This window comes from Vombatus ursinus, unplaced genomic scaffold (genome assembly GCF_900497805.2).
Source record: "Vombatus ursinus unplaced genomic scaffold, bare-nosed wombat genome assembly UNPS02014821.1, whole genome shotgun sequence".
Taxonomy (NCBI): Eukaryota; Metazoa; Chordata; class Mammalia; order Diprotodontia; family Vombatidae; genus Vombatus; species Vombatus ursinus.
In genome coordinates, this window is record NW_020954599.1 from 182,195 (window position 1) to 326,373 (window position 144,179).

At 39.9% G+C, this 144,179-nt stretch overlaps 2 protein-coding genes and 1 pseudogene across 2 annotated transcripts; 1 reads left to right on the forward strand and 2 right to left on the reverse strand.

Annotated features, from left to right (window-relative positions):
- Positions 1-16,418: 16,418 nt before the first annotated feature.
- ADH5 (alcohol dehydrogenase 5 (class III), chi polypeptide) lies at positions 16,419-38,065 on the forward strand. The gene is made up of 9 exons (XM_027837468.1): positions 16,419-16,505; positions 22,254-22,355; positions 23,933-24,074; positions 24,784-24,871; positions 29,994-30,213; positions 30,425-30,685; positions 32,066-32,201; positions 37,190-37,328; positions 37,898-38,065. Exons 1-9 carry the CDS (start codon positions 16,494-16,496, stop codon positions 37,920-37,922), a joined length of 1,125 nt encoding a protein of 374 aa, XP_027693269.1. The 5' UTR covers positions 16,419-16,493; the 3' UTR covers positions 37,923-38,065.
- Positions 38,066-57,896: 19,831 nt separating this feature from the next.
- Positions 57,897-121,144, reverse strand: METAP1 (methionyl aminopeptidase 1). Its single transcript, XM_027837630.1, has 11 exons — positions 121,025-121,144; positions 91,575-91,626; positions 82,325-82,437; positions 80,807-80,867; positions 77,806-77,897; positions 75,765-75,848; positions 73,022-73,160; positions 71,911-72,042; positions 68,891-69,034; positions 63,102-63,167; positions 57,897-58,266 (listed from the first exon to the last, which is right to left on the reverse strand). Exons 1-11 carry the CDS (start codon positions 121,136-121,138, stop codon positions 58,103-58,105), a joined length of 1,161 nt encoding a protein of 386 aa, XP_027693431.1. The 5' UTR covers positions 121,139-121,144; the 3' UTR covers positions 57,897-58,102.
- Positions 121,145-133,827: 12,683 nt separating this feature from the next.
- LOC114024367 lies at positions 133,828-134,480 on the reverse strand (annotated as a pseudogene).
- Positions 134,481-144,179: the final 9,699 nt, after the last annotated feature.

Below are 144,179 nucleotides of genomic sequence, written 5' to 3' on the forward strand. Positions count from 1 at the left end.
CTACTTACAAGAGTGTTGTTACCTGTGTGCTCATGTATGGGATTAGAGCCTTAACAGCCTCTCATCTTCTAAGGGGGGCAATGTCTGGAAAGACTGGTTAGCTGGAGTGAATAGCTGGAGGGGAAAATTTTTGAGAAAATAACAAAAAGAGATGATTATGTAGGTCAAATGTAAATTATTCTAATGATTAGGATATACAGGCCTTGAGTATGTTCTAATACCAAGTTCTAAAAGCTGGGCTCAGAATTTATTAGATGCAATTATATTGTTCACTCTCTGTACAAACCAGGCATTTTCAAATATTTAGGTTCCAATTTCTCAGTTGTTATTTGAATTTCCTAAATATAACAAACTGGCAATTTGCTAACTTACATCACAAGGCAGTTATAGGTAATAAAACTGAAGTTTTTCCCTTTGTGGGGCTTGAATCTGAGGTGAAGAATGAAATAAAGGAAGATCAATCTTAATAAGTTAAATGATAGTGCAGTCAATCCCAATTTTAACACTCTTCACCATAGCTTACATGTCTACTTTGATATATATTAAATCTTTTTAACCAGAAAGGTTCACTTTACAAGTCATATCCTCATAAATTTTTTTTTAGGCAATTGGAGTTAAGTGACTTACCCAGGGTCACACAGCTAGTGTCAAGAGTTTGGTCTGAGGCCAGATTTGAACTCAGGTCCTCCTGACTTCAGGACTGGTGCTCTATCCACTGTGCCACCTAACTACCCCCCTCATAGATATTTTTTAAGATTTTTTTTAAGATCCTTCAGCCTGTTATTGGCAGGGTCTAAATCAAGTACAGGGTTTAAGTAAAGATAGAAACAGCAGGAAAAATGTAAAAACTTAAATTCTCCAAAATTTCAAATGAACTATGGGTTAATAGGACTAGAACCGTAAGGTCTGAGCTAGTTGGCACCACATAACATAATTATTGGCAAAGTGGAAATTAAGTGGCTATATTAAATTGTATTGAGATCTGTTTTGCAAAAAATTTTATCAGAAACATCTAAGAATCTCTATGAGTACAGGCACACCTCATAGATATTGTAGTTTGGGTTCCAGATCACCACAATAAAGTGAATATTGCAATAAAGAGAGTCGCACACATTTTTTGGTTTCCCAGTACATATAAAAGTTATATTTACTGTAGTCTATTAAATGTGCAATAGTATTATGTCTAAAAAAGCAATTTACACACCTTAATTTAAAAAATACTTTATCGCTAAAAAATGCTAACCATCTTCTAAGCCTTCAGCAAGTTGTAATCTTTTTGCTGGTGAGGGTCTTGCCTTGATGCTGATGTGATGGCTGCTGACTGATCGGGGTGACTGCTGAAGGTTGGGGTGGCTGTGGCAATTGCTTAAAATAAGACAACAGTGAAGTTTGCCACGTCAATTGACTTTTTCTTTCACTTGAACACTTAGAGGCCGTTGTAGGGTTATTCATTGGCCTAGTTTCAAAATTGTTCTATCTCAGTGAATAGAGAGGCCCAAGAGGGAGAGAGAAAGGGGAATAGCTGATTGGTGGAGCAGTCAGAACACACACAACATTTATCAATTAAGTTTACCATCTTATATGGGCATGGTTCATGATGCCCCAAAATAATTATCATAGTAACATCAATGAAGACTGAACACAGAACACCATAACAGATATAATAATAATGAAAAAGTTTGAAATATGGTGAGAATTAACAAAATGTGGCAGACACAATGTAAGCACAAACTGTTGAAAAAATGGCACTTTATCATGGTGGCTGTTAGTGACCTCAGGGTAGAGGGTCCATCAAACTGACAAAGTGACATTGGTAGTGACTGAGAGAGCTAGTGGCATCTGACTATGAACGCTTCCTGAGAACAGCAGTAGAGGAGAGGTTGTGGTCCCTCAGGAGAAAGGCGAGGAGACTGTGGCTCCCCCAGGAAAGAAACTCCCCACCAGCCAAAAAGTCCTGTGTTGCCCCACCTACCAAAAAAGCAGTCATGGTGCCTAGCAAAGAGGCAGCAGCTTCCCCTGCCAAGAAAGTGGCTACCCCTGCCATAGCTATTGTCAAACAAGGCAAGACAGGAGCCACCCCAGCTAAAGCAGCAGCCAGTCTCCCTAAAGCAGCAGACTTCCCAGACAAGGTGACTATCAGAGCAACACTGAAGTCAGGAAGACCTGTCATAGACTGTCAGGATGTTGGGATCATGGGCATGTCACTCAAACTCTCAGTGCCTCAGATAACCCCAAGACTCTAAGTTATAGATGAGTTTCCTTCATATACATATATATATTTTTAATGTGTATATATATAATTTGTGTATATAACATGTGTATATAATGTGTATATATATATATGGATGTCTAGACAAAAATATCATTATCACCCAGCTATCTAAAATATATTTTGTTATAATAATAATAATAATAATAATAGCTCTCATTTATGTAATAAATACATTATCTCATTTAATCCTCAAAACAAATTTGTAAGGTAGCTGTTATTATTGTCTACCTTTTGCTGCTGAGGAAACAGATGCTGAAAAAAGGTAAAAGATTTGCCTAGGTTAACACTGAATAAGCAAAATTATTAATATTTGAGAGTTTTTAAATAAATTTAACATACTGCTACAGATACTAGAAAACTGTCATCCAGCAATACACTTGTTTTTGTGAAAAGCACTGCTATTTAAGGACTGTATCTCAAAAACTAATTGCTTTGTTTACTCTTCACTTAAAGAATGATTTTCCAGAAGTACTAGGCTACAAAACTTTATGTACTTCCAGTCCACTTTACTAGATTATATCATCCATTATAAATACATCTGGTAAGTTCCTCACATGCTCCTGTTTGTGAATGACACTAAACAGGTTGCATAAAGCCCCTATGTGTTGCATATCCTATTGAAATAAATGTGTAACCACTCAACAGAGTTTGGCCTAACCATCCACACATGAAACACCAAATGATTGAAGAATGTCTATTTCCCAGATTTTAAAATGTGATTATGCAGACAAACAATAGAACTTGCCCATTACTTCATGTTTTCTGGGACAAATAGCACCAACAGATGAATTGGGTCCAGAATTAAAGATGAGATAGAGAACAGGCTAGATTATCTTCAGAACACTGAAAAACTCCTTTAATGACCCCAAACTTGTCCCAGAAACAAAAGTCTATCTTTTATGCCAATATTCCATGAGTACTCATAGAACACGAGTCTCTGAAGAATTAAAAATGAGCATCACAGAGAGCAGTGAAGAGGGATGGGATGGGGTGAGCAAACTGCAAATAAAAGGTACAGGATGTCAAGTTGGAGTAAAGGATGTTATCAGGGAAATATATGAGTGATAAGAAGATGGTTGTGTGTTTAGAGCAAGGGGTAAGAGCGTAACAGCCCAAGGCTTTGCTGGTATCCTCCAAATGTTCGAAGAAATCAAGGAAGCCCCCAACAGCAGATTGGCTGGATTCCTTATGGTGAATATATGAAAGGACGTAACAAGCATCACCCAAGATGGGCAGGTGTAGCTGTGTAGAAATCTGCATCAGTGGAGGGAATATCCCAACTTCATGAGATCACAAAGCCTTGTGAGTATTTAGGTATTCTTCTCTAGGTCATAAAGGTTAGCAACTATGTTGGTACTCATCTTTGTATTCTCAGAACCTAGCATATTGCATTACACAAGTGTTAAGCCTTAATAAATGGGAAGAAAGGGAAAGAAGGGGGAGAGAGGAAGGAGGGAAGAAAGAAGGAAAAAAGAGGAGAGGGAGAGAAGGGAAAAAGAAGGAGAAGGGGGGGCAGAAGAGGAGAAAAGGGGGTAAGGGTGTTGTTGGAAGTCCCTGAACTGGAACCTGAGGAAAAATGACGCTACTGAAAAAAGAAAAAAAAATTTAATGATGCTCTTTCTTTCAAAGCAGCTTCTAAAACATGGAGAGACTATAACGGTTTTCAATTTTATAAACAGTGATGAAATGATTTAAAATCAATCAGTGTTAAATATACTTTAATCCTGAATTAAATACGTTCTCATTATGAGGAAAAATATCATTGTGCCTGTACACACATCCTCATAAATTAAGTTCCTTTTTCCCATGTGACTGCAGTGCCCTCTAGTGTTCTTTTAATATTTTTAACGTTTAGGTTTATTCCAAAGAAAATAATTCAGTGTGATAAAATACTATCTTACATTTATATCCCAATTTATATTTTAAATGTTTTCACATAAATTATCTCATTTGACCCTCAAAAAAGGCCTTTAAGGTAAGCAGGGCATTATTACTATCCCCATTTCACAGCTCAGAAAACTGAGGCCCAGAAATGTGAACTACCCCATCCAAGGTTCCTAACTAGGATCACAGCTCATGGGATTTTAGAGGTAGATATTACCTTGGATATCATTTAATCCAACCATGTCATTTCACAAATGAGAACACCTGGGACATTGAAAGAGGAAACAACGTAGGACTACGGTATTTATACTGGAAATTAATGTATAGAAGGGCCTCGAGTTCAAGTGATATCAAAATCAGTTGAAGACACTGAAGTTGTTGAGCCTGGAGAGGTTAACTAGACAGCTAGAGCTTAGAGGCCACTAGACAGCTGTCATAGAGAAGAGAGATAAGATTTGTTCAGCTCCATCCCAGAGAACAGAAACTACGAGGGTAGGATGTTGGATGGATGGTTGGAAGTTCCAAAGAAGCCAACCGATGCTTTTAAATAAGAGCAGTCCATAAGTAGAATAGACTGACTCCGAGAAGGAGTCAGTTTCCCCTCGTTAGAAGCACTGCTAGTCTAAGCTTGATCCGACCTGGCCCCAGGAGAACACCTGGGGGGATCACAAAATTCAAATCGAGCAGTGCCTTGCCTGCAAATACCCACTCAGTAACTATCGGAGGAGGAGCACAGATGGCCGTTTCTGTCTTGTCTGAAAAGCTCCTGAGATACAGGAGAAACAGCCTCTGCCCCTTGATCAGACAGTCCCCTCCCATCCAAGTGGCTGTCCACACCCCTGTGTCCAAGACAAGCCACCTGGGCAGACATTCTCCATCAGCTATTGCCAGGTGCATGAGGTTCAAGTCAACAACCTCCCACCACAGAGGCCTTTGAGAAAAGGTGGCATGATCATTTAGCTGGAATGTTGTAAGAAAAGTCTCTTTAGGGGCAGCTAGGAGGTGCAGTGGATAGAGCACTGGCCCTGAAGTCAGGAGGACCTGAGTCCAAATCCAGACTCAGACCAGACACTTGACACGTACTAGCTGTGTGACCTTGGGCAAGTCACTTACCCCCGAATGTCTCCAAGAAAAAAAAAGACCCTTCTAACTCTGAAATTCTGTGATTCCAATACAAGAACGAGCATGCAGTCAAAACACAATTATCTACCAGGAAATCATGAAGGAAGCAACACTGTTTGGTGCAAGGAGATCCTAGGTACAGATCTAGAGACGCAAGGGCCCTCAGAGGCTATCTAGCTGATTTTAGAAAAATATGGAAAGATTTACACCTTGCACCATCATAACCATCTTACGACCACCTAGTCAGGGGAGATATTCTTTGCTTTACCCAATCCGTGACCCTGCTGACGGATCATTTTTGCTTATGTGTCACAGGTCAACCAATGGAATTATTCTGTATTTGGTATAGCTATTCTTGAATGTCTAGACATCTAACCCCATAAAAACAGGGCCCGAGAAGAAGGAAGCATCTCAGATGATGAGGAAGATCTGAGCTCCATTTCATTGGAGGGGACCATGGACCCCCACGACTCAGAACTCTGCCTCAGTCTCTCTTATTGCAGGTTGGATCATTTTTACACATTTGTTTATGGATGCCTAAAGCATGTCCATGTGGTATGGGGTCACAGAGGTTCCCCAGAGGTCTAAGTGACACTATACCAATGCATAAGAGGATTTTGTAATAATCCTCGAAGACTTTAACGAGGGTAATAGTTTTTGGTTTGTTTTTTTTTTTAATAGGGAGAAGGGGTAATATTCAGAGAGATACCAGGGAGATAAAATTGACAAAGTTTGGTATCTGGTTGAATATATGTAAGAGTGAGGATGACTCCGCGTCAGTCAATCGAGAAGCATTTAATATGCACCTGTCATATGCCAGCTGCTGTGCTAAGTTCTGAGAATACAAAAAAAGGCTGAGTCTGGTGTATAGCCAGTCTTAGGAAGTGACTTGTTTAATCTAGCCCAACTATCAACCTAACAGCTGAGGCATCATGTCCCACAAGTGAGGGAACAATTCATTCACTGGCTAAGTCACAATCAAAAGAGAAATTAATTTGGGGGGGGGGATATTCTGAAGCAGCCATTTTGTTTGGACCCTCTATTCCTAGGGGCTGAGATGGTAGAGAAAAATATACTCCTGGTGAGAGACTTTATCATACTTTAGAACTGATGTTAACTGCGTAAATTATATTGGGAGAATACTCCTCAGTCCCTCAGGTTTAAGCCCAGAACCCTGAGGGAAGATGCAGCTAGCCTTGTTCTCAGGACCCAACCTGCCCTGGAGTTGGGGTTGGCAATTCCTTACGTATCTTGAATATCAATACTTCATCAGAGATACTTACTGCAAAATTTTTCCCCTAGCTGTTTTCTTCTAATTCTAACTATATTACTTTTGTTTCTGCAAAAATTTTTCAATTTTATGTAATCAAAATTGCACATTTTATCTTTTATGATACTCTCCATCCCTTATTTCATCAAGAATTTTCTCTTTATCCATATCTATGCATGATATCTCTGTCTCTTTTCCCCTCATTTGTTTATGATATGCTCTTTTATATCTTTGTTTTGATGGGTTCAATATCTACCATTGTCCCCTTCTTCCCCATATAGGTTAGACTAGCAGTTCATTCCCTAAAAGACAAAGAAGTTTTCTTCAATACTTGATTAACCAGAGAACTAAAAGTGGAGAGTTTCCTAGTGGCTTCAGGCCATGTTAATGTGATTTCTTTGTCAGGAAGGGCATAAAAGACCCATAGAGTCCTTCAAACTTAGTAGATATCCCAAGACCACTCCCTCAAATTACCACATCCACGTCTGCAAGAGGTCACATAAGTGTTGTATCCTTACTGAATATTTTTCCTTTGATATGACTGAGCAAACCTAAATACCAGGGCACCATCTCGGGTCAAGCCCAGACCGTGACACAGGTCTGATGTTCATTCAGACATTTGATGTAAGGTATCAGTCTAAACCTAATTTCTGTCATATTGCTTTCCAGATTTCCTAGAAATTTTTGTAGAGTACTTGTCATGCAAATTTAGGGCAGAGTTTGGGTGAATAGCTACACTGGAATAGGTTAGAAGGATTTATTGATAACTTCCATGCAAGTGCAGCATGGAAGGGTACAACAATTCAGTTAGAGATAAAGTTGAATGTGAAAGGCCTCCCTTTTCCCCATTATCACTACAGGCAACAGGGGTGTTGGCTCAGATGCATGGCGAGATGCACTTTCCACATAAAAAGCCCAGATTCCCGGGGACCTGGGTTTACATGAGGTTTTCAGACAGAGTCTGCTGTGGCAGTTGACACATCACTGATGGGGCAGTGGGGTCAAAGAGCATGGACCAGTAGTAAAAAGAGTATTTCTAGAAATTAACCAGCAAAGCTTTACTCAAAATAAGGAAGATGGAATTACAACTACGCCATATCAGTAAGCTTGCTGGTGAGTTTCAGCAGACGGTAATAGTTAGAACTAGGTGTAATTTAAACCTTAAGCATACCAGAGTTGTATAACAGTACACAGCGCTAAGAGAGTAGGACCATAGATTTCTCTGGTTATTCAATCCTGAGATGGCTTGTGTCATCCCAACATGACGTAAGTCATATTCATTTGGAACTAATTGTGATTTGGTATAAGTTGTTAGTCTAAACCTATTTTCTGTTACATAAATCTTTCCAGATTTCCTAGCAATTTTTGTGGAATACTCCTCCCCAGGAGTTTGAGTACTTGGGTTTGTTAAATCCTGGATTATTACATTCAGTTGCTGAGTCCTGAGTCTTGAGACCCTAATCTGTCCCATTTCTCTTTTTTAGTCAGAACCAGATAGTTTTTATGATTACTTCTTTGGAATATAGTTTGAAATCTGGTACTCATTTCACACTTTTTTTCACTATTTTCCTTTAGCTTCTAGATTTTTTTTCCTCCATATGACTTTTGTTATCATTTTTGTTTATTTCTATAAAGCAACCCTTTACTAGTTTGATTAGCATGGCACTGAATCTGTGGATTAACTTGGGTAGTATTGTCATTTTTATTGTATTGGCATGACCCAACCACCGGCAATCTCTCCAATTATTCATGTATCTGTTCCCAAAAAGCTAACTCCCAAATTTATCAATTCAACGGGGTTTTTAGGTTATCCTTTCTTGATTTTCAGAATTTTTCTTTTTTATTCTTTGTTATATCAGGGAAATGGGGAAGGCATATATTGAGAAATAATGATACAAAATTACATCAATAAAATTTAATTTTTTTTAAATTCCCACCATAAACACAGGATACATTCTCCCACAAGTATACACACTATATTTGGAAGAGTGAGCATGCATAAGGATCATACATGAAGGGCCCACATATAGAGAATACATGTGAAGAGAAAACCCACCTTCAGTGCTACATGATTCCTTTTGGAGATGTCATGCTGCTCAGTAGCCTTGTGGCTAACAAAGCATGGCATCTCCATTGGGCATATAGCTCTGCTGGGCTCACTGCTCCTTCTCTTTACCAGGCGTGATGACATCTATCCTGGTTCTACTCCTCACTGACCATGGGATCTCTGCTTTGCTGAGCCTGCTGCCACAGAGTGGCTAGAATCTGTCTTAATAAGGGTAGGCTCAGAGCTCCTTAGTTCTAGCCAGCATAGACACATAACAAAAGCCAGGCAAAGTACCTCCAGATTAAAATTAGGGCACTTGGAGGGGAGGCATCCAGAGATCAAAGACTTCTTCCATTACCTTATTATATTTAGGTGGCACAGTGGAGGGAGGGTTGGGCCTAAAGGCAGGAAGACTCATCTTCCTGAGTTCAAATCCAGCCTCGGATACTTCCTAGCTATGTGACCCTGGGCAAGTCACTTAACCCTGTTGGCCTCAGTTTCTCATCTATAAAATGAACTGGAGAAGAAAATGACAAACCATTCTAGTATGTTTGCCAAGAAACCCCCAAATGGGTCACCAAGAGTTAGACACAACTGAAAAACGAATGAACAACAAAACTCTTATATACCCTCAAGATTCTCTTACTTAGTTAAAAAATAACTTCAAGTCAGAATAAAAGGCAACTTAAGAGGGACAGAACATTATAGTGGGGAGGTCTAATTTTTGTCTTTGTCAATAACATAATTGAAATCAATTGCATTGGAACTATACTTTGGCCAGCAAAAGGCCTTGGTCACCTCCATTAAGGATGGGGCAGACCTGAGCATGCGTGTATGTATCTGAGTAGTATCTGGGAAGTAACCAGCAGAAAAGGACAGACTAAAGATTGGAATGAAGGAGGAAATGATTGGGGTGCAATGTACTGGAGGAAACAGGAGGGGATAGAATCAATCATAGTAGAAGACTAGCCTCGGCAAAGGGAAATGCCACTCTTTCCCCATAGGTTGGAGTAAAGGAAGAAAGAATGAGAAATGATAACAAGCGATTTTAATAACAATAGCTAGCATTCATATAGTGCTGAGATGGGCAAAGCGTTTGACATTTGTTATCTCATTAACCTTGTAATGGAGCAGCTATTATTGTTCCCATTTTAGAAATGAAGAAACTGAGGCAAACAGAGTTTAAATTACTTGCCTAGGGTCACCCATCGAATAAGTATCTGAAGGGGCAGCTAGGTGGCCCAATGGATAGAGCACCGGCTCTGAAGTCAGGAGGACCTGAGTTCAAATCTGACCTCAGACCAAATACTTGACACGTACTTGCTGTGTGACCCTGGGCAAGTCACTTTACCCCAATTGCCTCACTGAAGAAAAAAAAAAGAATAAGTATCTGAGGTAGGAATCAAATCTTTCCTGAGTCCAAATCCAGCAGTTTATCCTTTTTGTGAGGAAAAGGCTAGAAGGAAGAGCTCACTGCAAACGGTCTTTATTTTCTCAGTAAATCACGAAGCAAGGTTCTTAGCTGAGAAGATGGAGTAGGGGTATGGTTTGGGAGAGCTGAGGTTAGAAGGGAAAATTTAAAACTATGAGGGATGTAACTGACAATCCTTTAGGGAAAAGCAAAGGGAATTCCTCGTTAACAATGAGGGCCCACTTGAAATTAGATACTATAGCTATGTAGTGTGCCCAGGAAGCCCACAGGACACTTCTCCCATCTGTGTTCAACAGCATGGGAACAGGAGGAGAGGCGGCAGATGATCCAGGGATGATTCAGGGTTGGAGTTAGGCAAGATACGAGCCATGATAGGAGAGGAGAGCAAGGGATTCAGAAGAGAGGATGGTAGAGTACACGGCTCGTTACCCAAAGGGTCAAGATTGTGAAGGGAGGAAAATGAGGTCAGAACAGGAGACTAGAAGAACCAGGAGAAGCAACCAATTAGTCAAATAATAAGCATTTCTAAAGCGTGCCAGGCATTGTGCTAAGTGCTGGGGGATATGGGGAAAACAACATGTCTATATAAAACTTTAATATAACAAAATAACTTTGCAGGAGAAAACTGGTAGCTGAGGCGGACTGGAAACAACCTTCTGGCAGAAGGTGGCGCCAGAGGGATTCTAAGTCAGAGGAAGAGTTCAAAGGCATCGAGAAGGAAGCTGCAGTGCTTGTGTGTGAAGAACAGGGCAATAGTGCCCTACAGGCAATGGTGGCAGAGAGAGAGTACAGAAGTGGCAGTGGGTGGCACAAAATATTCCCACTGCCCATCTTGCACCAGGGCATGGTTTTGGCAGGGCATAGGAGAAGGTGCAGCCAGTACTGGAGAGGATGGCCAGAAATGCAGTATTTTCTGGGAGAAGCCAGCTATCTGTGAGAGCCAGAAGATAAGGGGGGAAATGATGGGAAGAGGTCCAGAGTGCAGGGAAGTGTTCTAATTATGGCAGAGAAATTCTAGAAAGCACATTAGAAGCAGCAGGTGCAACCAGAAGGGGACATGGGAAGGACAGCCTTAAGGAGCCCTTATTCTTCATCTTTGTCCTTAGCCTCCTTCAATGCTGAGCTCAAGAGATGAAGCGCATGACTTCTTTTCTGTTTCCTCACCTCTCTTCCTCCTCCTTTCCCCACCCTGCTATTCCTCCCCGCAAATTACCTTGTATTATTCTGCATGCATTTTGTATCTACTTTTATATGTAATTGCTGTAGCATTCTATGGAATATAGATTCATTTTGAGAAAACTTTAATGAAAATGTATTACAGGAACCTTTATATTATTTTAGATATCTAAAAATTTTTTTTTCTAAACTTAGTCATTTGTAACATACTAGAGTCACCAAACATTGGTCAATCTCTGTCTTTTTGTGGGTTCTGCTGCTTTAGAATTTGTTTAGAGCCATTTTTTTACAGGTATTTGAAGGGGTTTGGGGGAGAGCTCAAGAAAGGCACTGCTTTTACTCTGCCATCTTGGCTCCGCCTCCTTGACCTTATCTCAACATTCGTCAATCTGACCAAGGTCTTCGATACTGTCTTTCATGCAGGCTGGCCACATTATTCGAATGCCAAACTTACATTTGTCTAAAATACTATTTTATGGAAACCTCACACAAGGCAAAAACTCACATGGTGGCCGGAAGAAGTGATACAAGGACACTCTTGAGGTTTCTCTGAAGAACTTTGGAATCCACTGTGTAACAGGGGAGACCCTGACACGGGACCAACCAGCATGTGCCTGTATCAAAGAAGACACGACGCTCGGAGTGAAGCAAAATTTCAGTAGCTCAAAAGAAACACGAGATGTGCAAATGTAGAGACATCGCCACTCCAAATGTTCATATGAACTGTTTGTACCCTACCGGTGGTAGAGCCTTTTAAGCTCGCTCTGGCCTGATCAGGCACAGTTGGACACACTGTACCTTGACTCCAACATAGTGACGTCATTTTGGTCCCCTTGGAGAACAAAGGGTAACAACCAACTAACCAGAGTCACCAAAAGCTGGGAGAAAAAGATTGGTTTTAAGCAAATAGATTACAGTCACTTATCACAAGAATAATACACTATGACTGGGTAGGATTTATACTAGGAGTGCAGGGCTGGTTCAATATTAGGAAAACTATCAGCATGATTGATCATATCAACACCAAAACGAACACAAACCACATGATCATCTCAACAGATAGAGAAAAAGCTTTTGACAAAATACAGCCCCCGTTCCTATGAAAACACTAGAGAGCATGGGAATAAATGAAGTCTTCCTTAAAATAACAAACAGCATCTACCTAAAACCTTCAGCAAGCATCATATGTAACAGGGACCAGCTAAAAGCATTTCCAATAAGATCGGGGGTGAAACAAGGATCCCCGTTATCACCATTGTTGTTCAATATCGTACTGGAAACGTTACCATTAGCAATAAGAGAAGAAAAAGAAATTGAAGGTATTAGAACAGGCAAAGAAGAAACAAAGCTATCACTCTTTGCAGATGATATGATGATATATTTAGAGAATCCTAGAGAATCAAGTAAAAAACTACTGAAATAATAAACAACTTTAGCAAAGTTGCAGGCTGTAAAATAAACTCACATAAATTATTGGCATTTCTATATATTACCAACAAAGCCCAACAGCAAGAGATAGACAGAGAAATTCCATTTAAAGTTACTGTAGACATTATAAAATATTTAGGAGTCTACCTACTGAAACAAACCCAGGAACTAAAGGAACACAATTACAAAACACTTTTCCCACAAACAAAGTCAGATCTAAATAACTGGAAAAACATCAGTTGCGCATGGGTAGGCCAAGCTAATATAATAACAATGACAATTCTACCTAAATTAATTTACTTATTCAGTGCCATAACAATCAAACGGCCAAAAATTATTTTATAGAGTTATAAAAAATGTAACAAGATTCATTAGGAGTAACAAAAGGTCCAGAATATCAAGGGAACTAACGAAAAGAAATTCAGGGGAAGGTGGCCTAGCCATTCCAGATCTTAAATTGTATTATAAAGCAGCAATCATCAAAACTACTTGGTACCGGCTAAGAAATAGAGTGGTGGATCAGTGGAATAGGTTAAGTATGCAAGACATAGTACTCAATGACTATAGTAATCTATTATTTGATAAACCCAAAGACCCCGGCTTCTGGGATAAGAACTCACTCTTTGACAAAAACTGCTTGGAAAACTGAAAAAAAGTATGGCAGAAACTAGGCATAGACCAAAATCTCACACCATATACCAAAATAAAGTCAAAATGGGTTCATGATTTAGATATAAAGGCTGATACTGTAAGCAAACTGGAGAGCAAGGAATAGTTTACCTATCAGATTTATGGAGAACAGAAGAATTCATGACCAAACAGGAAATAGAGAACATTGCAAAATGCAAAATGGATAACTTTGATTACATTATTGAAAAGTTTTTGCAAAAACAAAGCCAATGCAACCAAGATTAGAAGGAAAGCAGAAAATTGGGAAAGAATTTTTACCAGCATCTCTGATAAGGGCCTCATTTCTAAAATAGAACTGAGTCAAATTTATAAGAATATAAGTCATTCACCAATTGATAAATGGTCAAGGGATAGGAACAGGCAGTTCTCAGATGAAGAAATTAAAGCTATCTATAGTCACATGAAAAAATGCTCTAAATCACTATTGATTAGAGAAATGCAAATCAAAACAACTCTGAGGTACCACATCACACCTATCAGATTGGCCAACATGAGAAAACAGGAAAATGATAAATGTTGGAGAAGATGTGGGAAAATTGGAACACTAATGCATTGTTGGAGGAGTTGGGAACTATGCCCAAAGGGCTATAAAAATGTGCATACCCTTTGACCCAGCAATATCACTTCTAGGGCTGTATCCCAAAGAGGTCATACAAATGGGGAAAGAACTCACATGTACAAAAATATTTATGGCAGATCTTTTTGTGGTGGCAAAGAATTGGAAATTGAGGGGATGCCCATCAATTGGGGAATGACTGAATAAGTTGTGGTATATGAATGTAATGGAATACTGTTGGGCTATAAGAAATGATGAACAGGCTGACTTCAGAACAACCTGGAAAGACTTGTATGGTCTGATGCTGAATGAAGTGAGCAGAACCAGGAGAACATTGTACATGTAACAGTCAAGTTGTTTGATGACTAATATTGTCAGACTTAGTCCTTCTCAGCAATGCAAGGATCTAAGACATCTCCAAAGGCCTCATGATGGAAAATGCTATCCACATCCACAGAAGGAACTATGGAGTTTGAATGCAGATGGAAGCATACTATTTGCTATTTTTTTTTCTTCTGTTTTGTCTTGTTTCCTCTTTCTGGTAGTTCCTCCTATTGGTTCTAATTCTTCCTTACAACATCACTAATGTGAAAATATGTTTAATAGGAATGTATATGTATAGCCTATTTCAGATTGTGGGCTGTGTTGGGGAGGGAGGTGAGGAGGGAGGGGGAGAAAAATTTAAAACTCAAAAGCTTATGGAAGTGATTGTTGATAAATCAAAATAAATTAATAAAGTTTAAAAAAAAGATTGGTTTTAACATATACCATGCACGTGGATTAGAAAGATGTATTTGTTGAATGCCAATCACAAATGAGCTTGGGTAGGGTACAGAGACCCTTATCAATGAATCAGAGACTCAGAGATATTAGCAAAAAGAAAAATTCATTTATTAGCTTTCTCGAGAAAGGGCTCCCTCAGAACACCAAAAAATTGGCGCCAACCAAAGAGAGCAGAGGTGTGTTCAGATCAACAGGTTATATAGGTCCTAGAGCAATCCCCTTCCCCCCCTTCCTCAGGGCTCATTAATGCAAGCTCTGAGGGTACAATCTATTCGCGGCAATCTACCCCAGCAACAAAGAACAAGGACACTTTTTACAACTTGCCTGGAGACAGGAGGTTTTCTTTTTCTTTTTAGAGTAAATAGTTTTAGAGAGGAAGGAGGAGGTCTGATAAAGTTGAAAAGCATGTTTCTTTACAAGGTCAACCAGCTGCAAGTGTTTCAACAGAACAAGAAGCAATTAACTCCCTGAGGAGGCTTCATTCCTGAGAGATTCTCAGAGATCATCTCTCACAAGGTCAAACACAGGCCTCCCCTCTAGAACGTAAACTCCTTCAGGGAGACTGGTTTCTGTGTTTCTATGTCCAGTGCCTAGCACAAAAGCAGGCACTAGCTAGGTACTAGGTACTAGGTTCCTAATGAATAATGATTGTTGATTGACTGATTCTTCTTAACCTTTGGCAGGCAGACAAATAGACAGTGCTGGCTTTGGAGTCAGGAGGGCTGGTATCTAATCTTGACTCCGCCATTCGTTACTTGCCTGACTTTGGGCAAGATTCTTCATCTCAATCCCAATTGCCTTAAAAAAAAAAAAAAAAGCTTTCAGTAAGATCCTTCACCTCTTTGGGTCTGTTTCTTCAAATTTAAAATTAAGGAGTTAAACTAGAGGACCTACAAATCTCTGCTCCTGTGACAGATGTCATTTTTATTAATTTGCACTTCTGTTCTTGTGCTATCTGCTCAGTAAATATCCTTTTATAAAAGCTAATTGATGTTAATTGGTTAAATAGAACTGGGGTACTAATTACTGGAGGCCGCACATCAGAATAAGAACCCTGAAAGGGCGATGGAGCTCTGGGTGAGTACGTTCAGTGTCTCCCCATTCTTTTATATCCTAAAATATAATAAACTCATCATTTTGTTTGAATAAAATATGAACAAATAAAATTATTTGCAGAAACTTTTAGGAAAAGGAGGATGACTTTTTCTTAAGGATTGGTAGGGATTCACTACATAAAGTATGGAAACTTCCTCCTGCAATAAACTTTCTCCTAATATTGGCCCGTAGGTTGAAGTTGGACAATTACCCACAGGGCGCCTGTTGCATCACATTCACCTTTCGTCTAGAACACAGAAGATAACGCCTTTCAGGTTGGGCTGAATTACCCAGACACCAACCGACGCTCTTTTATTTAGAGGTCCCTACAAGCCGTAAGTAAATAAATCCCTCCCCCGGGAACAGGTTTGGCTTTTGCAAACAGAACCGGGGGTACTCGTCCGGTGCTCTACCCCTCGCGCCCCAGAGCTGCGGGAAATTGTGTGCATTTCACCCGGTCCGCGTTGCACAGACATAAAATAAGCACCCAATAACCCAGGGTGCCCCAACCCTAGACATCGCATTTTATGCTCCTTCTCCTCCCAGATGAGGCAGGGCAATCAGCGCCTAAGCCGGCTCACCCGTCCCCAGGAGCCGGAGGAAGGGGAGGAGAGAACCGGCCTCCACGCTGCGCGGGGGGCGGTGCTGCGGCGGGGCACGCAAGGCGCGGGCCCAGCAGAGTTGGGCCGCTAGCCTGGGGCACGCGTCTCTGCTCTGCAGCGCGAACGGCGGGAGGACATGGCCGGCCAGGTAACGTGTCCGACGGGCGCGCGCTCCGGCGGAGGCCGAGGGCCGTGGAATGTTCCCGGGAGGCCGCCGCGTGCGCGAGCGCGAAGCGGCTGCAGGCGTCCGCCGGCCTTTGGCCTGGGGGCTCGCGGTGCGCGGGGGAGGAGGCCGCGGGACGAAGGAAAGCGGCTGCGGGCGCGGGGCGGGAGCGCTGCTTCCAGCCCCCGGACCTAGGGAGCCACGCGCACCGGGGATGCTCGAGGTGGTCTGGAGGAGCTGCTGGGGCGGCGGTGGTTTGCAAGATATCCGCGCAAACCGTGCGGAAGGAACTTGCTACGTAGTGTCTGCCTCTGCAAGAAACTAGATGGAACAATAGCTACAGAGATTGAGCATTTCTTAAGCGCTAGTGCGTTGCAGTCCACAAGCATTTTTAAAACGCTGGTGCTTTAAAAAAAAATAAAAGGCAGTCTTTGTTTTCCAAGAGTGTATGCAGGGGTGTAAAAATAGCAAGTAGGCATGTAAGAAAATAGGAACTGTTCAAAGGGACTGCAGCCGTCTCTGGGGGCTCTGAAAAGGGCTAATGTCCAACAGGCAGATATAAGAAGAGATGTGAGTGTATCCTAGGCTGGGGGGGGAGGGGATAACCAGTAACAAAGGCTCGAAAGTAGGTATAAGGCTTATGAAGAACAGCTAGTGGGCCAGTTTGGCTGGAAGGGGAATCGTGTGTAATAAATTGCACTGTGTAGTAGAAATAGGCCAGACTTTGGAATCCATGGCCCCAAGTTCAAAACTTGCCTCTGTGCCTTGGGCAAATTACTTAACCTCTCCTCCGAGCCTCAGTTTCCTCATCTGTAAAATGGGGGCCTAGAAGTAGCCGATGTATAAGGGCCCTTCCCAGCTCAGAATCTGTGTTCCCAAATGTGGAGCCAGATCGAGAAGGGCTTTAAATTCCAAAGGACTTTGTAAGAATTTGACACTAATAATAATAGCTGAGATTCTTCAGGGCCTTAAAATTTCTAAAGACCTCACACAGTGACCCTTGTGGGGCAAGTAATGTGTATCTTACTCTTCTCTAAGGTATTAGAAACTCCAGCCTTTCAGCTCCAAAGTTATGGTCCTGTAAATGATATGGCAGAAAAATCACCAAATTTGGCATCAAAGTATCTGTATCCAAAGCCCACCTATGAGCAACCTTTGGCACCTTCTGGGCTCCAATTTCTTATCAGTAAAACGAGGAGTTGGAACTCAGCAGCCTCTGAGTTCCCTTCCAGTGCTGAATCGATGAGCCTTTGAACCATTTAGCAAAGGAGGAAACTGGCAAAGTGATTTTGCTTACCACAGGGCACTTGAACCCGGGACATCAGCATCTAAGTGATGACTAGGCATCCTTAGGGAAAGGGGTTTTGCCTCGACCCTATTGTGATCTCATATGACTTAAAACCCCAAGATCTGGATCAGGAGTAAGTAGAAGTGGGCTTTAGTCCAAGTCTGTCATTAATCAGTTGTATGATTTTGGACAGGTTGGCCTGTCTTAGGACTTCAGTTTCCATAAAATGAAGGATATTCACTATGTTCCCATAGTCCCTTGAAGAGCCCTTCAGGGCCTGACATTGTGTGACTCTAAATCATAAAATTAGAAGGATTGGCATATATGCATGAATCTGGGGTTCGTTCCATCAGATGCTCCTTTAGGGTAGGGCCAATTTAATTTTTTGTGTTTATCTGCCCAGTCAGTGCCTAACAGAGTACCTTGTAAGTGCTAGGTTGAATTCATTTCAAACGATGGTACCAGCGGCTAAATTTTGAATCAAGCCTGCCATGATTGCTAGTTCTCTTTTAGAAACAAAGAGGTTTCCGGGTATCCAGAAACCTAGATATATTATGATGATAAGGCAGAAAGAGATAAGAGTAAGTTAATTGAAATATTAACAATCTGTGTTGTATCTCTCAAGTTACTAATTTTCTAGAATATTTCGTTAGCAATCAACCAGAATTCATTGAGGCCTACTGTTTTCCAGGCACTGGATAAAAAGAGTGCCATAACCCTTAGTTACTGGTAAGAACCTTACAGAGAGGCAAGTTTGGGAGGGAGGCCACTAGCAGCTGGGATCAGGAAAGGCTTCATTTCAAAGGTGCTGCATGAGCATATCTGTAAGAAAGAGAGGGATTCTTTAAAGCAGGTGAGAGGAGGGATTGTATTCCAGGCACTGGAACATTTAGCTTAATGGCGCGGAGAAATGAAAAATGGCAGATCCAGGAGGCCAGTCTGTTTATATAATGAAACTGCAAAGCAGTTTGGATCCAGGTTCTAAAAGGTATTAAAAGCCAGAGGAGTTAGTTAATATTTTATCCTAGTTTATTGATAATCACTGGATTTTGAGAAAGGGACACATGGACACATCTGTGCTTAAGAAAAAAATCACTTTGTCAGAGCAGTTAGGACTGGCTGTTGCAGTGGTCTAGGGAATGAGGTCCTGCGAATAGGGAAAAGGCATCAGAAACAGCAAAATGTGGCCACCCCTTGGATACATGACGTTAGTGACAGTGAAGTGGCAAGGTCATGAATTTGGCAGTGATTTCTTTAAAAATTGGGAAGTTTACAAGATCTTGTGAAAAATAAATGTTGAAAACTATCTTTACGTGTAATTCGAAAAAATAAAATAATATGTACAAAAAAAATAAAGGAATTGAGGCTAAAAAAAAGAAATGGGGAAGTTTGGAAAAAGGATAGGTTTGGAGGAAAAGATAGGTGAGTTCTGTTTTGAAAACAATCACTTAAAAATTATTGTTTAAATTTTATAATTTTTTATAAAGGCATTCATTCCTCTTTTGATTCATTCTGCAAAAATGTATGAAGTCAATTAATTTTGTCAATTAAGGACTATCTTTGTATCCCCATGCCTGGCACATGCATGGGGATACAAAGATAGTCCTTAAGTGACAAATTTACATTCTACTGGAGGAATATATACAATGGGTATATAAATAAGTACTAAATATCTGTACATTACCAATGTACTTACTGATAAATTCGTAATGGCCACAATCAGGTCGTGTGACCTCCAATATTATTCAGCAGTAGATGCCAAGAAAGTATATGATAGGGATAATTCAAGCTGAAATGTACCAAACATGAGCCAGGATAACACAAAGGGGCAAGTGAATTAATAGGAAAGGACAGTGTATAATTGAACTGGCCTACTCTAGGGTCAGGACTGGGGAGGGAAGATGTATTAACCTGTCTTGTAGCTGGGCACAGTGTCCCAAATGTTGGAAGTGCTGAACATTCCTATAGACTTAAGATAGTACATTTATTTTCCTGAAACTATCATCATTAAGGGGGACGGGGGAATGAAGCCCTTTTGAGAGGCAGTGGTAGATAGAAAACTTAAATTCTGGGCAAAGATGACAAGTAAAATCTGGATTTTGCGCTTTTTAGTTTCTGTGAGTGAATTCCTAATGAGTCCTAATTTAGCTAATGACTGCCTTCAAGTACCTACCTTGGAAACTCACTTTTTCTAAGCATAGGTTCCCAAAGCCAGGGGGTGCTGGAACAACGGGGGAGGGGGCTTCGGTAGTATCCTCAAGTGCAATTGGGAGCATTGAATTAAAATAAGGGGCGGTGGAAACATAAGGAAAGAAAAGAAGATGAGAAGATTTTGAAAAACCATTTGTACATCTTTCATCTGTTGTGTAACAGAGTTAAAGTTGTTGTGATTACATCGTTTTCCAAAGAAACACACAAAATGCAAGTTATAACCTATCAGTGGTCAAGTCTGCCGACAGGTCTTAACAAGCAAGTGTTGGCGGGCAGGCATGTGGTGCATTGTCAGAAGGTCCAGCATGCATCAGCAGGAATATGTGCATGTAATAACTTGTTTACAGTATGATGCTATACGCAATACTGTGTCATCAAAATTTCAATGCAGGAAAAAAACAAAAATTTACAATAAATTATTAAATTTAAGGTGCAACTTTTTTTATTTATATTTTTTAAATTGTGCCGATTTAAAAAGTTAAAGGGTTAAAGAAAATAGATTTTCCAGTGGAGTGCTAAGTAAATTTTTTTTTTTTAAAGGAGGAGGTAGGCCAAATAATTTTGAGAACCTCTGTCTAAAGTTTTAGAAACTCCTGGACAATGGAGGAAGAATTCACCATTTTCCTAAGATTAGGTTTCTGCTAATTGTTAGAGGATACCCTATTAGCCTAGGGGAAGCCTTGTAATTACACACAACCATTGTGATAATATAGAGCTACCTAGGTTGAATGCAAAATCAATGAACTGAATGAATGAATGAAAAAGCATTCAGTAAGTACTTACTATATGCTAGGCACTGTGTTAAGTGCCAGGAATGCACATTGAAAAGTGAAAGTCCCTGCCCCCTGGGAGCTTACATTGTATTAAATAGAGGGAGACAACACTTAGCAGGTAGCTGGTGACCAGAGAAAGGACTTTGGATCTGGGAAGTCACTGGAATGGTGAGTGCAACCTTAGGGTAGTCAGTGGACAGGCTCTTTGGAAGCAATGGTAGTGTTAATTTGATTGGAGAGGAAGTATAGCTTAGATACTACATAGACTTAGTAGCCGTGGGTTTCAGGTGCTTGGTGTGGTTTTTGCTTTGGATATGTGGTAAACAATTCATGTTATGTTTCAGAAGCATATTTGTGTGTGCCATTACACTTATCCCCAGACACAGTTGTTTATAGGCAGGTGTTCAGAAATCTTCCTCTGGGATTTTGCTTTGAGGCATACATCCTTCTGAAATGACAAAGAATCCTCACATTAATACCCAAATCCTTTGCCGAAACTGTCAGATTTAATACTTAAATTTCTGTTTTAGTGAAAACTTTATCCAAAGATTTTTGTTTGTTGATAAGCTGACCACCAGAGCTTGCTTACTTTTTCTTTATTCTTTGTTTACTTTATTTCTTCATGCCCTATTTTTTATTCTTTATTTTTTCTTTATTCAGTGATATCCAAGTTCCTTGTGAATATGTGGTTTATTTTCTGAGGATTAATATTCAGAGATAATTATCAGTAATCTCCAAATTCATCAGAGTGGTTTGTTCTATTTTTTAAATGTATTTTATTGAGGCCTTTTGTCTTTACATCAAAATAATTTCATACGAGATTGAACTCTCCTTTGTAACAAAGAGTCAGGAGGACCTGAGTTCAAATGTGACCTCAGACCAAACACTTGACACTTACTAGCTGTGTGACCCTGGGCAGGTCACTTAACACCAATTGCCTTTAAAAAAAAAAAAAGGTAATCGAATCCTCTGTAACAAAGGAAAACATTAATACGTAAACCTTGTCTGATACTACATACAGTAAAAGAAGCCATCTTTGCCTCATTTCTTATGTAGCCTTAATCACCGAATGGGTGTTGCCTCAGACAAACTGAGACCTGGGAAAGACCTTAGCTTAAAAAGGCCAAGGTCTCCCACTGTGTCTGGAGCCATCTCCGGTTGTCCCAATCTTTGTCTTCCCACTGGACCCAGATGGCTCCAGAGGATAGAGTGAGGTTGATGACTTTGTACAGCCCACTTCACTTAAATGCAATTCTCTTGCAAGTCAAGACATCACCTTCCTGATGTCATGGTCCTCTTCCAGAACAAAGGACAAACAACAGTTCTGTCCTAGTAGTCTCTCACTTACCTGTAAAGCAGATGGAATGTTTTTAATGTCTTCTCCAGAACCTCCATTGATTATTTGCCACAAGAGCAGTTTACTCAAGAGAATAAAAACTTGTCCTCTCTTCCTCACTCTAGGTTATAAAGTGCAAGGCTGCTGTGGCCTGGGAGGCTGGCAAACCTCTCTCTATAGAGGAAATTGAAGTCGCACCACCAAAAGCTCATGAAGTTCGAATTAAGGTAAACATACATCTGAGTCACTGGCAAAGTTTGATCTTGGGTCCAGGTTCTCTGGATAAGGGATTTGAGTTGAGAGGTCTTCAGAGAACCCTTCCTATAGGACGGAAATGGAGATTAAGCAAGGAAAGTGACTTATCTTGGGGATCAACAAAGCCACTTGGTTTTTTCCCCTTTTTCTTCCGTAAGGCCTTGGCCTCCGCGTCTTTTAGGCCTCCTCTGGGCTTGGATTGGTTGGCTCTGCCCACGTGGAACACCAGCTTCCTACAGCTTACTTATTTCTCATGGTAGTTGTAAGAAAAATGTCACCCTCTGGAGTCAGAACAGACAGCCAAGGAAGAGGAAGCAAACTGGCCCTTCTCCACAGCACAAGTGCCTTTATGGTACTGAAAATCATGTGTGCCGTCATTGGCCCCATCTGCTGTCCTCAGCATGTTCTGCCATAAAAATATGTCAGATAACATACATGTTGAGGAAAATGAAAAGCCTGAGAGACAGAGTTTCTGGGTAATTAATAATTAACTTACTAATTAGACTATCTAGTAATCAATAAATGATGGTTATCAGTCTCTTTCGGTAACCAAAGACAAAACCATAGTGATCGCTGAATGCTTAAATACCCTTAAAAAAGGGGGTGCTCCTTACAGGTAAAAATCAAACCTGATTGGTGAATAATTAATGAGGGGGTGAACTTTCAAATCAGGGGGTGGGCTGAAAGCCTTCAGCTCCTCCTGCAGAGAACGTGGCTTAATCCTGAGACTCAGCTGCCTCCAGCAGTCTGGAGAGGGAATCCATCTCTATGCAGGCCACTCAGGGTTGGTTTTCTCTTTCATAAGCTGAGTTCCCCTAGACTGCAGCGGAGGGGTACAAGACCATGGGCTCAGTGCTTTAGGCCTGGAATGCACCTAGGTTGGATTCTGTTTCCACTGTAAACAAAAGTAAGGTCTCTTACTTGGATTGGGGTCCACCCAAGATCATGGAGCATGTACCCCAAAGATCAGATCAATCTCATCTATCAGCTTTGTCCTTCAGACACTGTCTGAAGGGGTCTAAAGGGCTGGTCCTTGAATAAGGAAAAACCTTAATTCTAATTTAATAATTAATCTATTTAATAATTAATTCTGCTTAATAACCAATTATTAATACAACAGAAAAATAATCACTTCTCTCAGTGTTATAGTGTATGTGTCACTGAAATCAAATAAGCATTTATTAAAGGCCTGCTATGTTCCAGGAACTGTATTAAAGCTCTGGAGATACAAAGAAAAAATGAAATAGTCCTTGTCTTGAAGGGAGGGATTTCTTGATAGAAATAAGGGAAAACAGGCAGCGTGATAACGTAATTCCATTCAAAAACCAGCTACTTATTACTTTTGTGACCCTGATCATTCCAAGCCTCCATTTCCCCATCTGTAAAATGAAGGGGTTGAATTTAGTAGCCATTAAGGGCCTTTCTAGCCCTAACTATAATAAAGATGCTAACAAAAATAAAGGCAACAACACCTTTCCTTATAGGTGTTCTGAGTTGCCTACGCATCTACATAGACTCATCCACATTCTGTTTCTCTGAATACTGATAGATTCTTGCCACAGCCGTTTGCCACACTGATGCCTATACTCTGAGTGGGGCAGATCCGGAAGGGTGTTTTCCGGTGATTCTGGGACACGAAGGAGCCGGCATTGTGGAGAGCGTTGGGGAAGGAGTTACCAAGTTTCAAGCAGGTAGGCTCATGATTAGACACTTGAGTTCCTGGGCTTGTTGCTATAAGAAAATCACTTTTTCTGATCAGCTGCCCGCACCACTCATTGAGCAGGAAATTGCCTGCTCAGTGACTTTTCAAGACCGATCTTGCTCCTCATTCGGCAAATACACGGCTTTTTGTTCTCTGATTTAATAGGCCGCTGCTTCTTGGAAAACCGTCAAAGACCCTAAGCCAGCTTAGTTCCAAGCTGTTCTCATTTAAGAACTCATTAATAGCTGATTTTTTTTTAAAATACTTTACCAAAATTAAAGTTTTGCCCTCGGTGTTCTAGAGTCTTTGTCCTGGGATTATCGCAGAGATAAAAAACAGGACATTTCGTACATGGGAGGAGGAGGAGGAAAAGGAAAGGCTATGTTGCATTTGGAGTAGTTAACATTGTAGGTCTTGACTCATTTTCTTGCTTTTTTTCTTTTCTTTTTTTCTTTTTTCTTTTTTTTTTTTTTGCTAGGCAGTTGAAATTAAGTGACTTTGCCCAGGGTCACATAGCTAGTAAGTGTCAGAGGGTGGGTCTTGGCTCCATTTCTCAACAGTTTTTCAGTCCAGCCAAAATCAAATGAGATATTGAGATAAGGAGGCTTTTTATACTTTTAGTAATAGTTGTGAGATTTTTTTATTAGGAAATAGAATCTCTCTGCTAAAAGTGCTTACTATTTCCATGTGTTTCCCAGGTGACACCGTCATCCCGCTTTACGTCCCACAGTGTGGAGAATGCAAATTTTGCAGGAATCCTAAAACAAACCTTTGCCAGAAAATCAGGTTGGTGTATCAGATTGCTTTTCATCTTGGGGAGGGAAGGGTACAAGGGAGAAAAAAAATGTGGAGCTCAAAATCTCATAAAAGTAAGTGTTGCAAACTATCTTTACATGTAATAGAAAAAATAAAATACTATTAAGTAGAAGAAGATAAGATTGGTATCACTGCAGTTGATGTATATTTTTTAATGAATGCACAAAAGTCACCTAACAAGGACCCATTTGATTTTTTAAAATAATAATAAAATTAATTTCCTGTTCAGCAATTGTGACTATTTAGTGAACTGTGATAATTGTGTTCTGAGATTTATCTGAACTGCAGTTTGTTTCTTACTATATTTTTTGTCCATTGACAAATTTTAGAAATTTAGCTAGATTGGTTTTATTTATTACTTTTTATGATCAAGGCCTACCATTTTATCAGCATGGGGGAGATAGAGAGAGACTACCTTGTAAGAAAACTTCTACCAATGTGGATCAGCACCTGCTCTGAGCTTCTTGTAATTATAATGAAAGGGTTTTTAACCTTTTGTGTGTCATGAAACTCTTGGCACTCCAGGGAGCCTTATGGACCCCTTCTCTGAGCAATGTTTATATATGTGTGTGTATATATAAAATAAGGTACATAAAGGGGCTGCTAGGTGGCACTGTGGATAGAGCACCAGCCCTGGAGTCAGGAGAACCTGAGTTAAAGTCCAGCCTCAGACACTTACTAGCTGTGTGACCCTGGGCAAGTCACTTAACCTCCCCCTGCCCCACAAAAAAAGATACATTAAGATCACAAAAGCAGATCAATTATATTGAAATAAAGATAGAATTTTTTTTCCTCATCCAAGTTCATTGACTCTCTGAAATCTATCCATAGATTCCTTGGGGCTCTATACCCTTGGTTAAAGACCCTTGTCTAATAATAATAGTAGTTAACATTTATATATCACTTACTATGTATCAGACATTGTGCTAAGTGCCTTACAGTTTTTCTCTCATTAGATCATTTCGACATTCCTGGGAGGTAGTCCCCATTTTACAGATGAGGAAACTGAGGCAAACAGAGGTTAAGTGACTTTGCCCAAGGTCGCACAGCTAGTGAGTGCTGCCAGATTTGAACTCAAGTGTTCTGATTTCAGGCCCAGCACTGTGCCTGTGCTGTGCCGCCCCCTAGCTGCCTTAGTTCTAGAGAGTTGCCTGAGAAATAGATTAAGTGGCTTCACACAGCCTGTATATGACAGAGGGGCACCTGAACTCTCGTCTTCTTGACTGAAAGCTGGCTTTTAGACAACTCTACAACACTTTATCTCTTTTATTTTATAACGGGCAAAATAATTTCCCTTCTCACAAACCACAGAGCAAAAGAAAAGAATATCTTTATTATTTTAACAGATAATTTCTAGACTTCTCCTGCAAAAATGTCATTAGCCTATAGAATTTTTACCATACCTACCCCATTTTAGCTGCTAGGGATCACAAGCTACAATATTAATGTTCCATTTCCATTTATTCAGCCGTAGCCTACCTGAGCTTATGTTCTTCTATTAATTATCTTGATTTTCTGGAGCTGTTTAAGAAGAAGAAAGTCTGGTCAGAATCTTATATAAATAATATAAATTATATATAAATAAAATCTTATTAAAAATAAACTATACTACATAATATGTAATGATATGATTATATAATTATAAATATAAAATATAATGCATCTTATATAAATTATATTAAAATCTTACATAAGTAACATAAAACAACTATAAAATAATACAATAAAGCAGATGTAATTAGTCTTGTCTCAGATAAGATTTTTAAATAAAAGGACAGGATATAAATTAAATATAAAGTATATTTGAATATGAGTATAAAAGTAAATAATTATAAAGTATATTCTCTGTGTCCTTTTATTTAAGGATCTTATCTGGGACGAGAATAATTACATCTGTCTTATTGTCTTATTTCGTGTCTTTGATATTATTTCATTTATTTTATAATTTTATCTTTTGTATATTCTCTCTGGCCTTCTGTTTAAGGATCTTATCTGAGATAAGAATAACACTTACCAGCTATGTGACCCTGGGCAAGTCACTTATCCCCATTGCCTAGCCAAAAAAAAAAAAAAAGAATCATCTGAGATAAGAGTAATTATATTTGTGTTACAGATGAGGAAATTAGGGCTTAGATGTTATAACTTACATGATTCATAACCATGAGTCATTCAGTCAATTGACAAGTAAAGGTCTGTGTGCCAGGCCTTTGGCAAAATCCGTCTCTGCCCTTAAGCAGCTTACAGCAAGGGAACTGCCACATGGCTTCCCCATTAGGTCTTTTATTCCTAATCTTATTTCAATTTCTTATTCAAGAGGAAACTTATCAACTGCTGTTTATTTATTTTACTTTGTTGTTATTTGATATTTTGAGCAAATGAGGGTCAGTCAACCAACAAGCATTTATTAATTGCTTTCTGCAATCAGATACTAAGTTCTGGGGATACAAAGAAAGACAAAAACAGTAGTGAGAAAAACATTTGATTGAAAAAACTCCCAATTTTATGCTTTCATAACCTCATCCTTCTATTCTAAGTTGGAATTTGGCAAACATTTCCATCTTATAAATAAGTTTGTATTGTTGTTCAAAGCAGCATGGCTGATTGAATGAATGAATGAATGAATGAATGGAAAGAATTTATTAAATACTGTGGAAAGCACTGTCCTAAGCACTAGAGACACAGTTAGAAAAGAAGGGAAGGTCTGCTGCCCAGGAGCTCCCATTCTGGTGGAGAAGACCACACATTGAAGAGGTTTCAGCTGTGTACAGTGTTCTCCTGGTTCTGCTCATCTCACATTACATCAGTTCATATAAGTCTTTCCAGGTTTTTCTGAAATCCACCTGCCTGTGTGATGGGTTTTAAATGACAGGCAGGGGAGTTTCTAATGGAAAAAGCCCCTGGTTTTTAGGGTACAGCAGCACCTTAAAATCCATTGAATAGCACCTAAAATATCCATTTCTGATGTTGAACCATTTGACATTTGACATATCATTGGAGCCCCACAGCTGCCCCATGAGGTAGTTACTGTGTTTAGTATTATTCCTGTTTTACAGAGAAAAAAACTGAGCTTAGAACGATTGAATGACTTTCCTTAGAGCACACAGCTCCTGTGTGTCTTCCAAACTCCAAGCCTAGAATGCTATTCCTTTTACCACATCATAGATGGGTTCTCAGCTATGATGGTGAAAGAAGGTCACATGCCCTGAGCTCCCCCAGGCTGAGGAAATCACAGCTCCTTCATACTAGTAACAAGAAGATATGGAAGGCTTAAGAGCATGTGGGTCCAAGTTGTGCTATCTTCTGTTCTTTTTTGGTGAACTCATCATTTCCCTTTGGACCAATTACCATCTTTATTCAGGTGATTCTTATATCTTCATATATAGCCCTCATCTTTCCTGCTCGCCAGTCCCATCCTACCACCTACCTACTAGACTAGATATCTCCACCTGGATGTTCCATAGGCATCTCACATTCAGCATATCTAAAACAGAACTCTTGTCTTGGCCCCCAAAACTAACACTTCTTCAAACTTCCTTTTTTCCACAATGCTTACTATTATTTTTCCAGTCACTCAGATTAGTAACTTTAGAGTCATCCTGGATACAGTATTTCTCCCTCTTCAACCCCCTCAGCCAATCAGTCTTACCGATGTTTCCTCAACATCTCTCATCTCTCCTTCTTTCCACTCACATGTCTACCATCTTAGTCCAAGCCCTCATCTCTCACCTGCATTATTTCAGTAACCTTCTAATTCATCTGTATGCGTCCAATTTCTCTTGTCCAGTCTGTCTTTGACACATCTACCAGATTGCCGTTTCTGAAGTACAAGTCTGAACCTGTCACTTAAAGATATAAGAAATCTCAGTGGCATCCTGCTCTACTGGAATCAACTGGAAACTCCCCTGCCTGTTATTTAAAACCCATCAAACAAGCAGGTGGATTTCAGAAAAACCTGGAAAGACTTATATGAACTGATGCAATGTAAGATGAGCAAAACCAGGAGAACATTGTACACGGTAACAGAAACGCTGTGTGATGATCCATTATAAATGACTTAGCTCTTCTCAGCAATGCAGTGATCCAAAACAATTACAAAAGACTCATGATGGAAAATGTTATCCACATCTAGAGAAAGAACTGATACTCTAAATGCATATCGAGGCATGCTATTTTTCATTTTTTCTTTTCTTCTCTTCCTTCTTTCACAACTATGACTAACATGGAAATACGTCTTACATGATTGTATACATACATACATACATATACACACACACACACACACACACACACACATATATATGTGTGTATATATATATATATAACCTATATCAAATTGCTTCACATTTTAGGAAGAGGTTAGGGAGGGAAGGAGAAAAATTTGGAGCTCAAAATTTTGTAAAAATGGATGTTTAAAATTGTCTTTACATATAATTGAGAAAAAACTATGATTAAAAAATAAATAAAATCCATCACTTTCTCCAGTCTGTCTTTACAGATTAACTTCACGTTATTGCCTCATACTCTGCATTCCAACCAAACTGGACAACTTTGCTATTCCTCATACATAATATTTCATCTCTCACCTTGAGGGCAAAGAATGAGGACTACTCTTTTTTGTTTTTATATGCTCAGCACCTAGGATAATGCCCAATACATCGTAGATACTCAGTAAATTATATTGTAGTCCAATACTTTTTGAATTGTAGAATTCTCTATTTTTTCTAGGTTTCCTTTAGAGCACGGTACATTGCATATTTATGATTTTCTGTATTGTGACCTGAGATTAGTTAATACTTCGGAAAATTGACTTCAGTTATGCTGTTCTTGGAGTGAAGGAGACCATTGACAAGTCAGAGACTTGGATTCTAGTCCCATCTCAGTTACTCAATAGCTATGAGATCCTACTGTCACTTATCTTTTTTGGCCTCAGATTTTTTCTCTATAAAATGAGGGTAGTGGACCAGATGATAAGTTTCCTTCTAGATCTGAAGATGCCATGGTTTACAAATCTTTCTTTAATGTTTTTCCCTTCCCTCCATGGATTTTATGAAACCCTGTTTTATCCTTTATTTTCCCTTTTTCTTTTCTTTAGAGTTACCCAAGGGAGAGGAGTGATGCCTGATAATACAAGCCGGTTTACCTGCAAAGGGAAGCAAATTTTTCATTTCATGGGGACCAGCACATTTTCTGAATACACAGTTGTGGCTGATATTTCTTTGGCTAAAATTGATCCTCTAGCACCCCTAGATAAAGTCTGCCTTCTGGGTTGTGGCATTTCAACTGGTTATGGTGCCGCTATCAATACTGCCAAGGTAAGAGGATGGTCCTTCTTAATTTCTCACCAAAAAATGGTTTTAGCCTGGTCAATTTTGTGCCGTGCCTAGCATTTTAAAGGAAATATATCCTCTTGGGGCGGTTCACTGTGCTTATCTATAAAGATGAAGTTGGCTTGTTTTGAAAGCTGGTGATTTAAGTGTATTTGCCCAGGGAATTGGGCCCTCACAGAATCTCTTGTCTTTCCAGGTGGAGCCTGGCTCTACCTGTGCCGTCTTTGGCCTGGGCGGTGTTGGCTTGGCTGTGATCATGGGCTGCAGGGTGGCGGGGGCGTCCCGCATCATTGGGGTGGACATCAACAAAGACAAATTTGCAAAAGCCAAGGAGTTTGGAGCGAGCGAATGCATTAACCCTCAAGATTTCAAGAAGCCAATCCAGGAAGTGCTAGTGGAAATGACCGACGGTGGAGTGGACTTTTCTTTTGAGTGTATTGGTAATGTTGGCGTCATGGTAAGTGTGCTTAGCTTTATTCAGTCTTACGTGGTAGGGAGGTTTTTGTTTGTTTTTAGGTTTCTTCCTTAATTAATAATACAGACAGCAGGGTAGTAGAGCGTCAGACTTCAAGTGAGCTAGATCCCACCTCCAACATTTTCTGTGAAATCCTAGGCAAGTCACTCATCTTCTGGCCTTTATTGATAAAGTGGGGCTAATCATACCCAGGGTACCTGGGCTCAAAGGAGACAATGTTTATAAAGCATTTTGCCTACTTTAAGGTGCCATTTAAATGACAGTTGTTATTATTAATCTATTATTAGTAATAAACATTAAGCACTACTGTGTGCCAGGTACTCTGCTAAGTCCTAGATTACATTGATGCAATATATTGATATGTTTAGAAATTGATATATTAATAATAGCTTAGGTTAAAATTCCTTGATTCAACAAAAATTAAAAAAAAAATTCCTTGATTCATAAGAAGATAATCCCTTATTACAATTAAATAGACTTTAATTACTTGTGCCACGGTAGCTAAATGATAAAGGAATAGGAAAGGATAGTAAAAGAAAACATTTCCTTGTACCTAAAATGACTCAAACAGCAACTTTATTAAAATAATAATATATAATATTATATAATATATAAATATTTGTTAAGATGTGAGACCCCTAAGCAGTGTATGTATATAGTATATGTATCAGGGGTGGGGAACCTGTGCCTTCTAGGTCCTCAAGTGAGGCCGTTTGACTGACTTCAAATGAAGTTTGGATTCAGTCAAAGGGCCTCACTTGAGGATCTAGAGGGCCACATGTGGCCTCGAGGCCAGAAGTTCCCCAGCCCTGGATAAATATGTGCATATGTGTGTATACATGTATAAATATGTACATATATATGATAGGCCAAGATTGAAAATTCTAGGAACAAACTGATAACCTATGAGCAGTCAGCAAACTCTTGCTAATCTCGATGTCTCCAACATATTTGTTAAATAAGTGATGAGCTTTTAGAGATTCAAGGTAAAATTTTTAAAATGAGAAAGGTAGAAGAGAAGCAGGTTGAGTTTTTCAGGGTTTTTTGTTGTTGTAATTTTGGTCTTTTGAAATCATTTATACCATTTGCAGTGAGAGTTCAGTGTTACGGATTGTGAACCACTTCTAGACTATTTCATTCGAGTTGAGAAATTATATTTTAAAGTCATGAACAGCTAATGGGTTTGGTAGGGGAAGGTTTATTTGTTTTTTAAGTAGGTTTGGGGTTTGGGTTTTTTATTTTTAAAATACCTGCTTGTATAGAGGTCCCCCTCACCCCACCCATAGCATACACCTCCTGCCAGTATCTGAAATCCCTCACTGTGTCTATTTCCTCATTTCCTGCTCTCCTCTGGGTCTCCAGCGAGCAGCCCTGGAAGCCTGCCACAAAGGATGGGGAGTCAGTGTCATTGTTGGAGTAGCTGCTTCAGGTCAGGAAATTTCCACTCGTCCATTTCAGCTGGTAACTGGCCGTACGTGGAAAGGGACAGCCTTTGGAGGTAATTCACTTCTATGACTTCATTTTGTGTGCTTTGCATGGCAAAATTTAATCCCAGAGTGGTTTATATCCATCAATAGTCATGCTTTAGTTGGCATGTGCAAATTTAACAAATTTAATGCAGTATCAGTGAAAATACTAAGGGTCCTCTTTGTAGAACTACACTAACGCGTAGTGAAATTTATATAGAAAATCAAGCAAAAATATTGTTTTAAGAATTACTTTTAAGGGGTAGCTAGGTGGTGCAGTGAATAGAGCTCTGGCCTTGGAGTCAGGAGGACTTGAGTTCAAATCCAGCCTCACACACTTAACACTTAACTAGCTGTGTTACCCTGAGCAAGTCACTTAACCCCGATTGCCTCACCAAAAAGCAGAGGGAAGAAAAAAAAAGAATTACTTTGAGTGAATAAATCATTTTGACTATTATTAATAACCAAATTAGATATAGAGGACATATGAAGAAAAGTACTATTTGCATCCAGAGAAAGAACTGATAAATAGAAACATGTATAGAATAACTTTACACACACACATATATACATGTATTTCCTGTTTGAGTCTAATGGTAACCATCTGTAGGGCAGGGGGAGGAGGGAGAGAAGAAAAAAAAAAGAAATTTACATGAAAACTTTATTGTATATTTAAAAGGAATAGCAAGTTGTATGTAATAGATTTGCAGTTTCATGTGCAGTCATCTTTTTCATGATACTATGTTATGGAAATGCTTATTTTATTCAATAACTTTTTAAAAATAAAATTTTTAAAAATATACTTATGAAAAAAAAAAAGAAACATATTACAGGAAAAAACTGATATAAAGTGGTCTTGAATCTCCCGATCTTAAAGCATATTATAGAATGATAATCCTCAAAACTTATCTGGTGATGAGCCAAAAAATTGACTGATCAGAAAAGATAAAGCTGGCATCCAAACAAATGTGTATCATGCATAGTTAGTGCCAGATAGAAAGCCCTTTAGAAAATAAAACTTGGAGAAAGGATTGTTGAGAATAGGCATTAAACCCAGTTACCTTAGTGAATACCAACTAGATAATAGATTTAAATAAAAACTATTAAAAATGTAGAAGGAAGTAGAATGCTACAGTATCTCAATTATGGGGGAACTTTTTTTGATTCAAAAAATAGGGAGTCTTATTAAGGACAAGAGATGTTTCACTACTTCAGAAGAAAAACAAATAATGGAAAATAACAGGGAAAATAAGTAGTAAATATATTAAATACTGTTAAAAAGCCACAATGCTAATTCTCAAGCTTTAGTAAATAATTGGTCAAAGGATATAAACAGTTTTCAAAAGAGAAGAAATAAATTGTTAATAATCACTTGAAAAATACTCAACCTCACTAATAATCAAGAGTTGCAAATTAAAATTACCTGAGATGTACCATTGAAAAATAATTAAAAGCCAGTGAAACTAAGTGCTAAGAGGCTTGTGGAGAAACAGATTTACTCCTCTTTTTGGTGGAATCGCAAATTTGTCTATAATATGGCAGTAGCAGTAAAAATAATCATACCCTTTGAACCACTAATTCATTTTGGGAGTAGATTCTGAAAGTGTTATCAAAAGAGCCTGTTCAGAGATTTTCATAACAGTATTATATATAATTTCAAAAACTAGGAGAATAGGGCATGGGGCTAGAGCTCTGATTTCGTGAGTTGAAGAAACCCTATACCAAGGCAGGTTGGTACCTTCTCTACAACTTAAGATCTTAGGTCGTTGTCTAGATTATTGGTTCTCCACTTTTTGATTTCAGGACCTCTTTATACTTTTCGTTATTTAGGACCCTCCTTTTGTGTTGGTTATATCTACTGATATTTACCATATTTGAAATTAAAATGCCTTGGCATCGTTATGAAAAGTTTTGTTCCAAGATGTTTCTTCTGTCGAGTTGCCATTTTTAATTCTGACACTTACTAACTGTGTGAACTTGGTCCAGTTATTTCTATAAGGACAGTTTCTTCCCTTGCAAAATGAGACTACCTACCTCTCTTACACACTAATTAGATTTACACACCATTTCCATGCAAGTAAAGTCAAATATCTCTCTTATACCAACGCTTCAGACTTACCGACACCATTCCCTGTCCACCATTCCCACTTCTCCAGACTCATCTGTTGCTTCATAAGATCATGGATTTCAAATCTTCAAATAACCTCAGAAACCACCTGACCCAATTCCCTCACTCAGGGAGCTTCTGACTTGCCCAAGGTCACACAACTAATAAGCATCAGGGGTATGATTTGAACCCTGGTCCTGTGACTCAGAATGCTTCCTTCCACTGTACCACACTGTCTCCTCTGAATAGCCTCACTTCCTTCCATGGACCTTCCCAAGGTAGGGGTTTCAAGTCCTCTTCACTATGCCGATTGTCACCTTTCGAATGTGTTCTAACTTGTCGCTGACCTTCCTAAAATAGGTTCTAGGTGTCACAATTCAGTATGATATTGCCCCGGCAGCAAACTCTATAAACTCCATTGGATCCCTGAAAGCTCCAGGATCAAATATAATATCCTCTGCTTTGCTTTTAAAGCCCCTCCTACGTTTCCAGTTTTTTTATACCTTCCTCCTCACTGTGTTCTCTTCGCTCCAGTGATTCTGGCCTCCTGGCTTCTTTAAACACTCCACCTCTTAGCTCTGGACATCTGGACATCCCCTCTGCCTGGAATGCTGTCCCTCCCATCCCCATCTCCTACCTTCCCTGGCTTTCCACAAGTCTCAGCCAAAGTCCCACCTTCTGCAAGAAGCCTTGCCCAGGCACCTTTAATGCCAGAGCCTTCCCTCTGAGATTAGCTCCACTTTATCCTTCATATATCTAGTTTGGACATATTTGCTTGCATGTTGTCTCATCCATTAGACTGTGAGCACCTTGAGAGCAAGAATTGTCTTTTGTCTTTCTTTGTATCCCCAGGTCTAAGCACCGTGTTTAACACGTAGTAGGCCCATAGTAAATTCTAACTGACTGAATGACTGACAATCCATCACCTTGCTATCAGGAGGCAGGCATGATTGGTCATCTGGAATCATGGCAGATTACCATGTTGATCAGAGTTCTTAAATCTTTCAAAGCTATATTTGAGATATTTTAAATTATTCAAAATCATTTTTACAGTGTTGTGGTTACTATATGAATTGTTCCCCTATTCCAGAAATTCACTCTGTATCAGTTTCTATGTCTTCCCAGGTTTCTCTAAAACCATCTATTTTGTCATTTCTTACACTACAGTAGTATCATATTATCTTCATAATACCATAATTTGTTCATCCAGTGCCAATTGATGGACACCCGCTCAGTTCTAGTTCTTTGCCTGGGTAGTATTCACTTAACACAGGGTATGAACCAGGTGACTGTTCTAGAATCCATTCTGGAGCCAGCAGGGCCAGAAGGCATTCTTAGCAGAATGCTGAAATGGAAGATGAGCAATTCACACTAACATACTACGATCTCCTTCCTTCTCCAGTTTTACATACCTGCCTGCCTGGCCCCTTTGCCTTTCTGCCTCATATTTTGCTTCTCATATTTTGAGTGATTCTCATCTATTTAAATACAGATCTTAAAGTCAGGGAAGTCATAATAAGAACTTGAATCTAACCAAGCCCTCTTCAGTCGCCCCCAATATATTATTATTTCAGTTGTTTTCCCCATGGATTTTTTAAACATCCTCTCAGGGCACCCAGATAATAGTTGAAAAAAAAAATCTCAGATCAATCCCCCTCCTCCTCAACTACTTCATTTATTTGTGGCAGTAAACAGTGCTAATGTTTTCTGGAGATGGCACTGAGGCAGTAACCCAGCTGTATTCTGCTCTGGGCAGATGACATCTAAAGTATGGTGTTGAAGTCTGGATACCACAAGCAGAAGAGAGTTGGTTAACGCCGCCATCTTTTATTAAACTTCTGTTTATTTGCAAGGCACTGTTCTAGGAGCTGGTGATAAATAACAAAGACAAAAAAAAAAACCCAATCCCTACCGTCAAGGAGTTGACACTCTAATAATGGTGAAGGGACTTGGAAATTTGCCATAAGAGGGTGAGTTGCAAGAACTAATGGTGTTCAGCCTAGAAGAGAATCCCAAAAGTTCAGAAGTAGAAAAGACTTAGATAGAAAGTAAAAAAGACTTAGGTAGAAAGTAGAAAAACTTAGGTAGAGAGTAGAAAGACTTAAGTAGAGAGTAGAAGGACTTAGGTAGAAAGAAAGAAAGACTTAAGTAGAAAATAGAAAAGACTTGAGTAGAAAGACTTAGGTAGAAAGACAAGTAGAAAGTAGAAAGATAGAAAGTAGAAAGATTTAAGTAGAAAATAGAAAAGACTTGAGTAGGAAGACTTAGGTAGAAAGTAGAAGGACTTAAGTAGAGAGTAGAAAAACTTGTAGAAAGACTTAAGTAGAAAATAGAAAAGACTTAAGTAGAAAAGAAAAGCTATCAACTAGTTGAACGCATCCCTGGAAAAGAATCCTCTCTACACCATTCCCTAGAAGTGGTCACCCAGTCTTTGCTTGAAGGCTCCTCATGAAAGGGAGCCCACTTCTTCCCAAGGCATAAGAAAAAACTTGGGGCAGAGGGAGGTTGTTTGGGGGTTATATCCAAATGTTTTGAGTTTTAGCATGGAATCAGAATTTGTCTTTATTTTGCTAATCCCGGAGGTAGAAAGAAAGCCACATTGCAGAGGGGCACATTTCAGGTCATTAAGAAAATTAGAGCTGTGCCTCAGGAGACAGTATTTTAAAACCGGAGGGGTCTTAAAGTGGAAACTGTGTTGCAGAAGGGATTTCTGTTCAGGTGTGGGTTTGACTAGATGCCTTCCCTTCTAACCCAAAGGTTCTAGGATTCTACGATTAAGACTTCTTGGTAAATCTTGAGATCTATGAAAGGAAAAGCCATGTTCTGCTAGCTAATTGGTCTGTTTCCCATCTTCCGCCTATCCAGATGCTCACATGAACTCAATTGTTTCGCCTCTCTTTTGGTTACTTGTAGGATGGAAGAGTGTAGAAAGTGTCCCAAAGCTGGTGTCTGAATACATGGCAAAGAAGATCAAAGTTGATGAGTTTGTGACTCATAACCTGCCTTTTGATCAAATTAACGAAGCCCTGGAGTTGATGCACTCAGGAAAGAGGTGAGCTTTCCCCTTGGCCGGGTCACAAAGGAGAGTAATTGATCAAGAATTTGAGGGTCACATTCTACTGGCATTTCTATAAGCTGAGAAAATCACAGCTTTATTCTCCACATGGAAAAGGCATAAAACAGGAGTAGATAAACTAAACTTGGATACACACCCTGGGTGACCCCGAAGGACAATGCTTTGCTCTCTTATTCCTTTAAAAATATTATCACCTTCTGTCTGCCCTCTCCTCTCCTCCCCCTCCCCACCAAGCACCCACAGACGTCAGTTGGTCAAATTGATGGGGCTTTGGACTGCAGACGTTGCTGACCTGACAAAGTTCTACGTCAGCCACATCTTTTATCTTCCTGCAACAAAAATGCCTTCTATTCCCTGCTGTTCTCTTCCTTAATTTTTTTTTGGGGGGGGGGGAGGGTGGAGATAACTTTTCTCATTGTCATTAGTTTATGAACTATAATACTAAGGCTTTTAAACACAGTTTCAATAGCTTAGTGTGTGTTGGGAGAAGGGAAAGCAAATTTTTTATTTGTGGTCAGTAATGCTGGGTTCTTTCTTTTCTCTAGCATTCGAAGTGTGTTGAAGATGTAAATCCCGAGAGCTGAATACCATCATCTCTCAGCTCCTTGTGCCTCTCTGTACTAATAGACATGAACCTAAGATTGACCTTCTACTTCTGGCTTCCTTCTGCTGTTTATCTTACCTCGTGAATAATAGTTTTATATAATTCCTGATCTATCTGTTGAATGTCAGTAGAGTCACAGATCTGTTTTCTAATCTCTGCAGAGATTGTTCTTGATCTAATCGTAGGTTGATTCGAGATCAAAGGATTTCTACACTGCTGTGGAAAAGCTTTGTTTTTCTTCTCCTATTTTGCCTAAAGGAGGCATTGTGGCCTGGTGGATGGAGGGCCAGCCTTGGAAGTTGAAAGCTTTGCTGTTGATAATATTGCCTCCAGTTACAGATAGTAATAATGATGATGGCAATAACTACCATTGATGTAGCAGTATAAGGTATATAGGGCACTTTACAAATATCTCATTTGATCCTCACAGTCATCCTGAGAGAGAGGTTAGGAAACTGAGATAGGCAGAGGTTAAATGACTTGCCCAGAATCATACAGATAGTAAGTATCTAAGGCGGGATTGGAACTCTGGTCTTCCTGACTCCGGGTCCATCTACTGTTAAATCTAGCTGCCTGACATTGCTGATCTGTGTCAGCATACTGGGAGTTCCCCACACTGTTGAAGTCATAGGTCTGAACTAAAACAAAGTTTTCCCTGCTATCAGCTCTCCATTAATGTTTCTCCTACTAGTTAATAATAATATTAGCATTTATATAGCACTTACAATATGCCAGGTACTTTATAAATGTTATCTCATTTAATCCTCAAAACAACCCCAGAAGGTAGGTGCTATTACTATCTCCATTTTACAGATAAGAAAACTGAGGCAAAGAAGTGGCTTGCCCAGCATCACGTAGCTAGTAAGTGTCTGAAGCTGTGTGTGATCTCTGGTCTTCCTGACTCCAGGCCTGTGCACTGTGCACTATGGCATCGCCTAACTGCCCTTTGAGTGTTAAATTTAGAAAGGACCTTAGAAATTATCTAGCCCAATCCTGATCCCTTTACAAATGAAGAGACAAAAGTGATGCCATGAAGCAGACTGGGTTTGGAGTTGGAGATCCTGGGTTCAGATCCCACCTCCACCAACGTATTAGCTGTTGACCTTGGGTAAGTCATGGTGGAGCTGGACTAGATAATCTCTAAGGTCCCTTTATAATTATGTGATCCTATGATGAGTTTAATTTTTAAATAGACTGAGGTCAGGGGAGCAACATAGCCAAGCCATGAAGCTAGTTCCTAAGCCTGCCCCAATAAAAGTGAGAGATGTTGCCCAAAATAAACAACAAACACATAGTATCATCACTTTAGAGCTGGAAGGGATCTTGGAGGCCATCAATTTCAACTGTCTCATTTTACATGTGAGGAAACTGAGGCACAGAGAGGTTGTGTTTTGTCCAGTTCCTTGAAGCTATTGAGTATCTCAATTGGCCTTTGAACCCAGGTGTTCCTAACTTCTAAGTCCCAACAACAGCTTACGGCACGGACCTAGTCATGGTTGTAGCTACTGAAGGTGTCCAGGCCGCCTAGCCACCACCAACATGGCGACACACAAACCTTGGAGATGTGCTCACCCAAAATCAGTGGCGGAGAGCTTCTGTTCCTAGCCTGACCACCCTAGGACTGGTGGGAACGGGGCCTTCTCAAGTCCTTAGCAAGACTCTTCTTTTAAAATTTGGGGTGACATTTTCCGCTAGACCCATTAAAACTGTTCCCGATGACTGTTTCTTATATACGTGTTTCTCAAGGCTCACAAACTTGATTTGGCCTTTTTGTTTTTTCAAGTACACCGAATCAAAACAAATATTGGTTCTATGGGAAGAGTTTTAGTACAAAGGCAAATGTGCAAATCATTCATGAAAATAAAAATTAGCTCAATTGAATCATTAATTTTCTACTAAGAACTTAGCTTTAACAACTTCTGGCATAAAAATAAAAGATCAGTTAACATTTTTTAAAATGCATTTTATTTATACACACCACAGTCACATATAAAATACATTAAGGATGTCAGTTAACAAGGTTGTGGTTCATGAGAGGGCTAAGGTAAACACAGGATGGACCAGTAATAAAAAAATACCTTTCCCAAGGTCCTGCTGAATCAGTTTTGCTAGAGTTGAATCTCCTGGTTCGGCAGAGAGCTATAAGTATTTAGGTCCTCTGGCAAACTCAAGTTCAGAGATCAAGCAATCAAAAAGTACTTTGTATATGTGAGGTATTGCTAGACACTGGAGATTCAAACACAGAAACAATCCCTCTTCTTACAGAGCTTATGTTCTATTGGGGGAGAAAGCATCCATATATAAGTATATACAGAATAAATTTGAGGGATAGAGGGTGCTAGCTTCCAGGGGATCAGGATAGCATTAAGTAGAAATGCTAGAACTATACCATGAAAGAGGAGAGGGATTCTACAAGTTAGAGATGACAAGGGAGTGCATTCTAGGAATGGGGAATGATCAGTGCAAAGGTGTGGAGATGGGAGATTGAGTGGTTTGTGTGAGGAACACAGAAAAAGCTGCCTTGAGAAAGAATAAGGTCACAAGTGCACATGGAGCTCTCCAAAGCAGAAAAATGCATGGGGGCAGCTAAGTGGCACAGTGGATAGAGCACTGGTCCTGGACTCAGGAGGACCTGAGTTCAAATTTGGCATTAGCTGTGTGACGCTGGGCAAGTCACCTAACCCCATTGTCTAGCCGAAAAAAGAAAATTATTGAGGGGCAGCTAGGTGGTGCAGTTGATAGAGCTCTGGACGTGAGTTCAAATCCAGCCTCAGACACTTGACACTTACTAGCTGTGTGACCCTGAACAAGTCACTTAACCCCAGTTGCCTCAACAAAAAAAATAAAGCATACAAGTCTGCTTTATTATATTACTTAACAGTAATACCATAAATAGCCCATCTAAGTTCTCTTCTGTTTCAGTTTTATATTATATGTTTTTTCCAAACTTCAGGTTACATACCACCAACCTCCCAGTCTTCCAGGCTCACAATTTAGATGTGATCCTGGATTCCTCACCCTCACCCCCACACACATCCAAGCTGTTGCCAAGGGATGTCAATTTATACCTTCATAACCTCTCTCAAATGTACCTTCTTCCCTCCACGTTGGTGCAGGCCCTCATGGCCTGAACTATTGCCATAGGCTGCTGGTTTGTCTGCCTCACACACACACACACTCTTCTAGTCCCTTCACTCTAAAGTGGGTTATTTCCAGGGACTATTTTTTTCCTTTCTTTGTATCCCTAGTGCTGAGAGAAATGATTATTGATAACCAGTGAATATTGGGGAGGGGAAAGGAATCCAGGTTTTTTTTCCCCCTATTTCCTCATTTAGTTACTAAGACAAGGCAGCTGCAGAAGGACAGGGCTGATGATGAGATTGGGTTCAATCTTGGGCAGAACCCCACCCAACTGGAAAAATTTAGTTCTGATTAAAGGATAAAAACCATCTTATCTAGGTGAATTCGAGCCCATTGTTTAACTACAATGGTCTGAGTGAGGACAGATGCTTTTGTATAGATTGCTAGAGGCAGAATGATCTGTATGTGGAGAAGTCTGTCCCAAGAGTGACGTGAACCCCTTATTAGAATAAGCCCCCCTCTCATAATAACCAGTCAGAGTTGATTTCTGCCTATCAGGAAGACTAACTCTCCAAGGAATTTAAACATTCAGTGGCTCCCCCAGGGGTGTCTTTGATTTACGAGAGGAAATCACTGATTTTCTGTTAATTATTTGTTAATCATAATTAATCAATTGATTATTAATTACCCAGAAATTATATCTCTCTGACTTTTCATTCATCACAGTGTTTAGGACAGTGCCTGGCAACACTTGGTGTTTAATAAATGTTTATTGACTGACCGGGTACCACCATTTTCCAGTGGTAGGGATATTAATATAGAAGCATTCTCTGTGGTCTCCATTTCAATCTGTCCCTGCAAACATTTGTTACTCCTCCATTACAAGCTAAATAACTGTACAAAAGATTATTATATTCCTGTCACATCTTTTTTGTCTTCATAATTAATATTTTTTTTGAAGGTCCACCTCCCCCTCACATCTGCCATGAACAAAGCAAGATGAAATCCCTGTAAGAAACGTGTAGTCAAAACAAATTCCTGTGTTAATCATACTCAAAAAATGTCTGTCTCTATTCTGAGTCCATCATCTCTCTATCCAGAGGTGGGCAGCCTATTTTATCTTGAGTCATCTCCAGTCATGGATGATTTTAATGATCAGAGATCCTAAGTCTTCCAAAGTCATTTGACTTTACAGTATTGTCTTTGAATAAATTATTCTGGTTCCGCTCACTTCACTCTGCATCACATCATGTGGATTTTCCCATAGTTTGTTTAGATGTCTTCTTCAAGGACCAATCATTTTCTGCTGAACATTGTGCAATGACTGACTTTGATAGACTTAGCTCTTCTCAGTAATACAGTGATCTAAGATAATTCCAAAAGACTCATGATGGAAAATGCTAACCACATCCAGAGAAAAAACTATAGTCTGAATGCAGATCGAGGTGTACTATTTCCTTTTTTTTTTTCTTTCTCACAGTTTTTCCCTTTTGTTCTGATTTCTCTTTTGCAACATGATTAATGTGGAAATATATCTGACATGATTGCACTGGTATAACCTATGTCAGATTGCTTGATATCTTGGGGAGAGGGAAGGGAGGATGGAGGAAGGGAGGGAGAAAATTTTGGAACTCAAAATCTTATTTAAAAAATGAATGTTGAAAACTATCTTTAGATGTAATTGGAAAGAATAAAATACTATTTACAAATAAATAAATAGGATTGCCAAAAAAAATTTCTGCTGAAAGGAGGGACATATTGTAGATTGTGTACTGACTGCCAAGTTCTGGTCAGACTGACCTTGCATAGTTTTTTTAGGTCTAATTTCTTTTGACCCAGGGTAAAGTTTGGACTAAATCTAGAGTTGTCAGTGAACTGTGCCTAATAGTCAACCAAGTCTTCAGAAAATTTCTAACAAGAAATGGCTTCTCCATTGATAACCACCTGGAACCAATTCAGTAGTGGGACATGATCCTCAGGGGCTGTTATTGTGGCCTTCCTGAGCATAGCGATAAGTATCCACAAAGGAAGGCCGAAGGATTGTAATAGCTGCCCCTGCTGTGTTGCCCAGGGTCAAAGGTGAAAGACAGCAAAGGCTGCTGTTTTTTCCTCCAAAGCCTGGCCGTAGACGACAAGAAGGCACCTCACCTCTGCCATTAATTTTTGCTTCATGCTCCTCCTTCCCACGATGTCCCCTGGCAAGAGTGGCAAAGAGGGAACCCTCTAAATCTCACTTGGGAGCTAGGTAAGAGACGGATTGATGGGAAGACAGAACGGAGTCACCATGGCCATGTTCTCCCCCAAGAAGAGAGGACCCAGAGCTGCTGTTGCCATCTCCCTCTCCTGATGAAGGCAGAAAGAGTGAAAGCCACCACGGGGAAGAAGCCCTAAGGAGCTAGCCATCCTACAGAGAGCCTACAAGTGCCCAGAGAACAGTCCCAGCAGTAGAGATCAGGACTGCAATATCTGGCAGTAGCTTACCTATTGTGCCTCCACCCCCAACCCCTACTAGGATGGGGCAAGAGAACCCAGTCAGTCAACAAGCATTTGGCAAGTGCCTACCACGTGCCAGGCACTGTGCTAAGTATGGGGATACAAAGAAGGCAAAAACAGCCCCTGTTCTTAAAGACCTCACTGTCTAATGCAGAGTGGAAGCGTACAAGCAAACAAGATACATACAAGTCAATTGGACATAAAATCCGCAGAGGAAGACAGTGGCACTAAGGGGGACTGCGAAAGGCTTCTTACAGGTGGTGAGATTTTAGCTGATACATAAAGGGGACCGGGGAAGCCAGAAGGCAAAGATAGAGGGAGAGAGGTCCAGGCATGGGGGCAGCCAGTGAAAATGCAGAGTAGATTGATGGAGTGACATATATTAGAAACAGCAAGGACTGTTCCATGCACGGGACCACAGATTATGTGAAGAAGAGGAGGATGTCAGAAGACTGGAAAGGTAGGAAGGGACCAGGTTAATCTACTGTGGGTCACACAGTAGTCACTTGCCTGAAGATGTTAAAGAGAAAGAAAAAATACATAGAAACAGCAAAGGGGAAAGTGGGGCTCATCTAATACATAATGAACAAGTCAGAAACTCCCAAGTCAATTAAAAAAATCCTGAAACAAAAGAACTGTGACAAAATTAATAAAATAATTATTAAAATTAATATGTAAATGAATAATATAGTTAATTCTGCAGCAGAAGAAATGGAAGAAACACCAGAAGATAAACTAAATTGTATAACAAATGCATTAAAGGATGATTATAATTCAAGCAAATAAAAACGAGATATAGGAGAGAAACGATTTACAGAAATGAAAAGCAACATAATAAATTTTTAAAAGTCAATGAAAAAGTCACAAAGAATAAATGAAATCATGCAAAAATCTATTGAATGGGGGTAGTCAGGTGGTACAGTCACTTGGCCCTGATTGCCTCCAAAAAAAAAAAAAATCTATTGGAAAACAGAATAAAGTCAAAGCCCAAGTTGTCACAGAACTTAGTATATAAAGGCTTGAAAGACAAATACAATGTTGAACATTAGATCAGGATCCCAAAGTATTTGGTTTTTTTTAAATTTTTAATAACTACATTAGATGAAGTATGTGATTATTAGTATGAATGGTTGGATTAAATTTCCCAGAATGGACAATGATAGGCATCATATCATAAGTACCTGGCACATAAGTACTCAATAAATGCTTGTTGTGGTTTTTCGGTTGTGTCTGACCGTCCTTGATCCCATTTAGGGTTTTCTTGTCAAAGATACTGGGATGGTTTGCTAATTCCTGCTCCAGTTCATTTTACAGATGAGAAAACTGAGGCAAATAGGGTTAAGAGACTTGTCCAGGGTCACACAGCTAGTAAGTGTCTGAGGCCATATTTGAACTCACAAAGATGAGTCTTCCTAACTTCAGGCCTGGGACTTAATGCACTATGCCACCTAGCTACCCCAATAAATGTTTATCAATAGTTTGATCAGTGGGGGAGGGGAGGCAAATTATAGAATTCCAACATGAAAATTTCAAAACTAGAATCTCTAGGGTTTTAAAACCTAAGTCCTTTGGGATCCCAATTGATCTAACGCTCAATATTAGATTTATCCAACACATAATTATCAGATTTCAAAATAATAAACACAAAGAAACAGTTCTTAAAGTCAAGAAAGAAGCAAAATTGCATGTCATCAAATAGAAAGGGATAGAGACTGGGTCTGTGATTTCATTGGTATAGGGACCTCCAAGGTGAGGAAATTCTCCCTACCAACACAAGCTGGCATCTTGTCTGCAATGTACAGTCTTAGAGCATTGCCTAGAACATTGAAAGATTAAATAACTTGTTCAAAATCATGAAGCCAGTATGTGTCAGAAGCAGAATGTAGTACAAAGAGGGAGGGAATGGTCCAGATGAACAGCAGAACCATGAAGGGAGAGCATTGAACAAAACTTTATTCCCACTCACAAGGTAGGGAAGAGGACAGGTGCCAATGGAGAACAGCTTTAGTGCGAGGTCTCCATCAGCCTTAGTCCAAGGTTAGCACATGACTTCAGACATGCAACTGTGCAGAGGCATTCACATGCCAACCAAAGATAGAGAGCCCTTCAGGACTAAAATTTATTCAAAGTTTTAGATAAAGAGCCAACATGGCACTAATAGAAGATTACTCTGTCTTCAAATCATGTGGAGGTAATCTGGACCATTGATAAGAAAATATTTTCTGAATTGTTTTGTAAGGAACAAGGAGCAGGCACCAAGGAAACACCACAGAGATGATCACTCAGGATCCCTGAATTTTGTACTGTAGGCAGGAAACAAGATCAAGAGGATGGGGTGAGGCTAGCAGATGATGTCCTGGATAAGAAGATTCCTGCCTGGAGGCTAGATGAAATTGTAACAGAAGGGTGGAAGGACTCTCCTCAAAAAAAAAAAAAAAATTTAAGTATATACTAGGGTGATAAACTGGTCTTACACAGAAAAAAAACAAAAACAAACCACAGTTATTGGCATTCCATGAGATAAAAGATTCACTTAAGAATATTACTGTACCATAAGTGACAAAAGGGACAGATCTAGAAAAACCTGGGAAGACTTGTATGAACTGTTTTACAGTAATATAAGCAGAACCAGGAGAACAATTTATGCAATGACTACAACATTGTAAATGCAAACAACTTTCAAAGACTTAAAAAACTCTGGCCAACGCAAAGATCGGTGATGAAGCATGGTATTCACCTCTTGACAGAGAAATGACTGATGAGAGGTACAAAATGAAACAAACATTTTAGGACATGATCAATGTGTGGAATTGTTTTTTTTATTACAAAAAAAGGGTTTAAAAACTTTTTAATGTTTAAATGTTTTATGTTTTAAATGCTTTATGTTTAAAAAACACTTTTCCCCACGTGGTGGGGAGGGGAATATGGAGAATTAGGAGTTAGGTAGTAATAGTAACAGAAAGAGAGAGAGAGGGAGACAGAGAGTGAGAGAGAGAAGAAGAAGAGAGGACCCATTTCACAACATCATACTGGCAAAAAATAATAATAAGTGACAAAACTCAATGCGGACGGACTATGGAGAAGCAGGTGCTAAAAGATAAACTATCGACAGGATTCCAAAGTGGCAGAATCTCTTAGGCAGGCAATCCAGCAGTACACAAGTCACAAAAATCAGCTTAACTTTTGACCCAATGATCTCATTTGTGGTTTTGGGCCCTGAGTGATTTCCTAAAGAGATATAAGTTCAAAAATATATGTAACAACATTATTTGTAATCACAAAGATTTGTAAACAATTTATATGTCAAATGCTAAAGGGCTGAATAAAATCATTTAGCAATGATATGAAATATTAACAACAATGCCATCAAAAATGATAAACATGAACAATATAAAGAAATTTGGAAAGACTAATTTAAGTAATATGAGCAAAGAAAACAAACCAGAACAGTATGCCCATTGATTGTCTGCAAAAAAAAAAAAAGTATATACAAATATCGAGATGAATTGAAAGTAAGAATGAGAACAATTTAAGTGGTTATGAACATAATGCACACAGAAATGCATTTAAACGTGTAAATGATCTTAAATGTATGCCTATTTGGGTTCATTAGTGTTTAAATGTTAATGTAGAACAAATTATTTAACATGTAATATGATATATTAGATAATGTGATTTATTTTTAATTATTAATTTAATATTTTATTTTTCTCAATTCCCAAAACTAACTAGTTTCAGCAAAATTAACCAATACCCAATTTCCCAATTACACATATATAGATAATATTTTATTTTTAATTATTAATTTAATATTTTATTTTTCCCAATTACTTGTAAAAACAATTTTAACAATCTTTTTTTCAAATTTTGAGTTCTGGTCACTTAACCCCAATTGCCCTCACCAAAAAAAAAATAACAAGAAAAAAATAACCAAAAAAAAATTTTGAATTCCAAATTCTCTCCCTCCCTCCTTCCTACCTGAAACTGTAAGCAATCCGACATAGGTTATACATGTTCAATTATGTAAAACATTTCCATATCAGTCATTTTGTTCAAGAAGACTCAAATGAAAGAAAGTGAAAAATAGCATGCTTCAGGCTGTATACAAACAACGTCAGTTCTTTGTCTGGAGGTGGATAGCAGCTTCATCTTGAGGCCTTTGGGATTGTGCACAGCTCTTCTGGGCCTTGGCTCATTTGAATTCCCTAGAATTCAAACTTGGTGCTCTGAGTAGGAGTCTCATGTGCGCCACATGCCAAAACAGAATAGCCTAAAATCTGATGGAACTTCCTCACTTTAGAATTAGGACTAAGGTGACTGCCATCTCCAGCCTCCATAAACATTATATAACTTAGGGCTATCAGAGCCTGCCTAACTCCTCATTATTGCTTGCTGGGCTACACCTAGGTTAAAGTAAAGAAAAAAAGCAATGCATATATTGCTTGCTTTCTCAGTGGGTGGGGGAGGAACAGAAAGGAGAGAATTTGGCACTTGAAAAAAATGCTAAAAATTAATTTTTTAAAGAAAAAAACAACGTGTATCAATGGCTTCTGTTCTTACATCGCCTTCATTTCTAAATATATCCCTTCTGCCTCACCTTCCAAGAGAGCCACCTCTTGTAAGAATAGAGGAAAAAAGCTAACTAGTTTCAGCAAAACTAGCCAACATGACTGAGCACAGCAATACATGTCATGACTCTTGCCCTTAGTACCCCACCTCTCCAAAGAAGGAACGTGCATTTTCTCCTTTCTTCTTTGGGACCAACCTTGGTCATTATCATTACACAACATTCAGTTTTGCTTTGTTGCTATTGGGTTTTTTTCGAGGCATGGTAGTATAGGTTATGTATGTTGTTTTCTTGGTTCTGTTTGTTTCATTTTGCACCACTTTGTCTTCATTCTGTATTTTTGGGCCTTACAGTTTTAACCCATTGCCATAGGGAGCCATTGCATTAGGGAGCCCCAACATGTCTGCACTATCACCCTTGCTGTGTCATAGACACCATTAGACCATGAACTTTGGGGGAGCAGGGTCCATCTAGCTTTTCTTTGAATCTTAACAAAGTGCCTGGAACATAGTAGGTGCTCAATAAATGTTGACCATCAACCATCAGTGGGCAAATAATAGTAATCAAATAAAATTAAAAACATAAAATTTGACTGCTGATAGTCTAGTGAGCCAATAAATCCCTTCTCAGAATCATTTTTGTTGCCTGTATTCATAATTGAAGGAAAGGAGAAATTTCAGTTAGAACTTAATGAAAATAAAGATGTATTCTTTTCCCATCCAAGTTCACAGGGCCCCTGAAATCACGGTGAGGGTCTATTGGATCTCCTGTTTAGAACCTCTGAAGAGATTAGGAGGCAGAGATAAAGCAGGAAGTAGTCAAAGAGGGAGATGCAGAAGTATTTCCTCATCTCATAAAGGAACAGGGAGTCAGTGTCTGTTTTCATTTAATCTTTGGTTTGAACTGGTAAGAACAATGTACATTTCGACTAGAATGGGCTTTGCTGGTATCAGTGTTTTGTTTTGTTTCAAATTAAGAGGAAAAAATGTTCATACTGGGATAAGAAATGGGGAAACTTTTCCATTATCAAAAGGCAGATAGGGAAAAAAGATACAAATCAGGGAGGGAAAACTGTATTAACTAACTACTCTTTATTAATAAATTTGCTGGGGGGAGAAATATAAAAAGTTGAAAATAATGATGGTTACAGCTTTCCAGGTTTTTGATGTACCTAGGTTTTTGTAATTATCAGGAAATTGAGATTCTGGGACCAGGAAGTAAGCCTCACGCAACAAACATGTACTGTCCAGCTCAACTATTTCTTCTGGTGGCGTGTACACAGTTATACCAGAAGATCACCATTTGCCATGGGACTAATGGGTGAAAATGGTTTATAAGATACTTGGGTAACTGAATCCCCTGCACGTGTTCCATAGACTGAGTTCCAGTTTATGGCAAATGTCATTGTAACAAGGTACCTAAGCACTCAGGAGTTAATGTTCAGGACTTTCAAAAGCCAAATCTATTATTTCCTACTCTCCTCCTCACTCCCCAAGCTGGCTCACCATGAATGCTTTAGTTTCTTGTGATTTTTTTCCATCCAGAAACGCAAACTCCGTAACCTAATGTTTGACCACCCCAACGGAATCACCGAGACAAAGTATGACAAAACGCTTGTTTCCTGCGGCTTCGTTGAAGGGTCTGCCTACGAGTTAAGATTCATATGTGCTGCGGTTAAAAGTAAAATTGAGGAAGAGACAGTGAGCTCTTTAAACTGTTTTAATAATGAATGTCACCTAAGGAGAGTGAGGGATGAAAGATAAACAGCCTGAGTGCTGTCCTGATACCTACAAAATGTAAAAAAAGGTATAGAAACCCCTAGAGAAATCTTTGAAGGGGTCAATTTTCCTTGCAATTCTTTCTTCCCTAGCTTTTCCATTCTGAAATCTCTTGTTCCATTTCCTCCAGGTACTCCTGCAGTTCCTGGGGCCAGAGAGTGTTTTTCCTTTGAAGCTTTACCTGGATTTGCCATGGGATTACTGTCTTCTTTGGGGTCTATCCCCAGAGTATCTCTCAAACCACAGTATTTCATTGTGGTGGCCATAGTTTTCTTGGTTTGATCATGGAGGAGAAGGGGTGTCAAACTCCACAACTGCATGGTGTGGGTTTGACCTTCTCTTATTGCCTGCTGGGCCCTGTGAACAGTGAGCCAGACTAGTTCCCTCCTTCAAGTGACTCCAGGGATCTTTCTGGAGGCTCCTGCTTGTTACAGGGCTCTTGCTAGGCTCCTCACAGGCTTCAGGCACCTGTTCAGGTTGGACTTGGCCTAGGGCCGTAGGTAGCTAGGTGGTAGCTAGCTGAATAGAACGCTGGCCCGCAGTCCAAGAGACCCTAGTTTAAAGTTGACCTCAGACACTAGCTTTGTGACCCTGGCAAGCCAGGGGAAAATGTTTGATTTAGTTTCCCCATCTGTAAAATGGGAATAATAATAGCATCTAACTCCCAGGGTTGATGTGAGAATCAAATTCATAATAATTGTATTTAGCATAGTGCCCAGTGCACAGTAAGTGCTTTACAAATGTTAGCTATTATTATGATCAGCTGGCTTCTTACCACTGGTGCCCCACTGGATCCGGCAGAAATGCCCCGTGGTTGCTCTGTGCTATGCTAGGGCTGGGATATGGCCCTGAAAGGCTAACACTAGCCTCAGGCTCTCTCTCCAGAAGTGCTGGACCTGCCCAGAACTGGTCGAGTGTGATTCTTCCTGAGCCCGGCTCAGGCAGCCAGCCAACGGTTTGGGCTCTGGTGTGATTTGGTTTGGTTGGAGAGGGCCCCCTGGACTGAAAAAATGTTCCAGGTAGCTCTCCTGCTGCTACAGAACTTGGAGAAAGGTTAAGGATTGGCTGAGCTTAGGCACTATGGAGTTCAACGGTGGCCTACACTCTGTTCTTTCCTGCTTTGTTCTCAACCTGCCCCAGCTTGTCTATCCCAGGATACTTACAGGACTCGGGCAGAGTTTAGAGGTAATTCCTCCTATGGCCTAGTAAAGTGGGGCCTCTCTAAGCCTGATGGAGTGCCTTTGCGAGGGGTTTCTGGGTTCTAGCACACCACAATCTTCCCATAATCCTCTTACTTTTATATTACTTTCATTTCTGAATATATCTTTTCCCTACCCCACTAGCCATCCCTTATAACAATAAATATAAATAAGTATATTTGGATATTTATTATAAGAAATAAATTTGTATGTATTTACAATAAGTATAAAGGAATCGAGAAAAAAATCAATTCTGAAAAACTAATCAATAATCTGACAGCATATAGCTCCCTTACCTTTCTAAGAAGGGAAATACCTTTCAATAGTTAAATAGCTGTAAATAGCTGGAATGACTATCTGAAGACAGGTGTGTTTCTGTGTACAGATTGCTAAAATAAACAGTATACATTATCCCACTTTAGGTGGGAGAGAAATCCATTGCATCACTGTCTAACTCTAATCCCATTAGCATGAAAGTCTATTGCTAAAGTAAACAGAAGGGGTATACTGTTCATAGATTTGCCAACATTTCACACAAACGTTGTAGCTTTCCAAAATAGCATGCTATGTCTCCATCCCTTCTTCTATAACAATTTAAAAATTAAATAATATTCTTAGATTGATATGGTTTTCAGAACACTTTGATTTGGGGAGGGAATGTATATGTGTATACACATTATATATGGGGTGTGTGTGTGTGTGTGTCTGTGTGTGTTTGTCTGTGTGTGAAACAGAAGAGGTGATAACACAGAAAAGGTGATACCCGGATATTGGCTCCTAAAATAATAGGAATTCACTATATTCCAAGCTCAGTTGGTAATTCAAGTACAATAATTCGTTTTCCCTTAAGTCTCTGAACTCTTCCTTGGCCCAGGAAGGTACCAAGTATCCCCCTTACATCCAAAATACTTTGCGCTGGAGACCATTTATAGCAAAAATGGATCCTTTGGGTCAGTATTCAGACAATTGTTCAGTTGATAGCCTTGGTCAAATTAAGATGTCACTCATTGTTAATCCTCTCTTAAAGTAAATCATTATGGGTAATTTGGCAATATGGTCAGGAAACACATATTCAAGAACCTGGGTTCAAATCCTGCCTTACTGCTTTGGGCAATAGAACCTTACAGGACCTCAGTTTCCTCATCTAGGGGCAGGAAATGGACTAGATAATCTCTCCTCCAACTCCAGGGTTACGATTCCATATATCAACCCCAATCACCCAACACCTTTTGAAAAACATCAAATTTTATTGAGTACTTAACAACGTACAGAACATTGATGATCAACATACATAAATATCAGAATGCACAACCCTGTCAAATGATGTTGGCTACTTGGACAAGTGACATGTCACATGGGGTTTCTTGTCCAATGGAATTTGCTATATCTGTATCAGCAAATGGGCCATCGGTCAGGATGGACATGGAAATGCTCACTTTTATAAAAACTGATTATAATGACAAAAACTGATTATAATGACATTTGTTGAAAAAAGAATCTACATGTATCTGTGCATATATACATATACACACAATATATACATGTATCTATACATATAAAAAGCTGTTTCTGTATGAAGGACTGGGAATATAAATTGGTAAACTACCTCCAGTTTATGTCAAACATACTGTTGAATCCTCAACCATCACAGTAGTAAGATTTGTTGCACAAGATATTAAGGCAAAATCTTGCTTAAAAAATAAACCACCCTGCCAATCCTCATTTCTCTATATCTGAGAAAAAAAGTCTTTTTGTACCTGTTTAGTCTCTTTTCTCCCTAGTGATAAAAGGTTCAATTAATGCATTCATTTATCATCTCATTTCATTTTGGAACAACAAAGAAAAACCAAGCCAAGTAGAAAAACTCCCTGAAGCATAGATGAGCATATAAATGAATTCAACCAGGTTAACATCACAAAATCAAATTTGAAAATAATTTCTCAGTTGTTTAAATATTACAGTAACAAATGCTAGTTTTTAAGGGAGTAGACGTAATAATTGGAACAGAGATTGAGACAATTGACGAAGAAGGTCTCAAGGACCTTCTTGTAATACAAACTTCTCATTTTTTGCATTTCAAACAAGTCTCAGGAATGAAAAGGTCATTTCATATCCAAAGATGTCTATTATTAATTCTAAGATGGAACATCTGTTGATTTCGATCACAGCCAACACTAGTTCACTGAGAAACTGAAAGACCCAGTTGTAGATGTTTATGGAAGCATTCTCATTACCACTTATGCAAAAAGAGAAACGGAGGGTCATGTTGTAACGTTGTAAAATCTTCTAAGAGTAAAAATTTTGAATTTAAATTTTTTATGCAAAAATAGCCACAGTCATTATTTGCTATGTGCTCATAAAAGAGCACTGAATTTATGTCTATGTTGTGTATTTGAAAGAATGGTTCCTAATGTGTACAAGACTAAAAATAACATTTCTTGCAGGAAAAAAAGTCTTCAGAAGGAAAATGTTATTAAAGCCAGATAATTAAGTGAAATGAACTTCAAACATCCAGCATATACTCTTCCAAACCAAAAAAAGGACATATTTTATGTAGCAAAAGGAGAGCCAGGAAAACATAAAAGGTGATTTTGACAACGTAACAGATATATAGAGCATGATAAAAATCTCACATTAGGTCCCACTAAACTAAAACCAAGTCATTATTTCTAACCTAAAGGAAATCAAAGATCTGCCAGAACAACAGAACTTAAAAGACTTTAGAGATCTAGAACAATGATGCCAAACCCAAAAAGAAATGGGGCCCCATACACCATACATAAGGATCCATGCTGGTGCCACATTGACTTAGAAAATCACATATTAACACTATGTCCTAGTGTAGTTTTATTTTGTTAATTATTTCCCAATTACACTTTAATCTGATTCTGGCAGCTCCTGACTGCCTGTTTGACACCTCTGACCTAGTCAATCCCCTTCACTGATTCCTGAAATTAGGAAACTGAGGCACAGAAGCCAAGTGATTCATAGTCACACAATGGCAAGGCTGGAACTAGAATCCACATATTGATGCCTAATTCCGCTACTATACCATGCTGTTTCTAAAAGACCACTTTGGAATAATTTATTTTTTGTAATAATTGCAGCAAAGAAGATCTCAAGTTGTCCACAAACAAAGAAATTGGAGTAGTATTCTAAAATGACAAAAATTTGGAAGCTAATAAATGGGCTCTTCCTTGTTTTCCGGGCTTATTGGTATCTCAGTGGTTCATTCCTGAAATGTTTACTTTTCCCTCAACTAAAAACCTTTTGAGATATATTCTGAAGCAGATTTGCAATCATCATTTATGCTATGAAACCACAAAGACCTATGGCGACAGGAGAAAATATCACCAGGAAGCCCTCTTTGGGATTTTTGGCACATTTCAGAAAAACAACCTAGTAATGATAAATTAGCATGCACATTGTATTTTTCATAAATATTCATAAAATCACCACATATAAATAGTTCTACTGCTCACCCGTAGTCCCCCAAATTAACAGTATATCAGAGTATCAGGAGAGCCTGGTGGGGCACTTTTAAAAGGCAATAGGCCAACAAGTATATCACAAGGATACAAGGGAGGGTGGAGACCCTTACAAGATATTCGTTTTCTTCTGATAAAATCTGGATTGCACCTCTTGAAAGGTGAGGTGGGGAGGTCACACAGTGAGCACCTGGAGCCACAGCAGCCAAGAGTTCCTTGCCCCTCTAGGAGTCCAAACACAATTCAGCCAGAGTTAACAGCACGAGTTCTATGTATGAAACGGTATGCTTTCCTCAGAATTGGAGGGGGGAGGGGAGTTCATTTGGAAAGCACATGTAACTGTTAATGTCGAGTACTGGCACATTAGTCCCGTCGTTCCAAAAGTGTTGAAAGTCCAGATGGTGCCTTTGGAAAGACAAAGGAGGCAGCAAATCTAGGTGGTCTCAAGTATTATTCCTGATGTCATTTCATCTCAGTTCATTCATGGAGCAAACTTGGTAGGCTCCTTTCAAAGAAAAGCCAAATGTGGCCAGGGACCTGTTACAGGTGAATTACGACATATAACATAACAAGGTGCCAAATTATCTCCCAAATTTCTAAAGCAAGGGTTCTTAACCTGGAGTCCATTGACAGATTTTTTTTGGGGGAGGGTGGTACTGAACTGAGAAAGAAACTACAACTTTATTTTCACTAGCCTTTAACCAAAACTGAGAATTTCTTCGAATTATGAATGTAGGGAACAGTATGTAGGGTTCCATAGGTTTCACCAGAAAGCCAACAGGATATGAGCTAAGGAAAAAAAGGTTAAGAACCCCCACTCTAAATGAGTCCACCACCCACCATATACATTTTCCCCTCAAAGAGTATGGTGGCTTCCCATTCAATTAAGGAATTCTCTGAGCAGTCAGACAGTTGGCTCCGAGAGGTGCATTTTTTTCAAAGACTACAACTTTCCTCCTTCAATTTTAATCAGTCAAAAATAAAGGTCTATGTTTGATTGCTCACTCATTTAATAAAACACATTTTAAAAAACAAGAAGCTTAGGAAAAATTAAATGAGATCACTAGATGAAGTCTTGCTCATCATTGTGACAGTGGCAAATGGCATTCTTACGTGGTTTGTGATATATAAGCCCCCATAGAGAGACACTAAAAAAGAGTAAGGGAAAATCACAACTCAAAGTGTAATAGTAGTGACACAAAGACAAGCAAAGGCCCAAGTCTTTCACCAGAGGCATACGAACTCTTTGAAATAGATGTGAGATCTTTAAAAACTTAAACATGGGAAATTAGTTTTGGAAATTGCTGGCAGTTTTCCTCAGACCAAAGCCATACCTTTTCCAAATTGCAGTAAGATGTAAAAACCTGGGATGTAATCCATGCAGTATCTACGGTCTGATACATTTTTTAAAAAATTCTCCAGAAACTGGGAAAAAAAAAAAACCCCAGAAGAGTCATATCTCTTCGTGAGAGAAAAGGAAGGGACACTGGAAAATGAAGGTGATATAAAAATAAAAGCTCTCAATAAAAAATTAATTTTAAGACAACCACCAGCCCCTTCCTCCAAGATTCTGCATTCTTCGGGCTTGCTCTCTGGTGATGAACATTAGGTAGCTGCCTGCCTTTTAATCTAGACAACCTTCAGAAGCAGATAATTTTTCCACTTAAGAAGGTTAGTAACATCCTAAATGTTGTAAATTGTAATTTATAGTCACCAAAAAGTGTTTTGTCACTAAAGAATGTTACTGGCTTTATTTAGAATGGAAAAGTAGCTTCCCCAAACAACCATAATGAAGCAGATGAGCGTGTGGTAGGATCATCATTCAGTTTTTCTTTGTTTTAATCCCCAGCAAATGCTTTATGGCCTTGTATAATGCTATATGTTACATTCACAAGTATTGCATTCTGTCTAATGAAAATCTTCACACATGCTCTACACCCCCTCAACCCTCCCCAAACCCACCTGGTACCAAGAGGTCATCTTCCTGAATCATAAAAACAGTAAGAAAGTCAAGAAACTGCAATCACAATTTTTGTATAAAGGTCTGAGGCACTCTGGAAAAGAACTCATTTTCTTTTAAGGTGAATCCTTTAGTGGTGCCAATTACAACATAAGTTGTCATCACACCACCAAGAATAATGTGCCCATCAGACTGTGATTTTAGGTTTTGCTAGGTCTTCATTGACTTTATTTACTTATTTATTGGGGACGGGCTTGAAGGATTTGAAGGAATAGAGATATCAGGCCTAAAGTGGTAGCTGACGTCACTCTCACAGCTTAAGGAGCAACAATAGTTTACTAGGATCCCTGCCCCGCCAGGGCTGACGGTTCTGAAGGTTCCAGCCCAGTAACCTAGTTAAACCTAAAGGGAGTATCTGTCACCCACACAGAGTACATTACCAGAGGTATGGTAACCAGTGGTTTGTTTCATACTAATACTATGTCCATTCAATTTTACACCAGAGATCCAAACAGCATTTTATTTTTCTTCCTCGTACAAGCTGGGTATGTGTAAGCGACCTGTCTTTTCACATCTTCTCTCCCAGGGTAATCTGTACCCTATGATGGTTCCTAGATAGGCTCAAGAAATAAAGAGGAGAAGACAGGAGTCTGTAAATTTTTTTTTGGTTTAAATTCCAATATAAGGAAGGTCTGAAATAGCAGTATATTGCATCCATCCATTAGGCCCAGCAAAGCTAGCCACCGTTAGTGGACAAGGAGGTTCTGTCATAAGCGGAAAAGACCAGATTCCAAAGTGAACTTGTTGCATGCCCCCACTGGTGTGTCTAAGAGTCTAGGCTGGGAAGCAAGTCACATGGATTGTGGGTTTCCTCAAGCACAGTTACACAGAAGCTGCAAAACATGAGGAAAAAGAAAAATATGGGGCGGGGGGGGGGAGAAAGGAAAAAAATAATGCAAATTCCCTAATTGAGAATTATATCATATTACAGACAGTGGGCCTGTTTCTTACCACATCCTATCCTATATAACCCTTAGACCAGAATCAAAGTCAGACCTAGTCCAAAGTGTTATTAGCAAGCAATCATGTGGGTCTCTGAGATTTAAATATATATATGCACATACATGAATACACTCAAACACACACACATACATATGTACACATATATATATATCTTTTTTTTAAAAATCTGGCGCAAAAAATCTGGCTGAGGTGTCAAGAATTCTCATTTACAAACAACATTCAATTGGAAAGTAGCTGGCACTGAGTGGCCTGTCACAGCAGTGACAGAAGCAACCGTAAGCTGGCTGAAGGTAAGATGTCTAAAAGGCAAATGAGGAAGCAGGGAATGAAGGGTATTGGGAGAGAAGAAAGGAGTAGAGAAAAAATTTTTTTATTCTTCACTGCTTTTTCAGACCCACAACAAGTTCTTGAAGGTACACACACCCAATGCTGTATTCCTCTCTTAGCTATAGACAATGAAAACAAAACAAATGATAAAATACCCTCCTCTATTCTGTACTCTCAATAAAATGCATAGCACAGTCAAAAGGTATGTAGGTATGTCATCTCAGGAGAACTTAAAACTGGGACATGAAGTGAGGACGCACACCATCTAGTGGCCGGGTTAAGATTTCACAGCCAGTGTCCGTGACCAGCAAGGTGTGCTCAAACTGAGCAGATCGCTTCCCATCTCTCGTCACTGCTGTCCAACCATCTGGCCAAGTTTCATCCTGCCATCCACCTTGAAAAGTAAAGAATACAGAACGAGTTGAAAAACATATGTGAGAAGTATTTGTATTTGGCAAGCATAAATTGTCCAGATCAATATATTTATGTGAATGACTCATCAAATACTACTGTGGAATCTTGTCGAGACCTTGCCCCCTTCCCTCTTTAGATTACAAGTTACAAAATAATATTAGGACAATACTTGAAGATTCATGGTCTCACTCGGATGAGAAATCCTCATCAGTCTCTTTAACTATCAATTCCAAAATGATGTCCTCCACTGAATTTTCCCTCCTTTTAGCAAAGGGCTAACCGTCTAATTTGAACTTCATTGAGTGAAAGACTGGAGGGAACAAATTAGAAAGGTGACCAGAAGGAGCCCTAGGTTGATCCACTTAAGAGCAGTCAGTCTCTTCTCCCCTTTGCCCCACTGGTTGAGGGAAATAATCAGACTGAGAGTAGGAAAAAGTCTGTGATTAGTTCAGCTTATGAAGTACCTCTTCGGTTCACCTTTGACTAGCTGGAAGGGAGGATCCTTACAGGGACTGAGTGTCCCAAGAGCAACTAGGTGGTTTTAGCCAAATGATTCTTCAAGGGTGTGTTGGATAAAATGAAACATTACTGAACTTTCACTCCAGTTTAGCGTAGGGTCTGTTTTCCCCCGGTTGTAATTTGTGTAATCTCTCAAACAATGCTTTTCGATCTGCTTTCAGAAGTTCTGGGCAGTTTTCTTATATTATTGCTTACATCCTGATATTTAGGCTATTTGGCTTATCATATTCTTTCGGGAGACTGATGATCCTGAAGTTATTACTGTACATCCTGTCTTCAAGATCAGTTACTTTGGCTTGAATAGAATTTGCGACCCCTCCTTTTCTCTCCTTTCTCTTTCAAAAACACTGTTGCCTTCTGATTTTCTTTTGCTAAAATTTCTTCTACTTCAGAATTTGTGTTCCAAATCTGTAAATCTCTCATTCACTTCTTTAGAAATTTTCTGCCATAAATTCAAATCAGCCAATTCTGATTTTCAATTCTGTGTGGGAGCTCTAAATTTCTGACATATTCATTCATTCCTAACTTTTTTAAAAATGGATTTTATTTGTTTTTTTTTTTTTAACTACTTCAGAGTTTCTTATTGTTCCATGCTTTCTTGGGTTTTTACAGGATTCTTTAATCTTATATTATTGGTTTGCTTTCCTTTCCATTATGGTATTTGTTGTCATATTCCTCTGTTTCATATTTATTTCCTTTCTCTACTTTCAGGATCTTCCCTGTTAACTTGTCTACTTTATGCCAGGGGCTCTTGCTAAGGCTTTTTTCTATCACCATATTTGATATTTCAGCCTTATTTGATATTCCTTGTCACTCACTTTCTGGTCCCACTCCTTTCACTAGGTAAGTACATCCCCAGATACAGCTGCAAGGCTGCTTTAGCCTCCTTGTGCTGGCGGATACAGCCACAGGCTTCATCAGATTGGTTCCATCTACATTAACATCCAGTTTCCTTTCAGGCATGATATAGCTGTCCAGCTTCATGTAATTGGGCAGAATCATCACTGCCATTTCTTAAAAGATGAAGGGGAGGGCAGCTAGGTGTCGCAGTGGATAGAGCACCAGCCCTGAAGTCAGGAGGACCTGAGTTCAAATTCGGCCTCAGACCAAACACTTGATACTTACTAGCTGTGTGACCCTGGACAAGTCACTTAACTCCAATTACAAAAAAAAAAAAAAAAAAGATGAAGGGGATTTGGGGGAGTGCCTTACCTTTTACTAAACTAGATAGGGCATGTGACATTTAAGTAGGCCAAATATTTCTTTATTTATAGTTTGGAAAAAATGATTAAGAACTGCTCCTAGATATTTTTAGTTATTCAGAAAATGGAAGGAGACCATAGAATGCTTGAAGAGACCAGAAATGTAGTCCAGAACCATTCCTGACCATGCTACTGAAGGAGGAGAGACAAGTGAGGAAGTAAGGAGGGAGGGCATATAAGAAAGGGAAGAGAAGATAATTGACTGGCAAGTGCAGAAAAGAAAAAAGAAAGCTAGAGAAAACAAAATGGGATAAAGAGAATAAACAGAGAAAAAGAAATAAGAGGATAAAGAAAGGAAATAAAAGGGCAAGAGAAATAGCTTGGAGAGAAACAAGAGAAAGGGGAAAATAAAGGCAATGTAGGAGAATGGGAGGGGGATAGACAGAATGAATGAGAAGACTGAAAAAAAATCTGTAGCAATAGGCATCTGGTATAATAATCTTTATTTATGAGGTAATTTCCTTTGTAAAAGTTAGGTAATTAAGAAAATTTTGACACATTATTCATTCTGAACAAATCTCAGGTGAAACATTATTTCTAGGCTTCACAAAGATTAAAAATCCAAGAACAGATGAAATAACATATTTCTATTAAACTGTAATCTCAGACTCAAAAGAAAATATGGAGAAGCATTAAGAGAAAGTAATTCATGCTTTGATAAATGTCCAAATGATTGAACAGCTTGGGCTTTTCATTTTAATAACTTTTTCACAGAAAAATCTAAAATAACTTTATTTACATTTATTGTTATTTTAATGAAATGGAATATGTAAAATAATAAACACAGATCTCTTGAGCGTCTGACCGCTTGTCTAGAAATACCCTTTAATTCTGAACACTTGGGTTCTAATGACGTTAATGCTACATCAGAAAAGAGATTGTATGATTTTGTGATTATCTAAACCCCCAAGTCCTATTAGATTGTTTACTCACTCTTGGGAAACACTAAGCATACCTTGCTGACAAAGGCACAGTGCCAGCCTCAGACACCACATATGGACAGGGAAAGATGGGGGCGGGGCAGGCAAAGGCCATGTGGTGCCAGCCCCAACTAGGGTCTCAAGCTTCCCAACTCAATCTCCAAAACACAACGGCTTTAAACCCCAGATCTGACACAGGGCTGCATGTCTGCTCTAAAAACCTCTGCATCATTAGACTGATGTTCCTTGGGAACCTTGCACATACCAGGCCCTTTATCTATGTTTGCAGAAGACTACTGTTTCCTTTTTCTAGCTTTTTAGCTAGCTTTTGCTAAACCTTAGTGAAAGTCTCCAAGCTAAGTATCCACTCCCTAAAGACTTTATAATTTACTCTCCACTCTATATACATATTCAACTTTTATTGGAGTAAGAAAAGCCAAGTCTACTAACAAAATCTATAATCACAACAGAGAGAACTGGCTTTAAACCCAGTAATAAAAACACTTTAGGTTATTCAAGTGTCTTCTTGTACTACCCCAACACATTTAAATAAGGAAAAAATGCCTCTTATTTTCTAACTTCCCTGTAGCATGCTCCCCTCCTGTCAGTCCTAAGATTCCAAAGATGGCGTAAGAAGAATCACAAAGCCGAAACAATCAAATGAGACAGCCAGAATAAGAAGGCAGTGAGAGCTCCTTATCTAATGCAGCCAAAGCAACACAGATGACATGCCTCTCCGTCTTGCCAAATCTTGGGTGAGTTGTGTTGAAGATGTCAGGAAAGGAAAAGGGAATCTCCAGGACAAGGGCTGCTACTTTATGTGACCCAAGAGACCTTCGGCTAAGTCAGGCTATGGAATACCTTTTCAGTGCCCTGCCACCTGACTTCGGAGAGATGCTCCAGAGCACTCTACTTTCTAACTTAGGTACAGAGATGGCATCTTCCAAATGAGCAGCAAACAGGCAGCTGCTGAGAGGGTCAGTGGCTTTACTGCCAGACCCAACCACTGCGGGCTTGATAAGCGTGGGCACTCAGAGGAACTTGGAAGCTAGGCCTACCCAAGAGAGAGAGGTGAACCCAGAGCACCCTGCCAAAACAGGTGTACCCTTTGGAGCCTGTCAACCTTTTTGTTAAATGTTGTATGGAAGGCAAAAGAGTCAAGTTCAGAAGGAATCACAGACAAGCTGGACGGTTTTGAAAGTTCGATGTGGAATTACTGTCTGTATAGGCTATGGTCACAGCTCACTGCCCTTCTTCTCCCACCTTCCCCAAGCAGCTTACGGCCCCATACGGAACAAGGAGACAAGCCCCTTTGGGGTTCAGAACACAGGGTGGAAGGAAATAGGGGAACAGTGTCTGCTGCTCTGATACCATGGCTAAGTAGGCAGCTAGGTCAGATCTGCCTCCTTCACTAAGATACCAAGCAAGACACTACTGACCCTGTTACTGGTATCTACAATGTGAAGGGAGCCCAGGAAGGGGCAAAGCCTCCACTGACCTCCTACAGGGCAGATGCCTTTCATTCCCAAGGCTCCTGCCCCTTACGACACCACGGATGTCACCAACTCTTGCTCAATGCCCTTCAACATGCATCACACATGCACAAAATTCTGCCACGTGTATTCCTGCCTGGTTTCTTAATGGATCTGAACGTGCCTGAATTCTAGCAATTACTAGGGTGACTTCAACAGGAATATATTCTCCCACCTACTGATGTTAACATGTAAGCAGTGACTACTTTCTAACCCAATCTTTCTTCTCTTTTGTTTTTCTAAACAAAACTGAAGAGTGAGATCAGAGTGGAGGGCAAGAAACCAAACAAATCAAGAGACTGGCGGAAACCTGGTTGCAATTTACCAATCAAGAAATCAAAAAGCTAGGGGCAGCTAGATGGTGCAGTGGATAGAGCTCTGGCCTTTGGAGTCAGGAGGACCTGGGTTCAAATACGGCCTTAGACACTTGACACTTACTAGCTGTGTGACCCTGGACAAATCACTTAACCCCAACTGCCTCACCAAAAAGCAAATTAAATAAATGAATAAGTTAACAAATGAATGAATAAATCAAAGAGCTGTCCTCTAATTGAGAACTATTGTATGTTTGTCAATCCTCACCTTCACAGATCATGGGTTCAATTGTAAATACATGACCGGGCTTCATCACTCCAACGGCTTTATTTTCTGAAATAAAAATGTGAAACACAACTGAATGAATCTCAAGATGCGGAAAAAAAGAAAAAGAAAAATAAATTGTTGGGTAATCAGCCTGGGAGGTTGCAAGCTAGGAAGTATGGGAGCAGAAAAAGGTGAACAAGTCAGGGGGCCTAGGTTCCAGGCTTGGTTCTACTACTGACTTGCTCTGTGACCTTGGGCAAGTCATCAGACTTTTCTTCAGCTTCCAAGTCTTCAGGTGCGCATGTAAAAGCCCTTTGAAAACTGTCAAGTGCTCATGCAAATATAAGACAGTAGTATTATTCTTACTTCCCACCCCTGACTTCATCGGAGCAGGAAGACTAAAAGGGGAAACATATATCCCTAACTTCATACATCCAGGGATCATTCATTTACACTTCACAAAAATACTATGGCTGGGAAGGTAAGAATCGGAAGAGGCAGGGCTTGGGGACCAATGGAGGCAGGATGTTCAAGTCACTTATACATCCTGGCTGTGCAATGCCAGGCAAGTCACAACCTCTCAGAGTCCCAGGCAGATCTTAAGAATATGAAGTTTGTGAGCACATGTTGATCTCCATTGGTAGAGGGAATTCCTCACCTACAGAGGTCTGGTTAAGAAAAGAGAAGAAGGAAGGCCACTAGAGGAGGCTGCAGGAGCCCCAGGAAAATCTTGCACACTGCACAGACATCCCTCCTCTGCTTAGGTAAGGAATGGCCTGTGAGCCGCTAGTAGAGAGGCACTTATCATAAATAAGGGTATAATTTTCTTTTCAAGGCCATATCTTTAAATTTGTCCCTGCTGAGTACTGAAAATGCCTTTTGCATCATTAGCTCCTTGAAATGTGAGAAGCTGGTTGATGTTTTGTTGTGGTAAACCACACAAATGGGCCTCACTTTTAAGGAAACCCAATACCCAGGAATCAAGGATCTTGCTTCTCTGATTGGCTTCAGGCTTCCTAACAGAAAGTACAGTGAAGGCTAGGCCCCCCTAGGGGTGGGGGTAGGGATTGGGGAGGAAAAGCTAAACCAGCTCCAGTCTCTTTATTGGATGTTCACACCTGCCATCAGGAAGGCTTCCAGATGGGCTACAAGGTCACAGCAATATGGCAGGTGAGGCAGTGGACCTCACTATTATTCTGCCTAGTATCATTTCCCAATGGTTAGCACAGCCATACCCCTTCCTACTTATCCCATCCCTATGATATTGAACACGAAGAAGACAAGACTTCTCCTTAATCTATTTTGTCTGCTCCCTCATTCCCATTACCCTCATCCCCACCCCAATAATATCCCACTCCAGAAATGCATCCTTACACTAGGCCTCTGCAACTCCTGTTCCATACTTAAGAAGCTTCCTGTGATCTTATACCACTTCATCTCTGGCTCCTGCCACCTTCAGGCTCCCTCCTGACGTTGGCTGCTGTTTCTCTGGCCACTCTTTTAAGTCCTGGGAGCATCTCCACTTCTAAGCTCCAACTTACCGATCCTGGAGGGGGAATCACAATACTCTTTGCTCTCCCTCTCCTACCATCATTCAGCAACTTCTCCTCCCCGGACATTCCTTCAATCTAATTTTTCCCACAATCCAGTCAGAGAACTATTGTTCTCTGACCTAGATATTCTCCCTCCTTTCTTAATGTGTTCACTGCCCGGCTCACAGCCTTCCATTTTGTCCCAACTCATCTCTCATTCTAGGGGACTTCCACACATATGATGGTGTTACCTCATATATCCTAAAGTCCCCAGTTCTTCAATCAACTCAACTCTCATGACCTGCTCTTGTACTCTAACTCAGCTAGACACAAAGACGATAATATCCTTGACCCTGTCATCACCCACAAATTCCATGTTTCAATTCCATGTTCAAGAAATTCCTTTATCTTCTCATAACATTTTTATCTTTCCATCTCTCCCTAGGCTTCACTCCTTCTCAACCTATTCTTCATCCCCAAAGTGACACCCCACCCCCTTCACACCATCTCTCAGGGCAAGCAAGCCACCACTCTTGCTATAACTACATTCTCCTCTTCCTAATCTCGACTCCTTGGTAAATGCTTTCAACTCTACGCTACTCTCTACTCTTGAGTCCATTCTCCTCCCCCCCTTCCCTTATACACTAATCACACCTTGCCAAAATCCCAACCCTGGATTACACACCAGCTGCCTCCTTCCCTCCTATTCATGCGCTACTGAAGCAGGACTACGATCCATTACACATTTCTTCCATTTAGTCTCAACTCTGCCCTCATTGCAAAAAAAGTAATCCTACTATTCCTCCCTGATTAATCCCCTATCCTACTCACAACAGCAGCTACTCCAAGCCTTTTCTTTTTTTCTCAAGTCTCTCACAATTTACTCCATACACTGGGCAGAAGACCTTGCCTCACACGAACTGAAAAAACTGAGGCCAGGGCTGCCTGTTTTCTCCTCCTCTTCCCCTCACACACCCCATTAACTCCTCCTTCACATCTGACTCTGATCATAAGTCAGTCCCGTATCCTTGCCAAGACCATCCTGTCCCATCTTCCACAGCAGACTGCACTGACCTTGCTCTCCAGCCTCTTAAATCTTTACTCTCCATCTACTGGCTCTTTCCTTGCTGCCTACAAACACTGCCAAAGTCCCACCATTTCTTCTCTTCTTGCTCTCTTCTGAACCATTTGCTGCTGAAATAAAACTTCTCTTTCCAGAGTTATCATTATTATTATTATTTGCCAATTACTGCAATTATATGCCAGTTATTATTAACTGCCAAAAACGCCTCTTCTGGATCCTCAATCCTTGACTTCAACATTGTTAACTCCACCACTCTTCCTAGCTACTCTCTCTTCTCTAGAGGTTTTGGTGAAGCTGATTTATCTTTGTTCTCCTCCTGTCTGACTCTTCACAATTTCCTTTGTAGGACTTTCATTCATGTCATGTCCATTAATATGGTGACCCCAAAGGATCTTTTCTAGGTCTGCTCCTTTTCTCTCTGTACTCTCTCATTTGGTGACCTCATCAGAGATCTTCAGTTCATCACCACTATACAGATGACCCCCACACATCTATTTATCCAGTGCTAGTCTCTCTCCTGACTTCCTGTCACATACTGCCAAGAGCTTTTTGGGCATTTCAAATTAGATGATCCAGAGGCATCTCAAACTCAATATGTGAGGCAGCTAGGTGGTTCAGTGGATAAACCACTGGGCCTGGAGTCAAGGACACAAGTGGGGATACCTTGCACAAGTCATTTAGCCTGTTTGTTTCAGTTTCCTTGACTGTAAAATGGGGATAATAATAGTGCCTGCCTCCCAAGGTTGTCATAAGACTCAGATGAGATAATATTCATAAAGTACGTGTAGCACAGTGCCTAGCACATAGTAGGCCCTATATAAATACTAGCTATTATGTCCCAAACAGAACTCACCACCTTTCCTCTTCATACCTTCCCCTCTTCCAAAGTTCCCTATTACTATAGAGGGCAGCCCATCCTTCCAATTACCAAGGTCTGAAATCTGCGTTACCCTCACCTCCTTTGTTTCACACTCACCCAACATATCCAATCAGTAGTGCTGTCTTGTCTGTGCTGTCTCTTGTCACATTCTGTATCCCTTCTCTCCATCACAGTCACCACCCTACAACTCTAATTCAGGCCCTCACTGCCTCTTACCTGGACTACTGCCACAGCCTCTTATTTGATCTTCCTGCCTCGAGTCTCTACCCACTCCAAACATCCTCTATTTGACGCCAAAGTGACTTTCCTAAAGTGTGGACTGCATCCACAGCTAAGACACTCCATATAAACTCAACCTATCACATGCATTTAAAGCTTTTCATAACCTCTCCCTACCTTTCCAGTCTTCTGACATTCTACTTCCTTCCATGCATTCTATAATACAGCCACATGCTGGGAACCTTCTTTCCCAGCCTCCAACTCCCTAGATCCACCACACTCTCCAAGAGGTCTTTCCTAGTCCCTCAGCTGCCTGCATGTACAATTCTAAGGCTACTTTCTTAGCTCCTTTAAGCTTACTTTTCACCTACTCTGTAATTATTTTGTACATACTCATTCATATAAATTGTTTTCAACAAGCAGATGTAAATTCTTTAAAGGTATGGACTTTTTGCCTTTTTTTTTTCCTTTGTATTCCTAGCAGATGCTGGGCACAATGGATATAGTACATACTCAATAAATGCTCTGATTAATTTTTTTCTTAAGTGTTGGAAAGAACCTCAGGGAGTATGGAGTCTGACCATAATCCTTTATAGTTAAGTAAACTGGTCCATAAGGTGCCCTGCTCAATTCTAAGTCTCTGCACATGTGGTTTTTCCCACTTGCACCACCCTCTCACCCATCTCAAATTCCAATATCCTTCAGGGCTCAAATTCCCTATCTTCTAAATCTTCCCAGCCTATTTCTGACCCTGATCATCTCCCTGTTGTCTAACTTCCTACAGAGGACAATAAAATCAGAAGTCTAAACAGAAGGGACCCCCAAAGCCTCCTTCTTTTACAGATGAGGAAAGTGAGGCTTGGGGAACTGACTACGCACCTGATATATTCTCTCCTCCTCTTGGGGTATATCCCTAACTTCATTTTACCAGCCTTACATTATACTGCACAGTATTTTAATTTTACAAAGCACTTTTCCAAGTTCTTTAATAAACATCAAAAATATATATTTAAAATTTAAGCTGTTTCACTTTGTTGTCTTAATCATTTTCTAATAAACTACCCCCCCAATTATCCCTACCCTTCAGAGTATTCCCCTGAAAACAAAGAGAAAAGGGGTTACAAAAACCTGTACAACATGATAATTGGGACTGATAGCACATGCAGCATTCTGTTCACCATCTCCTAACACAAAGAAGACTGTGTGTTCCAACATCAGCTATCTGGAGCCAACAATGGCCACTGTGTCCAACCTGAATTGTTAGTTTTGGGCATTCAAAACACAGAAATCCAATAAACTTGTTAAAGATTTTTTTTCATGAAAAATTATGCTTATATAGGATGAACTTAGAAAAGTTTTTTTTGTTTTAAAGTAAAATGTATTCTCTCTTAGGTCAACTAATCACAGGGAGCTATATGACGGTGACTGCTCAGTAACCGGTGGGAAAGAGACTCAAGTTAAGTCTGTTTCTAATATCTCACTGTGCTAAGTGTGTGATAAGTAAGTGGGTGGGGGAGAACCTTGGTTCTCAAAGGCTACCATAGTAAAGCAAAAAAGGTTGGGTAGCAAAAAAGCTGAAGAATGTCCTTGCATGTCTGTCACTCAAGGACCACCCTTGCTAAATTTCAAGAGGTTCATCCCCATCAGAGCTAAAAAAGACTGCCTACCAACAAAATGACTGAACCCTTAAACTAAAAAGAAAAGGATTGTCCTGGCCCCAAACGTGTCTAAGAATTGTGAGGTTTATGCTTAATGTGCCCAAAGCAAAGTGCTATGAACTCATGCTGCAAGCCTGGAGAATAGAGGTGCCACTCAACCACTGGAGCTTGTGTGCACTGACTTTCTGTCTCGGGCAGTACACAGTAAGAACACGAGTTTTTCTAAATTCCACAGTCTACAGTCTCAAAGAACACCCAACCAGGAACCAGAAAGTTCCTTGAGAGCTTTTTCTATTTGTAACCTTGGTGCTTGCTTGGTACACAACAGGTGATTAATAAATTCATTCATTCACTGATTCAAGGTAGCCTCAAAATTTGTTGACTAGATAACCAATACGCTCACAGGTGGTACTCACTGGCATAATGCGGTACATTAGGGGCTGTATGGAAAAGCTTATGGATTCCATGTCCACAGTAGCTTCGAACAACTGAAAAACCATTCGCTTGGGCATGCTTCTGAATGATGTTTCCCAGCTCTCTGTATCGAACTCCAGGCTTCACTGTAAAAGAAATGACATTTTACTAAGAAAAAACTCACAACAGCACACAAAAGGGTCAAAATTAGAGGCACCTCTTATTATCTTGTGAGTAGGAACAGAAAGCCTCAACTCTACATCTATGGAAAGCCCAGTAATCAGTCAGATGCGCCTACTCCAAGCTATCACAGCCCTGCCAGTTCCCCAGATTGACAGGTTTAAGGTCAGAGTCCGCAGCATCCTGAAGGAGGATTTTTTTCAGTCCTTTCATTAACAGCAAATGCTCTACACATCAATGATTCTCAACATTTTTGTTCTCATGATCCCTTCACATGTTTACATTACTAAAAATTATTCAGGACCCCTGCAAAGAGTTCTTGTTTATGTGGATTACATCTAGTCATATTTACTGTATTAGAAATTAAAACATCTTAGTATTATGAAAACAGTTTTGACCTCAAAGACTCCTTGAAAGGATCTCAGAGGGGCAGCTAGGTGGCGCAGTAGATAGAGCACCGGCCCTGGAGTCAGGAGGACCTGAGCTCAAATCTGGCCTGAGACCAGACACTTGACACTTACTAGCTGTGTGACCCTGGGCAAGTCACTTAACCCCAATTGCCTCACTTGAAAAAAGAAAAGGAAGAAAGGATCTCAGGGTTGGCTAGGTGGAAATCACACTTTGAGAATTGCTTATCTACAATGAGGAAGGCAGAAACTAGATTTTCTGACATTGACTGTGGTAGCCTACATCACATTAGGACAAGCTGGAATATAATAAGCAAATTGTCCATTAGCCCCCTTAAAAAATCACTGCTATCTTATGTTTTTATATCACTTTCATTTCCAAATTCCTCAGCATGCCCTTCTAACCAGTGAGTCATCCCTTGCAAAAAAAGAAAAAGGAAAAGCCAAAAATTAATCAACACAGCAAAGCAATGAAATATTTTGCCTGTAGTCCCCAACTTCTGTGAAGAAGGAAAGGAAGTGTATTCTCTCATCTCTTCAGGGACAAGCTAAGTCATTAAAATCACACAGCATTCCCTTGTGTTCTTCCCATGTACACCATTAAACTCATTGTGGATGTTTTCCTCATTGTGCTCACTGTACTTTGCATCAGTTCTTAAGACTTCCTGTGCTGCTCTAAATTGTTCATAATTATCCTTTCTTCCAGTACAGCGATTTTGTTGTTCATTCATTTCAGTCATGTCCAACTCTTCACAACCCCAATTTGGAGTTTTCTTGGCAAAGATACTGAACTGGTTTGCCATTTCCTTCTCCACCTTTGACAGATGAGGAAACTAAGACAGACAGGATTAAGTGACTTGCCCAGGGTCACATTGCCAGTGTCTGAGGCCAGATTTGAACTCAGGAAGATGAATCTTTCTGAATCCAGGCCCACTGCTCTATCCATTGCTCTATCCAGATTTGAACTCAGGAAGATGAATCTTTCTGAATCCAGGCCCAATGCTCCATCCATCGCTCTATCCAGGGCTCTATCCAGACTTGAACTCAGGGAGATGAATCTTTCTGAATCCAGGCCCACTGCTCTATCCATTGTACCACCTAGGTGCCTAGGCATTTAATGAATATTTACTGGATTGGAAACAATGCTGTATCAGTTGGATTTAAGTGTTCTTCTTTGTTCTAAGGAAGGTTTCATCAAGCAAATGTGCATTTGCCAATTGTGAGCTGTGGACAGACAGATAACAGGTCTCAGAGAGTAAGGAGGATCTGGATTCAAATCCTATTTCTGACACATACGGCTATATGACCAGTGAAGCAATCTAAGCTCTACAAGCCTCCAAGCGACTCTTTAAGACTACATATTGAAGAACAGGTACCACTCCACCATGATAATTCTTTACTATCTAAGGAATTCTTTAGCTCAATGAAATCAAGAGTCTGAACCTAAAATTTAAAAGTCAGAGTCAGGATGGTGATAGTTTCACTGAGTACTGTACAATGGCAGAAAACTTCTGGAGTGTTCTGCCTAGTTCTGGGCACCACACTTAAAACCACAGCATGGGCATCCCCTCAATTTCCAATTCGTGGCCACCACAAAAAGAGCTGCTATAAATATTTTTGTATGGACTGAGGCTGAGTCAAATGAGAATAACCAGGAGAACATTGTATATAGTAACAGCCATGTTGTGCGATGACTAACTTTGATAGACTTAGCTCTTCTCAGCAATACAAGGATACACCTCCAAAGGTCTCATGATGGAAACTGCTATCCACATCCAGAGAAAGAACTATGGAGTCTGAATGCAGACTGAAGCATACTATTTTATTTCTTCTGTTTTGTTTCCTCTTCCTGGTGGTTCCTCCTATTGGTTCTAATTCTTCTTTACAACACGACTAATGTGAAAATATGTTTAACAGGAATGTGTATGTAAAGCCTATATCAGATTATGTGCTGTCTTGGGGAGGGAGGGGAAGAAAAATTTTAAACTCACAAGCTTATGGAAGTGGTTGTTGACAAATCAAAAGAAATTAATAAAAAAAATTTTAAAAAAACCCACTGCATGTCTAAAAGTGGATGAAGAGAAGGGTGAAAATTATTGAGAAAACTAGTTTTGTTCAGCCTGAAGACTTGGACAGGACATGACAGCTAACTCCAAATTTTTCAAGCGTTGTTTTGTGAAAAAGGAAATAGAAGGATAATGTGCTTCTTTGCACAGCAGAATGAGGCCCAAGTCAGAGGGAGACAGAATTCATATATCACAGTAAGGAAGAACTTGCTCTCAAAAAAGTATCCAAAAAGACGAAGGGCTGGCTTACAAAGTAAACAGCTCCACAACTAACGCATCTAAGCAGAGATTATAGGTTGGTAACATGAGAGCAAGGAAGAGGTCAAGACACAGCTCCCGTTATCAGGTATCGCTGCCATTAGGCCTCACCTGCATCGATTGCTTGCATGAGACACTCGTAAGTTGTCTGGACCAGCTTTCTTGCACTCTCATCCACTTCTCCCACAAAAAATGTCTCATTCAGGTCCCCATGATAGCCATTTCGATAGATAGTGATATCCACTAAAAGGAAAAAGTCCACAGTTAAACATGTCACATCTGTCCTCTTAGAGCTACAGCTTTGCTTTAGTGACAAAAATCCTTGATGGAAAAGGTAAAGCTTCTACATATTCCAAATAAAGGACGAAGCTGAGAAAGTCACCACCTAGTATAAAATTCTTTGTCCTAAGGCAACAGTATCAAGTGTTTTAAGAAAAAGTCATGCTAGTTGAACTAATCATTTGGACATGACACTGACCAGTCAGTTCACATTTCAGAAAGGGGAATAATTTTCAAGATTCTAATTTTAAAAGTTAGCACTGGAAAAAAGGTGAAAAAATTCTAGGCTAAAAGATAATAATTATACTGTAATATTAAAGTTATCTATGGTCACCATATAAGATATAAGAAGCTTTAAAGTGCCACAATCCAACCACTCTAAAAATAAGGAATTACATTACTAAAATGACTAAAACGTCCATACCCTTTCACCTACAGATCCCCCCCTCCCTTCTTCGCCATGCACAGGGGAACATGTTCTAAAGCAGCTGATGGAGAGATGTGGAAGGCTACCTACCCTACACCCTTAATAAAAACGTTCTCTCTTTTTGGCACTGCATGATTACTTGTTTTTTGGGGGGCTGCCATGACTGAGGTTATAGTTTAGGAATAAGGAATGTAAAAGTAACACTAGGAACTCAAAAAACAAAATGTCAGCAATATTTAAAGCCATGAATTATGAATTCATTGAATGGTGAGGGTTTCCTTAAGGTAAAAGCATGCAAGCAACATGTAAGAAACCATAACAAAATTATTTCTAAAAAGGAACTCCCTTTTACCACACCATTTTAAAAATGGAGCAGCATTAAAGCTAAAGATAAAGAGAAAAAGTCAGGGAAAAAAACTTCCACCTGTATATTCTACACTGGCCTGCCCCACCCCAGATAAGATCTCATTTTTGCGCCAGTGATTTTCTCTGTGGACAAGTCATAATATTCCCTACCGTTAACAATATCACCATCTTGCAAGGGTCTCCTGTCTGGAATTCCATGGCAGATCACTTCATTCACTGAAGTACAACACGACTTAGGAAAATTATAATAATTCAGTGGAGAAGGATAGCAATTTCTTGCAATGCATGCCTATAACATTTAAAAACATATAAAACGAAAACAATTTAGAATGTGAAAAAAAACAAGACACATAATCAGCAATTATTCAGTCATACTATCTAGAGGATTTCAAGGCAACTGTCACTATTCCAATACTTTTGTGCCTTTAGCTCACTCTTGCATTCATTACATCCCAGATTTGAAGCTGGAAGAGGCTGAGCATAGTTCAACTCCCTCATTTCACAGATGAGGAAACTGAGACCCAGAGATGTTCCCTGTGTCACACAGGCAGTAAATGGAAAATCTGAGATTTGAAGCCAGATTCTCTGACTCTATATGCAACATTCTGTGGCACCTCTCTATTCTTGCAAAGTTGTCGAAGGTTGATAACAGAAGACAGAAAAAGCTTTACGGTGCCATGCGTTCATAATCTAACCATTCCAGAAATCTGGAATCATGTTACAGAAGTGACTAAAATGCCAATTACCCTTTCACTCAGAAATTCCACTGCTAGGTACATGCCCCAAGGAGGTCAACGATAAAAAGAAAGACCCTCCATGTAACAAAATATTTATAGTAAAATTATTTCAATAGTAGCAATGAACTAAAAATAAAGTAGATTCTCCTGGAGTGGGGAATGGCTAAACAAATTCTATCATATTAATGTAAAGGAATATTATCAAGTTATATGAAATAACAAAAGTGCTTGTTGATGTCAGTAAATTAATCAATAAATGTTTATTAAGTACCTATTATATGCCAGGCACTAGGGATACAAAAAGAGGCAAAAGACAGACCCTACCCTCAAGTAGCTCACTATCTAATGGGGGAGATGCAAACAAATATATAAAAAGTTAGCTGCATACAGGATAAATAGGAAATAATTAACAGAGGTAAGACACTAAGATTAAAAAGGGTTAGGGAACGTTTCCAATAAAAAACAAACAAAAAACTCTGGGGGGGGCGGAGACACAAATATAACAACAAAAATCTAATTTACATTTTAAAAAACTGACAGGAAATCTTTAAAAGACTTTTATAACCTGATGCAAAGTGATAATACAACAAATCCAGGAAAAAAAATCAACAAGACTACAATATAGATGTTAACAACAACACAAAACTGAATGCTGTGAAATGTAACTGTTGTAATGTATGTAAATGTAAACAGTCGAGATGGGCCCCAAAGGAGGTATGAGAACGTTTCTCTGCTTCTTTGTAAAGCTGGGGAGCTACCGGTGGGGAAGACTACATATAATTTGGGGGTTGGTCCATTTGTCGGCTAGCTTGGCTGAACTCTATTTTTTCTTCTCTGTTAATTGTTGCCGTAAGATGGTTCTGGGAGGGAGTAGAAGGGAAAGAATATCTTAGAAACATAAGCAATACTGAAACATCTATCTATCTATCTATCTATCTATCTATCTATCTATCTATCTATCTATCTATCTAGTTTGATGTCATGAATTTGGAATGTCAGAATCAAAACAAAGCCATCAGGCAGACGATCCTATGGTAATTTTCAGTCTAGAGTAATATTTATGGTGTCTGCCAATCAGATCACACTTGACCTGTACTTACTGAATTTCTCTCCAAGTGGAAATAGTCAGGTTAAGTCATTTAACTATTTAATACAGATGGAAGATCTTTCTACCCACTTCAGATAAATAGAAGCATTAGTTGGGTGGACATATCTACCTATTTTAGAGAAATACAATTGTTAGCTGTGTGACCCTGGGCACATCAGTTAATTTCTCAGTCTCAATTTCCTCATCTATAAAGTGGGATAATGATTAACACACCTATCTCACAGAATTACAGTGAGGATCAAATGACATAATATTTGTAATGTGCTCTGTAAACCCTAAAGTACCATGAGAATGCTAGTCATTATTATATTATTGTTATTTAAAATATGAAGTCTCATCTTTATAAAATTATATCATAGCTCTAGACCTGCAAAGCATGAGCTTAGAGGTGCCAAAGTTGAACCTCCTCATTTTACAGATAAGGAAACCAAGGCCCAAGGTCATAGAGTTAGTAAGTGGCAGAGGTAGGATTCAAACTTAGGGCCCAACTCAGAAAATCTTCCATTTGAAAAGGAGAGAGGGAGTTAACTTGCCCACCCAACTTTTATTTAATTAAAATTTCAAAACTAGAAATAATCTTATACCTTAAAAAAAATTAACAAACTCTGACTCTTTTCTATGATATAGTAGTTACAGAATTACAATGATACAATAAATGAAGCTAAACAGTGAAAAAACCTGCAGTTTCCACAGTGCTCCTTAAGCTAAAGAACTCTCGTCTGCTACGTGTATATCTTATGGGCAGCTGTATTTTTATTTGAGAATGTCCCACTTTGTAATTAACTACAGCATTCTTTATTTAAGATAATGATAAAGGGACGGTTTCTAAGTCTTCAAAACATACAACTGTGAGACATTAATACATCAGCATCTTACTGAACAGTGGGATTCATAGGCGCTTAACGACAACACATGGTCAAAACCTTGTTTTGAATTGGTTCAACTCCCCGACATTTTAAAGACCATATAACTTTCATGTTACATATAATTTAGAATGTAGATAAGAGAAGAAGACAAACTGTAAAGTATAAAAGTAAAGCTAACTTACTAAATGGACAGCGTGGTCTATTTCTTCAGTAGTTACACCTGGTTTAACCATCATGGCGGCAACATCCAACACTTCCCTTGCAAGCTGTGAAGGAGTCAGTGACAGCACATTTAGAATAAGGCAACAGAAACAAAAAATGACATCCTTCTCACTCTGCCTTAGGTTTTGTAAGGAAACGGGAAAATTAATTTTTGTCCTCATAGGGAGGTATTAACTTAAGATTTAATTTCTTTAAAACTTCAATAACCTTTCTGATACTAGTCCAAGTAGTAATCATCCTTCTAAATGAGAAATGGCATTTTAATTACTCTGTGTGTGTGTGTGTGTGTGTGTGTCTGTGTCTTCCTGAAACATAAACTGGTCACTGTAAAGTGGATAATCAAATTTTTAAAAAATTCTATGCCCAGAAAGACGACTAGATATTCTAAATAGCAGTCATCTAAGAAAGTCATATCTTAAGCATGAATAGTACAATATTCCAGTTCTTCCAGCATGTTACACTAAGTATGCATTATTCTACCCTAAAGTTCTGAACACATTAGCTATGAGAAGAGATGATGTAATGCAATATATCCAACTCCTAATATGATTTTTATCCCTCAACAATTCAATTCAACAAATATTTAATTAAGTGCATATGACCAGCAAGGCATGTGCTAGGAGCTAGAAATAGAAAGACAAAAGAAAAAAAATTTCCCCTGCCCTCAAGGAGTTTACATTTGAAAGGTGAATACTATATTTACAGATGTGTAAATTTACTTTGAGAAGGGAGAGATTGATTAATAATAACTAGAGGAATCAGGAAGAATTTCCTGGAGGGAGTAGCACCAGAGATGAGCCTTGAAGGAAGCTAGGAATTTTAAGAGGCCAAAGTCAGGAGGGAGTTCATTCCAGGCATGGGGGGGACAGCTGAAGCAGACTGGCTATTTGGGATGGAACATAAAGTGGGTGAGGGAAGCAATATGAAATAAGTACTGAGAAGTAAAAATTCAAGCTCTGAAGGGTTTTTAAGGCCAGGGTGAAAGTTTGTATTTTACTCCAGAGGCAACAGGCATCCACAGAATATTGTTGGACAAGTGAATGAAATAGTCAGGCTTTCGATTTGGATAGATGGTGAGAGTAATAAGGGTAAACTATGTTGGTGGCTGTTTGACTGAAGAGAAGGGGAGAGGTGAGAAGGCATAGAGAAGCTATGCCTTCTCATAGCTAAAAAGACTTGGCACCTAATTAAATAAGAGGCATGAGTTAAGGATGATTCAGAGATTGAAAATATTGGTGACTGGAAGGATGGTGGGACCCTCAAAAGAAACAGGAAACTGAAAAGCAGAACCATACAGGTGGCGGGCCAGAAGGCAATTCGTGACATCAGACTAGAACTCAGTAAGATCAAGTCTAAATGTATAGACTGATGAAATTAACAAGAGAAGGAATAAACAAAAGTAAAAAGGACCCAGAAAAGAACCTTTGGAGATATCCCTGGTTACACAGCAAGAGATGATAGTCCAGCAGAAGTAACATTCAAAGAGAAGGAAAAATAAGAAATAGCAGTGTCGTGAAAGGGAAAAGGAGAATATGCAGAAAGAAAATGGTCAATAGTACCAAAAGCTGCAGGGAAGTAAAAAAGGATAAGGACTGAGAAAAGGCCACCAGGTTTAGCAATTAAAAAGACTGATAACTTTGGAAAGAGCAAATGGGTCTGAAACCAGATCAGAAAGTCCAACCAAAAAAGCCTTGTCTTTGTTATGCTGATTTAAAATGGTGAGGTATCTTAAGATTTTATCCATTATTTCAAAACATGAAGAATTGGAGGAAACTAGACCATGCCAGATTATCTGCTATTTGTATTTTAAAATGACAAGCTATCTAGTAGGCTAGGGAAGAGCAGATGCATCAAACATTACATGGCATTCCCAATTAATATCTTTTGTCTTGCTGCATTAGGAGCCACAATCTTACAATGCAACTCTTGCTCTTTCAGCTCACTTCCTACATGATTACTTCAACATATCAAAACCAATAAAAAAGGAAAGAAAAATCTTACCCTACACACTAACCGCATGCCTTCTAAATCTTCAGAGGAAAGTATTTTTATTTGAGAAGTACCTTTGAGAGCCTGTTCAGATTCAGACATTCCTAAAAAGAAACATAAAACCAATACAGAACGGGAAGGAGAGCAGACATGTAGTGATTGACACAGCAATGCCACTGATGACATCACAATAAAACCTCATTTATTTAGATGCTACAATCTGGGGAGAAGCTGGATTGGATTTTTCATTCTTTGCATGTGAAAAAGTGGGCTGCCCTCAGCAAGTTAATTATCTAAATGGGATTAAAGCTAGAAATAACCAATAAGCCAATATGTTTTTAGGCATTCGTTAGCCCCAACTATCATGCCCAGCTTTAGTTCAAGTTATTCTCATTAGACCCAAACAACTGTCTTCAGTAGTATTTTAATTAATCTGACTTTGTAAAGTCCTACTATATTTTAAAGCCATCTTTGATGACTTCATGTAACTAATCTTCTTGGTCCACATGTGCACAGATACCAGTACATAATAATTCATTTTTTTAAAAGTTTGCACTCAATCACACAACCATCCAACAGCATTTTCCCACTTTTCTTCAGGAAGGTGTAAGCAAAAGTCTTAAATGATATACGGTTACAGTGTAAAAATTAATGCAACATCACATTTCTAACCCTTACCATAGTAGCAATGCCATTCCACATTTCATTTGCAAAAAGTCAATTCTACTTAAATAAAGTGAATTTATTAAGTTTTTAAAAAAACTTTTCCAGGACAAAAATCAGGATTCTGCCTAGAAAATTAAAGAATCAAATCTTTCTCAGCAAAATTTATTTATAAAGACTGTCTTACCAATTTAAATGTCACCCATCATGTTTTCTAAGAACTGAAAACAGTGGAGAAAAACCCTGTCATTAAACGTTTAGGCGCAATTTTGAAGTAACCAAGAAAGAACTTCTTCCCAAGTCCTAGTCTCTCCTAGTTTAACTGGGACCACTTAGTATCCCAAAGGGACTGCCTGTCCCTGAGTACAAGCACACCTTCTAATACCTGCAGTGAACACAAAAACAATAGAAAGCCACAGCTGCCCTGAGAACAGAAGTCATAGCCCTGCTCATTTGTCGGAGTTGCTAATGCTGATTTGTTTGATCCTGACTTCCTCACACTCTGAACTTGGTCTACCTGGGCTCACAGCACTTCTTGGCTCTTCAGATGGGGTCACTCTGCCCTCACCCCCTTATGTCAACAAGACCCTTCCATTCAACCCACTGTTGGTCTCTGTCATTCCTGTTCAGTGATTCTGGCCCCTCCGTAGGGCCCGGGTCTCATTTGGAGCTCACGCTGTGTACGGTAAAACAAACTATTTCTTTGATAAAGGTTATTCTTAAGGCAGCAAAAAAAATTATATCTATTTTTATTTACATATGATCCTTATTCTCTGGAAATAGTTATCGCTTCCACATCATGAGGGTTAGGGGTATGGCGCCCCTGCGATCTGGAAAATCCACATACAACTTTTTGGCCCTCCCTTCATATCAGAGAAGAAGTCTGAATTTTTTTCTTTTATGGGGTGTTTATAGTACCTTATTGTAAAATATGGGTTAAGTATTTGGTCATAAGCTCTGTGTCATCTGCAGCTTCCGCAAAACTCCCCAAAACTTCCCACTTAATTTCTTATGCCAACCCACAACATATTAAAACCACAATGGGGAAAGTCACAATGTGAAAGGAATAGCTACATTTTAAACGTTGAACTAGAATGCAAGCTCCTTGAGAGCAGGAAATGGTTTGTTTGCTTGTTTTGGAAAGGGGTTTTCTTTGTATCCTTAGAGCTCAGCACAGTGCCTGACACATAGTATGGGCTTAATAAATATTTGCTGGCTGTTTGCTGATTGACAACAGTCTAGAATTTTAAATAATCGAAAACACAGCTGAGGTTTATAGGGTCTAAAGATTGAAGTCCCTTTGGAGTGAACATTCCTAACTTTTTTTCCCCCCAATATGGACCCCTCTTGGCAGTCTGGCAAAGCCTATGGACTCCTCATAATAATGTTTCCTTAAAAAATAAAACAAAAAACAGGATGACAAAGGAAATCAATTATGTTGAAATATAGTTACAAAAAGAAATGGTCACAGCTTCAGGAAAAGAACCCGTGCTTTAGAGATCATCCAATCAAATACCCTCAAATTACTGAAAGAAAACTGAGTGTCACAGAGGTTAGGAGGTTTGTCCAGGTTCACACAAATGCTAAGTATCAGACTTTCTTTTATATCACACTGTCTACTCTATGATGCTGGGTACAAATGTACTAGTTGTACAATCACATTTTTAAACTGAAAGATTTTTCCCAGATCCTGTAATGAGAATTATGAGGAGGAGGGGGAAGTGGAGAGACTAGAAAATGCTGATTTTCAGTTCTTAATTCTAAAATAAAATGGTGCTCTTGTTGCTAACAGGATATATTAAAAGAGATAATTGTGGGGACAAAGTAGCAAAATAATTGTAGGGATAAAGTATTGCCTTAAAAAAAAGAGGAGAACAAAAAAAATCCTAATTCAGGAAAAAAAAATATTAGAAGCGTAAATGGAAGAAAATATAAACTTAACACTCATAACTTTAAATGTGAATGAATTAAACAATCCAATAAAAACAAAGAGAATAACAGACTAAGGAAATAAAACCCCAAAATTTCTAACTTACAAGAAACATATCTAAAAAGCAAACACATACGCAGAATAAAAAGGAGAGGTTAGAACAAAATTTATTCTGCACCAAGCAAATCCAAAAAAGTATAACTTGCAATCATGCTATCAGGCAAAGCAAAAATAAAAATTCATACTATAGAGATAAACAAGGAGTTTATAAAATGAAATAGTGAATTGAATTAGGCGATAAAATTTGCATATTTTTGAGATTAATACGTAAGAAACCACAAGCAAAGTAAATCCCTGTTGTTAGTGGCAGCCACCAAATACACAGACTAAATAAACAGTAAGATATGTAACTGAAATTACCTAAAGGATGATCAGCATAGTCAGGTCTCTGAATATAACTTGGCACCGGTCTAGTTGGCATCTAAAAAACAAAGTACAGAGCAGAAACAAGTTTAAAGTGCAATAAGTATTCATTATTTGAATCAGTCATCACTGAAGAAAAAATAAACCTGTTCATTCCAAAATTTTATTTAATACATCATTATTACTTGGTTATGATGCCAAATTTCTCTTTCTTAATACTGACAATTTAAATTGTAAAGGAAAGAGGGGAATAACAATAATAATAACAACAACAACAATAATAACAATTCTTCATATCATGCTTGGAGACTTGCAAAACATTTTGGGAGCCAAAGGAGTGTTTTTCCTGAAGACCAAAAAAAAAAAAAAAAAAAAAATTGCAGGGAAGAGAAAAAGGAAACACAGGCACATACCAAAAGAGAATTTTATGTGAAATTCCATTTCATATTGCTTCCTTTTTAAAAAAGTAAATAATAAATTCTACACATTACTATGAAAACTGCCCTGCTTGTCCACTGCAAAGCACTTTGCTCACAACAATTTTACAAGTCCTGTCACTCCCATAAGCCTCCAAGTGAGAGGCTGAATGACCTGCCCATGCTCACACCACAAGCAAGTCTGAGGCAGAATTAGGACCCTAGCACCGGCCTACAAGTCCAGTTCTCTAGTTCTTACTCCACACTGCCAAGAAGCAATATTGATAAATACAAAAAGCAGAGACAGAACTCGTGCAAAAAATCTGTCCCCTATCCCTTCAGGATAAGGAAAAGAAAAAAAATTTTATTTTCTCTGGGAATTTGCTGTCTTGTGCCTTTTAAATCCCTCATTATTCTACTGTGTTTGCAAACAAGACAAGACTAATGATAAAACCATCAAGTCCTTTAAAATTAGCATTTCGATAATCATCTGGTTTGTCATAGAAAATGGAATCACTTGAGAAAAACTGAGTAGAAAATGAAAATACTAATATTTAATTTCAAAGTTCCAGCACATCTAACTGTTGTCCAAGGGAAAAAAAAACTATTTTAAGAGATACCATGAAACTATAAAAATAACAAGGTCACTGAATTTTTGTCTTTTTTAATATTTAAAAAACTTACTATTGATGGATGGTTCACAGGGAAGGGGTAGCAGGAAAGACACAGAAATGTAAGTGGTAAAAAGATCAGTAAGTTAATTTAAGAAAGTAGTAAGGCAATCATTGGATTTTTTTCCCTCCTCTTTCAAACATTTAAAAAAAATTCTTTGTTAATAAGGGATGGTCTTCTGTAAGTGGAAGAAGGATACATGGTTTGGAAAACCAAGTAATGTAAAAATGAGAGATATCTGAAAGATATATGTATTTTTAAAATACTAAGACAACTGAAGTAGGCCCCTCAAAAAAACTGAGGGGAAAAAAAAATTGAGGGGAGCACAAGTGTAGGAAGTTAATTCAGTCTTGCAAAATAGAGTTCTGAATTTTTCACTTAACAAGTAATTGTTACTTAAAATTAAAATGTTACTTTATTTACTCACCAGTGGATAATGTGGTCTAAGTTTACCAGTGTATCTATAACCTGACCAAGGATCTGTGTTAATATCCCCTTCCACAGTCCAAGAAGAAACTTCATGTTTCGCTTTTTCATCTTCTAGAAAAAGAAATATTTAAAGAATTTTTAAAGAAATTAAAATATTTAAAGAAAAAGAAATGTTTAAACTAAACATTTAAATATTTAAATATTGTACATTTGAAATACACAAAAATGTAAACACTTCTTTTTAGCGATACAAGCTATCAATAGTAAGGCAAAAAACTTAAGAACCAATAGACACAAAACAAGAAAAACAGAGCAAATCTGTCTACTACATCACTAGCCTGCAGTATCTCCCCTAGACTGGCGGAAATAGCTTCTAATCCCAAGTCGAACTTCTGAAAACAATATTACAATTTTCTCCCCAATGGTTCAATGTAACCAGTTCCCAATAATGTCCCATTATTGCCAAGTATTGTCATGCATGAGTACCACATATATTTGCTTCTATTATTTCAATTTATACCAACCTTATTTTAGAATGTTATTGGGTACCAAGAAATGATGGATGAAGATGCAAAGCAAAATAAGTGTAAATAAAAGCTACATTTTATAATGACTAAATTGAACTCTGAGTAAAGGAAAAATTTATAACAAAGCTTGAAGCACATCAAAACATACCTCTGTCCCAGAAGAAAGGTGAGGAGCCAGTAGAACAGAACACTGATATACTCACTCCCTTCTAGACATGGTTTCTGTATTAGATATTTTTGCTTAATTGTTTCATGTTGTAAGTAGGAATGGTTCAACTCCAGAGGTAGGTGTGGAAAATGAACATGATGTAAAAGCAAGACACCAATAAAATACACATGCAAACACGTATAAGCTTATTTTAAAACTTCAGATTATAAGGCAAAACCTTCCTAACTAATAGATGTAGCAGGTACTTTCCATGAATTCTAGACTGACTAAAAGCTCAGATTCCTAACTTTTCCAAAAAACAAAAACAGAACCAAAGATCTGCCCTAGGTTTATCCAAGTGACTTTCAATATACCCACAACACTGAAAATGTTACTTAGCCATCACTACTGTGCCCTGTTCTCGGAACTGACTGTTCAAATCTATACAAATAGGACAAACAGGGCAGCACAGACAAAAAAATGCAGCAAGCATTTTTGAAGCATCTAATATGTACCAAGTATGTTGTAAGCACAGTGAAAAGAGGGTCCCTGCTCTCAAGGAGCTCAGGGGTCTAATGGCAGAGAGGAAAGATCCTACAAGAACAATTTTGTACAAACACAGGGTAACTGGAGGTCATCTCAGAGGGAAGTCACTAAGATTAAGGAAGACTGAGAAAGTCTTCTTGCAGAAGGTGGGTTTTGCTGTTAAACTGTGTCTAACCTTTGAACCAGCAATACTGCTACTTGATCTGTACCTCAAAGAGATCAAATAAAGAGGAAAGGGGCTTGTAGGTACAAGAATATTTATAGCAGCCCTTTTGGCAAAGAACTGGAAACTAAAGTCCATCAAATGGGGAATGGCTGAACAAGTGAGTTATGGTACGTGAACCTGATGAAATACTACTGTGCTTTAAGAAATGATGAGGGGGATGGTTTCAGAAAAACCTGGGAAGACTTACATGAACTGATGCAGAAGTGAGCAGAAACAGGAGAACAACTGATACAAGTGATAGAAATCTTAAGGCAATCAACCCTGATCAACACAATGACCCTCCACAATTCCAAAGGGCTTATGATGAAACATGCTATCCACTTCCAGATAGAGAGCCAATGTATTCAGAATACAGATGGAAGCATAGTTTTTCTCTTTTTCTTGCTCTTGTTTTTGTTTTTTGAAACATGGCAAATAAAGAAATTTGTTTATTTATTTATATTGTTTATTTGTAATGAGTTTTGTTTTTCTTTTCTTCTTAATGGGTAGGGAAACAGAAGAGGAGGAAGAGAATCTGAAATGGAAAATAAAATAAAGTTGAATTTTTTTTAAAAAAGGAGGTAGGGTTTTGGATGGGACTTGAAGGAAGCCAGGGAAGGCAAGAGGCAGAGATGAGGAGGGAGAGCACAGTGCCAAGTGCTAGTGATACAATGAGTAAAAAGAAAGCCTCTGCCCTCAAGGAGCTTACAATCTAAAGGAGAACACATGACACAAAAGGAGGTAGGAAGGGGGTTGGAGAATGTAGGATATGTAGGAAAGGGTCAGGTTATGAAGAGATTTAAAACGCAAACAGAAGATTTTTGTATTTGATTCTGGAGGTAGCCATCTGGCATTGATTCAGTTAATGGACAGAATTCTGCACTTTAGGAAGATCACTTTGACAGCTGAGTGGAGGATGAATTGGAGTAGGGAAGACTTGTCACAGTGAGACCAACCAACAGGCAACAGCAAAGAACCTCCCCCCCCCCAAAAAACCCAACAGATAAATATGGTGTTAGCTATTAATTCTAAATATTTAGTAGATACCAACATGTAACGACATTCACTCTCTCAAGAAGTACACATTCTGAAACAAACTACAGCAATGTCAAAACACATCAGTCAACCAAAGAGAACTAAAGATGGGAGCAGTTTGAATGGGATGCTTAGGAAACTAGCCAGAGCTCCTTTCCCCCCCTTCCTTAGAGTGACCAGAGAACTACCCCTCTTCCCCTTTCCCATCAAGGATAAATCTCTCTATTCCCATAATGCTCATTCTACTGGGGGTCAGCATATATTTAGAAAATTAAAAAAAAAAAAGAAAATTAAGAACTGATTCAAGATGTGGAATGAGACACAATTTTTCAGACGTGGGCAATGTAGGGATTTGTCTTGCTTGACTATGCATATTTGCTACAAAGGTTTTGCTTTTATGTTTTTCTTTTATATTGAGGAGGAACAAAAAAGTACATGCTTGGTAATTAAAAAACAAAATAAGTTAAGACAAAACAGTTTTGTACCTACACAAGAAAAGCTCAATTTTTCTAATAACTGATGCACTATAAGTTGGTATGGAACACAGAAGGCAAAACTGTAGAACTGAAACATCATCTCATACATTTTTACATACGAAAATCTTGAGGTCAGAAGCAAACTAGTTTGCCAACATAACCCAACTAGTTGATGGCAAAGCTGGGATTAGAACCCAAACGTCTTGAGTACCAGTCCTATACCCTTTACATTCTACCACAGTCTACCTTGGGTTGAAAAGTCCCAGAAGACATATTTTGAGTCTAGAACAATTAAAAGAAACAAAAAAAAGCAAACAATCAACCATGAAGCAATACTGAAAGGACAAAGGTTATTATTAAATTGCATTATACTACTCAATTTATGACCCTCTATTCTAAAAAGAGTTGAAGACAACCACAATGAATATTAAGTGACAACCATCAGACTGTTATTTTTCCCCAAACATGAGCTCTGAACACTATTTGCTGCCAGTAGGGCCAAACCACAGAGGAAAATGAGATGGAAATGCAGACAACTTGGATGCCTGCTTCAATTAAATAACCTGACCCTTTCCTACATTTCCTACATTCTTCCAAAACATGAGCCTCAAGAGTAATTTTTTACCTGAAAGCAAGGACAGAATAACAATAGGATATGGGCTTTCTGCATTTAATATATTCCTGAGTTTAAAAAAAAAAAGTGTAAAAGTTTCCTAGGCTTCCAGCTGGTTCTGCATTTCCACAATCTGTTTCCCAACCCCCCCCCCCCCCCCCCCCCCCCGCCCCGTCCATTTTCAAAGAAATCTACCAACATGCTTGTTAAAAAAAAAAATCTAGCAATCAAAAGCAATCTATATAAGCAAGACTAATGTGTAGCAGGTTCTATTCAGTTTTGGGGGCATTATTCACACTCGGAAATTGATGGTTCCAATGTATTTGCTTACATGCTGTATCATAAAGGCATTCCAGGACAATATGCAAACAGATACAGTTCTGCACCTTCAACGGTCTAGACTGCTAAATCTGAATGAAAATTGGAGTCAATTAACTCCACATTAAAAAGGTCTTTTAATAGAATGGGAGAGGGGGAGGTAGAAAAGGGGGGCCTACCAAGTTAATCTGATGAAATCAGTAAGCTTAAGAAGAGGTAGGTGGGCAAAGAGAATAAAGCACTTGCCCTGGAGTCACAAAGGCCTAAGTGAAAAAACTGCCTCAGGCACTTACTGGCTTGGGGTGGTCTAGGCAAGTCACTTAAAGTCTCTCAGCCTCAGTCTTCTCTTCTGGGGAAAAAAAAAGGATAGCAGTAGCGCCTACTGTGAGGACATGAGATAGCAAGCAAAGTAATTTGCAAATCATACAGTGCTATATAAATACTAATTACTATTTTTGTCTTTGTACATAGTAGGCACTTAATGGCAGCTGGATGGTGCAGTGGATAGAGTGGCAGGCCTAGAAGTCAGGAAGATTCATCTTCCTGAATTCAAATCTGGCCTAATGAGGACTCTTACTAGATGTGTGACCCTGGGCAAATCACTTAACCCTGCTTGCCTCAGTTTCCTCATCTGTAAAATGAGGCAGAGAAGGAAATAGCAAACCACTCCAGTATTTCTGCCAAGAAAATCCCAGATGGGGTCATGTAGAGTCGGACACAAATGAAATGACTGGGGGCAGTGACAGAGCATTGGCCTTGGAGTCAGGAGGACCTGAGTTCAAATCTGTCCTCAGACACATAACACTCACTAGCTCTGTGACTCTGGGCAAGTCACTTAACTCCAACTGCCTCACCAAAAAAAAAAAAAAATTTAAATGACTGAACAACAAAAAGGCATTTAATAAATGCTTATTAAATAACTGAGCAATATCTTTCAAACACGTTATTAGATAAAAATCCTCACTGAGGTTTCTGCTTACTTGAGAGACATAAAAAAAATGGCCAGTTCTTACATATCTAAGAATATCTAGGGGGCAGCTAGGTGGCGCAGTGGATACAGCACTGGCCCTGTATTCAGGAGGACCTGAGTTCAAATCTGACCTCAGACACATGACATTTACTAGCTGTGTAATCCTGGGCAAGTCACTTAACCCCACTGCCTAACCGAAAATAAATAAATAAATAAATAAAATAAAAGAATATCTAGTAATATAAGACTGGAATATGCCTACAATTCTGGGAAAGGTCAAGACAACTTTACCTTAACTCACAATCTTAGGTCTGATCCAAAGCACACCAAATCTATATTCAGATTTTCCCCTTTAAAAGCTCTGAATGAACTGGGTCATTCAGCCCATTAGCCTGGGTTTTCCTGAACAAGAACAATATTGAAAGTCATTTCCTGACATTAAAATGGAATAATAGTGAAACTGAAGCCTTCAGCCCATCAAACACTGTTACTGTTTGGATACCCAGGATCCTAGCTATGGAGTTAGAAGGCACCACAAAGACCATCTGGTCTAACGTCTTTAATTTTACTTCGGAAGCTGAGGACCTGAGGTTAAATGACTTGCCCAAGGCAACACCACCAGTAAATGACACAGATAAAATTTTACTGGGGTCCTCTGAATCTAGAGACCATCATATACAGGATGTTTTGAAAAGGTAGGAGAAATACTTGAAAGGAAGTACAGAAGACTGTTAAAGTACTAAAAAATAAATGCTTTATATTTTTAACAAGACAGTTCTGAATTCTTAAAAAAAAAAAAAAAAAAGCATTCATCCAGTACTTCCTCTTTAAATTTTGAGAGAAGAAAGACACTGAGTATGTCAATGGCATAACTACAGTGTTTTGAAAGAAGACTGTGCATTTGAAATTGGGAGTATGACCTCTGGCAGACTGAGTGAAAATGACATGCTGCCTTAAAGAATTATGAGAGGGCAAAGGGAATGAGGTGACTGATGATGATGATGAAGCTAGTGTTTACAAAACACCTTCTTGTTCTGCAAAGTGCTTTACCAATATTATCCTCACAATAACCCAGAGAGGTAGGTCCTATTAATATTCCTACCTTATAAATGAGGAAAATGAGGCAGGCAATAGTTAAAAATGACTAGCTCAGAGTCACACAGCTGGTAAATGTCTGATGCTGGATTTGAACTCAAGGCCCAGCACTCTATCCACTCTATTCACTGCACCACTAACTGCCTATGCAGGTCTACCATCACACCTCTATCTATATATTTACATTCACTTAGTTATGGGCTTGTGGATGGACTTTTTCTTTGTTGTAGTGCCTAAAAATAGGGAGGAGGCAAAAAGCCAGCTCAGCATTTTCTTGATTCTACATTGGAGGCAGCCTGGCACAGCGTAAAAAACGCTGGCTCTAGAGTCAGACACCTGGGTTCAAATCTCACTACTGGTGCTCATTAATTTGATGACACTGGGCAAGAACTTTAACTTCCCTAAGCTCCAACTGTGTAAATTTTGTAAAATGAGAGGGCTGGAACAGAGAGCCTTGAAGGTCCCTTCCAGCTCTAGATCTTTTATCAGTCAACCAAAAAGCTTTAACTAAGAGTTTTAACACATGGCAGGCACCGCACTGCACTGGGGATACAAAAAGATAATAAAAACAGCTCTGCCGCCAAGAAGCTTTCATAATGGGAGTGGTAACATATCCACGAATTGGCATATGTATGATATGTACTGAATCAATGCATCATCATCTTGGAAAGGAAGCACCAACAGCAGAGCGGGAAGACGGACCATGAAAAGTTTCCTAGAGAAAGCAGCACTCGGGCTGAACCTTGAAAGAAAGCAGGGATTCTAAGATGTGAAGGAGGGCGCTCCAAGCCAGTTCAGCTACCCTGAGCCCCTCAGGTGAAACATGGAGCATCACAGGTGAAGAACAGCAAGTGGGCCACAAGACCCAAGAAAATGGGGAAGGGAACAATGTTTAAGAAGATTAGAAAGACAGATTGGGTCTAGGCTGTGAAGGAGCTTTAAATACCCCACAGAGGAATTTCTATTTGATCCTAGAGGTACTAGAGAGCCAATGAAGCTTACTTAGCAGCGAGGTCCTCAAACCTGCACTTGGGAAAATCTCTTTGGCAGCTAGCCGTGTGGAGGATGGAAAGGGGAGAACGGAAACTTGAAGCAGAGATTGTCGCAATAGTCCAGGCAGGAAGTGATGGAGGGACCAGTGCAAGGGTGCTGATTATAGAAGCAGAGAAGGTATACAAGGGACATTGTGTGGGAAGAAATGACAAGAATTGGTAACTGATTGGAAATGTGGGCTAAATGAGAAAGAGGAGTCTAAGATGACACCCAGGCAGTGAAATGGATTTTACTCAGTGTAATTAGAGAAGCTCTGTCCATTAAAAATAAAACAAAAACAAAGACAAACACAAAACATCTTGTTTCAAGCTGACTACTGAATTCACAAACAGAAGTCAAGGTATATTTTAGCAGCAAACCAAACTTGGTCAGAATCAGCCAATTCTTTCCAAAGTGATCATGGGACAGATGGATATTTTGTCTAATAGGTGTGAAATAATGAGGCTTGAGATGAAACAAAGGCTTCTTGACAACCATCACAACTGTATATACAGACTATGACACCGCCATGGATCCAGCTGGTTTTCCAAAAGTGGTCATGGCTTGTGCTCAATCATCCCCCACTCTTTTTTTTTTAATTTTGTTTTTATTTTTTATTTTTAGGCAATTGGGGTTAAGTGATTTGCCCAGGGTCGCACAGCTAGTGAGTGTCAAGTGTTTGGTCTGAGGCCGGATCTGAACTCCAGTCCTCCTGACTTCAGGACCAGTGCCCTATCCACTGCGCGACCTAGCTGCCCCACATCCCCCATTCTTTTATCCACATCTCCTTGCACTGACTGACACAGCACCTCAGAATGGGAGACTAGAGGGAGAAGCAGTCTACACTGACAGCTGTGGAATCAGCTTACCAGGGTCAGGCTAACTCTCTGTAACTTAGTATCACAATGTCCTGTAAGGGCATTGAACATTGCTAACAATGGATAAGTTCAGATGAAAGACAAACGAAATGAGGCTGGCTAATGATGTCTAATGTTTTCTGCTACACTATGGCTACAAGATATACGTTTTTTCAGTAAAAAAAAAAAAGAAGAAGAAAAGAAAAGAAAAGTTTCAAAAAGGTGGAGTATTACTTTGCTATTGCCCAATGGGTTACACCCATCCATGGTGGGAATAATAAATGGGGCCACCGTTCCAAAGCTGAGGTCTCAAAGTAGGTGCCCACTGCTTGAAGAATGTCTGAACTGTTTCATGGTGTAACAAACACAACTACTCCATGAGAAATAAATATAAAGAATCTTGCATAGACTGAGGCACAGGCAAGTAAACAGAAGCAGAACAGCGGACAACCTGACTACAATAACACAAGAACAATCCTACAGACACCAGGACACTGTCATCTTGACTTCACAAGATGGAGAGTGGGATGTGTACCTATTACTCAGAAGTAGCAGACTAGAGGTGAGGAATGAGACAGACACTGGCACACACGGCCAACGTTTACTTTGTTTAGCTGTATTTCTCTGAAGTGACAGGGATAGAAAAAGATATTTGTTTTAAAAAAAAAATGAGCTGGATGACTGAAAAAAGTGGGGGAGAGAAGCGATCCATCATCACTTGGGTATATAAGTACAGGACTAGGAGTACTTTAAAAAAGAATATCCCACTCCTTATTTTCACAAATCTTTAAGGGAAACAGGGCGGGTCCTTCGACTATACATGGAGGCGACAAACCAAAGTAGTATCGTTAGCAGGCGTGATTTGTGTCTCCAATAGGAATCCCAAACAGCTTTACATCACATATTACATAGATATACGTATCTCAAAACGTTGTTTATGCTTATCATTTAGGAATTACTGAAATTATTAGATTGATCCTGTGGCTGGTCACACTCTTTTCGTCTATACTTGTGTGATGTCACTGGTGATTCCTTGGACTACCAAAGGGGTCCATGACACAAACAAGGTTTTAAGAACCCCTGATAGTAAACTGTATGGTCTGCAAAGCACTGTGTGCACATTACTCATTTTTAAGTAAAGAGCAACACATCCTGCAAGTCTTAGCTCAGAAGCATTATGAAAATAATACTAAGTATATTCCTTTTAGCAAAGCAAGAGATTTTTTTTTCCCTGTGGTGTGAAAACCCAACCCAATTCAACCTAACACCAAGCACCTACTACATGTTAGGCACTCTGCAACGTACTGGGGATCCAAAGACAAAATGAAAATCCAAAGCCCCTGCCCTCAAGGAGCTTACACTCTAGGAGACTGAAATTCTGAATAGAATGCTTATGATAGCAGAAGAGAGATGTGATTTTACTTACTTGCTTTCTTGTGTAGTAACTTGTGAGTGGCCCAGCTTCCCTTAAAACACTCCTAAAATTGCAAATATTATAAAAGTTAGTGTTGTGCCTTCCTTAGTAGAAACATACTGAAATTTTGGGGAATGAGAAGAGCTCTGCTTGCTTACATGGCCTAACAGAACATGAATAATTGTGGCTTTTCTTGGTAAAATCTTAGGGAAAAAAACAAATATTCATGACATCTGTTCAAATATTCACTTCAAAAAGCAGACTAAGCTTAAATCACTGGTAATAACAGTGTTCAAAGAGGTCTAGATCATATTATTGAATACTTTTTAGTATAATTTCATTCTTTTCACATCTCCTTATTTTAAGTACAGTCATTTTTCAAATTATAATAATGGTTTTACGTAACACCAGAGAGAAACAGGTGAATCGTGAAACTTTCATTTAATCTGAAATACAAATGGTTTACAATTTACTTCACCATATTTTTGTACAGACTTTCCTTCAAAGAGCTCAACACCATACAAGTAACTCAAATTGTAGCAAGAGCTTTCACATGAATATAAACAGATATTGCATTTTCAAACACCCAAAGGTCATGAAAAGATCAAAGTTAAGATAACTAACTCAAATCAGTCACCAACTGAGCCATTCGTGAGCACCTCCCACATGCCTGTTAGAGCTGAGACACTGTACTCAGTTCTGGTGATAGAATGTCAAAAATGAAAATGGCCTCTCAAGGAGGCAATACCTTATTGGAGGAAACATAAATGAGGAAAAATAAGAGAGATGAACAGGAAAGAGGAATGATCACACTACTTAATCGATGTTCAGCCCAACTGTATCAGAATACCATCAAGCTGCCTGGAAACCCCATTCTAGGCCTGGCTGTGTCTCTCATTAATAATTAGCTTCATGACTGTGGACAAGTCCCTTGATTCCTTGGGGCCTCAGCTTCCTTTCTTATCTGTAAAACTAAGGATATCACCTGCCCTGTCTCACAGTATTCCTTGGAGAATCAAATGACCGTGATGTGATGGTAAGTGATATATGCTAAACCACTTTGAAAACTATGGTCTATTATTTTAATATTGCTTAATTCAGTTCAACAAACATTTATTAAATACCTACTATGTGGACTGCATTCTGCTAGGAAATGAGAATTTCTTTTGGGTAGTGGGGTTTTATACCCATGATTTCATCTGTACGAAACACAGTGGTGTGTGGAAACTACTACTATAGGTCAACAAAATAACTTTAACATATATAGTGTTAAGAGAGCTGCCAGAGGCAATGAGAAGTCAAGTGGCTTGCCCACTCACACAAAGTCAGTTTGGGTCAGAGGTTAAGACTTGAACTTAGATCTTCATGACTTTAAGGCCTGACCTCTATCCACTATGCCACACTACTAGGGGACAGAGATACAAAGCTTAACAAGCCATTCCCTACATGGAGTTTACAGTACAAATTTCTTACTTGTTTTAAATGTAACAAAAATCAAGAAAAGAAAAAATGAATAAGGCCAATGTGTTGGCTATTTTAGCGTAGAAAAAGTGAAGTGGTCATTCTCAGGGGTATTTGTAGAAGAGGTCCCATATCGAGAGGCAGGTTGAGCTAAACAGATGACTTACTTCTAGGACAAAGAACTTCCTAGGAACTTTCTAGGAGTCTATGATTCCTCAATAAAGATGCTTTTAAAAATATTGGCAGATTTTTAATGACTAAATCTGCTGCTATTTCCTGGTACTGCCTTTTCCCAGGAAATAAAAATGTAAAAAGTAATTGACAAAATCATGTACGCAAAACCAAAAACAACATTCATAAACAGTGCATTTAAGCAAAACAAAGTTATATAATCCAGTTTTTTTTTCTTTACAATAAATTCTCTTTTCTTTCCCCCCTCCCCAAATATTTTTCTCTTTCTCACCTCCATCCAAACACTTCATAAGTGAGGAACTTGTTAACAAAAATGGAAAATACTATTTTAGGCAGGTTAAAATAAGGTTATGCAGTTCTGTTCTCATCTTCCTCTTTGTAGTTTTTCATGAGTTGGAAAAGAAAATCAAGTTTTCCCTGCTTTTTCAACTTCACAATTTACAATAGAGTGCAAGCATTCTTTAAATTTATAACTCAAGTTCTGCTGCTATGAATTAGACAGAGGTAGTTGCTATGAAGTGGCCATCAAAAGAGGAAATAAGGGCTTACTCACAATATGACACTCAGTGACTATGATGGGGCAAGTCATTCAGATCTCAGGGCCTCAGGCAACTCTCCAAGAAAAGAAATTGCATAGAAGGCTTTGGTGAAGGGAGTTGAGAGTTTCCTACATCAATGCAATCACAAGTGCCATCCCTTTCCCTATGATTCTAAATATATTTTAGAATGGTCTCCCTCCATGTACACTAGTAAAAACAGAAATGGGGTGTTCCTGCACAAAATACTGTATGTATTTTAATCTTTCTGAATAATCTATAAAGGGGTACTGGAATGCCATAAGATATGGATGGCACTGATAGTCAAATCAAGAAGAATTTATTAAGTACCTACCACATAACAAACAATGTGCTAGGGATACAAAGAAAGGCAAAAATAGTAGAGTTATATACAGCGTGAGCTCCAGGAGCTCACAGTCTAATGGGGAGACAACATGCAACTATATACAAACAAGACACATATGGATAAGCTGGAAAGAATCTCACATTAGTATTAAGGGAAAGGCATAATCCATAGCTTGTTTGTAATTTAAGTGTAAAACTGTGCTTAAAAGATCATATAGACTGTATCACCTTAAGTAAAACTCCCAAACCCATAGTACATGATGTCATTTTGCTCTTCTTTCACAAAAATCTCACTGTACTCAAAAGGAATTGATTCATAACAAAAAATTTGTCAACAACTTTCTCAGCTATTTCTTGAAAAATAAACCAGGAAAGCACTGACAAATCTAATATAATCTTGAGGCAGTTTACCACCCTTTTCTTTCTCTCTTTTTGGTGAGGCAATTGGGGTTAAATGACTTGTCCAGAGTCACACAGCTGGTGCGTGTTAAGTGTCTGAGGCCGGATTTAAACTCAGGTCCTCTTGACTCCAGGGCCGGTGCTCTATCCACTGCGCCACCTAGCTGCCCCTTACCACTCTTTTCTAATGCTCTTCCAGCACACATAAATATCCTTGCTAAAATGGCCATCTAAATCTGAATACTATGCTCTAGACAGGATTTGATCTAGGCAGAATTCAGGGCTATTAACTTCCTTGTTAATTTCTATGTCTCCTCTTTTAATCCAGTCATGAATCACAACAACAATCTATGTTAACTCACACTGAGCTTGTAGTCCACTAAAAGCCCTAGAACTTCAGGAAGATTGATATCTAAGCATACACAGGTCACAACTAATACCTATGCTGTTCTCTTTTTAAGCCAAGTATGTGACTTCATATGTATTTCTATGAAATTTTCATCTTATTTTATGTGGTCTAATGTTCTAGCCTGTTGAGATCATTTTGGATCCTGATCTGGTCCTCCAAAATGTTAGTGGTTCTTAACTAAGAAATACACTATTTTAAACTTTACAGACAGTCAATCATTATTTATTGATAATCTCAAAGCTGATTCTTAACATCATCTGCCAGTCTGTCACTCTCACTGGGAAGCAGAACGGAAAAGCACAGTTCTGTATGTCATATTGTGTTTTACTGTTTCATCTCTCAGATGAGAGGAAACTGCTTGAGGGCAAAGCAATGACTGTGGCTGCAGGGCATTGTGGTTCCTCAGCTAATTAACAACAATAATAAGTTTATATGGTACTTAAGGTTGGGACACACTGCAAATACTATCTCATGACAACCTTATGAGGTAGATGCTATTACAGTCCCCATTTTATAGATGAGGAAACTGAGGCAGACAGAAGTTCAGTCACTTGCCCAAGGTCAAGAGGCTAGCAAGTGTCAGATTTGTCACACTTGAATTCAGGCAAAGTGCTCAAACCCACGCTATGTGCCTTGTTGGTGAGGTTATAACTCACAAAGTAGTAAATCAAATAACTGGGGATTATAGCAAAATTAAATAAAGACCGCTGATTTCATAACGTCAGGTGGATTTCATGAGTTTTGCCTCAGAACAGAAAGGTCAGTTACTGATCACCAGGAGATTGTTTTTTCACTACTCCAGTGTCTTAAAGCAAACAAAAACAAAGCGGTGACGGAACTGAGATAAGAAGCAATCAGGAGAATCAGCCAAGAACACAACGTTCACATGCTTTGCTGGGGAGCCTGTTGACTGGCTGCATGAGCTCCTTTCACCTCCAGCCTTCCACAGTCAGCTAGAGAGCTTGAGAGCTGCTCCCTTACTGCCCTCTCTGGTTTCAAAGAGAATCAGGAAAAGCTAGGCTTTGCATCTGTTCTTGCTCTAAGAACAGATCTGGAGCTGACTGGACAGCCTGGAATCCTCACGAGTGAGGAGCTGGCTGGGTGGGTCTATACTGCCCAAGGGGCTAACCTGGAGTTTTGCCTTGGGCTCTGCTCGGTTTGGAGCCTGAGCCGAGAGGTGATCCAACAATGTAGTATCCTGTGGTCTATACTATGAAGAGCCAAATTAGGGAGTTTTGCAGTTCCCAGGCTTAAAGGAACAGCATAAACTTAGTAAAGAGTGACTGTGAGGTAAAAGAGCATGTCAGTGATTTGTCCAAAGTGGAGAAGATCTGTCCAGGAGAAGGGTGAGGAAGATCAGTAGGGAAGCAAAGCAGTGACATGGCTTTGTTGTGCTGTGTCTAATTCCAGAAGAGACCAAAGACATCAATACCTGCCATCCAGAGCCGAGAGCCGCTCTGAACACGTGGGTTTTTCTCACTAAAGTAGGTGGCTCTCTGTTAGGTTCCTGTGTGTGCCAGTCCCCTCCACCACTCCCCCCCCCAAAATTAACTGAAACACAAAATAACCACTGGATGAGAGGTGCAAAAAGGGTACGTGAGACTAGAAGGCTTCATAGAGAAGTCAGGATTGGTGTTTTAAAGGATCGATAGGAATTGAAGATGGAGAGTAAGATGAGCCATTCTAGACTCGACTTCTAATAAAGTTTGGGTAGGGAGCTCCTGCAATGAGAAATTCTACTCTGTAACAAGGCCGATCAGATACCTCCTCTTCAACTTAGAGCCATGATGCTAAAACTTCTTGGCCTCAGGGGCTCTCTACACTCTTAATTATCCGGGACACGGCCCCACCCAACACTTTTGTTTATGTGGGTTATGAGAAAGTAAACCATCTTAGTACTATCGCATAAACAGTTTTGACCTGGTGGACCCTCCTTGGACCACACTAGGAGAGCCCCAGCCTCCAGCCTCCAGCACTGAAAGGGGAAGTGACTTGTCTGCAAGGGAAGCACAGCAGCCAGCAGGGGTCAGAGACCAGCCTAGAAGTCTTCTCTTCCTGGCTCTGAGGCCAGCGCACGGTCCATTCTGCCACGTTGGCTTTTCCGTAGAAACAAGCCTTCTGGGCCTACGTTTGCTATCCACAAAATGAAAAGGTTGAACTAAACTCTTTTTTTTCCATTTCTTAAAACTCCATACTATCTTCCTTGTGGATATGGGAAGGACAGTGAGGATTTCTAAAAAACTTCTCCATTAGGTCATCCTAGGCATTCTATAACCAATCTAATTAGGTCAGAAAGAGTAAATGATTCCTTATGCCACTGTCATCCTACTTGTGGTGCTCCCATTATCAAAAACTACCCCACCAGCATTTTTATCTGCACAACTGAGTCAATGTCAGTTCTCACTGCACAACATTTATGTTGGTGTGAGCTAAGTCACTAGGTACATTAGACGTATTTATTTAACAAATATCTGAGTGTATGCTGTGTTCAGTGTTGGGCTAAATGCTTAGGAAAATACAAAAAAATGTAAGGAGCAAGCCCTTGTTTATCAAGAGGCTTAAAAATCTGGATAAAGACAGAAAAGAAAGACCCAGGCAAGGCTGATCAAAAATGCAAAAACTCAAGGGCTGAACCAATGCAACATGATTATGCAGCAAGTGAATGGAGAGGAGAAGGCAAAAACAGGGGACAGAAACAAGATCGGGGGGTTTGGGGAGAGAGGGGGAAAGAGGGAGGGAGAGAGGTGGAGTGTGTGTGGATGCGATCATGTGTAATGTTCCTCTGCTATTTCACTGCTTCCCTCACATCCTGGTAAGAACATGCTTTTTCACCTTTTTTGTGTGATGGACAACTATGGAAGCTGTTAAAATCTATGAACCCCTCCTCAGAATGTTTTAAATACATAAAATAAAACACATAGGGATTATAAAAGAAACCAATTAAATGGAAGGGAAGGAAGAGAAATGAAAAAGCATTTATATAGCATCTACTAGTTGCCAGACACATTGCTAACAGATTTTTTTTTAAAACAAATCTCATTTAATCCTCACAACAAACTTTTGAAGTAGATGCTGCTTTCATCTCCACTTTATAGTGAAGAAACTGAGGCAAACAGATTAAATGATTTGCCCAGGGTCACGTAGCTACTGAGTGTCTGAAGCTATATCTGAACATGGGTCTTCCTGACTCCAGGACCAGGGCCCTATCCAATGTGTGCCACCAGCTGCCTTAACTATGGAATTACCAAGATTTTTTTAAAACAAGGTCACAGACCCCAAAGTAAAAACCCATGCTATGACTTAGTCACAGAATGTTAGTTCTAGAAGGTACCTTGGAATTCATCTCATCCAGTGGTCATACTTTACAAAAGGGAAATAGGCCCAGGGAGGTCCAGTGATTTGTCCAAACGCACCCTGCTAATTAGCAGCAGAGCCAGATCTAGAAGAACCCAGGTTTTCTGACTCCTGGCTCCATGAGATATGCAGTCATTGAAGATTTTTAAGCAGAAAAGAGGCATGTTTAAGTAGTGTTTTAGCAAGATGAATATGGTCACATTGTGGAAGGGTGGACTGGAAGTTAGATTTTAGTTTTTCAAATACAGGAGACCTGGTGATAATAGGCAGCAGGGTGGTGCACTGGGTCTGCAGTCAAGAAGACCAAAGTCCAAATCTGGTCCCAGACACTTACTAGCTGTGTGCCCTGGGCAAGGAATTCTACCCTCCTGTCTGCCTCAGCTTCCTCATCTGTAAAAATGGGGATGACAGGTCCTACCTCCCAGGGTTGTTGTGAGGATCAAATGAGATGGAATAATGCAAAACTAAGTAATATAAAGATGTCTGTCATTCTTATTATTGGATAAGGTATTCAGGAAGAGAACTAATCTTGCCTAATAAGCAAAGCATGTTATAGGAGATTTTCACTATAGAGCTGTATTGACACTCTTTTACGCAACAATATAGACTGAAATAGTATCATTTGAATTTTTTGTCACTAGAATTTTATTTTTTAATGTTTGGAGGAAGCATTTTACTTTTAGGAATTCTAAAGAGAATACTTTATAAATCAAGTAACCTCTAACTGAATTATCTTTGAAAGTATATATTTTCAAATATCGTTTGTTTAAAACAGCTTGTTCCCATGAGAGCAGGGCCTGGTTTGGGCATGGGTTCAAATTCTCCCTCCCACACTGGCTAGCTATGTGACCACACATAGCCCTCAGTGCCCCAAGCAACTCTGCGGAGCACTCTCAAATTACAGATAAGATCAATGGAAAGAAGTTCCCACACACCAGGGAGATTACAAGACAAAAAAAAAAGGAAAAGATTTCACCCACAGCATAGCCAAACTAATGTAATACTGAAATTCTATTATAAGTTCAAACACCAACTGCTACAAGAGACCTTTCCATACCTCTCAGACTGCTAATGCCTTTCTTCCTACCCCAAAGAAATTATATATACTAACAGTGCCTCTAGTGATAAAATGAAACCTTGAGGGCAGGGTCTGTTTGACTTTTATCTTTGTATCTATTCCCCAGTGCCCAGCACAGCACCAGACACACAGATGGCAATTAATAAAGGCTTATTATTATAGGTAACTAGGTGGCACAAGGGGATAGAATGCTGAACTTGGAGTCAGAAAGACCTGAGTTCAAATCTAGCTTCAGATACTCACTAGCTGTGTTATTGGGGAAGTCACTTAACTCCTCTGAGCCCCAGTTTGCTTATTTGTAAAAATGAGGATAATAGTTCCTAGCTGTCAAGGTTGTTTTAAGGATCAAATAAGATAACATATCCAAAATGCTTTGCAAACCTTAAAATGCTATATAAATGCTAGCTATTATTAACTGATTAACTATCATTATTTGATTATTAAATTATTATTAACTGATAATTGATGAAAAGTAAATAAGTAATCCTTCTCAACTGCAACCCCTCTTACAAGTATGAAAATTACTCTTTCAGAGACACAATTTCCAAGAGTACCAAGAGGTGGCAAAACACAGTGGAAAGAACACTGGCCTTAGGAGTCAGGAGATCTGGTTGTTCAAGCCCAGCCTTGCCACTTACTAGGTTACATGACATGTGAGTCCCCTACCCTCTCGGAGGAAGTCATGGGATGATTTAGAGCGGTTGGGGACTTTTTAGGACCTCTGGTCCAAATCCCTCAGTTTGCAGAACTGAGCCCAGAGGAGTGAAGTACTTTCCTCAACGTCAAACCGGTAGAAAGCAGCAGACCCAAGACTCTAAGCCAGGTCTCTGACTTCACCACTGCAAAGATGAGGGCAATCTTTCAAAGGAGCCATCATGATAATAGATTTACAACACTTTTCTTCAAAACCCTGTGGAGTAGGGGTAGCTAGGTGGTACCGTGGATAGAGCACCAGCCCTTGCGTCAGGAGGACCTGAGGTCAAATCTGGCCTCAGACACATGACACTCACTAGCTGTGCGACCCTGGGCAAGTCACTTAACCCTGATTGTCTTGCAAAAAAAAATAAGTAAAATACATAAATAAATAAATAATCCAGTAGAGTAGGTAGCATGTTATTATCCCCATTTTACTGCTGATAAAACTGAGCTGGGAGAAGTGAAGATGCTAGTCAGAGCCAGGATCTGGAGCTGACCCTCTGTATTCCAAATCCAGGGGGCTCTTTCTTCAAGGCAAACAGAAATGTACACTGAATGGGCACATTTCCAGGTATTAATACTATTAAAAAGGAAAAGAAAAAACGTCACAATGGAAGCCCAGACTTAAAAGTTGCCAATATAGGGGCAGCTAGGTGGCGCAGTGGATACAGCACCGGCCCTGAAGTCAGGAGGACCTGAGTTCAAATCTGGCCTCAGACCAAACACTTGACACTTACTAGCTGTGTGACCCTGGGCAAATCACTTAACCCCAATCGCCTTTAAAAATAAATAAATAAATAAGAATAAAAAAAGTTGCCAATACAGCTTCTATTCTGTATCTGTGCCCACAGCCCCACCACCAAGTGCTGCTCTCTCTTCCCCAGTCCCTCTGCCCCACGTTCCAGAGATCTCTGCTGAATTTTGTAAAAACAACATCTATGAGTATCTCTCTTAAGCCAGCCTTTTCCTGAGCTCCCCATTCCCAGTGCTACTGTTTGAAGATGAGCTTTTCCATTCTATCTGTAAGATGAACTCAAGGTCCCAGAGGGCAAGCTGGATTCCAATCTCCCCATCAGATAGAAGGTTGTCATCACCTCTCAGTCCTCACAATATTACTTCTCTCTTCAGCATTAAACACTACTGATTATCTGTCCTACACTGACTGAGAACCAGATCAATCATCAACCAACAACTGTTCATTAAGAGTAACACACGCTAGGCACTAGGGATTCAAGTAAGGAAATGATCCCACTCATCTTGAGTTTACATTTGAATGTGGCAGGCAACAAGTCTATCAGTGTGTGTGTCTACGTTCCATTACCTAATTGTAAGGGGTGCTCCAAGTCGCCATCCTAGGCCCTTCTCTTTGGCGCTTCTGTAGCTCCTCCTCATAAAGGAAGTCTTTCCTGGAGCCCTCCGTAGTGCTTCCTCCCCACTCAAATTATCAGGCATTCGCCTATCTGAACCCCTACCTGCCATCTCTCTACACACACACACTCCTTCCTGGTGGAATATAAGCTCCCTGAGGACAAGGACAGCTGTCCACTTTATCCTTGTATGCCTACCATAGCCGGTACACATAGCAGGTACTCAGTGTTTTTTAATTGAATTGCACAGTAGTGACTTGCTTTTCCACCTTTAGTCTGTCATGTATTAAAACTGGATTTATTCTTGTTTTACTTTACATTAAAGAGCTTTTAAAAAGTTTGTTGGCAAAGAAATTTACGTAAATGATTTCATTTGATGACAAAAGCTCATGCTGTCATATAGCAAGGGTGTCCATATAGCTCTATGAGACAAAAATGCCAAGAATCCCAATCCCCATTTTACAAAACTGAGGCTCAGAGGTGAAGTGACTCAGCCAAGTTCTCAGTGTTGGATTAGTGACAGAACCAGCCCTTGACCCCAGGCTTTAGGACTCCAACTTCAGTGTTTTCACTGCATCAGGCTGCTAAATATTCAGAAACTGGACCTCATGGTTCAAATGGAAACTATGTCTCCTGCAATTTAACATGTAAACGTTAACTCCAAGAACAGGAGAGAAGTTTTCAAAACTAAATGTGTAATATGGAAATGATCTTTTCCTCATTAGACCCAGAACTACTATTGTGGGTGGTTAAACACAAGCTATCCAAGAAGCATTTATTATTTTCCTACTGTGTGCAAGACTGTGTGCATGAGTAAAGATAAATGTCCCTGTCTTTAAGGAGCTTACACTCCATATGAAAATGTAAAAAAATTAGAAAAGTATGGAGAGAGAAAACTTGATTTCTTATCAATTAGAAATAAAAATGTACTATATCCTAAAAGGTCAGGATGCCTGGCTCAGCTTAGGCTTAAAAAAAGACAGTGTCTTTTTTTTTGGAGCTTGTATGATAAAAACAATCAACACCCCTTCTCCCATGCCTCATCAAACAAAACAGTAACATCTGCCCCCACTCCCCCAACATTCCCAAGGTTTCCAGCACCACTACCCGGAGAGCCCTGGGAGGCAGGGGATGCTGCTTTGACGTTGGGGTCATGACCTTGCTGGGCCAACAAAGAACAAACCCCAGGCCGGTCATTTACTAGTTATGTGATCACAGGTGAGTCCTTGACCTTCTGGCAGATTGTCCCAACAAGGGCCCAGACCCTAGACCGTGGGTCTGCTGGAGCTCTGCCTGGTTGATCAGGGACAGGCCTCTACACGATGGACTGCAATAAGTGCTGGGGACCAATGCCTACAACTCACAAAAGCCAACTAAGGTATGATGTATTTTGAGCAATAAAATCAGGGGGTTTCTGAAATGAGTTTTCATCAAAGGAGTATTAAGAATACTAAGATAAGTAGGACACAATTTCAGGTATTCTTAAAAGAATGGGTCTTCTGGTTAGTCAGTTTAAATGAGAACAAACATTACCAAATTTTCAAAAAAAAAAAAAAGTGTAATTAAAAACCATAATACCAGAATTATAACGGTTCTTTCATTTTCTCTTTCCTGGATAACTTGAAAATTCATTGAATCTACTTCAGAGATGTAAAGGAGAGGCAGCTTGGAGTAGTGAACAGAGAAGAGAGGCTTCAAAATTTGGGAAGACCCAAGTTCAAATCTTGCCTCTGGGTGACCCTAAGAAAATTATTTAACCTTTTAGTGTCTCAGGCAACAATCTAAGAACAAAAATTGTAAAAGAGTTGACAATCTACATTGATTTCAATTATTTTTCAGTTGCGTCCAACTCTTCATGACCCTATTTGGGGATTTCTTAGCAAAGATACTAGAATGGTTTGCCATTTCCTTCTCCAGCCCATTTTACAAATGAGCAGCTGAGGCAAACAGGGTTAAATAATTTGTCCAGGGTCACACAGCTAAGTAAGTATTTGGGGCTGGACTGAACTCAAGAAAATGAGTCTTCCTGATTCCAAGCCCAGTGATCTATCTACTCCACCTAGCTGCCCAATCTACATTGAGCAATAAATGAAATTTAGGTCTAGACTTGGAAGAGAAAAGGATTCACAAAGAAGCCCCAAGCATTATAGTATCTTTTTTATTATACTCAATGGACAAAATAGTGCAGTAGAGTGTGCTGGACATGAATGAATAAATAAATGAATGAAAGAAAAAGCATTTATTAAATACTTACCATATGCGAGGTGCTGTATTACGTTCTAAGGATACAAACAGAAGCTAACAAGACAGATCCTGCCTTCAAAAAACTTACATTCTAATGATGGACAACAAAATATAAAGAAGAACCAAAAAGGGAGATGGGAGTGGTTGGAGTGTAAAGACAGGTCTGGTGCAGGCCAAGATAAAGGGGAAAGTTCCCATATCGGAGCTCAGAGCCTGGGGACAGAGTCCAATTCTAGAGGATAGAAGACAAAGAGGATGGCCAAAGGCAATGACTTGAAATCATGAGGACCTGAGTTCAAATGTCTCTGACATTAGTTGCAGGCTAAATGGCTAAATCTCTAAGACTCTGTAATAAACTAAGGAGTGGAAGGGTTCAATATTAATATATCCAATATCAGCTACAAAAAAGTGGCAGCTCTCCTTACTGTCCCTTTTTAGGGGAAAGGGCAAAGAAGGGAAAACGACCTTCTAAATAATAAACAGGGCCCCGTATCATCAAAATGTTACAAAAAGTAATTTTAAAATCTCCTTTTAGGGTTACAAGTTCTGAACTCTAGATATCCTATCTTCTTCATAACTAACACTGGGTTCTTCTGTGGAAGGAGGGGGAAGGACTCATTGTTGGGTCTGATTTTAAAAGGTCAGGAGATTTACCTTCATTCTGGATTGTAGGTGTCTGCAAAACTGCTGCTAAAGACCATTATTACCACGTTGTGTTTTCATAACTCTGGGCATTATTGGATTTGAACAGAATTGTCAGAAAACAGACAGCAAGCAGGTCAACATATCACATGCCAACTACACATAAGATATTATTATCAAAAAATTCATCACATGAAAAAAGGATATGAGGCTCAAGATTTCCAAAATTAAATCATCTCATGTAGTGATTAATACTTGGAAATAACTGATGTAACTATAAGTGTTAACACAACTATGTCCACTTAAATGAGGTCACAGGACTTGATAAAGCTCCTTCAAAGTAGTAATGACCTTACTACTAAGTTCCAACACAGCCAGCATCTGTTTCTCAATATGCTATTTTCCAAAGGGCTTGCATAAATTTAGCAGGGTGGGGTTTTTTTTAAACTGATGCAAGACAGAATATGGACACATCCCAGACCTCCTTTCACTGTCACATGTCCTTAAAAAACAAAAACTGAAGGATGAATGGCTCTTCAACACTCAATTAAATTATGTTTTTAACAAAATACAGGCATGCTTAATTCTTTCAACTATAGCAAACACTATGCCTTGATAGGGACAACAATATTCCTCTAAACTCCAGCTTGTTTTTCTAATATTTTAATCTTACCTAAAAATTTGGGGAAAAAAACTGAATTAAAACAAAACATTAATCCCTCGAATCACTGAAAGAAATGTTTCTCAAATACATTGTTCAAGATAATGAAGTATATACACCCTCCTGGGACATAAAAGCAAGAAAGGTAGGGGCAGAGTGGTACATATTTACTGTTTGGTTGTTTTTGCTCGACTGTTTTTCTTCCATTACAAGGGAAGGTTCAAATGCTGGGGGAGTGAGAGGGAAAGAGAAGAAAAAATAAGAAACCATACTGTAAAGACCAAAAGGTATTTTAAAAAAGTTATTTTTAAAAATAGAAGAGAAATAAAATGCATTTTTCACATCCCTATTTTCTTTCCCCTAGTAGAATGTAAATTTTTTGTGAGCAGGGACTGTTTCACCTTTTCCTTTCTATCTTTTGCAGGAACAAACATATCATTTATATGTAGATATACCCCAAGACTCTGTCCTGGGTATTCTCTCTCTCCATAGTCTCATTGACCTCATCAACTCTCATGGGTTCAATTATCACTTCTAAGTGGATGACTCTCAGTTCTATATACCCAGTTCTAGTATCTCTCCTGAGCTCCAGTCCAATATGACTGTCTCTTGGACATTTCAGATAGGATATCCCATAGACATCAAAACAGAACCCAATGTCTTTTCTCCTGAACCCACTCCTCCTGTAATCTTCCCTATTTCTGTCAAAGGAACCACCAGCCTTCCAGTTGCCCAGGATTGCAACCTAGGAGTCATCCTAGACTCTTCACAAATCCAATCAGTTATTAAGTCTTGCCCATTCAAACTCCACACATGAGTCCCTGGGGGGAAAAAATACGATCAACACACTTTTAGATTTAATCTGCATTAACATTTTCTCAACCATTTTATCAAGTCCAGACAACCAATAAAAAAATTAAATAAGCCCTGATTTGTAGTATTTGCCCATTTCAGCGGTATAATGCTCACACTGAAATTTTAACTATCAGAGTCTAGTACAAGCTGGATCCATTTATCCCCTTCTCTCAGTCCACAGAACCACTACCCTGGTTCTGGCCTTTATTGCTACTTGCATAATCTATTTGAAAATTTCCCAATTGATCTTCCTGCCTCCTTACAGCTACCAAAGTAATTTTCCTAAAGCACTAATCTGACCATACCATTCCCCTGCTAAAATGAACTATAGTGGCTCCCTGTAGGATCAAATACAAACTTCTCTGACATTTAATGCACTTCACAAGCTGGTGCTAACCTAGCTTTCCAGGCTTATTATACATTACTCCCCTTTATATACTCAGACTCAAAATGACATTTTTGGGTTCCTCAAAATATGACAGTCTATCTCACAAGACAGGTGAGATGGACAACAAGGCACCCTGAGGGGCAGACAGGAGGTAGAACATTCGAGGCAAGTCAAACCACCGTCACCCCCTTGACCACCATCTCTCCTAAGACCTCCGAGAGCCTGGAGAATAACAATGTTCCATAGACATCATCCTAGGAAGCAATTCCAGTGGAAATAAGCCTGACCACTGCCCCTGCAAGTGCTACAGCCACAGCTATTGAAGACCCAGAAAGGAACATTCTTTTCAACCAAGTCCTTGGCACGATCGAGTATCATTTTATTAGTGGAAATGGCATTTAAGAAGAAGCATTAACATCTACTTAGCCCCTGGGGCATAAAGCACACACAGGGCTTTTCCATTTGACTTGAATCTGAAACCTTCAAAATGTGTTGTCTCCCCCATTAAAATGTAAGCTTGGTGACAGCAGCAACTTCTATTGAGCACACTGCTTTACACACAGGAAAGCATTTAATAAATGCTTCATTCATTCTTTCATTCCTGTCTCTCTGCTTTTGCACAAGCTGTCCCCCTTGTTCCAGCATGGCGAAGGCATTCGGCAAATCCTCCCAGCTACTAGTATATCACTACAACGACTGAATATGCCTCATATTTACTTAGTATACATTTCTTAAGTACTTTTAGGAGTGTAAGGTGTTTTCCCACTGACTTGAGGGCAAGAGATGTTTCATTTTTGTCATTACATCCACAATGTGCAACATAATGCCTAGCACAGAATGTAATAATAAATGCTCATTGTTTAATTGATTTTTTTTTGCTTGGGGGGGGGCAATCGGGGTTAAATGACTTGCCCAGGGTCACACAGCTAGTGTCTGAGGCCATATTTGAACTCAGATCCTCCTGACTCCAACGCCGGAGCTCTATCCACTCCACCACCTAGCTGCCCTCATAATTGATGTTTTAACAGCCAGAAAATGCCTCATTACTTAAGAAATGTATACTACTATACAGCGCAACTAACAACTTGTTAAGAGTAAAATCAAAACACAAAGCTATGAAAAAATTAGAAAACAATATGGCTTGCAACTGAAACAGCTACAACTTAATCTACTATGAGGATCAAATGAAATATCTCTAAAGTACTTAGCACATACCTGGTACACAGTAGGTACTACACAAATGCTTACTCCCTTCTCTTTCTCCCTCATAAAACAGAGATGTAGTGGAAGATAAAGCAAATGTAAATAAAATTTGAGAAGACATCTACGTAAGCAGTCATCACTCCGGAGAATATTTAAAGATTAGCTTTGGAGGAAAACTACAAAGAGAAAAAAGGATAGAAAAGATCTGCAAAGATTTCTATAACAAACTTTTCACCATCAAAGGACAGTAGAGACACCATACTTACATTCTTATATCAGTTTCAGATGTATTTATAGAGTCAGTCTAAGTGGTGCTAAAGAAAACAATAGGGGCAGCTAGGTGGCGCAGTGGATACAGCACTGGCCCTGAAGTCAGGAGTACCCGAGTTCAAATCTGGCCTCAGACCAAACACTTGACACTTACTAGCTGTGTGACCCTGGGCAAGTTACTTAACCCCAACTACCTTAAAAAAAAGAAAAAGAAAACAATAGCTGAACTAGACCAACAGTACATAAAATCTATGCTATAGACAACACAATTGTGAGGGCATTGAGGGATCTGTTCTCAAGGCATTCGAAGGAGAAGATAATAAAGGCATAGAGGAAAAAATCTACCAAAAAAGGTCACCAAAAAATCACTCATAATTGCTTACCTAAATGCCTATTTCCTCATCTGTATGATTTTATGATAATGTATGAACACATGAAGTGTACCCTTGATGAGGGTATTAGATGAGAATAAGAAAGTTTGTTCAAGCAATATTCCATCGGAGATCACATCTAGTGTCCCAAAAGTCACTCAAAGCCATAGAGAATACATGATGTCAATGCTTATTGTTTGCTGACTATGAAAAACAACAATCTGATTTAGTAAAGCCAATGAAGCCTCAAAGGCTCTCCTCAAGATGTCGTTCCCGCATTCATACAAATTAGAGAGGAACCCTTTACCGATCTAACAGAGCCTAGATACTCTCAGATCATTAATATCAAATGAGGCGTAATACAAGAGATGTATACTCTCCACAGGTGTCTGCTACAGTCATGGGAGAGCCAATCCAAAGTCCAAACCAAGAAATTCCCTATAGATGATGAAGTCCTCCACATGTGCTTGCTGGGAGATGATATCATGCTGCCTGCACCAAGCCCCAGGAAACTGCATAGCTTCTCAGATGAGAACCATTATCACCCTAAAGAGTCTGATCCAATTGTCCCACCCAGCAAAAATCCAGTAGAATACCTACTGTCTGGACTACGATATGCAGTTAGATAGATGCATATACTCATCCATTTCTCTGTGTGTGTGTATATATCTATATATCTATATATATATATATGTTTATGCACATATATTCATTTGTACCTAAGTAATTATCCTGGACAGGCACAAGTGGACGATCAGCTGGTCCAGAATTGAGCAAAAGGAGGAGACTGTCAGACTGCCTTTGGGAAACTGCAAAGTTCTTTAATGACCTCCCAAACTTGTCCTTCAAAGAAAGGCCTAACTTATTAACACCAATATTCTCTCATTATTGTTGTATGACTGTGAGACATGAAGCACTCTAAATTCTGGAGAATGGAAAACGAAATATCACCCCTAAGGCAACAAACTGGTGCATGGTGGGGGAAGGGGAAGCGGGATACAACACTCTACGTGCAGGCAGGAAACTATGGAGAAGTGGTATTAAAGATGTCATTAAAGACAAATATGAGTGAAAAGGAAGATGGGCAGCCCGTGTGCTCCACTGATATCCTGGCAATGTCAAGCAAAGCAAAGAACACCTCTAGCATACGAAGCAGATCCTCTGTGGAACTTTGGGGAGACAAGGATGGGCAGCCCAGATAGGTAGGTTGCAATCTGCATCACAGTAAAGAATACACGTATCCCTGGGATCACTGATCCTTCTGAGTACCATGGACTGGGAAAACTGATAACCAAGCTTATGAGAACTATATTGTTTATTATTATTATTTTTGGTTGGCAATTGGGGTTAAGTGACTTGCCCAGAGTCACACAGCTAGTGAGTGTTATGTATCTGAGAATGAATTTGAACTCGAGTCCTCCTGACTCCAGGGCAAGTGCTCTATCCACTTCGTCACCTAGCTGCCCCTGAGAACTACGTTTAAAAAAAGAATAAGCAGGCTTTCGTGAAGTATGTAAGCTTTGTCACATTTAACTTGGGCATTTGTTTTCTTGTTTCCCATTCTTGTTTGACCAGATAAATGATGTCTAGATGACTGATATCCAAGCATGAGGTGAACCTGGACAGAGCTACTAGATACATAAGGAGATACATAAGGTAACACATCCACAAAGGAAGACTAATGAAAGCTGTGGTGTAAGGCAAGTGTTCTTAACCTGGGTCATGTCTATGAACGTTAGAAAAAAAAAAATGTCCTAGTAACTGCATTTCAGTATAATTGATTTCCTTTGTAATACTGTGCATTTAAAAACATGATTCTGAGAAGAGATGCCTACATAGGCTTTACCAGATTGTCAAAGGGGTCCATGACACAAAAAAAGATCCCCTGGCATAAACGGTGGTTATATATAATCGAACAAAGTCCAAATTGATACTTAAGCATACTTAATGGTCAGGTTAACATTTTGGACACACCTCCCTCTCCTGTGGCTCTTCCACAAGGGAATAAAGTTTCAGGTAAAATGATTTGTTTCAAAAGAATTTGGATTTCGTAACTTGTTTCAAACAGCGTTCTTGTTTTTATCATAGCATGAGTTTTGCTTTAATAATTTCTTGAATCCTGCAGCTCATGCCTCATTATGGTATGAAACTGATCTTTGGTTCTCGTGCCGGCAAAGCAGAAGCTCTACACAGTCTGACCAGAGTGGTCTGGACACACCTGACTCACCCAAACCTCAGGAAGTCAGCCTTCCCATGAGGAGGCCTGGGAATATTTTTTAACCACTAAAACCCACAAAGACAATCTACTATGACACATAGGAATTTACAGTTTGTCAGTAAAAGAAGTATTGATGAAATAAATCACAAAGGCCCTGAAGTACTGAATTTCTGAAGTTAGACCATAAGAATACATGGGGGTCAACAATTTTTCTACGGGGACACATTTCAAACTTTTTCAAATGGACATAATGGGGAAAATGTACAATTCAGTCAACACAACAGGGGGAAATACATATTTTTGGCCTAATTAAAAGAAAAAGAATTGTGTTTCAGCGCTTCTATAACTAAAAAAGGCTCCGTCCTCCATGCATTATCACTGTTGTTCAGTCAAGTCTGACTCTTTGTGATCACATCTGGGGTTTTCTTGGCAAAGATCCTGGAGTGGTTTGCCATTTCCTTCTCCAGCTCATTTTACAGATGAGGAAACTGAGGTAGCAGGGTTAAGTGGCTTGCTACTAAGTGTGTAAGATGGAATTTGAATTCAGGTCTTCCTGACTCTTAAGCTCAGAATAGAAATTCACAGAGCCATTCAATAAATAATTGGAGCTCCAATAGAGAATCTTTAAATAATGCAACCTGAAATATCTGGTCAGAAGAAAATGGCAAATTATCTTTACAAAGAAGGTGGTTTCTGAATGGAATACAGAAGAATAGGTGGGGGTGGGAAGTGAAGGCAATTCTATAATTCAGTTAATTGATGTGAAAGTGTGTATAGACAGAGGATGCTAAGGTTAAAATAGGTTCCAAAACCATGAAGTGTCTCCTAAATTTGAATAATTACTAAGAAACAAATGTGATTGGTATAAAACTATAGACACATACAATGTGTTCCAGAAAGCCAATATTTGTAAAAGGTTAAAAGAATTATTATTTAAATTTGGAGATTTGGTTATGACCTTCTGGTTAACATTAAAATGGTGATAAAGAAAACTTAAGATTTTTTAGCTCCCCAAATAGCCCATTTCCTGTTCTTTATCTCACACTAGGCCTTGTGAAAAATACTAGATCTGTTATCAGAAAACCTGTGTTCTCCGAATCTTAGCTCTGCCACCTTCTACCTTCCAATCACAAACTCTATGAGCATCAATTTTCTCATCTACACAATGAGAGATTAGAATTTTTGAACAGTTTTTGCTATACGAGTTCAGAAAGGGGAGATTATTTTAGGCTTTTTTGGTCTGGAAAGGCTTTATAGAGGAGGTGGTTTTTTGCACCTGGGTATTGAAAAGCATGAAGTATCAAAGGAGAAGGAAGAGGATGAACACTTGACCTCTGCAGATGAAGAACGAAGAGGCCAACCTCTTGGTTGAGGCAAATGCCCTACACCTCACTACCATTACTGTTATTCAGATGTCGGAGGTTCAGTGAGAAAGCGAGTGTTTGTTCAGGGCCACCCAAGTATGCTGACCATCTCAGAGAAGACTTGAGGCTTGGAAAGTCTAGGGGAATACATGTTGAACTCCGTGGGAAAGTGGAATTCACTGGATCGTCAAAGGGATGGATGCCCATGTGACAACCCAAATTCTTAGTGAAGAGGCTGGTAGAATGCTTTATATATCACTGACCTTACAAAATAGCAAATTGACCTTCTTAAAACACAGATCTGACTATGTCTCCTCCTCAAAGTCAATAAACTTAAATGGCTCCCTATATAAAATCTTCTAACTTCAAAAACCCTTCCTCACCTGGTTCTTTCCTACCTTTCCAGTCTTCTTATGCCTTACTCCCCCTCCCACACTCATACAAACTCTGCAATCTAGTGACACTGGTATCCTTGCTGTTCTTGAACTTCTCTCAACTCCATGCATTTTCACTGGCTGTCCCCCATGCCTGGAATTCTCTCCTTCCTCATGTCCACATCCTAGCTTCCCTCAGGTCCCAGCTAAAATCCCATCATCTCCAAGAAGGCTTCCCCAATCCCCCTTAATACCAGTGCCTCTCCTCTTTGATTCTTTGCAATTTATTCTGAGTATAAAAGTGTGGCCTTCTCCATCACACCCCAGAATCCTCATGGTCCTACAAGACTGAATCATTCTTGGTACTCCCATTTCATCAGCATCCTCTGCCTTTTTGAATGGAGGAGGAGGCCCAATGTAGTCATGTCCTTATTGCCCACCAGCTGCACGGCTTCCTCCCTTCTTGTTCAGCTTCTTCTTCAGTGGTATCTGCCCCCATTTGATTGTAAGGCCCTTGAGGGCAGGAACGGTCCTCTTCATTTGCAGTGTATCCTCAGCACTTTACACGGTGTCTACCACATCCTAGGCACTTAATAAATGTTTACTGATTGTATATCAAGATATTGTATATCTTTTTTTATATACCATTGTGTTGGCTCCCCAATTAGACTGTGAGCTCCTAGAGAGCAGAGACTGTATCTTGCCTTTCTTTGTATGTCCAGCACTTAGCACTGTGCTTAGCAAACAGTAGGCCCACAATAAATGCTTGATGACTTGACGCTAAACAAAGGCTATCCTGTACTCAAAGGAAAGAAAGTTGTTTTTATCATTTATTAATGAAAAGATCCTACTTTCTCCAAAATTCTTCTACATCTTTCTATTAACATGACAGGATATGTGTAATATTATAATGGAATATATATAGCATACATATTCTATATCTATTCTATATTCTATATCTATTAGTATAACAGGCATAAAATAAGCCCTGACTGTCCCTCACTATCTCTCCTCTGCCACCTTTCCAACAGTCTAGAAGACACTTACATCAACATCTAAAACACAACTATGCTGAACTCAGCTCATCAAAACCCCAAAGAGACTCTTCATAGCTGACCTAAGGTAATGTCACTGACCCATCAGTTGGGCAGACTAGATGATTTTTCATGACCTTTGCAGCATGCAAATGTTTTAGGAACATCGTTGGAGCTTCAGATCGTATTACCTCATCCCAAAGGCAAGTTCTTTCTTCACCCCATGGTACTGAATTCTGGTTTTCAGGATCCAGACAGCAAAACCACGGCTTCCTCTCATATCAGACCTCACTGAATTAAGCCAGACTAAGTGGAAATGCCATAAACCTCTGCCTATAGATGATATAAATTTGCCAATTCAAATGAAAAGATTCACCTCTCCCTTTCAAAAGCATAATTTAGTATTAATTATACCCACTTTTATTCTGTCATGGTCTCATGGGGCCCTGTACAAATAATCATGAGCCACACTAGGTCTGGGAAGTTCAGTTAAAAGATTAGTTTAGAAAACTGAAGCTGGAAGGATATTGGGAAATCCATCCCTCACTGTCTGGACAGATTTATGAATTTTCATTTTAATGAACATTGATCTGTGGCTATTTTTCATTATATGGACTTATTTTCATCATAACAGACAAATTCCTCCATATAACTGGCATATACATACTTAGAGGAATAGATACAATGCATAATGTAAGCAGAAAATAACACTCACTAAATATAACTAAAATTATTTAGTTACTAAAACAACACTACTTAGTCTGCTACTAACTAGTCTGCCTGATGCCCCATGAAATGACAAAACCTTCTGCTGTGCCTTGATACTCATTCTGCTTTTACCCAACTCTTTTGAGTTATGCTCTCCTTCACCTTTGGCAGCAGACTGACTCATTCTGCCTTCCCAACACTCGAACCATTGTTTCCTCCTTTCGGTAACTGACTTTGAGGAAAGTTATTTTAGCATATCTGGGTGAAAAAGGAATACCTTTATAATAGCATATATATATAGCCTTTAAGGTTTGCAAAGCACTTTACATATCATCTCATTTGATCCTCACAACAACCCTGTTAAGTAGGAATTATTATGCCCATTTTATAGATGAGAAAAATAGGGCTGAGAGACGTTAAGTGACTTGCCCAGGGCCACACAGCTATTAAGTGATTGAGGCAGGATTTGAACTCAGGTCTTCCTAGCTCCACTGCACCCCCCTCCAAGCTGCCTCTTTGTAAAAAGGGTGGGGTGGGGTGTGACCTCCCAATATCATACGAATGACAGATAAAACCCACCAACCCTTTGTTCAAGTGAGCTCTATTTACTGCAAAATCTAGCTAAACTTACTCCACCATCTTCCCCCTAAAAGTGAATGGAGATAGGTTTTCGTTACAGACTTTAACCTTACAGAGTTTTTGTGGAATGGGTTTTGTCTACAGAGCAAGGAACAGGCATAGATCCAAAGAAGGGTGACCATTACTATAAAGAGATGAGACACGTTCTAGAAAGATCTGGTGCAGAAATCAAGGGTAGATAAATGACCTGGAAACAGTCTTCAGGGTAGAAATCACTGTCTTCAAGCAGTTAAGAGGCTGTGCAAGGAGACATTAGAATTTTTCTCCTTGGCTCAACAGAACAGCGTGGCTTAGCAGGAAGAGTGGTGGATCTGAGGCTGGGGAGGCCAGGTTTGAAGCCTTGCTCTTGCCCCTTGCTATCTGTGTGACCTTAGGTCACTTTACCTCCCTGGGCTTCAGTTTCCTCACTTGTAAAATGATCCATCAGTTGGATTAGATCAAAGGTCATCAAACTCGTGGCCCCCAGGCCTAACCAGATTAAAATGTAATTGGAATGTTTAACAAAATAAACATATAACACAACAGAGACGGTGTTCATTTGTGATGTTCCAGTCAACATGCAGCTAGCAGGAATCATTTCTGAGTTTAACACCACCGTGGATGACCCTTCCAGCTTTCAATCTAGGATATTACAATCCTATATAATAACAGAGAGGCAGATTTGGACTTTAATATGACAGGAAAATGTCCCTACTGATGAGGGAAGTGATCCAAAATGGCAGAGGCTGCCTCAGGAGGTGTTCCAGCACAGGAAGTGTTCTGGACAAACTGGATGTCTGTCCACGGTCGGAAACGTGGGCAGCCGGGATTTCCTCTCAGGGGCAGGTTGGATTGGATGTTCTCCATCATCTCTTCTCACACGAAGTTAACGAGAAGGACATCAGCCTTTTTCTGCCAACTACACTGCCGTTCTCCTGGTCTTCCATATTTGAAACCAACTCTTTACTCGTCTCCCTCCTTCTAACTCCTCCCCAGAAGCGCCGAGTCTTCCCAGGAAATCTCTCCTCAAGGCCACTGCCCGATTTGAGGACCTTCCCATCCTTATCTCTAGTCAGTCTCCTCCTACTCCAATCTATACCTTCCTCCATGTTATCAGACTGACTTTTTCCATTGCTGCGTCATCTCCCAGCCTAAAGAAGTTACAGTAGCTCACTACTCCTGCCTATCATATCAAATCTAAACATGTCAACCTAACATGGAAGGCTCTCTATTTCCACTGACAGGTACCAAGTTCTTTACTGATCCTTGCCTCCTTGGAATCAAGTCCAGCTGTTTTGTTTTATTAGTCACATGAATTGCTATTCTACAAAACAGTTGCTGTTCTGTGGGGGATTTCCCCACACCAAAGGCAATACATACATGCTGCTTCCCACCTCCATGCCTCAGTACGTGACATTCCTTCCAAGGGAAATACCTTCTTTCCTTCTCTCAATACATATATATACCTCGTTTTCAAAATCTCGAGGAGCCAGGTAGCAGAGTGGATAGAGCTCCAGGCCTGCCGTCAGGAAGACCTGAGTTCAAATCCAGCCAAAGACTCTTACCAGTTATGTGTCCCTGGGCAAGTCACTTACCCTGTCTGACTCAGTTTCCTCATCTGTAAAATGAGCTGGAGAACCCCAAATGAGCTCACAAAGAGTTGGACGTGACTGAAAATGACTGAACAACAATAACTTCAAAATCTTGTGTATGATCCACTGCCTCAAAAAAGGATAACTCATCTGTGCCTGGCTGACAGGCAAGTCACTTAAGTATTCTGGGCTGCAGTTTCCTCATCTGTAAAATGGGAACAATAATAGTAACGGCATTGTGTACACCCGGGGGTAGAGAGTAGTACTTTGTAAACCATAAATACACAAATGTAAACTATTACTATTATATGCTACCCTGACTTGTTATTTATGTATACATTCTGCTAAACTTCATAACAAGCCCTGTCTCTCATGCCTTTGTATATCCCCAGCACCTGTATCCCTGTTGTGGTAGGTGCTCATTAAATGCTGTCAACCTTCTCCCGCCCCCAGTCAACAACGAGTGATCTACATGAATACATTTATTACTTATAACAAGGAAACAGAGGTTTTCAATAGAAGTTGTTCCAAGAAGGGCTTAGTTGATGTTGCCAAATTAATACCTTAGGGGAAAATGCCTAGCTTAGTGCAGTATAGCACGATCTTCTTGCACACAGGGCAGACTTTACAGAAAACAAAGAAAGAATAAAAAGATTAATAATTGTAGAGCCTGGGACCCTATCTACTAAGTGTGAACAAGAATATTTCTCCTTACTATGCAGGAGAACCAGAAAGAGGAGGGAAGACAGGGTCTAACAGAAAGGTGTGAGGTTTTTTTGTTTGTTTTATAATCCATTCTAAAATAAAACTTTCCAAATAATGAATGATATTCATGTGTAGGAATATGGGACTGAAACGGACTGAATTCTCAATAAAGCATTCCTATTAGCATTGAAATGAATCATAAAGGGCTGTGCTATTGTTACCAGGAACTCCTCATTGAGAAGCAGTACAACTAAGAGCTGGTGTGAGTCAGGAAGACCTGGGTTCAAGTCTCATATTGGTTACATGCTAGCTAGGTGACAGTACCACCAAACTGCCAGTCACCCTTATACCTTAGAAGTCATCCTCAATTGTCTCTCAATTCCCCCAACTCCTGCCTCTTACATAAGGTCTGTAGTTTCTACCTTGCTAATATCTCTTCCCTTTTTCTCCTGACACTGATGACACCCTGGTGCAGGCCTTCATCATGACTGGATCACTGCAAGAGGCTGGTGGTTGGTTTTCTTCCTCTACCCTTTCCAATTCGTCCTTCACTCAACTATCAAACTGGCCTTCCTAAAATTCAGGTCAGACCATATCACCCCAAAAAAACACTAATGGGTCCCTATTGTCTCCAGGGTCAAATATAAAATCCTCTTAACACTGCCCCTTCTTGGCTTTCCAGTTTTCTAATACCCCACAGACAGCTGTTTACTCTGTGCTCCAGTGATACTGACCATCTTGCTCCATCTCCTGACTCCAGGCAATTTCTATAGCTGTCCTCCATGCCTGGAACTCCCTCCCTCTACATGGCTTCCTCCTTGCTTCCTTCAAGTCTCAACTAAATTCCCGCTTTCTCAAAAATCCTTTCCTGATCCCCCTTAACGCTAGTGCCTTGTTCTACTGATTATCTCCAATTGGTTCTGTATACATCTGCTTGTACAGTTGTCTGCATATTGTCTCCTTCAGTAGACTGAACTCCTTCCTCAAGAGCAAAGTCAATAAATTCTATCTTTCTTTGAATCCTCAGTGCTCAGCATAATGCCTGGTACACAGGAGTTGTTTAATAAATGTTTGACAACTGAGTGTTTGATGACTGAGCTCAGCAGGCAAAGAAGGTGCTGCCCATCATTGGAAGAGGGAATTCCTTGCACTGATGAAATCACAGATCCAGTTTTTAAAAAGCCTCATTAATAAATAAAAATCCAAGGTGGTCAGGATGGTCCTGTGTTCTTTCCCCTAATAGTCAGGCCCTGAGTGTTTCAGCTAAGTAGATTTTACTCTGCTGCACTGGCAATGAAAATATCTACAAGTGTGCCACAGAATCATAAACATTAAGGGAAAAAAACTGGTCTAGACCTGAGGGTGTTAAACTTTTTCCAGAGTAATTTCAGCAGCATGAACTACTTCCATGGCCTACAACTACCCCCAATCACTCACAGCCAAAAAGTAATTCATGAGAATTAGAGGCTGGCTTTGGATGACATTCTAAGGACATGCTAAAGATGCCCCACTCCCTACTTAATTTGCCTCCCTTCTCCCATCTCGATTGTCACTCTGGTAATAGGATGGGGCTACCTAAAAAGATTTTTCACTTAGTTCCTGGTTCTCATTTATACTCAGGATAAGTGAGGTTACCCTATCGTTGAATTTCAAGTAATTGAAGTGTTACTATATTAAGTATTATAGGAGAAGGGGTGGGAGGGTGGCTGCATGTCATCTGAGTTGGCACCTTAAAGAAGCTCTGTATACAGGGTGGTCTAGTGGAAAAAGTGTTGGATTTAGATTCACAAGTCCTGGGTTCTAATCTTGGTTGTGCTACTTACTACTTAGTGTGATCTTTGACAAGTCATTAGCTCTACCAATAGTTATATTAGAAAAATGCCTGGTATTATGAAAAGTTTTGACCTCAAGATCACCCAGAAAAGGGTCTTAGAAATCCTCAAACTACACTTTGGAACGGCTGGACTAAATGATCTCTAAAGTCCCCTTCAACTCAAAATCTTATGACATCACCTAAATAAATGGGTTATGATTTTTGAATAGGAAGAGGGCCTTAGGTGAAGGGAAAAGCATAAACAAAAGCACAGAGGTGGAAAAACCTAAGACATGCTGGGACTTTTGTTCCATAGTCAATGGAAAACCACTCAGAGTCTGAAGACGGCAATGATAATCATGAGAGCTCTGCTTTAGGATAATTAAAACGGATGCTGTATGCAGACCACCAGAGGGAAGAGAGACTAGAAGCAGAGAGGTAAGAAATGTCTGAACTAGGGTGGTTTCAATTTAATTCAACAAACCCTTATTAACCAGTGGACTCTAAAAGACTTGCAAAGTCAGCGATATCAGCAGCAGTATCAAAGAAGCACTAAAAAAAAAAAAAAATCACATGTGAAGCTTCCCCCCAATTTCAAATCAGTATGTTGGAAAAAACCTTACATAATTTTCCAAACACTTTAAATATATTTCCGTAGTCCTCAGTTATTAACTGCTAAGTTATATTCACATCACAGGATCACTAATCTAGAGAGCTGGAAGGGACCTTACAGAATATTCCTTGATACCTTCGGAGAACAACACTGTTTGAAGGGGTGTCAGGCAACATATACATGCCTAGTATCTATGAGACTATGATCATTCACATATATATCACACGTGTTGTTTGCAAGATATATTCATATATATGTGTGTGTATATATATGAATGATCACAGTACCACAGAAGGAACTCATATGAACCTATCTTGATCCTGAGACGGTTTTTAGGGCATCCGTGTTTTTAAAGGGCATCAGACTGTGTTTGTACGTGATCATGTGATAGGTTCACAGCTGGAAAGGACTCTAAGGATCATAAAACCCTCACCATTCCACAAATGAGAAAAGGAAGGCCCGAAGGGGCTGGGTGACTTGCTTATGGTCATGTAGCGGCCAACTGTCAGGGGCTGGAATTAAACCCAGATTTGCCAGGCTCCAAGTCCAACCCTTTAAAGCTTCCTTGCTGCTCAGTTATGACTCCTGGACCACAGCACACCAGGCCCTTCTGTCCTCCACCATAAGTACTGTCCATGGGGTTTTCTTGGCAAATACACTGCAGTGCTGGCCATTTCCTTGTCCAGTGGATCACCTGCTGTCAGAACTCTCTACTATCCCTAGGGGCACAGGTCACAGTTTCATTGTGATAAGGGCAGGGACTAAAGCTTTGTACTTCTTGAGAAACTTTCAATTGTTATAAAAATTCGAAGTGAGGAATTCTGTCAATATTTTGAGTCCCAAGAATAAAAAAATAGTGTGTGGTGGCTGAAAGCCAACCTCAGTCAAGAAGACCTAGTTGGTTCAAGTCTTTCCTCCGATACTAGTTGTATAACAAAGGGCAAGTCATTTAACCTCGGAGCCTCCCATGCTGAGTGGCTGCCTATCTGCACAGGTAAAGGGTATTTCTCCACAAGGAATTCCGTGACCTCGAGAAATCACTCATGCAGTCTCCAAAAAAGTGTTAACACGAGGTGCAGAATTCTTAGACAGAAATAACTGGAGCACAAGTGCAAGGAGCCGGGCAGAATGACATCACTGGGTGCTGGAATCTCCTCAGAGGCACAACTTACTAAAATATACCAGCACCCATTATATAAGCCCTGACCGGCCCGTGCTCGGCCTGAGGGAAACTCTCGTGACAGAGCAAGGTGACTCATGCACTTAGCTCCTTACACTTACATTCGTGGCTTTTGCGTGCAAGACGCGGCTTCCTCACCCCCCCCCCAATTTTTTTTTTTCAGAGTTGATCCAGACTCAGAGCCTTCAAAGAAGGGAGTGCGCGGTTGGAAGTCCCGCCTGAGGACGCTCGTGGGCCTCAGTCTGCCCGTCGGCAAAATGTGTGCGTGGGGGGGGGGGGGTCGCCGTCCTCGCCAGTCCCCCGGGGCTGAGCTCGGGCCGGAATGCCCATCCCCACTTCCTGAACTTCCCAGCGGCCGGGCCCCCGCCCGCCGCTAACTTTGGCCGGAGCGGGGACCGAGCGCCCCGCCGCCGCCCGTCCAGCCCAAGCGGTCGGGGGAGCCCCGTGGCCGCGGACTGACCCTTCTTTCCCTCCCCGGGAGGGCCCTCCCGGAGCCGGCGGCCACGTGACCCGGGGCGGGGGCGGGGGCCGCCTGAGGGTCCCGGCTCCGCGAGCCCCAGCCGCGGGGGTGGAGGCGGAGAGGGGGCCCCCGCCGCACATGGTCTGCGGCTGCTGCGCGCGCACGCCCCTCGTCCGGGCCACGCGCGTTCCCTCCCCCACGCCCCTCCGGCCCCGGGCCGCGCCTCCCCTCGCCTCCTCGGACCAGGGTCCTGGGCCGCCAGCCCTCTGGGGGCCGGCGCGCGGCGCTGACCTGAGAACAGAAGTAGGAGCCCTGGATGCCCAGCTTGATGCAGGTGGGGCACTGCAGCTTGGCCTCGCTGCTGCAGCCCGCCGTCTCGCACACCCGGCTCTCCACGGCCGCCATGCTGCCGCCGCTCGGGCCACACGAGCTCCGCGCTGCCGCCGCGGCCGCCGCGGAGCCGAGCCTTAGCCGAGCCCGAGGACGGAGGGGGAGGGGCCGGCGGGGGGCGGGGCAGGAGCCTCAGGCGAGCCGGAGGCGGGCGGGGGGGGGGGGGGGGGGGCGGCGCGGGGGGGGGGGGGGCTCGAGCCACCACCTCAGGCGAGCCGAGAGGGTGGGAGGGGCGGGAAAGGAGGAAGAGCTCGAGCCGGCGAGAGGCGGGGCGGAGCCCGAGCCGGAGCCTCGGGCGAGCCGAGGGGAGGGGGCGGGGAAGGAGGAGGAGCCCGAGGTTGAGCCGGAGTGCCCGTAGGCCCCGCCCAGCTCAGCCCCGCCCCGCGGGGCCGCCCCTTGCCCCTCCCCTCCTCGGCGAACCCGGGCCGCCCTCGGCTACCTGCCCAGGGATCTGCCCCGCCCCGGAAGGGCTGCTCAGGAGCAGGCGGGCGCACGTTAGCACGTGTTTGTGAGCCTCCCCCCTGGAGATGGTGGGGGAGGGGCGGCAGGCGAGGGGCTGGTCTGGCGCTTACAGTGTGCCAGCGCCGGGGGATCCCGAGAAAGACAAAGGACAAACGGGGCCCGCCCTCAAGGAGCTCAGTCTAACGTGGGAAGACCACGTGCAAAAATCGCCTACTATGTGCCAAACGCTGGGAACACAGAGGAAAGGCAAAGGAAAAAAGTCCGTGCTCACGAGGAGGTCACAATCTAATGGAAGAGACATTAAGCCCCTACTGTGTGTCAGGCAGGGCTCTTAGCGCTGGGGATACAGAGAAGGCTGGGAAAGTCCAACTCTCAAGGAGATCACAATCTGAAGGAAGAGACACTAAGCTCCTACTATTTACCAAAGCGCTGGGAAGACAGAAAAAATCCAAAGGAAAAAAAGTCCCTGCTTAGGCGGAGCTCACAATCTAATGGAAGAGACATTAAGCTCCTATTGTGTGTCAGGCAGGGCTCTTAGCCCTAGGGGTGCAGAAAAGTCTGGGAGGGAGTCTCAAGGAGCTCACAGTCCAGTGGAAGAAACAATATGAAAACAGCTGCTTTGGACCAGCTCAAATCTGGGTAGTTTTAGAGGGAAGTCGCTAGATTACCTTGTAGAAGGTGGGATTTTAGATGAGACTTGAAATCCAGGAGGCGGAGATAAGACGGAGGGAGTCCCACGCATGGGGGACAGCCAGGACAAAAGCCCAGAGTTGGGAGATGGAGTGTCTTGTGCAAGAACATCAAGGAGACCAATCATCTTTGTTTTTTTGCACTGGACCTATCATTTCCCACTTTTGTCTTTTTATTTTTGATGAGAACCTATGATGATATTGTCTTTCAAGTCAACAAGTATTTCTTAAGCACCGACTATATTCCAGATATTTTACTAAGCCCTGCTGCTGAGAAAATTCTTTGTATCCATGCTTAATGTTCTTCAATCTAACAGACTTAAAAATTTGCCAGAGATATCAGATAAGTGACTTACCTAAGATCACACAGCCATCAGAGGCAAGCCTTGTAGACAAATGTTCCTGATCCCCAGGCCAGCTATCTACATTTTGCATCAACTATACAAGAACTTTCTTTTCTTGACATCTGGCTCAACCCATTATTTAAGAAAAAGAAAAAAAAAAGATTGCTGTAGTTATAAGGCTTTTAAAATGTTTCATATCTAACTCCTCCATTCTAACCCACAAGTACCACCCAGTTCAATCCCTCACAATCTCTAATCACTTAGGATTTAATAATAATATTTAGCATTTATATAGTGCATTGCAAATATTATCTCCTTTTGTCCCTTAATCTACTAGCTCCCTACTTCCTTTCATTCTACATACCACTGCCAAATTAATCTTCTTTCAGCACAGCTCTGCTCATGTTCCCCCCTCTCTTCAAACCCTTTGATGTCTGCATTTTTAAAATGCATTTTAGTGTAAATCTTTAATTTCATCGAGGTGTAGGGCTCCATGTAAGGAAACGAAGGAGATTTGGAATACTTCTGTAATTTATAAAGAGTTGCCTAGGGCACTTGGTCATGGTCATACAGCTTGAATATGTCAGAGGCATAATTTGACCTGGAGTCTTCATGACTCCATCTACCCCATTGTTCCACACTGCCTCTCTAGCTATGCATTACTATCAAATTAAGTCCAAACCCAGCTCCTTCACAATCTAATCTTAAACCCCCTTTCTTCTCCCCTATATTCCAGCCAAACTGGATTTACCACCAAAAATATCTTGTATTTTCCTGCCTCTGCCCTTTCATGTTGTTTCTTCTGCCAGAAATGTGCTTTCCCCCCTTTTTTTAATGTCTCATTTTCCCCCAATAATATAATAAATATATAATATTTATATAAAAATATAATAAAAATTATATCTTTAAAAATTTAACATTCATTGGTTTTTTTTTACGTTTTGAATTCCAAATTTTATCCCTTTCTTCCTCCCTGAGATAATAAGCAATCTGATATAGATTATACATATGCAATCATGAAAATGTTTCCATCTTAGTCATTTTGTGCAAGAAGACAGAAAGGGAGAGAAAGGAAAAAAATATGCTTCAGTCTATTGAGATAACATCAGTTTTTTCTCTAGAGGTGGATTCTTTCTCTAGAGGTGGATAGCATTTTTCATCATGAGTCCTTTGGGATTGTCTTAAATCATTGTATTGCTGAAAATAGCTAAGTAATTCACAATTCTTTGTTGAACAATATTGCTGTTACTGTGTACAGTGTTCTCGTGGTTCTGCTCACTTCACTTTGTATTAGTTCATGTAAGTCTTTCCAGGTTTTTCTGAGATAGCCTACTTGTTATTTCTTACAGCACAATAATAACCCATTACAATCATATACCACTATTCAGCTGTTCCCCAATTGATGTAAGAATGCCTTTTCTAACTCGTATTTTTGACACTCACCCTTAAAGAAAAGATTGTTCAATTGCTGACAAAGCCTGGATTCAAATTCAGGTCCTCTGACCACAAATCCAGTGTCTTTTCTGATGTATCATTTGACTTCCAAAGGAATTATTTCCAATTATATCCCAATCTGAGAGCCCACAAAACAGGATAAAGATCAAAATGACAAAAATATACACTCCAACTATGTCTAAAGTTGGTCTTTTTCAGAGATAATGTGTTCTTTCCTATTAGCGGGATAACAGCTTATAAATATTCTGGTTATGTTAGGGATTGGAATAATCTCCCAGCTGTTGTTTCAGACTATAATAAGTACTGCTCTTTGTTTTATGCTCCCCTATCACAAAGTGGTCTGTCCTGGAATCAGATCAACATAAAACAAGGGTCCAAGATGTTTTTCTTGATTTCCTCAAGTCTTATGATCACAGACTAAGGGACGTGCGTTTGTGTATTGAAAGGACAAGTTGACTGGATCTCTTTATGAATTGTGGCAAAGGACACATGCCAGTAGCGACATGCTTGGAGATTAGCTTCAAGACTGGCCATTTAGGGACACCTACCTCAGCTTAGAGCATTTAGAAAGGGAAACAGTCACTAAGAGTTTGCATGGCTTCATTAAAGCACCGACCACATGACTGTCCTCAAGAAACTTCAGTGGCCTCCCTTTTGTCTGTAAGATAAAATACCAACTCCTTTGTTTGGCTTTTAAAGCCCTTCACAATCTGGCTCCAGCCTGTTTTTCCAGGCTATTTAGGTGTTGCTCATTATACATTAAAAGAGGCATATTATCCAAAAAGGAAGGGACTGAATGTGTCCAGAAAAGGATGACCAGGATAATAAGGGGCCTTGAGGGCAGGGACTGTTTTTTGCCTCTTTTTGTATCCCCAGTGTTTAGCACAATGCCTGGCACATAGTAGGCAATTGATAAATGTCGATTGATTGACTGATTGACTGGATGTTTACCCTGGAGAGGAGAATCTTAAGGACAATACCATGACTGTGTTCAGGAAGAATCACAGAAATTAGAAGGGATTTTAGAGAGGGATCATCTAATCCAGACCCCTCATATCGTAGGTGAGAAAATGGAGGCCCAAAATAATTTGCCCAAAGTTGTAAAGACAGGATTTAAATCTGGGCCCTCTGACTCTAAATTAGATTCTCCAAGCATTTGAAATATTGTCATGTAGAATGAGGAATTAGAATTGTTCTTGACTTCCCTTCCTGAAATCCTGATACAGTTGAACCAATTCAACCTTACAACGTCTTCTACCTTTGAATCTCTTGTCCCTATCTTATCCCCTCTCAACTTTTTAGTTATTTCCAGTCACGTGACCTCTTTTAGGATTTCTTGGTAAAGATACTGTAGTGGTTTGCCATTTCCTTCTCCAGTTCATTTGACCAATAAGGGAACTGAGGCAAACGGGTTGAGGTGACTTGCCCAGGGTTACACTGCTAGGAAGTGTCTGAGGCCAGATTTGGACGCATGAAGGTGAGTCTTCCTGACTCCAGGCCAAGTGCTCTATCCACTCTACCATCCACTCTACCATCCAGCTGCACCACATCAGCCCTTTCCAAATTCCAGTGTTAGATTGCTTCCACCATTCACCTTTTCCATTCTTACTTTTGTGCTATTGAACACTCCTGTAGGAAGTCACACAGCCATACTGAATGCTCCAAATTAATCTTAGCTCAGCCCTCACTGCTACAAGGAAATGCTTTTGTTCTTCCTTGACTCTGTACACTGTTTATTCCAAACTTTCTCTTTTCAAGCCACTCATACCATCCACTTTCTCTCAGCAGAGGGCCATACCTCATACTCAAAAGGAAAACTTGAGGTGATCCACCATGAGCTCCCTCTCCTCCCCATTTCTGTGCCTCAGATCCCCTCAGTACCACTCCTCATTTTCATCCTTCCTCTATACCAAGGATGATCCCTCTGCCCTCTGGCCCTTTGATTCCATCTCCATCTCTTGCAGCTTTCCTCTTTGATCATCCCTCTTCCCTTACTTTTTCAATCTCTTCTTCTCCACTGGGTCTTTTCTTTGATTCCTACACAAATCTTCTAAAACCTGCCCATATCTCCTTCGTTAAAAACAAAACAAAACAAAACAAACTTTAGCTTGAGCCCACCATCCCCTCAAGTGATCATCCTATAACTGTCCTCCCCCTTGCCATCAAAAGCCCTGAGAAATCTGCCTGTACTTACTGCCTCCACTTCCATACCTCCTACTCACTTCTCAGTCCCTTGCAATTAGACTTCAATCCCTGAACAGAAATTCCTTCTGCAACACACTTGACAAATGTGGTAGGAACATTTGCTTAGGATGCTTTCCCTCTTCACTTCTGCCCTTGAGAATCTGACTTCCACCAAACATTCAGCTCAAGTGCCTTAATTTAAAGATCTCAAATGAAGAGACAGCATAGAGCCATGAATAAGGCACTAAACTTGAAGTTAGGAATTGGGTTCCAATCCTACCTCAGTCACTACCTGGATACCCCCAGGAAAGTCACTTAACTTCTGTGGGCCTCAGTTTCTTAATTTGTAAAATGAGGGGGATCAACTTGATAGCTTATGGGCTAGCCTTTCCAAGGGTGTGCTAGTAAATATTTAATCATCAATTCTCCAGAAAGAAAATGTACGTACAACAAACTTTTAAGTTTAATCTACATTACTAACATTTTCTCCATCTCTTTCTTAAGTCTATACAATCAACAAAACATTAAAAGAAGCCCTAATTGGTAGTGTTCGCTGGTTCCCAAGGTATTTACAATTTATTGGGGTTTTTTGTGTTTGTTTTCTTGGGTGAGGCAATTGGGGTTAAGTGACTTGCCCACGATCACACAGCTAGGAAGTGTTATGTGTCTGAAGCAGGATTTGAACTCAGGTCTTTCTGACTCCAAGGCCGGGGCTCTATCCACTGAGCCACCTAGCTGCCCCTGGTATTTACAATTTAACACATCAATTTAACTCACAATTTAACAATCAGCTCTCGAAATTCAGTACAAGATGGCTCTAGCATGCTACTGCACTAGTCCCTTTGTGGTTTAGGTTCAATATTAAAATCAAATGAGGCACCAGTAAGTCACTCAACAATGAACCAAAAGAGGTTTACTATAGTAAACTTCCATACTTACTTATAAGTACTTCTATAGAAGAGAAGAATATTTAGGCAGGATTGTTTTTGTTGTTTGTCCTTCATTCTCGAAGAGGACCGTGACATCAGAGAGATGATACCACAACATGCAGGTGAATTGGATTTAAGTGAGGGAGGGCTGTGCAACGTCACCAGCCTTACTTCATCTTCCAGAGCCATCTGGATGCTCAACTAGGCTAGGTACTGGGGAGACATTGATTTGATTCAGCTGAGCTGAGCTTCCTTGTCTGTGTTACCTGTCATGAGCCACCAGTTAACCCTCCGAGTGTCCCATGAGCTCCTTGTGACTGCTCTCTAATTGAGATGATACCCTGCAAATTGCTTCAACAGTCCAAGCACTCTGAGCTCACAAGTCTCAACGAACGCCTCAATACCTTTTAAGGAAAAACCAGCCTAAGCTGCTTGAGGGGAGGGGTTAGGACGGTGCTCCTGGCACAGCCTCTAAATCTGTGATCCTAATAGAAGCCTCTCTTTTGGGGCAACTAAATCCACTTTGGGGCCAGGATTGTTACATATTGTTACATATTCAAGGTTATTGAGGAAAGGCATTAACCTTGAGGGGAATCAGGACATGCATTTTGTAGGATGTGGCTCTTTACCTGAGCTCTGAAAAGAGCTAAGGGTTCCAAGAGGCAGAGATGAGAAGAGAAAACATTCCAGGCTAGTATTCACACCATGTAGTTAGTTATGCTACAGAAGGAATTGGTTCGAATGGATGATCTCTAAGATCCCTTCCACCAGTGAGATTTTATGACTCTCTGAAGAGGGACAGATGAGGTTGTACACCACTCAGAGCAACTCCTCATCACTACTGGAGGATCACCTTGAAGCATATATTTATACTCATACCAGGCCTTTTAATGCAAAAAATGGCATAAGCCCTTTATAGAATTCCTACAGCACTCTAAGTGCATCACAAATTATTACTTAAATATATGTGGCATCATGTTGTTTACTGATCATTTTATGTGTTACTTTTGTATTCCCAACAAGATAGTAAACTCCTGAGAACAATATTGGTCACCTGGTACTTCTCTTTATCCTCCGCAGGTACCATAATGATGGGGAAATTGTTTGTGTGATACATATACATTTGCATAACTTTTGCATCCCAAGGATTTTTCTAACTTGCATGATCAACCATAATTGGGAGAACTAGGGAAAGTGACTTCAAAGTTAGATTTCAGCTAGGATTTGAGGAGGATGGTCTCTTGGCAATGCTAACTCATCATATGCAACTCTAGGCAATGTCCTATGAAAATTTCCAAAGGAGTCCACCCAATTTGAGCGCTGTCTTCAATTTCTTTCTTTTTTTTTTTTTTTTTTTTACTTTTTATATGAGGCAATTGGGGTTAAGTGACTTGCCCAGGGTCTCACAGCTAGTAAGTATCAAGTGTGGTCTGAGACCGGTTTTGAACTCAGGTCCTCCTGACTCCAGGGCCAGTGCTCTATCCACTGCGCCTCCTAGCTGTCCCCATCCTCAATTTCTTTTCACATTTCAAAATTAGAAATCAAGCATAGGGGCTATCCATTGCTTACTCTAAATGATTTTGGAAAAAGAATTGGAGAGGGAGAAACTGGAAGAAAGAGCCCAATTAGGAGGCTATTATGCAATAATCCAGGCAAGAGGTATTGAGGGCTTGAACTAGGGTGGTGGCCATGTGAGAAGAGAGAAGGGAACAGGTGGAGAGATATCATTGACACTTCATATGGGAGATGTGGGAGAGAGAAGAATTGAGGATTATTCCAAAGCTGCAAACTCAACATGTATAGAACTGAACTAATCTTTCCCTGAAAATGCTCCCTTTTCCGAAACTTCCCTATTTTTGTCAGATATCACCATCTTTCCAGTCTCTCAGGTTCAAAACCTTGACATTACCCTCGACTCCTCATTCTCCCTCATCCCCATATTCAATCAGTTGACAAATCTTGCCACAGCTCCTTTTCCGCATCTCTTACAGCCAGCCCCTTATCACATTGTTACCACCTTATTTTAAGCCAGTAGTGTGCCGGTAAGCCTATGTTTGGCTTTTAAAGCCCTGCACAACTTGGCTCATCCTATCTTTCCAGTTTCATGTATTGGCTTTCCTGCCCATATTCTATAATCCAGGCAAGTTGGCCTTCTTTTACTCACTCTGGCTCCCATTTCTGAGCCTTTGCATGGGCTTTCCCACATGCCTGGAACATTCTTCCTCAATTTTGCCTCAAGTTGTAGTTCAAGCACCACCTTCTACCACCTTTCATAATCTTCCCTCAACTGCTAATATCTTTCCTCTCCAAGGGTATGATGGATAGTTAACAATTCTATCCCAATGTCCCTTTGGAGATAGGTGAGAGAAGGGGTGAGCATCCAGCCACTGGCCCTCCTCCTGTTTCCCATAGTAGGAAATTCTAATCTTCCTCAGAGAGGGGTGAACCAGATCCCAGACTGGACAGCTCTCCAAGCCACACATGAGCCAAGTTATCTTTATATTTAGAAGGTAGCCATACATATGTCTTACATAAGTAATGCGATCTGGACTTTAAATGCCCAGCAGCTACTTTCCAGATTCCCAATAAAGGTTTCTCATGACACAGTGGAAAGCATGGTATATCTGGAATCAGTGGACTAGGCTTGAATCCTGGCTCTGCTACTGTGTAACCTTGGACACATCATTTCATTTCTCTGGGCCTCAATTTCCTTGTCTGTAAAATGAGGAACGTGTAAAAGATGACTCCCCAAGGTTACTTCCAGCTCAAAGCTGTGATCATATGATTTAGATACAATACAAAACCAGGACACAGTCACAGTACTGGTTTCAAACCATACTGACTGTGCTGTTATTTTCTGAAAATGTTAGAAACTTTCAAAGTCTAGAGATTCCAAGAGGCATGGCTATAAAAAGCCAGAAGAAACAATCAAAATGTTACATGCAGAGCCAATGTCTGACCTGTAGATTTGTTAAGTAATTGCCTGACCTACTTTGGGAAGATAGCTTGACCTTAGTTCAAATGCTTTGATTTTCAAATGTGAATTCCCAGATAATGACAGAAAAATGGTTTTTGTTATTTGTTTTAGCTGAATGATTAGCACATAGAAGTTTCAACCATAAATTTCATACATTATATTCTTACATGTATACATATAACCCCAATCCTTTCTTTAATTCTCAAGCATGATGGATTACAGCAATAACAAATGTTTTTGCTTATGAAATATTGGGGGTATTATATGCCCTGATAAATCTCCACCAAACCTTTGCAATTCAATTAGCATTTCTGTAATAGCATTTTGCTATTGTAGTGTGTCTTCCTAAGGACATTGGGGAAAAAAATTCTAAAGTAATCAGAATTTTACAAACTTTGTACGGTACTCAGGCCAATATCTTACTCCATTTAATAAATTACATATCGTAACATATTCTAATTTTTAAAATGTTACTGAGTTTGATGTACCAATGAAAAAGTTATGGTAAATTACTTTCCAAAGTATCTATGGAAACATGTAAAAAGCCTTATTTGCATCTTCATTAAATAAGTGTGTGTGTGTGTGTGTGTGCGCGCGCGCGCGCGCGTGTGTGTGTGTGTGCGTGTGTGTGTGTGTGTATTTGATGTCTGCTTCATCCTAAGTATATTATCTCAAATACACTGGTGCAGAATGTTGTGTACACTGTAAGATGGGGCCTTTTTCTTGGTGGTTTTACTTATTGGTTTATTATTGTTGTTGTTGCTGTTGTTGTTACAGTAGAGGGTTCAGTGGTGGAAATTATGTTGGGAAATGCCTAGTGTAAAAGGCCACAAGGCATTCATAAACTCCATGGCTTTTAGTTATTCCACACACAAAAAATATATCGTTATGTGCCAAGAGCTGTGCTAAGTAAACACTGGGGATATAAAGAAAAAGCAAAAATAGGCTTTGAGGCCAGGAGGTAATTAATTCCAGTGCGGGAATGTTGTAGGAAAGGCCTGCCTCAGACCAGCTCCCTGGTAGTTTAGATTTGAGTCTGGAAGGAAGTGACCCGCTTAGAGTAGTTAGCTGTAGCAGGTGAAGGATGGTAAGCATGATCCCTGGGTTGAGAATCGAGCACAGCTTTCTGGTGTTGGTCATGCTGCTGGGACTTTGGTCCAAAGCTTCAGGGCCCAGCTGGAGCTTCTCAGTCAGGCTTCACTTCAGGCTTTTTTGTTTTCAAGTGACTAGGAGATTCCTGAGCCCAAGACCCCAGAATCAGTAGTCTCAGGACAATGTAAATGCCTTTTAAGGAAAAGCACTAACTCAACTCCAATGGTGGAGGCTCTGTTAAATATCTCCTACTATAGGGAGACATGCAAACATATAGGTGTATCTATAAGATACATACAAGGTAGATACAAAGTAACATGGGGAGAAGGCACAAGCAGCTGATGGGAATAGGAAAGGCTCCTGCAGGGGGTAGAGGTGAGAAAGAAAAGAGTATTATGTGCTTGGAAGATAGGCAGTTCTGGATTATTAATTTCTGAGATCTGTGGGTGACTTGCTACTTTTTCCCTGGTCAGACTAGCCCAAGCCAAGAAGCTGAAAGGACCCAGGTACTGCTGAGTTTTTATAAATGTAATGGATTTGAAGAGCCAAATGTGCAAATGCTAACTGGGCACCATGGGGGAGGAGGGAGGTCCAGATTAAGGGTCTGGGGGCAGGGGGAATCATGTGAGTAGGATGCTCCATAGGCAATGTGCCCTAACCCTGCACTGGATACAGTTTTGTGCTATATCCCCTAGCAGGGTAAAGCTAAAATTCCCAAATGCAAGGGATCATCCCTGCCCTCCTCATGTTCCCTTGACTTCCTTACTCATAGATGGGAAGAGGAGAGTGGGACCTTCTAAACTTAATCCCAAGAATGGTAGTTACTGGGACAAGAGGAAAGGTTAGGAGGAAGGGCCATAGGAGGAACTTTAGAGGCTTCAAAGGGCAGAAAGGAAATGCTGGAAGTTGGGAAGGCCCAAAATTCTGGGCCTAGGCCTTGGGATAACAGCGGCTGATGTGAGAACTTTTTGCGGATACTGAGGTATAGACAGTACTTGTTACTCTCTTTGGCCCTTCCTGCTGGCTGACATGCTTTGAGCATTTCTTTTTTTTATAACACTTTTGCTAAGATGCATTTGATTAAGAAAATAATAAAGAAAAGGACAAGATACAAATCTATTTCCCTTGCCTTTTGAGCTTCTGGGACATGTCATTGCCTCTGATTTGTTGGGTTTATTTCTTTCAGACTGTTAATAAATCATTGGAATGATAACAAAAATGTTGATGTTAATTCAATTCATGTTTATTATGCACCAATTTTTTTTGAGGTATTGTGTTAAGTGCTGGGGATAAAAAGCAAAATAAGACATAGTCCCTAACCCTCAAGGAACTTAGAGTCTGGTAAAGCTAAAGCTATGTTGTCATGTATTTATCAAATCAATTCCAATTTATTTAACTAAGTAACTGAATAGCTAAAAATCTCGTCTTTCGTTAAAAAAATCATTTAACAGCACCAGATTGATGTTATATGTCAAAAATATATGTAATATATGTATGTAATAATATACATACCTACATACATACACACACATACACACATATATATATAAATGAACAAGAAACCAAGTATTAAAGAAATTCTCTGTTTTCCTTACTCTGAAACTTTTTGTAGGAATACTGCTGATATTTTTCAGGTTCAGATAGAAATTATAGTAAAACTCAAATCGAAAGCTCTTTGCATTATTATGGATTACATCTCTTGAGTACATCATTAGACACAGTGTATATTATCATAGAATTTTAGAGCTGGATGAAAACTTAAGAGTTCATATGATCTCAGGAGTCTTAGACCAGGGTCTGTGAATTAAAAAAAAATTTTTTTTTTAGTAACTGTGTTTCAGTATAATTGGTTTCCAGTGTATTTTATTTTATGCATTTGAAAACAGAAATTCTGAGAATGGTTCCATAAGCTTCACCAGACTACTAGCCAGTCCATGACACAAAAAAGGTTAAGAACCTCTAATTTAGTCTAATCACTTTATCTGACAAATGAGAAACATGAGACTCAGAGAAATTGTGACTCACCCAAGGTCCCCTTTATTTCAGTATAGTGGGTACTTTTCCATTATGCCATATTACCTTACTATATAAGATTAAAATTTTATAAGATATGTGTTTTCCTTGCCCCTAGTCAAAACCTTTATTATAAAAATTATGTTAAAATTTTAAAAATTAATGCTTGAAGAGTGGGAAATTTGAAATTATCTGGGTTCAGGATTTAAGGAAATCAGGATCCTGGGATTTCCTGAGGCAGTATGATTTACCTATTAAAGGACAGGAATTATTTTTATGTAGGAAATATTTTTATTAATGGAAATATATTCAAGCCACCATTTTGAATATACTTGCTGTTTCAATTTAAATTAATATGAAGAAAATATTACTGTTGTTTTGGTTTTTTTTAAAGCTGCTTTACCAACCATATATATTAAAAGGAATGTCTTTAAGCATTTATTTTCAGTGCTATCTGCAAAACTGCTGTAGGGTCCTCCAACAGGACTTCTGGAGCCAGTTTTCTTTTAAGACATCCCCTTATCCACAAACACTTCAAGAATATGGCCATGGTTTCCTTTTACATGATGATGGATCCTGGCAGCTGCCACTGCTGTTCTTTCAAACAACTGGTTTGGATATGTGAAATCTGCAGAGCAGGAAGCAACAGCTGGAAAGCACCCTGGATGTATGTAATGCTATTGGCACTCTCTAACAAAACACTATTGATCACTGGGTTGCTCCAATGGTGGTTAAAAAATAAGAAAACTTCTTAGGTAAGGAGGTCACTTCATTACACATTTCAGTAGCTAATTCTGTTAGAACTTTTGTGTGGTGCTGGGCTGGTTTTTCCATTTCTTGCCCATAAAGATTTAACTCTGTTACTTTATACCTCATTACAGGGTATAGTTACTTAAGCAAGAGACTTTCGATTGAATTAATATGTACACTTCCTCTAGTGTCTTAGTTTCCTTTCCTTCTCCTTTATTTTCATCTTCAGGGACTTTAGGATTCTCTTCTTCATCATCTAGAGTTTCTACCACATCAACTGAACTTTCCCATTCATGAGCCTTTTTTCTAGTCTTATTGAGTTTATCAGGAGTTGCTGCAACATATAACTCAAAGTTCCCTTAGCTTGCTAACAAATTCTTCCTTTTTATCTTTCTCTTCTTGGGCCCCTTCATTCTCTGATTCCTTTAATATAAAGATGTCTTTAATGGAAATTAGGTCATTTTATTTTATTTTTTTCTCTTTTTTTATTAATTTATTTTGATTTATCAACAATCACTTCCATAAGCTTTTGAGTTTTAAATTTTCCTCCCCCTCCCTTCCTACCTCCCTCCCCAAGATGGCACGCAATCTAATATAGGCTATACATATACATTTCTATTAAACATATTTTCACATTCATGATGTTGTAAGTAAGAATCAGAATTAATAGAAGGAACCACCAGAAAGAGGAAACAAAACACAACAGAAGAAAAATGACAGCAAATAGTGTGCTTCGATCTGCATTCAAACTCCATAGTTCTTTCTTTGGATGTGGACAGCATTTTCCATCACGAGGCATTTGGAGATGTCTTAGATCCTTATATTGCTGACAGGGGTTAAGTCTATCAAAGTCAGTCATCCCTTAATGTGGCTGTTACTGTGTACTCATGTGTACTCCTGCGTACTCCTGGTACTTCTGTGTACTCCTGTGTACTCCTGGTTCTGCTCACTTCTTTCAGCATCAAACCGTACAAGTCTTTCCAGGTTTATCTGGTCTGCCTGTTCATCATTTCTTGTAGCACAATAGTATTCCATTACATTCATATATCACATTCACACTATCTGTGTCTTTCTCTTCATCCTTCCCCCCACCCCCATTTATGCTTTTCTTTCTCCTTTCTCCTTTTGCCTCTTCACTAATGTTTTGCTTTTGACCACCACCTCCCTTCTATTAGCCCCCTTCCTTTTCTTTCCCCTTTTCCCTCCTACTGCCTATAGGGCATGCTAGATTTCTATACCTAACTGATTATGTTATTCCCTTCTTAAGCCAAATCTGATGAGAGTAAGGTTCAAACAATGCTCATTTCTCTCCTTTCTTTCCCTCTGCTGTAATAGGTTTTTGTGCCTTTTCCTGTGATGTAATTTACCCTTGTCTGACTCCTCCTTTCCTTTTCTTTCAGTACATTTTCTTAGTTAGATCAGATTAATTCACTTACTTGGATCCATGTAACCAACTTGATAAGATTTTTTTTATCATTACATCAAAGTCAATTTATACCCACCCCCTTTATGTATACCCCTTTAACATGGTGTAATAACAATACAGTTCTCAAGAGTTAGAAGTGTCATCTTCCCTTGTGGGGATGTAAAGAGTTTGTCCTTATTAATAACATGTTGTTACTTTCTGTCCCGTTTACCTTTTTATGTCTCTCTTGAGTCTTGTATTTGGAGATCAAATTTTCTGTTGAGCTCTGGTCTTTTTATCAGGAAAGGATGGAAGTCCCCTATTTCATTGAATATCCATCTCCTCCCCTGAAAGATCATGCTCATTTTCACTGGGTAAATTAGGTCATTTTAAAAAAGATTTTCAGTTTCTATTCAACAAGTGATCTCCGTCAAGCTCCAGGGCTGGTGTTTGGCAAGGCATGACTGGTGACAGAACAAGGAAACAAGGTACTTGAGAGTAAGGGATGATGGAAAATTGAACTAGTTTACCAATAGGTCAAAATTGGGAAGGAGAGTTTTACCATAGCAGGGGTGATAGCCTGGCAAAGTACTGAGGGGTTGAATAATATTGTTAGGGAGAATAGGCATAGGGAAAGATGGGATGATGAATGTTGAAGAATGGATGAAAGAATCTCAGAGGTCTTGATCATAGAAGTGGAACACTTCTGGGTGATGGGAAGGTCAAGTCTGTGACCATCTCTGTGTGTAGCTGAGGTGAAATAGAGAACTAAATCGTGGGACTTGAGTAGATTGAGGAACCAGGACCCTAGGGAACATCAACATATATGTCAAAGTCCCTCAATGGGATGGCAAGAATTGAAGTATAGAGGGATACTGTGAGCGACGCAGCAAACTCATTGAAAAAGAGGTGACAGTGTCTTAGTGATCAGTATATAAGGGCTATTAGGATCTGGATTGGGTGCTAAATTTATGGTAGACCTCAAAGGAGGAAAGGCTGTTGAGTGAAGGCAGTAGAGAGAGGATTCTTGTAGTAACAAAAGGAAAAAAGGAGATTTCTGACTCCCCCAACAGGACCAGTGAATTAGAAGTATGACAGAAGGTACCTGAAGGGATGGCCCAGCAGTCACTGTCACCTGGAAAGAGCTAGGTCTTAGTATGTGCCAGAAGATGGAAGGAGCAAGAGAAGATGAGGTATAACATGATAAAGGTTGTTTATTATGGAATAATGGACATTATATAGAGTGTTGGGCCTGGAGTCAGGAAGACTCATCTTCCTGAGTTCAAATCTGACCTCAGACACTTATCAGCTATGTGACTCTGGGCAAGTCACTTAACCCTGTTTGCTTCAGTTTCCTCATCAGTAAAGCGAGCTGTAGAAGAAAATGGCAAATCTCTCCAGCATCTTTGCCAAGAAAACCCCAAATAGAGTTATGGAGAGATGTACATGACTAGAAAGAAAAAAAGAGGAACATAAATTTCTAGAAAATCCCAGGTCACCTCTAGAAAAAAGCCCAACTTAGAGGAAAAGGCAGTGTCCTGTCTAGGAGGTTTCTTTGGGCAGTTGACTCTTCTATTGCTACTCTCAAAGCCAAGCCTTGTTCTAGCAGGAGAAAGAGGAGCCTACAAGCATGGCAGCTGAGCTGGAGGGCTTCAACTAAGCTTGGTCAGTTGGCCCCATTCCTCAATCTCACCACCAGCAGCTGACCTAGCTCTTGATCGCCCCTTGGTGGTTAGAGTCAGGAAGAGCTGGACTATTTCATCAGAGGTCAGTCTGTAGAGAGGGCTGGCTTAACTGTAGAGATTGGCAGAGCTTTCTATGCATGTCTTTTTGCTTCTGGATTCTATGATTGAAAGGAAGGGTGGACACAGTACCCACCATATGCACTGGTTTTCTCCTGTCATGCACCAGGCTCCCAGCACTTGCATTGGGAAAATCTTGGAAACTCTGCCAAAGAGTGCTCTGTGACTTAAAGTGAGAGTATATATATGTGTGTGTGTGTGTGTGTATATATACATATATGTGTGTATATATACATATATATGTGTGTATATATACATATATATGTGTGTATATATACATATATATGTGTGTATATATACATATATATGTGTGTGTGTGTATATATATATATTATATATATATATATATGCAGGTGGATGAGTAATCGAATTAAATTTATCCACCATCAAAGTAAGGATATTCTATGCCAAATTCTAATTTAAGATGTGAAAGGACCTGAAATACTCCGTAATACTCCCTTTTCCTTGCTGAAATAAGTGCATGTATTAGTATGTTGGTAAAAAAAAAAAAAGCCAGGGTAGTGGGGGGAGGCTTTAGTTTTCTGGAAGGGCTGAGACTCATAAGGATCATTTTTGGCCATGACCTCTGAATACATCCCCTAATATTACTGCTTTTTGGGGTAAACTTTAATAGCTGTTTGTTCTTCTCAAGTTGTTCACTGCCAACATCCCACATCTCTATGCCTGTGATGTCAAAGATTGGAAGCTAATCAACTGTGCCTGACAGAGAACCATCCCCCTAATTCCCTATAAAACTGATGACTCCTTCCTTGCCTTACTTAGCAAGTTGCCCCAATGTAGAGAGCACAACAGCCAGGGCCATCCCATGTATCAATTAGGAGAAATGACCGAGAGCTGGAAGAGCTATGGCAGGTCCAAAGTCTGCCCCTCTAATAGACCATCACTGACCCCTTTTCTCCTCTGCTTTGTCCTGAACACCACTGCAATGGAGATTCTGATGACCTCCCTGCTTGTATATTTACTTTGTTACCTTTACCCTCATCTTCTCAACTATATGAGGTATAATTTCAACCTTTGGACTTCCTGTATGGATGAGAACATGTTGTGTAAGATGTCTATTGCTTTGTCACATAAGAGGTCTGACTCTTTTTTTGTGAAAATCTCTAAGGTAAGGCCCCAAACTTTTGGAAGAGATTTGGGAAAGTTATTACGTTCACTTCTAAGGAAGGATGTAAAAAATCTTGAACTCCTGGAGAAACCCTTTCATATCATCCACAACATTCCATGAGGTAGAGAGGGGCTCCACTAGGCATGACCCCACAAAGCCATTTTAGTCTGGTCAGCAGAGAATCCCAGGAGTTTAGGTCCATAAACAAGTTATATTGGGCTCAAACCTTTGAGAGGTTCTCCATTTGGTCAGTGAAAGTCTTAGTGACACTGAATGCCATCTGAGGCTTCGGCTTTTGCCTCTAAGTACTGCCTAAATCAGTTATTTGTAGCCTCAGGACCTGAGGGGAGTTTTGTAACTAACTTGACTAGGTTTTTAGAGGCTTGAGAGCAATAGTTGTTCTATTGCCAGAATCTCTGAAGCCCCTTAACTTGGTGGTCTGGCAATACGTCATACAAGCAATCTGTCATTTTCTGTCTTGGGCAAAGCAACTTGTGCTAGTAATTAGGAAAATCTCCAAATTGGAGTGGAAGATTTAATCCTTGCCTGTGGTTAGGGAAGCAAAGTTTGAGTTAGGAGAACAGATGTAATCCAAAAGTCATGCTGTTTTCATTCTTGGAGTTCCCACCCTTTTCCAGGGCACCAAGATCTGAAGGGCTAAGACAGGTGGGAGAACCAGAAGTAGATTAGAGAATCTGCCAGAAATTAGCAAGCCAAAATGCAGGGAAAGCCCGGGAGCTGACACTTTGTCCCTAAAATTAAAGCTGCCCCACAGCATGTCTTTTTTTTTTTTTAAGTGAGTTAATTGGGGTTAAGTGACTTGCCCAGAGTCACACAGCTAGGAAGTATTATGTGTCTGAGGCTGGATTTGAACCCAGGTCCTCCTGACTCCAGGACTGGTGCTATATCCACTGCACCACCAAGCTGCCCCCAGAGCATGTCTTCTTAATGTGAGAGGTTGTGTGCCTCATACCTGACTAGCAAAGGTGACCCGTGTGGTCCTGGTCTAGGCCTCTCTCACTGTCTCTTGATTCTGCTTCTACTGAGCTTTGTGGCCATAGGAGAAAGAGTTTGATCCTTCTTCCACATACTTTTCATAGGACCAGGGAAGTTAGAGCTGGAAAGGATCATGGGTATCATAGACCTGGAACTGGAAAGGACCTCAAAGACCGTCTAGTTTAACTTTTACAGCGGAGAAAACTGAAACTAAGAGTAAGCATCAGCAATAGGTCTTGTGACTTAATCCTTCTTTCTTTCCTCCTGTCCTGGTCACTCTCCCCTCACCCCCAACCTTAGTTCTCTGGTGACCTAAGGAGGTCAGGGAGTGTCTCTCTCTCTTTCTTCTTTACTTTTTCTTTCATTCTTTCTTTTATATGACATTCAACTTTATTACAGTTTTTTAAAAAATATATATTAAATTTAACACCATTCTAACAAAACTGTATCCCTTTCTGGACTTCCTTCTATTGTCTTTTGTGTATTTTTAAAGATTCATTTGCTCCCTTTTCTTTATTTTTTTTTTGTATCACTATCACTACCCACTAACCTCCTTAACAACTCTCCCTCAAATAGAAGCCATCCCTTGTAACAAATATTTATAGTCAAGCAAAACCAAGTCAAACATTGTCTGACAGTATGTATTTTATTTTGCACCTCTAATTTGTCACCTTTCTGAGAGGAAGCAGGAAGTTGCTTCATCATGTCTTTGGAAGTTGATTAGTCATTGCATTGACCAGAGTTCTTAAGTGTTTCATTTTTGAAAAAAATATTATTGTAGTCATTATAGAAATTATTCTCATGACCCCATTCAATCATCAGTCTTCCCAGCTTTCTCTGAAGGCATCATTTCATCATTTCTTATGGAATCATAACATCCCATTACATGGGATACTGCTGACCTCCACTGACAGAGGGAGCTTCCTTATCCAGGGAGCTTCACGTGTGCCAACACAATCATAGATCTAGCCCGTGTCCCTATCCCCACCCTGACAGACCATGATTTGTTCCATTGTTGTCCAATTGACAGTTATCTCCTTGTTGTCCAGTTCTTGGCTATAACCTAATTGCTGCTATGAATATTTTTGTATGTACATGTCCTTTCTCTGATCTCTTTTGGGAACACAATAATAGTGGGATCATTGGGTCCAGGAGTATGCACAGCTGGGATTTTTTTTTTTTAGGACCATTACCAATGGCTTTCCAGAATGACTGAACCACTTCACACTTCCACCAAGAGTGAGTGTGTTAGTATGCCTGTCCTCCCACACAAAGTCCATTCCAAAATCAACATTTTTCTTTTTTTAGGGTCATCTTTTTCTAACTGTTGCGTGTATGGTTGAACTTCAGAGTTGTTTTAGCTTATATTTTTCTTAGTATTAGTGATATTCTTATCTGAAAATTTGATATGCCAACTGTATTGCATTGACAAAAATGAATAAAAAAATTGATAAAAATATTGAACAGCACAGGACCAAGGACAAATTCCTGGGACCTCTACTACAGACCTCCCTCCAAGTCAACAGGAATCATTAAAAACCATCATTTGTAATCAATTCTGGAATCTAGCTAATCATAAGCTCACTCAACTCACATCCCTAAATTCACAAGGATATAATGAGACACTTTCTCAAATACTTTGCTGAAATTGAGGCATACTATGTAAATAGCTTCCCTCTGAACTACCATCTTGGCAATTCCTGTCAAAAAACAAAAATAGATTAGTTGGGCATCATCTGTTCTTGAATGTACACAGTGCTTTTATGTTTCCATGCCTTTGTATATGCCCTTCCTTATGCCTGGAACACCCTTCCCTTCCCCTCTTCTCCTGGTGAATCCCTACCCATCCTTTAAATCCCCAAATGGCACATTTTTCTCTGAGATACTTCCATTAAGGGCATAGATTTTGGAACTGGAAGAAGCCTTAGTGGCTGTCTTCTAGTCCAACCCTCTCATTTTACAGATGAAGAAATTGAGGCTCAGAAAGGTTAACTGAGTTGTCCAGGGTCACATACTAGTCTAAGACAAGGTTCAAACCCAGGTCTTCTTGTCTGCAAGTCCAGTACTATTCACTATGCCATGTTCCCTGCTTCTTTCTTGGACTTCACATAAAACCTTTACCTTATACCTCTCTAATGTACTTGTCATGTAATATGTATAATATTTGTGATTCTTTGTGTCTTGGGATCAGGGATTCAGAGCTTCAAGGGACCCTAAAGAAAATATGATCCTGCTATACCCCTCAAACCCCCAGACTCTGGTTTTGGTCATCCAAATTCAGAACCTGTTGTCTAGATGACTGGCAGGTCATAAGATCTAACAGCTTTAATCTGAGAAGGTGAAATAGGTACGAAATTGTTATACAACTCCTGTCAGATTTTTATTTAAATCCTGCTGAAGTAAATCAGTGTTCTAAAATATTTTGGTGTTTATTGATATCTTTTGTTTTTGTTTCACTTTCATTTCCAAATCACTTTCATTTCCTCTCCTGCCCAGTGAGTCATCTCTTGTAACCAAATAAGAAGGAAGAAAAAACAGAGTAGTATAGCAAAACCAACTGATAACCTAAGCTGGACAGTAAAAGCCACATTCCACCTCTTTCTGTATGTGGAAAGGGTGGGGGCATATCTTCTTTTCCCTTCTTTAGGGTCAAGCTTGGTCATTAAAATTATACAGTAGTCAGGATTTTTTTTTTAGTTGTTCTCTCCATTTACATTCTAGTTATTGTGTATACTGTTTTTCTAAGCAGTTTGGCGAGACCTGGGGCTGGGAAGATCTGAGTTCAAATCTGGCCTCTGATGCTTACTAGCTCTGTGACCCGGGCAAGTCCCGTAACCTGTTTGCCTCAGTTTGCTCAACTGTAGAATGGGGATAATAATAGCACTTACCTCCTTGGGTTGTTTTGAGGATCAAATGAGATAAATTGATGAAGTACTTTTAATAATAGCTGACATTTATATAGCACGTACCATGTGCCAGGTACTGTTCTAAGCACTTTACAAGTATTATCTCATTTGATCCTCATGACAACCCTTCAACGTAAGTGCTATTATGGAATCATTTTACAGATGAGGAAATTGAGACAGAGGTTAAGTGACTTGCCCAGAGCCACATAGCTAGTAAGTGTCTGGGACTGTATTCTTCTGGCCTCAGGTCTTCTTGACTGTAATATCCACTGCACACCTACCTACCCAGCTAGCACATTGTAGGGAATTAATGTACATTTGTTTCTGTCCTTTCTTTCCTGATTCTACTTACTTCACCTTCCATCAGTTCGTTAAGTTTTTCGATGTTCCTCTGCATCCTTCATATCAAAGGGTATGGACATTTTATAAAATAAGTCAACCTTTTTCAGGAGCTGACTACAGTGGCTGTACCTTTATCTGGGTGCACTCTCATTTGAACAAAGCAGGTTAATGTTCCTTTATTTGCAAGGACTATTTTTCTATCCATGCATTCTGATCACCTGTTTGCCAGCCTTCTGTCTATAAATGAAACAAACATTATATTAGACTTGAGAGATGTAACTCAGGTGTGAGTACTAAAGATTTTTATCAGTAGGCAGAATTTAAAGGGGACTAGATTGAAAGGCTTCTAACAGCACTTCCAGTTATCTAGCCTCAGAGAAACAATAGATCTTAGCTCTTAGATGGAATAATCAGTTAAACCAGATAGATAGCTACCAGATGGTGGGGTAGGGTGATTTCCTGTCTCACTATGTCCTGTTTCTTCTCCCAGGTGATACTTGACTTAGTTACGGCTCTGTAGTAGCCATGTAGTTATCCTACACGAATCAATCAATAATAAACATTTATCAAGCACTTATTCTGTGCCAGGCACCATGCTAACCACAATGGATACAAAAGGCAAGAGGCAGTCCCTGCCTTCAAGGAGTTTACAACCTAGTGGGGGAGAAAACATGCAAACAAATATATACATATAAGGTATATACAAATATACACAAAAAAGGATATACAGGCAATAATTAATAGAGGGAAAGAACTAGAATAAGAGGGGTTGGAAAAGGCTTCCTGTAGAAGATAGGATTTTAATTGAGACTTAAAGGAAGCCAGGGAAGTCAGTAGGTATATTTGAGGAGGGAGAGTCAGAGAAAATGTCCGGAGCTGAGAAATGGGATATTTTCTTCATGGAACAGCAAAGAGGTCACTGTCACTGTGGCGAGGAGTAAGGAGTAAGACTAGAAAGGTAGGAGGGAGCTCAGTTATGAAGGGCTTTGAATGACAAACAGAGAATTTTGTATTTGATTCTAGAGGCGATGGGGAGCCAATGAAGTTTACTGAGTAGGAGAGTGACTTGGTTAGACCTCTACTTTAGGAAAATCACTTTATTGGCTGAATGGAGGATGGGTTGAAGTAGAGACAGACTTGATGTAGGCAGGCCTTCCAACTGGCTATTCCAATAATTTAGGCATGAGTTGATGAGGACCTGCACCAGAATAGTGGCAGTATTAGAGAGAAGGGGTATATTTAAGATGTGTTGAAAGGCAATAGCTTGGATGTGGAGGGTGAGAGATAGGGAGGAGTTGAGGATGACTCCTGCATTTTGATCCTGAGGGACTGAGAGAATGGTGTGTTTCTCTCCAATAAGAAAGCAGGAATAATAAGGAAGGTGTAGGGGGAGCGGGGCAGGGTGGAGAGACTGAGAGTTTAGGGAGAAAGATGAGTAAAGTTAATGAGAATAAGGAAAAAACCAGTTCAGCAAAACTAAGCAACCAACCAACATATCAGTGAAGACTGACATTACATGAAGCCTTTCATACCCATATTTCTTTACCTCTGCAAAGAAGGGAGGCAGGTACATTCTCATCT

What these genes read in the sequence shown, in the direction of transcription:
- METAP1 (XM_027837630.1), bottom strand. Translation starts at nt 121,138, where the DNA reads ATGGCGGCCGTGGAGAGCCGGGTGTGCGAGACGGCGGGCTGCAGCAGC. An exon ending in GCTCCTACTTCTGTTCTCAG is followed by an intron (nt 91,627 to 121,024) that starts GTCAGCGCCGCG and finishes TTGCAATTTTAG; the next exon opens with GAGTGTTTTAAGGGAAGCTG. An exon ending in GCATGCGGTTAGTGTGTAGG is followed by an intron (nt 75,849 to 77,805) that starts GTAAGATTTTTC and finishes ACTCCTTCACAG; the next exon opens with CTTGCAAGGGAAGTGTTGGA.
- ADH5 (XM_027837468.1), top strand. An exon ending in CTCATGAAGTTCGAATTAAG is followed by an intron (nt 22,356 to 23,932) that starts GTAAACATACAT and finishes GAATACTGATAG; the next exon opens with ATTCTTGCCACAGCCGTTTG. An exon ending in AACCTTTGCCAGAAAATCAG is followed by an intron (nt 24,872 to 29,993) that starts GTTGGTGTATCA and finishes TCTTTTCTTTAG; the next exon opens with AGTTACCCAAGGGAGAGGAG.